Source organism: Pleurodeles waltl, chromosome 5 (genome assembly GCF_031143425.1).
Source record: "Pleurodeles waltl isolate 20211129_DDA chromosome 5, aPleWal1.hap1.20221129, whole genome shotgun sequence".
Lineage (NCBI taxonomy): Eukaryota > Metazoa > Chordata > Amphibia > Caudata > Salamandridae > Pleurodeles > Pleurodeles waltl.
The window spans coordinates 237,574,718-237,718,896 of NC_090444.1; the positions used below are offsets into that span (position 1 = coordinate 237,574,718).

Sequence of the window (144,179 nt, forward strand, 5' to 3'; positions counted from 1 at the left end):
CTATTCTGTCAATCTGAAATCCCTGAGGTTTGTGGCAGTATTGGATATGCGAACCTGCTGCCTTCCATGCTGACAATCTCAGATACCTGTGATTTGTGGGGTCAGAGTATATGTGGAGGAAGTGGATATGTGACTACTCTTCATCAACGATGACAATCTTGGATCCCTGAGTTTTGTAGAGGAATTGGATATGTGACTAGGTTTTAATCAGTGGTGACAAACTGAGATCTCTGAGGTTGGTAGAGGCAGGGGATAGGTGACTAGGCTTCCATTGGTGCAAACAATCTGAACTCCCTGAGGTTTGTGGGGTTATGGGATATGTGAGTAGGCTACCATAGGTGCTGACAATCTGAGATGCCTGAGGTTTGTGTAGGAAGAGGATATGTGAGTATGCCACTAGAGGTGTGAGTGCGCTACCACTTTTGCTGATAATTTGAGATCATTGAGGTTTGTTGAGGTAGGAGATATGCAGGGCCACTGACATTATATGGCAGGGGAGGGCCACAATATGTGGCTGGCTTGAGTAAATTATGCAGCAAGTAAAAGTATGCAGCATAATGCAGCACCTTTTTTGATATTATTACTTTATTATCTTTTCATTTTTACACTTCTTAACACTGTGTGGGTATTGGTTGGACCTCATTAGTACCAGTTTAACACCCAAATATAGCAATAAGCAACAGAAATTTGCACAGTCAGCCTTTGTAAAGGGCCTTCCACTGCGTGGCAACACATGTCACTGCACTTTAGTTTTCAACCATTTGAGGTAGAAACATACATTTGTTTAAATCAGCACATTACGCAGCAGATGATGGATTATGTGGTAAATGTGGCAAATTTATAAATATTCAAAAAACGCTGTGGCCGCAAAATCGCATAAAGCCAGTATGCCTGGAGGTATGTGAGTCTGCTACCTTCGGAGCTGACAATCTGAGATCTCTGAAGTTTGTGGAGGCAGGGGATATGTTAATACATTTCCGTGGGTGCTACCAGTACACATATCTTCAAAATATCTAGATGTGTAGATAGGAATAGCAAATCTATACTTCCCTTCCATGTTTGTTCTTTGATAGTCTATCCACGCTATTCTTCTATCTCGACATTTTGGAGGTTGATATTGAGCAGTACAATCGGGCTCAGGTGATGTGTTGAGAGACAAACCACGTTTTCTTTATTTTTTAAAGGGGTACGCTGTTGACTGGATACCAAGTACAATTTTCTTGAAGGAAGCATTAGCAGAAGTGGTGGCAATGGCAGTTTTATTCTGGTTAAATATTTTTACAATATAAATATATAATGATTGATAGCATGGGCAACAGATCCCAGCACTGTTAACATTATTTTGAAAGGATAAAAAAAAGTGTAGAAATGATTGCCATCTCCTATTTCCAAAATGATTATAGCTCTTATACCATATTAAGTGAACCAGTGGACCTATTAATATAGAAACGAAAAAGGGACTTAATTGGGAGTGAGCATGACGCGCAATCTGCAGTATCTTAATTAAGTGAAATTACAGCACAATTATATGAGATTACATGGAATTATGTGAAGAGCGTAACCCAGCATTTCCCAATATTTTCCTAGCGCAAAATGCATCCTCACATCCAAAATGGACCACAGGATGCATTTTGCGCGTAGACACTAGAGCTAAATACAACACAGTACGAGCAGTAGAAGTCAGCAACTGCCCAAATTTGCTAAATTAGTTGTTGCTGTGCTCCTGCGGTAGGAGTTTTGTGCCAAATTACACATAATTATGTAAACAGGTATAGTCATGTAATTTTCGGTAATTTCACATCGAAAGGGTAATACGAAATTACTTAAATTATTCTGATTGTTCCGGCATAATTACAATTTTGCACAGGCCTAGATGTAATGCACTTCCACATTTCTATAACTCTTGCAATTAATATATGAAAGCATCACTAAAAAAAATAGTTTAGGAGTACATTACTGCATACTGTTGAGCACGGGGATTGGACTATTGCTACCTAAACTAAACAGTTTATTATTTACTACGGTGTCAAACATACCTCCTCAGGGTCCAGCTGGTACAAAAACTTAAAAGCAGGTTGATGACAATGCCTGTCAGCAGTTGCCCGTTACCCTAAGTGCAAAATTGCTGCCTATTTATATGAAGTGTATCCAAAACAGCATTAAGTTTAAGATGTTATGTGGAAATACCCTTGGTTTTAGAGATCTAGTCATTTTATTAAATGTTCCTATTAAGCTGAAATAGTACCTTTGTTCATGATCTGATACCTGTATTTTCCTTATGTTTGTCTCATAACTCGCAGTGCGTAAAATAATAATATTAATTTTTTCAGCATTGAAAGTTATCAGTGGTACATACAACTTTACATACATTACAAAGTTTTGGCTTCGGGACCTCTGCATGAAACTGGTGACTACCCTGACACTTTGTGCATAATGCAAACATTTTTTTGTAAATGTCATACTTTACAGAAATAGCACTTTCTCTCCAACAATGCCTTTTTTAAACTGAAAAACTGGGCACAAATTCTGCATAATTCCAGCACAGAATTCGGTGAAAATATGCAAGTAGGGGGAATCGTACTGTATATTTAAATGTTACCTTTTTGTGAAAATTATCTCAATGTGCAGGAAAAAAGCTGGGAATCTTTGCAATTTTTATGATGGCAAAAATCATAAACTTTGTGAAATAGTATTTGCACATTTCTACTCACAAATCCAACCGTAATTGTTGTTGTTTATGGAGAAGCTGTGATGAAATTCTTCTTCTCTTCTATACAAACTTAGAATGCAAGTTCGGACAAATTAATGAATATTACTACCACCATAGATCATAATTAAATACCCTGAAACCAGATATTTAGGCATGTAGGCCCATATTTATACTTTTTGACGCAAACCAGCGCCAGCGCTGGTTTGTGTAAAAAAATGTACCGCTGGCTAACGCCATTCCAACAAGCCAGGTGGGTGCCTTATTTATGGGTTGACGTTAGCCGGCGCCGCGGCCTGGTTAGAGTAAAAAAAAATGACTCTAACCGGGCAACACAGGCGTGGGGAAGAATGGGGGTTGTGCGTCAAAAAATGGTGCAAGTCAGGTTAGAGTAAAAAATCATGGCTCTAACCGGACTTGCGCCATGTTTTGACGCACAACCCCCATTGAAATGACTCCTGTCTCCCCTGGGCATGGTCAATGGGCACAGTGGCATGTAGGGGGGCCCATGTTAGGCCCCCCTATGCCACTTAAAAAAAATAAAATACTACTTACCTGGGATGGGTCCCCCCACCCATGGGTGTCCTCCAGTGGTGGGCGAGGGTGGCAGAGGGTGTCCCTGGGGGCAGGGAAGGGCACCTGTGGACTGCTTACATGGTCAGAGACCATGGAAATGAGCCCACAGGTCCCTTAACGCCTGCCCTCACCCAGGCGTTACAAAACAGCGCAAATCAGGCTGTGCGCCATTTTTTAAGGCCCAACCCCTCCTGTGCGTCAAAATGACGCGGGAGTATAAATAAGGCGCACATGCCTTAAAGTCATTTTTGCGACGGGAACGCCTACCTTGTATGTCATTAACGCAAGGCAGTTTCACGCATCCAGAAAATGACGCACCCTGCTGAATTTTGACATTCGCGTGGTCGGGCTCAAAGTATAAATATGGTGATAGGTTTGCGCCAAATTTGCATCAAGAATTTGGATGCAAATTCGGAGCAAACAGAGTATAAATATGCCCCGTAGTCTTTCCCTTGTTTTAACTTTCAGAAACTGTAATCATAGCATTAGAGTTCAATTAGAAAAAAAGTGACATTCGTAGATGCAATATGGCCAGATATCACTGAGGCCTCAGTACAGGTTGACATTTAACATTCCCCCGGGCACTCTGAGATAAAAGTCACAGGTAGACACTGCAATCAATTTTTCTTTTTTGGGTTGGAGGTTGTAAACCCCTAGCCGTATTTATTTACATGCAGACATACAAAAACACATTTTAATGATTATGTGAAGTAACCCATCATGCTTATAGTTTTATTTTCATGTTGTAGATGCTACACTTTAACAGAGATGCTAATCCATTCATTTTCCTAACCATTTCTAAAAACCTGTTCCTGCGCATCCACAAAAATATCTTTGAGTGAGATCATGGCTGGCCCCGGGGGACCTTGCTCTTATTTCTCCCTTTCCCAGTAAATGTATCTGGATGGGTCCCTCCTTAGTGGAGGACCCCACCCAACTGCATCACCTACCGGGGTATGCCTGTGCAGGGGGCCCACCAGCCCAATAGGATACGTACCTCAGGCACTCCCCAGGGGCCCAGCTTGGCACCCATTGCGCCTGCGCAGGTGGTTGGCTGGTAATGACCGCATGTCAATGACTGCTTCCAATCCCCCGTGCCCCTGAAACCTCTATTCAACTCACTGCCAGTGCCCCTTAGAGGGTCCTGTGACATTGCTGTTATGTTTGTCTATAATGAAAAGTTATGTCTTATACAGACCTCCAATCAAGACCTCGACCGCCACAGGCCAGCATAATTCACCTACTACCTGGCCTCCCCCGGACTCACTCACACTAATGTGGGCAATGATTCAACCAAGACTGCACGTTCTCTAGGAACATTTCATTGCCAATCTTTGACAAGTGAACCCCATCCTGTAGGATAAAACGCTCACCTTTTATGCAGCCATAAGGTATGGACAACAGCCTTGCCGACCTGAACAACTTGCCAGTTTTATTATTCACTTTCTTTACTGAATCGTTGAGTGCCCTGACCAACTTACCACCCCTCCTCTGCAACCTTGGAATTATGTTGGACCATGCCATTACAGCCTGCAGAAATTTCTTCTTAAGTCAAACAATCTCAGAGATCACCAGTTCAAACAAGTCCTTCCTGCCAATCTCCACCAAATCATTGTCACAAAGATGCACCAAAATGACCCAAGTGGACGTAGACCCATAGGGCAACACTTTGTCCAGTGTAGATCTGAAAAGGGCCAAACTCAGCCCTCCTTGACCACAAAAAAGACAGGGGGTATCCTGCCTTTCTCACACTAGCTGCAAAACCACCTGCAAAACAAGAAGCCTTTGTATGCTGCATGAAATAATGGCCCAGAACTAACACTTCTGTATTCTCTGTCACCTCTTCGTTGACAGGGGTCATCAAGAAATCCAGTGGCTCATTCAAATTCCTGCGCCTTCCACCTATGTCTACAGGAGAATAGAGAAAAAGGGAGAAAAAGGTAGGGATTAGTGGCAGGTTCTCCAACACTTGCAGTCTTACATAATGTTTGCAACAATACAAGGACCACCTGACAATATTTTTCACCGCCGGGCCGGTGAGCCCAATCGCATTGCAGCAGTGGCAGCTTCTATCCTAAAAGAGTGAGACCCATATTGAGCAGGCTCATACCCCGCCGCTCTCAGGGCCTCGTTAAGTATTCCACAGAACTGAAACCTGGTCAGAAGTTACCCAACAGCATGCAGCAGGAGGGGGCCCACCATTTCCCCATGACTGGTGTGCTAGAAAATCCTTGAGGCTACCTAAGGGACAGTATTCATTACCTGGAGCCCTATGCAAAAGGTTGAGATCACCCCTACCAGCCTGATCCATCTTGGACTGGGAAATATTAATCACCAAGGAGACATTCAGCCACTGGATGTCCACGTGCTGCAAACCCCTGTCAATCTCCCTCTTGTTTTTGGCCACCAATTCACCTACCCTAAGGGCCCAATAGAAAGAGAGGGCAAATGCCACCCTAAAGAGGCAGACCTCATCTGGCAAGCTGCAAATGCTCCCAAGGGTGGACATGATTGCTGCCAGCTTCCCTGTGTCGATGGGGCACCTGGAGTCAGGCTTGGCCCCCTCAAGATGCTGCCAAATCCTCAACATCCCCTGCATTAAAAAAGTTTTTGTCCCATCTGTGTGCCCCAACATCTTTGCAAAAAAGGATATCACAGATGTGGCATCTGCCGCACGCAACATCCCTTGGAGACCCCAGGAATGCCGGCACTGATGTAGAGGTGAACCAGCCCCCCACCCCTGCATGCCCCATGAACTTGAAGGATTCCCAGTTGCATCTGCGGGCTATGGGGAGCGGCGTCCGTACTGATCTGAGGCGGCGAGCGGAAAAAAGAGACCTGCTTGCAGCCTCACCACGCCTTTTATGGGTGGGGCTTGCCATGCCCTGAGGGAGAACGACCCCTGAAGCACTCGTAGTGCTTCCAGGGCTGTGCCCCCAGCCCTGCAAATCTTGGTCGGCCTCACTAATAGGCCATAGAGCAGTACACCGCAGCAACCCCCAGCTCCAGCCCGGGCTCACCACCACATGCCACACCTCCCACGATTTGGGAGAGACTTTGCCATTCTTTCAGGGATGTGATGTCATGACCTCCAGACATGACTATCTCGACCTAACTCCACCTGTGATTCTTCAAAGTTGAGCAATGTTAGTTGCATCCTACGTAACTATACAAAGTTACTTTGATGTCTTCTGCCTCTATTTCTTCCACATGCACATAGACTGATCTCCAAATACTGATGTGAAAGTAAGCATAGCAATATGCAAGACAGCAAATGAGGAATGCATGTACATAAAACAAATATAACCTGTAATTGGTGGTTTATTCAACAAAGGGATGGACAACGAAGGGCCATGAGAGCCATGACCATGTTAGATTTACATGCAAACAACTTGCATTTAAATTGATTATATTAAATGTTATCTCAGGTTGATATCCTGAAAAAATCTATCATTACTGGCTGTTAGGGAGCATCATTGATTGGCTGCACCTTAGCATCTACTAAACCAAAGAGCAATCATGAAATAATCTCCATATATACAAATGATTTTGTGAGCACCTGCGGTGCAGGTGATACTTTTTTGCTGTATATCTTCCTACTAACTTGACTTACTGAATGCACTTTCAATATCCTCTATATCATCGTCTACTACCATTATTACTTTGACTTTTGCTACTGTAATTACATTCAAGGACAAATTAAGCAATGTACTGCGAGGATTTTTGTAGTTACATATAAAGCACACCAATACCTTTTAGGCACACAATAACTAGGGAAAAATGATCAATAAATGAAATGACGCCATTCCTTCAGTGACACTTATTTTCCAAGTGCCACTTGAAACTGTTGGTTTTCGTAAGCCAAAAAACATAAACTTTATATTTATTATGTTTGCATTTAAACTATTTCTATGACTATAGTTATCAAGTAATCGGAGAAGGCTTTGGAAAAGCACCCCCCAATATTGTGGGAGCATGTCACCTTAGAGATCGGGGCGCCCCCCCGCACTAGTTGTGCATTAGGCTGGCCTTTGCATTTCCGCCCTCACGCCTCGCGAGGTGTGAGGCCGGAAATGCTTAAGAGAGACATGCGTTGGGGCTACGATAGCCGATCTGGCTGGAACCGCCGCCAGTGGGGGGGCTACATAAGAGCCCCCCCCCCAGTGCGGCGGGAAATGGCCCGACGGAGCATCGTTGTTGGACAGAGCGTCGTTGTGATTGTGTGGACTCTCGTTGTATCGTCTTTATTTCTTGGAAGGAACTCCAGTGATCGTGGGGACTCTTGCCAAGGAACCAGAGCGGAGAGCTGACCTTCGGGTGGAGTTCCAGTTCCTCCGACCCCTGTATCCTCCTGCGTCGGACAGGTTTTTTGGGGTACCATGCAGGCGGCTGGGGAAGCAGTCGAGGCTTGTTTAAAGGTTTAGAGCTGTCTCCGCTCTTGGTAGGGGTTATAATTTCATGTTTATGCGCGGCTACATTTATATTGCAAACTGGCGCCCGTCTCCACGCTTGTTAAAAGGATAATTTTGGATTCTTTGGCGCAGCTGTATTTCTAGGGTCGTGTTAACTTATACAGATAAGGCGCATGCAGTTTTTGAATGTTGAGATGGACTGTCTTTATGAAGTATTTGATTAACGTGTAAGGCTGTTAACCAAAAAAGGTTGGTGGTTCGATTTCGGCCACGGAGTGTTGTCGTTGTAAATCCGGGAACATTGCTATTTTAAATTGGTGAATTGCTGCATAGGTAGTTTCTCACTCATTAGGGAATCCCTTTTGTTGTAGTGAAGGGGGCACGGGCACGCCTCTTTTGGTTTGTTATCAGGGCCCCGTGCTCACAGCAGAATCTCACAGTGGCGACGCTCATGTTACTATGGAATGGTAATATATAATTGTGTTCTCTCCTGTACTAGGTAGTAGTGGTAGGTTGTATTTAATCAGTTACTGTTGCTGCTAGAATTTTTAAAAAAAGAAGAAAAGAGGGGGAACTTGCACTGAGAAGTGCATGCTTGTTTTAAATGTTTATTTAAAGTTTTTGCTCTGAAGATCTGTACTACTGCACCCCCGCCAGGAATACAGTGCGATTTGAGTTGAAGATGTGACAGGCACGCTTTTAGTAATTGTATAGAATTAAGCGCGCACAAAATATGGTTCCAAAACGCGTAAGGGCTGGCAAAGGAAAAAGGGGTGACCCTGAATTGTCACAACTATTAAAGCTTGTTTTGGCAAAATTAGGCAATAGTGACTCAGACAGTGAGGGCACGTCTTCTGAAGTTGAGGATATGGAGGCCGGGCTGGGCTGTCCATGTAGGTCACATGTAGCCCCACGCGCGGCTTTCCCACCAGTAAAACGCAGGAATAAAAAACAGGCTCCTGGCGGCCAGCATCCTTTGCCCTCTTTAGCGACTACTACCTTCCCAGAGCAGCCCACAATCCCTGCCCCTTCACTAACTATTGGGGGCCCTGTCCCTGAGCCTCTCTCTGGTGGGAGGGATGCAGTTCCTTCACCAGGGCTAGAGGTGGAAGCTATGTTGAGTGACGTTAGAAAGTCATTAGCAACCCTAGTAGCTCTGCCTGTTGTGACTGCGGTTCAACCCCCCCAGGCCCAGATTGCAGCACCAACAGCACCCCTCCAATTGTACAAGCACAGGCTGGTCCTACCTCGCAGCTAACCACGCAGGACCCAACAGCACGAGCATTGGGGGCAGTGGCGCAATTATTAGGCAATATTACTACCTCAGCAAACCCCCCCTCTACGGCTCCTTGGGCAAACAATTCTTTACATAATTCAGTGTTAGAGTGTTAGAGCTGAAACGCCAGGTAGAGGCATTGGCAGCACGTAACGTTCCCCCATTACAGGCAGCAGTCGAGGGCCCGGGTGTCACCCTGGCACCATGTACCTTGCCACCCACTACCCCACTGGTAAAAGATAAAGGTAAATTAGCTGATGCAAACAATGATTCAGCTAAAATAGACACATCAGTGGAAAGACCAGGACAAGAGACATTATTGTCTAGACCGGGTAAGCTCGCTGCATATGTTGGTCCCGAAGTTAAAGAAAAAATTTGGAAGGGGGAATTTGTTGACATTTTCACCCTGATCAGGGCAAAAAGAAGGGAAATTGAAACCAAGGAGAAGGAGGCGTAAGCGTCTCCTACCAGTGTTAAGAGACCTATGGTAGAAGAAAATATTACTAATTGGTTATTTGCTTTCAATGTATTTATGTCAGTAATGCTGGAAGAAAAAAAAACAGAGTTGGGTGTTGCTATGATTTGTTATGCCAACAAAATATTAAGAGCCCATCACATGTATGGTGGGAATGCATGGTTGGAATATGACAGGGATTTCAGGTGGGCAAAGGTGGAGGACCCCTCTATTGCTTAGGATCAGACAGAAGTGAACGTTTGGCTGGAGTGTGTGAATAATAAACTACCCGGGAAGCAGTCCTTTCGTTCCCAATTTCCCAGCGACAAGAAAGGGTCCTGTTGGGCTTTTAATAGAAATATATGCTCACGCCCCCCCGGCTCATGCAAATTCAGGCACACCTGCTCCTTTTGAGGTCATCTATCCCACCCTGAGTTTACATGCCTTAAGAAATCCAGAGAAAAAGTTAAAGAAGGGAGTAAGCCTGGTAATTAGATTAGCTCTGCCATCACCCATACAAATTGACACATTATTTCCATGGCTACAGATTTATCCAATCAAAGAATCAGATGACTTACTTGTTAAGGGGTTTTCACAGGGCTTTAGGATCCCAGCTACCGGAGTCCCCCCTCTGGAACATTGCAGGAATCTAGTGTCTGCCTTAAGATACCCAGGGGTAGTGGCAAAAAAGATTGATAAGGAGAGGGCTCTGGGGAGGTTAGCCGACCCTTTCCCTTCTCCCCGGACCACAGATTATGGGGGTCATTCTGACCCTGGCAGTCATTGACCGCCAGGGTCAACGACCGCGAGAGCACCGCCAACAGGCTGGCGGTGCTCTCAAGGGCATTCTGACCGCGGCGGTTTGGCCGCGGTCAGAAAGGGAAAACCGGCGGTCTCCCGCCGGTTTTCCGCTGCCCTCAGGAATCCTCCAAGGCGGCGCAGCTTGCTGCGCCGCCATGGGGATTCCGACACCCCATACCGCCATCCTGTTCCTGGCGGTTCGCCCGCCAGGAACAGGATGGCTGTATGGGGTGTCGTGGGGCCCCTGGGGGCCCCTGCAGTGCCCATGCCAATGGCATGGGCACTGCAGGGGCCCCCGTAAGAGGGCCCCACAAAGAATTTCAGTGTCTGCTTAGCAGACACTGAAATTCGCGACGGGTGCAACTGCACCCGTCGCACCTTCCCACTCCGCCGGCTCCATTCGGAGCCGGCTTCCTCGTGGGAAGGGGTTTCCCGCTGGGCTGGCGGGCGGCCTTCTGGCGGTCGCCCTCCAGCCCAGCGGGAAAGCCAGAATGGCCTCCGCGGTCTTTCGACCGCGGAGCGGCCATATGGCGGTTCCTGCCAGGCGGGCGGCGACCGCCGCCCGCCGGCCTCAGAATGAGGTCCTATGTGTGTTCCCCTTCGGGGGTAGTACCCAAAAAGGAGCCAGGACAGTTCAGGTTGATCCATAATCTATCGGTTCCTCAGGGTTCCTCTGTAAATGAGGCTATCGACCCGCAGTTCTGCTTGGTTCGCTATGCAACGGTTGACCAGGCTTTGCTGAAGCTGAGGGGTTTATGGCACGGGGCTTTGCTGGCAAAAAAAGATATTGAATCAGCTTTTTGGCTTCTACCAGTCCACCCTGATGACTACCATCTACTGGGGTTCCAATTTAATGGGGCTTACTTCTATGACAAACGCATGCCAATGGGCTGTAGTGTGTCTTGCAGCTACTTTGAACATTTCAGCTCAGCACTACAATGGATCTTTACCAGGAGTACTGGGCACAAGGAGGTGATACATTACTTGGATGACTTCTTGGTGCTGGGCCCCCGGTGGTCGGTGAGGTGCTTGTGGACTCTTCAGGCCTTGACAGCTATGTTTAGGGACTTTGGGGTACCTTTGGCCCTGGAAAAAACAGAAGGCCCTTCTACTTGCATTACCTTCCTAGGGACTGAGATTGATTCAGTGACTGGGGAGTGCCGTCTCCCTGCAGACAAGCTACAGGTTTTTAAGGAGTCCATAAGGTTTTTGTTGACACAAAGAAAAGTTACCTTGCACCACTTACAGGTCCTAGTAGGTCATCTTAATTTCGCTTTGAGGATTATTCCTAAGGCCCGCCCCTTCTCCAGGTCCATTGTTAGGTACATGACAGGTTTGACCAAAAAACATCATCACACCAGACTGTCACTGGAAGTGAGGGAGGATTTAAGAATCTGGGACGCATTTTTACAAGAATTTAACGAGGGTCATCTGGCCTCTCCCTCCGGTTTCAAGCCCCACCCTGGGTTTATTCACAGATGCTGCAGGCAGCGTAGGCTCTGGTGCCATCCTGGGTCAGTCTTGGTGCAGAGCTGACTGGCCACCTGATTGGGTCAGCAGGGGGATAACTAAGAATGTACCTTTTTTGGAATTGTTCCCCATTATGATTGCTGTAACCATTTGGGATAAAAAATTTAAGGACAACTCAGTGGTCTTTTGGTCTGACAAAATGGCTGTGGTGGAGGTGATCAACAGACAAAAAGCTACATGTAGAATGGTTCTCCGCCTCCTTAAACACTTGGTGCTCTCTTGTTTGAAGTTGAATGTTGTCTTTCGTGCGAAGCACGTGCCGGGGGTTCACAACAATGCGGCTGATGCCACGTCTCGCTCATTGATGCAGGATTTTTAGAGGTTCCACCCCCCAGGCAGCGGAGAAGATGACGGAGTTTCCATCATTTCTGTGGAAGATTGGTGTCCCGCCCTCCCAGCTTTAGTAGCAACATCCCTCGTCTCCCGTACAAAGGGGGCGTATGAAAGGGCTTTTTACCAATACAGACATTTCTTAAAATCCCAACAGATTTCAGACTGGTTTTCCGAAGGGGCTATTTGTATATTTTTGCAACATTTGAAGGACAGGGGCAGACCTGTTTCATGCGCAAAAGCGAACTTTGCTGCTATCCGTTTTTTCGCTCATCTTCGGAATCAAGAGTCCCAGCTAAATACCACTGTTATTAAAAGGGCAGTTGCAGGGTGGGCTAGAGTTGAGGGTCCCAAGACAGATCCTAGGCGTCCTATAACAGGATCCTTACTAGAGAAACTATTGGGTACTCTCCCCTCAATGACTTCTTGTCCTTGTGAGACTGCATTATTCTCAGCAGCCTTCTCAGTTGCATTTTACGGCGCATTTCGCATTGGTGAACTGGTAGGCGCTTCTAAGGGGGACCACTGGAGGACTCCAGAAGGAGGGGCTGATTCTCAGTCCAGAATCTGTATTTATACAACTACGTAAGTCCAAGAGGGATCAGCTTTGCAGGGGTACTCCCATTAAACTTAGCACAGCCCCGGGGTCACCATTATGCCCGGTGAGTCACTTAAAAACGTACTTATCGGTTCGCCCGGTCACAGGGTCCCCAGCACTTTTTCTGCATACAAATGGGGAGTGCCTCTCATGCTACCAGTTCTCGGAGGTATTGAAAGTTACTCTAAAGGCAGCTGGGGTTGGCCTGCGGGGTTATTCGCCCCATTCATTTAGAATCGGGGCAGCTACAGTAGCAGCTTGAGCTTGATTGTCAGTACCAGAGGTATAGTCCATCGGGAGGTGGTCATCAGATTGCTACAACTGTTACATTAGACCTCAGTTGATATGATCGATGTACATTCATGAAAGACCACGATTTGGACTTGGCGTTGTTTTCTCACTCACTCTCCTTTCATTTACAGTTCAATGGCGCCTTGTGTGGTGTGGGTCTTGGGGCATTTGTTTGTTGGGCGGGCGGCTTACAGGTTGCATCTGCTCCGTGAGTCTAATCCGGCAGCAAGCCAAGACATCTCCTTTCGATGGTGCGGGGTTGGTGGAATGGGAATCTCACAGCTGCAGCAACTTGTCGCTTTGGCTAGAGGATACAAGGGACTCCAGTTCCCGGATCTTATTATTATCCACCTTGGAGGTAATGACTTGGTGCGCATGGACAGGAAGACACTCTGGGAAACAATCTTTCTAGAGATCACCAAGTTGTCTAAACAATTCCTGAACGCAGCCATAGCTTGGTCCCATTTGGTGCCCCGTCAGAAATGGGGCCCGGCATTAAATCAAGAACTCTCAACATGTCGGTTAGGAGGCTCAACGCTGAGATGGCCAAGTTATGCCCAGGCCCTGGACGATTATGGAACATTCCACACAAACTTTTGAAGGGCCCGGGGATGTTTCACAGGGATATGGTGCACTTATCGGATGCTGGTACAGACCAATTTATATCCGACATGTGGTTCTTCTCTCACAGCCTGTTTTCTTGGGGGGAGGGCGAAGGACCTTTGGGGCCCTGGTCGCCCTTGTGGCGGGAGAAAAAGTACTAAAGTAACCTGAAGCAACAGAGGGGTCCCCAAGGCTGGGGCCCCGGGATAACACCAGCGATAGGATCCTGAAGTTCTGGACCAACCTGCGGATATTAAACACCTGATTAAGGGGTAGGGAGGCCAGGTCGCTGGGGTGGGCACAGGGCTCCTGCCCCTGGCTGCCATGTTACACCCCTTAGCAAATTGGTGTTTCGAGAGGGGGCAGAACCCTGAGCGTGTGGGCAAGGAACGGTGCAGTCAGGGGAGTCGCCCCCCATACGGATACAGGTGGTGGACAGTTCACCAGTGTGGTCCAAGGGAGGTTCAGGACAGGAAGGGATCCTGTCACTATGAATTATGGTTACATAATTTGTAAATATGCTTTGAAGTTCTCTTGAACTGATTTCTGCTAGAAATGTGAGTTATTCATTTTACATTGAAAAGTTTAATAAAATCTTCCAATGAAAGACAAATTTGTCGGACTGTGTATGGCCGGTGTTGGGGGAGGGCCTGCAGACGGTCTCCGAGTTCTATGGAAAAGCGCCCCTCCAATATGGGGGGAGCGCATCACCTTAGAGATCGGGGCCGCCGGAGGCAGACCCCCGCGCTAGTTGGGCATTAGGCTGGCCTTTGCATTTCCGCCCTCACGCCTCGCGAGGTGTGAGGCCGGCAATGCCTAAGAGAGACATACGTTGGGGCTACGATAGCCGATCCAGCTTGAACCGCTGCACGCCAGTGGGGGGCTACATAAGCGCCCCCCCAGAAAGGCTCAGCCTTATTGCAGTGCAGCGGGAAACGGCCAGACGGAGCATCGTTGTCCCACCCACCCTCTCCTTAATTTTGGGTTGGAGAAGAGGTACTAAAGAAACCTGATGCAACAGAAGGGTCCCCAAGGCTGGGGCCCCGGGATAACACCAGAGATAGGATCCTGAAGTTCTGGATCAACCTGCGGAAGTACACACCAGATTAAGGGGTAGGGAGCCCAGATCGCTGGGGTGGGCACGGCCCTTGCCCCTGGCCGCCCCGTTACACCCTTTAGCAGACTGGTGTTTGGAGAGAGGGCGGAACACTGAGCGTGTGGGCAAGGAACGGTGAAGTCAGGGGAGCCGCCCCCCCTACAGAAACAGGTGGTGGACAGTTCACCTGTGTGGTCCAAGGGAGGTTCAGGACAAGAAGGGATCCTGTCACTATGATTTATGGTTACATAATTTGTAAGTATGCTTTGAAGTTCTCTTGAAGTGATTTATGCTAGAAATGTGAGTTATTAATTTTATATTGAAAAGTTTAATAAAATCTTCTTCCAACGAAACACAAATTTGTTGGACTGTGTATGGCCAGTGTTGGGGGAGGGCCTGCTGGCAGTCTCCGAGTACTTAGAGGATCAACTGGTGTCCTGTCCAATATTATTGTACAGTTTGCATATCTAAACTATAGATTTGCTTTGTTTGCCAATCAGAGTATTCCTGTCCAATATCTACAAAGATCCATTTTTGGTTGGCTCCATTCTACTTAATTCTCTTTGGGGGAAGAAATGATTCAACCTCAAGCCTTGATCTAATCCAATTTACTATCTTGTATATCCTCTACTAAAGCCAACATTGAGATATCATTGTTCAAGCTGGGTTGTGTTTGTTAGAGGGAAATTTCCATAGTCTCTTACATCAAAAGCTACAGTGTAGTGAGTGTAGTATTTCTATTGCCTAGGCATCATACTGACCGGTCAGCCTACAGAGATAAAGCCAAAATGTAATTTATACTTAAAACCGATAATAAAAGCCTCAGCTGCACAATATTGCTCTCAAAGGAATTGTTTAACCAACCACAGATCTAAAAATTACAGACGAAATCAGCTGACACATTACGCATCACATATGACTATTATATTTAAACAAGCAAAAGAACTGTAGAAATTACCCAAGAGACAGCCCCTGCTCTTCCTTGTTAATTGTTCCCTGTTTATAATGGTCTCCTGTGGTCAACACTCCTACGTTCGTTCATGCTGTCAATTGTGCTAAAGTATAGTAAGCATTGTCTCTGGAGAGTCCTACCAATGGTATGGGTGGTCCATACAGCCTGACTAAGGGGGTTATTCTAACTTTGGAGGAGTGTTAATCCGTCCCAAAAGTGACGGTAAAGTGACGGATATACCACCAGCCGTATTACGAGTTCCATAGGATATAATGGACTCGTAATACGGCTGGTGGTAAATCCGTCAATTTTCCGTCACTTTTGGGACGGATTAACACCTCCTCCAAAGTTAGAATAACCCCCTAAGTGTGCTTTATTGAGGCTTCTCCTCAAGCATTTCAAGGCAAACTTGAGTAAATCTATATGTCCCTAGTCTACATCAAAAGGTAGGTGCATGTGGAGAATTATAGGTTTACTCATGGTCGCTTTGAAATGCTAGAGGTGGGACTAGGCCAATAGATCAGTTTACCTTCTGTCACTTGAGTTTCTACAAAGGCTGTCTTTTCCGTGCTAAGCCCTCAATCCATCTAGCTACCCACAGTAGTTGTGCAGCAAGATAATAGAATTTGTATTGTGTGGTACCCAGTTCCCCCATCGTCATTGGGAATTTTTTAATGTAAATAAAACTACCCTATGGTAGGAAACACTGTATGTTAGCTCATTTAATGATTGTATGATGAACGATCAGAGGCAAAAATTTTGAAACATAAAAATACTGCCAAGAAACGTAGGACAAAAATATTCTCGTTCCATATTTTGAATATAAAGCAGAAAATTCTAAATACAAAAATAGTGAACACTAAAATATTGTCACAAAATAGGTAAATGTACACATTAAAAAACTTTTTTAAAGTGTATTAACTTTAAGAAATATAATTACTTAAACAAGCTTACATTTACAAAACCATAGTGTAAAAAATACAAAATTACATTTCATAACTTATAAACCTAAAATGAAAATACAAACTTTAAAATAAATGTAAGAACATTATAATCATAATAAATAAACATTATTAAATAAACATTAATAATAAAAAGAAAATACTGATATTAACTAAAAAATAATTAAAAGAAATATATATCAAATATTTAAAATATATACAATACAATTAATAATTATATTAGTTCAAAAAACACATATGCAAAAAAAATTGAAATACTTAAAATTAAATCACAAAAAAAAATCTTCAAATAATTACAAAAAAGAAAACCACTTAAAAATAGACGTGGAGGGGTCAAACCTCCCAGCAATAATAGGAAAAGTGCTCAACTTTGGAGCGGTCAGATGTACTAATCCCACTCTACCATAATTAATAGTTGGAAAAGTGTAGGACTTTGAAGGGGTCAGATTTACTATTCTCACTCCAACATAAGCAACAGTAAGGAAAGTGTTGGACCTAGATGGGGTCAATGTAAACAACAGTAGGACTAGTGTTGGATTTTGGAGGGGTCAGATTTACTTTTTCCACTCTAACCTAACCAGCAGTAGGGAAGGTGTTGGACCTCAAAGGGGTCAGATATGCCATTCTAACTCCATTATAAGCAACAGTGGGGAAAGTGCTTGAGTTCCAAGAGGTCAGATTCAGTATGCCTACTCCAACCTGAGCAACAGTCGGGAAGCTGTTGACCTTTGGAGGGGTCAAATTTACTGTTCGTACTCTAAAGTAAGCAACAATAGGGAAAATGTTGGAGAGTGGAAAACTCAAATTTACTACTCCTCCCCTAAATAAAAAAAAGTGTACTTAAAAATATTAATATGCAAATATATTTTAACATATATATAGCAATCTATTTTTTACATGACAGAGGGGGTCATTCCGACTCCCGCCGGCGGCAGTAACCGCACGCCTGGCGGGAGCCGCCGAATGACAGCACCGCGGTCAAATGACCGCAGCGGCCATTCTGGCTTTCCCGCTGGGCTGGCGGGCGACCGCCAGAAGGCCGCCCGCTGGCCCAGCGGGAAAGCGCCTTCAACGAGGAAGCCGGCTCCGAATGGAGCCGGCGGAGTTGAAGGCGTGCGACGGGTGCAGTGGCACCCGTCGCGATTTTCTGTGTCTGCTTGGCAGACACTGAAAATCAATGTGGGGCCCTGTTAGGGGGCCCCTGCAGTGCCCATGCCATTGGCATGGGCACTGCAGGGGCCCCCAGGGGGCCCACGACATCCGTTACCGCCATCCTGTTCCTGGCGGTGAAAGCCGCCAGGAACAGGATGGCGGTAAGGGGGTCGGAATCCCCATGGCGGCGCTGCTTGCAGCGCCGCCGTGGAGGATTCCCTGGGGCAGCGGGAAACCGGCGGGACACCGCCGGTTTCCTGTTTCTGACCGCGGCTGTACCGCCGCGGTCAGAATGCCCATGGAAGCACCGCCAGCCTGTTGGCGGTGCTTCCGCGGTCCGTTGGCCCTGGCGGTCGGTGACCGCCAGGGTCAGAATGACCCCCAGAGTGTCTAAAAATAATTTTTAAAAACAGGTAATATAATATTTATTACAATCAAGTAAATAATTTAAATAATTAATAATCTAATTGATACATTAACAATTACAACAAATAAGTGCCATTTTTTTAAAAGTATGTATCAAATAATTTGCCATTAAGATATGTTACATAATTGTCAAGTCAAATTAGGAAACTTGAAATAAAAGAAGATAAACTGTTAAAAATAAAAATTAAAAAGCGTTCATACTATAGTTCCCTACAAATCCAACAACCCACCAATGCATAACTTAAAAAAACAATGTAAATATGTTATCAAAAGAGAAACATAAACAATCCTGAAAAAATATGTGCACTGAACAATAAATTAATAACAACTTGCAACACTAAAACTAATAAAACACAACAAAATAGTTAAACAATATCACATACTACTACATGGAAAACATTAGAAAGAACCTAAGAAAAGATTTTCTTAAATTATGCATTCTGTCACACAATATTTGTGACATCACAATATTGTTTTAACAATATGTGAGTCACAAAACAGTTTTTAAGCTATATTTTGGCAGAAAACCCAGGTAGGATTTTATCTGATTCCTAGGTGGGCCTAGAAATACAAATTGGTAGAAACAGTGAAGTAATATAAGAGCTGCTGGAGAATACCTAATCGTCCTATCACTGAAAAGCCAAGTGCTTCCGTAACTCCACACTACATTGATTGAGGTGAGTACCCTTTCGAGGATGCCCTCTTTTCAGACCTCCTCAGACAATATGGGTGTCATTACAACCCTGACGGACAGTGTTAAAGTGGCGGTAAGACCACCAACAGGCCGGCGGTAAACATTTTGCAATTACAACCGTGGCGGAAACCGCCAACAAAGACAGCCACTTTAACACTCAGACCGTCACGGCAGTACAGATAAACGGCTTGGCGGTCACCGCCAACAGACAGGCGGGAGACAATGTACCGCCCACACTATTATGACAGGCCAATCCGCCACCTTTTCCGGGGCGGATACAACGCGGATAAAAACACGGCGGAAAAGGCATTTCGAATGAAAAACGCTCACCACTACACACTCCACGAGGAAGGAGGACAGCATGGAGCCGGAACTTCATATTCTTCCAGCGCTAGTCTTCCTGCTATTCTACGAGGATCAACAACGCCGGCGGCGAAGACCACAGTGAGTACCGCACCTACGACATAGGGGAGGGGCGAGGCAAAAAACAGGGACACACACACTCAACACCCCAAACCCCACCCCGACCCTCAACCACTACAACACACACACACACATCAATGCATATCTATACATTACAGTAACACCCTCTAAACCCCCTAGAAGAATGCAATGACAAAAGGAAATGAGTGTAACTATTGTAATATATCAAAAATCAGTAAGCAAAAATATACATATATATATACACTATAAACAAAATATATACCACGATTAGTAGTCCAGGTTTTTCATCATTCATAGTCCGTGGACCACTGGGCCCAAAATGCATGGGCGAGGCCCACACAAGATACCCGAACATGACGGCGAGAACACTGCAGGGGCATCAGATAGAAATATAACAGACACCTCAGGGGGAAGGGAAGGGGGGGCGCCTCAGCCGGATGAGTGCACGACGCCAGATCCACGAGGGGCCTCCATGCCCATTGATCAATCCTGGGGAGTTCAAAGCCACAGTCTCTCAAGTCTCTACAGTGGGTAGGTTGCCCACTGCTGCATCCTGGGGAGTGCAAAGCCACAGTCTCTCAAGTCTCTACAGTGGGTGGTTTGCCCACTGTACCATCCTGGGGAGTGCAAAGCCACAGTCTCTCAAGTCTATACAGTGGGTGGTTTGCCCACTGTACCATCCTGGAGAGTGCAAAGCCACAATCTCTCCAGTCTCTACAGTGGGTGGTTTGCCCACTGTACCATCCTGGGGAGTGCAAAGCCACAGTCTCTTAAGTCTCTACCGTGGGTGGTTTGCCCACTGTACCATCCTGGGGAGTGCAAAGCCACAGTCTCTCAAGTGGATAACTTTCGCCACTGGTTCTGGAGGGGGCTTTGGGCCCAGAGTGCTTCATCCTGTGAAGGACAGAGGTAGTGGATGGATGTCTTCAGTGGTTCTGGAGGGGGACTGGTGCCCAGAGTGCTTCATCCTGTGCAGGACAGACGGAGTGGATGGATGTCTCCACTGGTTCTGGAGGGGGACTGGTGCCCAGAGTGCTTCATCCTGTGCAGGACAGACGGATTGGATGGATGTCTCCACTGGTTCTGGAGGGGGACTGCTGCCCAGAGTGCTTCATCCTGTGCAGGACAGAGGTAGTGGATGCATTTCTCCACTGGTTCTGGAGGGGGGCTGGTGCCCAGAGTGCTTCATCCTATGCAGGACAGAGGTAGTGGATGCATGTCTCCACTGGTTCTGGAGGGGGACTGATGCACAGAGTGCAGCACTCACCCCGTGACGGTCCCAGTTGCGTCACTGCTTGCCATGGCGGTCTTTGCCCTGTTCAGCGGTGCTTGAGTTGGCAGTCTCTGCCCTGTTCAGCGGTGCTTGCCCTGTTCAGCGGTGCTTGCCATGGCGGTCTTTGCCCTGTTCAGCGGTGCTTGCCATGGCGGTCTTTGCCCTGTTCAGCGGTGCTTGAGTTGGCAGTCTCTGCCCTGTTCAGCGGTGCTTGCCCTGTTCAGAGGTGCTTGAGTTGGCAGTCTCTGCCCTGTTCAGCGGTGCTTGCCCTGTTCAGCGGTGCTTGCCATGGCGGTCTTTGCCCTGTTCAGCGATCCTTGCCCTGGCGGTCCATCATTGCCCAGCTGGGCTGTGGCTGGCGGTCCTTCATGGGTCAGCTGGGCTGTGGCTTGCAGGGCCCTCCTGGGCAGCTGGGCTGTGGCTTGTGGGGCCCTCCTGGGCAGCTGGGCTGTGGCTTGTGGGGCCTTCCTGGGCAGCTGGGCTGTGGCTTGCGGGGCCCTCCTGGGCAGCGACGATGGGGCTGGCGGTGGCCTCCTGGCCAGCGACGATGGGGCTTGCGGTGGCCTCCTGGGCAGCGACAAGTGACGATGGGGCTGGCGGTGGCCTCCTGGCCAGCGGGGATGATGGCGGTCTTCTCCGCCGTGCTGCTCCTCACTGACTTTGCAGGTTTCTTCTGCCGCTTCCCCACCTTGGGAGGAGTCACAGCCGAATCCACACTCTCCCCGGGACCCCTGTGAGCTGCTTGGCTGGCTGGAGTCTTCCCCCTCTCCCGCCGGGCACTGTCCAACTTCTGGTGCTTCACAAGGTGGGGGACTGGCTGTGCTGTGGCTCCGTGACAGACTGGCTGGCCTGGTGGCCGGTGCACTCCACATACCTGTAACAACAGGCACCACTGGTCCCGGAGATTTTTTGGCTGAGGTGCTAGTACGGGACCTATGAGTTGGAGGGGTGGGTGGGAAATAGGTTAAGGGGGACAGGAAAAGTTGTTTGGACACACTGGGACGGGTAGGTAGAGGGGGTTTGGGAGTGGAGGAAGAGGTGGTGGTTGTAGGAGGTGTAACTTTTGTGGATTTGGGTGCAGGTGCATGCTTGGAGGCTGTCGTGAGGTGGATGGCTGTTGGGTGGGTGTGTGCCTGCGTTTGTGTATCTTGGGAGCGGGCGTCACAGACACACTGGGAGAGGACACAGGGGACGTGTGAATGGTAGTGGGGGTGGTGACTGCACGTGAGCGGGGTGTGGTGGTGGATGTGCTGGAGAGGGACGTAGTGGCTGTAGAGGTAGTGCATGCAGGTGTGAGTGTAGACGAGACTGGGAGGGAGGAGGGAGATGACGAGGAGGGGGACACAGTGGAGGCAGTGGATGTTGGTGTGTCTGCATGTGTGTGATGCTTGCGTGAGTGCCTGTGGGATGTGTGGTGCTTATGTTTGCCTGAGCTTCCCTTGTGTGGTGAGGTTTGTGCAGGCTGGTCTGATGGTGTGCTTGAGATAGGCAGAGGTACAGGGGATTGGGTCTGGGTGGAGGAAGTTGGAGGGGGGAGGCTAGACACAGTGACAATGGCTGCCATCAGTGCTGAGGCCAGAGTTTGAAGGGTTCGATGAATGGCAGCCTGACCAGAATGAATGCCCTCCAGGAATGCATTTCTGTGTTGCAACTCCCTTTCTACACCCTGTATGGCATTCAAAATGGTAGACTGCCCAACAGTGAGTGACCTGAGGAGGTCAATGGCCTCCTCACTGAGGGCAGCAGAGGTGACAGGGGCAGGGGCTGAGGTGCCTGGGACAAAGGTGATGCCCACCCTCCTGGGTGAGCGGGCACGGGGCACACGCTGAGGGGCTGCTGGGAGGGCGGTGCTGGTACGGGGGTGGCGGCTGTACCTGTTGAAGTGGGGGGCACAGATGTTGCCGCCACCACAAGGGAGCTCCCATTAGAGGACGAGTCCGTGTCGCTGGTTGCAGATCCTGTGACCACCGTGGTGCTCCTCTCGCCCTCCGTCCCACTGGTGTATTCTGAGTCCATAGTGTGGGCCTCCATGCCCATGTGGGATGCAACTCCCACGTGCTCCGGTGCCACTGTACCTCCGCCTGATGATGCTAATGCACACAAGAACAGGGAGACCGCAAAAAAAGGGGGGGTGGGAAACAGAAGAAAGACAGGTTGAGTGCATGGCTTACAGCTGGCAGACAATACAGACACAGCAGCCCCCTGCACTACGTCGCGCTGTTGGGCTCTACAGTGCAATTCCTGGGAAATGGCCTACAAGGCTATGGGTGACATCTGCACACATAGATGACCCTGGGTCATGAATAGCTGTACTTGGCACTCTACAGAGGTGGGGTGGGGGGCCACAGGGCATGCCTTATGAATGGGCCTAGCCTACGGAACTCGCCCTGGCCTATGGAAACCCACAGCCCTCCTCCCCCACCCAGACACCTTCACTGCGCGCAAAGTCAGCTGAAGGATAGTGTACTCACCCCCTTGTGTCTGCTGTGATGCCCTCAAGTGCCCATCCAACTCAGGGTAGGCCACTGCCAGGATCCGGAACATCAGGGGGGTCATGGTTCGAAGGGCACCCCTCCCACGTTGGAAGGCCATCCCCAGCTGAGCCTCCGCCGTCTTCTTGCTCCAGCGGCGAATGTCCTCCCATCTCTTCCGACAGTGGGTGCTCCGTCTGTGGTGGACCCCCAGGGTCCAGACGTCCTTGGCGATGGCACGCCAAATATCCTTCTTCTGGTGGGCACTGACCTACATGAAATGTACAGGGGAAGAAGAGAAGTCATTACCAACTGCACCGTCAAAGTGAGTGGCCCCATCCCTACCCTTGCCATGTGGCACATGCATTCACCGTCTTTCATGCACTCAGAACTCTGCCCCCTTCCTTCTTACAAACAGCCCTCTCCACACAGGCATAGCCCATATAACATGCTCCGTGTGTACTTACCTGTTGGTCTGGAGGACCGTAGAGTAGCGTGTACTGGGGGAGGACCCCGTCGACGAGCTTCTCCAACTCCTTTGCAGTGAAGGCAGGGGCCCTTTCCCCAGACGCACGAGCCATTGTCTCTTCCAGACCGAGGTCACAGCAGCACTTGCAGTGTAGGTCCTCTCCTGTCGAAGGTCAGGTATCGAGTGATTAAACAGTTAGAAAATGGCGGTCACGTCCGCGGCGGTGCGTACCATCACCGCCGACGTACATCGTCATTGGCTCCTGGGACCCATAGGGTCCAATGTTAACCAATGCAGCATTGCGCCGCGGTCTTCGCCCGCCTACCGCGACGGTGTACAACGCCAGCGCAGTTACCTCACATCCCATTGTCCCGCTTTAGAGGTCAGGCAGCCGCCATTTCAGGGGCCCACATGGCCTAATTACCAACTGCTTCACACATACCTAGGCCTAGTCTCAACACACATACAGGCCACATTTTGTGTATGATTGGTGTTCTGTGCATACTGTGAGTACATACCTCTGAGTTGTTTGACTCTGTGGTTGCTGTTGTCCTTCATAGGCACCGTCCGCTGGGACATGTGAGGAGATGGCGGAATCCTCTGGTGTACCGACCGCTGGTGGACCTGTCGACAATGGAGGAAAGACATTTGATCATCACCTACAGGTTTGACCGTGCCACAATCCAGGAACTGTGTAGCCAGTTGGAGCCAGACCTGATGTCAGCAATCCGCCATCCCGCAGGAATCCCCCCTCAAGTGCAGGTGCTATCAGTGCTCCATTTCCTTGCAAGTGGGTCTTTTCAAACAACTGTGGCCATAGCATCAGGGATGTCCCAGCCAATGTTTTCCAACGTGTTGTCCAGAGTGTTGTCTGCCCTGCTGAAAAACATGCAGAGCTACATCGTTTTCCCTCAGGTGGAAGACTTGCCTACAGTGGAAGGTGGCTTCTATGCCCTTGGACATATCCCCAACATCATAGGTGCCATTGATGGGACCCATGTGGCTTTGGTCCCCCCCCACAGGAGTGAATAGGTGTACAGGAAACGGAAGAGTTATCATTCCATGAATGTACAGATGGTATGTTTGGCAGACCAGTACATCTCCCATGTGAATGCCATGTTCCCTGGCTCAGTGCATGACGCCTACATCATGCGGAATAGCAGCATCCCTTATGTGATGGGTCTACTACAGAGGCACCGGGTGTGGCTATTAGGGGACTCTGGTTACCCCAACCTGTCATGGCTACTGACCCCAGTGAGGAATTCAAGGACCAGGGCAGAGGAACGTTACAATGAGGCCCACGGGCGGACTAGGAGGGTGATCGAATGCACCTTCGGCCTCCTGAAGGCCAGGTTTAGGTGCCTCTATATGACAGGTGGATCCCTATTCTACTCATCAAAGAAGGTGTGTCAGATCATCGCGGCCTGCTGTATGCTTCATAATTTGGCTTTGAGATGACAGGTGCCTTTTCTGTAGGAGGATGGTCCAGATGGCGGTGTTGTGGCAGCTGTGGAGCCTGTGGACAGTGATGAGGAGGAAGCAGAGGAAGAAGACATTGACAACAGGGACTCAGTCATCCAGCAATATTTCCATTGAAACACAGGTGAGAATACATTCCTGCCTACTACAAGTACTTTTACACTTCTACATCTATCCTGTCTGTCGATTTCACCCAGTGTATGGTCACTGAGTTGTCACTTTCCCTTACGGTTTCACAGGTGTGGGTCCCAACGTGTGTCATCTGCTTAGATTCCTCATGGACTAGAGCTGTGTGACATAGGTATGCTGACATTACTATTTCCTGGAAATTTTGTCACTGTAATTGCAAATACACTATTTCAAAATCACAGACAGACTCCAGATCTTTTGGTGCTTTAGGTGTGTTTATTTCAATGCAAAATATTGGAGGGGGAAGTTAAATGGTGAGGGGTGATGGCAGAGGAAGGAGTGTCCATGGCAGAGTCCAGTCTATTTGTCTCATAGGTGCATTACCCATATGGGCATAGGAAGTGGAGCTGGGGCAGTTCCAAGATGGACAGGGTGACAAAGTGGGACAGTGGGTTGACAATCAGGGTGGTCTCATTTCTTGGCGGGGGTCTTGGCATCGTGCTCTGTCTTGTTCCTGGATCTCAGGGACCGCTTGCGGGGTGGTTCTCCATCTGCAGGGGGTGGGGTGCTGGTGTGGTGGTCCTGTGGCGGTGCCTCCTGTCCACTAGTGCCGGCGAAGGTGGTGGGCAGTTCATCGTCCATGCTAGTGTCAGGGGCCCCTTGGAGTGCCACAGTGTCCCTCCTGGTGTTTAGTATTTCCTTCAGCACCCCTACGATGGTGCCCAGGGCGGAGCTGATGGTTCAGAGTTCCTCCCTGAACCCCAGATACTGTTCCTCCTGCATGCGCTGGGTCTTCTGAAACTTGGCCAGGACCGTTGCCATCGTCTCTTGGGAGTGGTGGTATGCTCCCATGATGGAGGAGAGGGCCTCATGGAGAGTGGGTTCCCTTGGCCTGTCCGCCCCCTGTCACACAGCAGCCCTCCCAGTTCCCCTGTGTTCCTGGGCCTCCGTCCCCTGGACCGTGTGCCCACTGCCACTGCCCCCAGGTCCCTGTTGTTGTTGGGGTGGTGGGTTATCCTGGGTTCCCTGTGGTGGTGGACACACAGCTGATTGACGTGTCCTGGGTGCGGAGGTATGGGCCCGCTGGGTGGGTGCTGTGCTGGTGTTACCTGAGGGTGGAAGGTCTGTGGTGGCCTGTGCCTGTGCGAGGGGAACTGACTGTCCCGAGGCCCACGATGGTCCGGGCTGGTCATCTGAATCCAGTTGGACAGAGCTGCTGTCATCACTGTGGGCCTCTTCTGTGTGTGGGGTTGAGATGTCTGGACCCTCCTGTCTGGTGACATTGGGTAGTGGTCCTGCAAGGGTGTAAAAGCTTAATTATTGCATCTGTGTGTGTCATGGTGGGCAATGGTTGGGTGACCGGTGTACCCCAGTGCTTGCATTCCTATGTGGGGACTTGTGTGATGATGGTTTAGGGGATTGTATGGGTATGTGCAGTGGGCATACTTTAGTGATGGGTGTCCATGCGTTAGGGTTGCATGCAGGGCTTGGTGTTGGGATGGGTGGTTTGTGATAGTGGGGTATATGTGAGTTGGTGGAGTGCTGAGGGTGAGCGTACGGGTAGGAGTTTGTGATGGCATGCAGGAAGGGTGGGGGATATAGTAGTAAAGCTTTGACTTACCAGAGTCCACTCCTGCGAGGCCCTCAGGATGCAGAATCACCAAGACCTGCTCCTCCTATGTTGTTAGTTGTGGGGGACGAGGTGGGGGTCTGCCGCCAGTCCGCTGAACCGCCAAGTGGTGTCTTGAGACCACGGAACGCACCTTCCACCGTAGGTCGTTCCACCTCTTCCTGATGTCGTCCCAGTTTCTTGGGTGTTGTCCCACTGCGTTGACCCTGTCGACTATTCTTCTCCATAGCTCCATCTTCCTTGCAATTGAGGTGTGCTGCACCTGTGCTCCAAAAAGCTGTGGCTCTACCCGGACGATTTCCTCCACCATGACCCTGAGCTCCTCCTCCGAGAACCTGGGGTGTCTTTGCTGTGCCATGGGGTGGTGTAGGTGATGTGTGGGGTGGTGTGTGTGGTGATAAGTGTGGTGATATGTAGTGGTGTGTGGTGTTTTGTGCGTGGAAGATGTGTGGGTGATGGTGTTGAGTGCCTGTGGATGCTAGTTTGTGGATGGTGGTGTCTCTCTCTGGCCTTCTTTCTGAATTTTTGGTCGTAGGGGTTTGTGGGTGATGTGGGTGTGTGTTTTATATTGTAATGGGTGTGTGGGAGTGGTGTGTGTATGTGTCTCAGGTGTGTATTTCGAATTGTCCAATGTGGTGGTGTTTTGTAGAAGCGTGTGTATTTTGAGCGCGGCGGTGTGTACCGCCAATGGATTACCGCGGTTGAAAGACCGCCGCGTGGATTCGTGTGTCGTGATAGTGTGGGCGTATTTCTGTTGGCGTGACGGTGGAGGTTTTGTTTTCGGCAGTTTATCACTGACCTTTGGTGTGGCGGACTTGTGTGGGTGTCTGAATTTTGTCGGATTTCGAGATGTGGGTCATAATAGCTGTGGCGGAATTCTGCGGCCGCGCCGGTATTTTGGCGGTGTTCTGCACGGCAGTAAGCGGCTTTTACCGCCAATGTTATAATGACCACCTATGTGTACTGCATGTACCCGAAGAATCTAGGTTCCAAGTTGTTACTGTGTGGGGCTCCATATATATTGCTGTCCAGAGGTGAAACACACATAATTATTCCCAGTTCACTTGTAAGCCAGACATTTGTACAAAGTATTTCCGAGTTCGGGCTAAATATCCCTTGATCACTATATTGCCTGAGCAGAAAGAAGTAAGTCATCTGCATAAAGTGAAATGTTATGGTCTCTGTCATGGAGCTGGATACCCTGGACGGTCTTGTTACAGCTAATCTGTACTGCCAGGACTTACAAAGGCCAGAACAAATAGCACTGTGTTAGTGGACATTCTTGTCTGGTGCCTCTGTATATAAGGAATGAACGTGATATTCATTGTCTCGTTCTAAACCTGCAAGGAGGGGTAGTATATAATAGTTGGACCCATTTTGCCATGCTGTCACCCAGTGCCATTCTACTCAAGGCTGTTAGGAGGAATTCCAACTGCAAGGAATCTCAGGGTGTAGTGAAAAAGCAACTAGGCAGAGCAGATTTACTACCACGTTTCTCTGTGTTGCCAATTTCTTTGCACAGTTTTAAAGACTAAGGCCCACATGTACAAATATCAGGTTTTACAAGTCACAAATTGCGAGTCTTAGCAACTCGCAGTTTGCGAGTCGCAAAACCTGATGTACAACAGTGTCAGTGACACTGTTTGCGATTCCCAATGGGGTCGCAATTGACCTACCTCATAAATATTCGTGAGGTAGGTCACAATTTGCAACACCATGGAGAATGGCCGCTCTCACAGGGATAGGGGCCGGCGGTGGACAGCAGACCACCATGTCTGTGACTGCTTTTAAATAAAGCAGTGTTTTTTTTTAATGCATCCCATTTTCCTTGAAGGAAAAAGGGATGCACTTAAAAAAAAAGGAAAAGTTTTCTTTTCATTTTTTTCAGAGCGGGCAGTGGTCCATGGGATCACTGCCTGCTCTGAAAAAATATTTTGCATCCATTCACCAAGGGTAAAGGGCCCTGTGGGGATTTTTTCCCGTTTGCGAATAAGTTAGCACCAATTTGAAATTGGGGCTAACTGCGATTGTTTTGTGATCGCATTTACGGTCACAAAACAATCATACATCGCACTGCGACTCGCAATGAGGAAGAGAACACCTCTTCATAATTGCGACTCGCAAACCCTTTTTGCGATTCGGTAAATAGATTACCAAATCGCAAAATTGGGTCTGTACATCGCAAAATGCTTTTTTCTTATCTCAAATGGCCCAATTCTGTGAATCGGGCCATTTGAGACAAGAAAAAAGCTTTGTACATCTGGCCCCTAATGTATAAGTTGAGGCCCAGATTTGGGGCTGAATCACTTTTTTGACACAACCCTGACACAAAATCTAGTATGCTAACTATTTTTTTTTTAAGGTAAATCAGCTTTATTAAAATCAAAATACATATGGGTTATATACTAACAATACAAGATATCTATCATAATGATAGTGATATAATTTTAAAACGAGTTGTAAAAGCTGTTTAACATTTTAAAGTATAAAAAAAGGGGAGGAAACAAGGAAAACGGGACAAGACCATTTACAATGCGAAAAAGGCATAGGAACTTCAACAGTTAAATATAAGAAAGTAATATTCAAAAAAGCATAAATGTAAGCTAAGTTAAAATTCACTCAAGAACAAAGATAATAAAGAATTCATGGTGGCTTAAAATTCTCAGATAATGTACAATTAGTAGAATTACAAGCAACAGCTTAAGATAATCAGTCAAAGGTAACCAGTACAAATCTCTATTTATGGAAGGGCAGCATAAAGAGGTAAAAGCAATATCTATTCTATGGTAGTGACAAACATTATTCCACCAAGCTTTATAGGAAATATTGGATGAATTTTTTCCAATTGAGAGTAACTTGTTGAAAAGCCAAAGCTAACATGAGATCCAACAATTTTAAATGATCATCATCTGAAACAATGTCAGCAGAGAGACTACCTAAAAAAAGCACCAGCGGAGATAATTGGGATTGCAAATTAAAAATGCAGGTAAGCTGACACCAAACTTTTCTCCAAAAAGAGACAGTAGGAGGACATTCAAAAAGGATATGCATAAGATCTCCCTTTGGGCTACTGCAGGACCAGCAACTTGGAATGGAGGATACAGAAAATGTTGCTATAGTAGAAGGGGTAAAATAAAGTCTGTGATAAAGAAAGAAAAGTGACTGTGTGGTAGAAGCTGATCTGGATATTTTATAAGATTGATGCCACACCTTATTCCAAAAGGAAACAGTCCAGGTACATCCCAAATCCAATTCCCATTGAGATTCAATTTTAGATTTAGGGCGCGTCAAAACAGGAGACTGAAAAAGTTTATAGATATTTGATGCCTTAGGATATGAGATAAGAAAGGAGGACAAAGAAAAGGGTAATTCCGAAGAAGAAGAAGGGGAAGGCAAGGAAAAAAGTACATCAAGAATAATATTAATAAGAAGAAGATATTTAGGCATAAATGAATTGGGACAATGAAATAGAAGTTGGAATTGTGAAAAAGAAAGTGGAGTATTATTGGAGAATAAATCCTTGACTTAAATTATATTTCTCTGTTGCCAGGATTTCCAAAATAAGGGTTTTTTATTAATAGTGATAAGACCATTATGCCAAATAGGAGAATTCAGAAAAGAGGAATGAGAAACCGAAGGAGGTAAATAGTGAGAACGCAGAAGAGAGCAAGTATGTTTAAGAAGCAGAGAGGAGATAAGTGAAATATTATAGTAAAAGGATACCACCTCACTAGGGGAAAAAGGCAAAAGAAAAGAACACTCAATATCCAACCATAATGGAGTAAACCTAGAGTCTGACAGGGAGACCCACCTAGAAGCTTGGCGCAAACAAAAGTATTTGTGATACAATCTAAAATCAGGAAAATTGACTCTGCCATCCTGTTTAGAATGGCGAAGAGGACTAAGAGAAAATCTAGATTTCTTATTGTTCCAGAGGAATTTAGACAATTTGGAGCCCAATTGTGTAAAAAAGGTGCCAGGTAAAGGAAGCAGAATCATGGATAGGATATGTAATATGTTAGGAGAAATCATCATTTTAATGGAATCAAGACGACCCCACCAAGATAAAAATAAGGGATTCCAAGCCAGAATCGATCTATCAACTTTCTCTAAAGCCTCTGAAATATTTACTTCAATGGACTTTTTAATGGATGAAGTGAACCAAATACCTAAATATTTAAACTTGGAACAGTATCTGAAACTATAGACTTCACATTATGGCGTTGCTTTCGAACTTTTAGCCTGAAGCTTCCCTGCTCTATTCCGACCTCCATAATAACAAGCACTACTATGTAAAAAAAAAGAGGAAGAATTATCCGTTGAGATTTTGTTAAATTGCAGTTTTGCCTGAATAAGTTCTTGTATATTAAAATTGGAGGAGGAAGAATAGTACTGATGTTCTAAGCGTTTAATTTTGAGAAGCAGTGCTTGATGCTGGGCATTGAAAGATTTTTTTTTATTAGAGACAAAGGCCCTGATTCTGACCCCGGCGGTCTGAGACCGCCGGGGCCAGGGTCGGCGGGAGCACCGCCGACAGGCCGGCGGTGCCCCGCAGGGCATTCTGACCGCGGCGGTTTGGCCGCGGTCAGATTCGGAAAACCGGCGGTCTCCCGCCGGTTTTCCGCTGCCCTTGAGAATCCTCCATGGCGGCGGAGCGCGCTCCGCCGCCATGGGGATTCTGACACCCCCTACCGCCATCCTGTTCCTGGCGGGTCTCCTGCCAGGAACAGGATGGCGGTAGGGGGTGCCGCGGGCCCCTGGGGGCCCCTGCAGTGCCCATGCCAATGGCATGGGCACTGCAGGGGCCCCCATAAGAGGGCCCCACTCTGTATTTCAGTGTCTGCTTTGCAGACACTGAAATACGCGACGGGTGCCACTGCACCCGTCGCACCTTCCCACTCCGCCGGCTCAATTCTGAGCCGGCGTCCTCGTGGGAAGGTTGATTTGCCCTGGGCTGGCGGGCGGCCTTTTGGCGGTCGCCCGCCAGCCCAGGGCAAATCCCAAAATACCCTCAGCGGTCTTTCGACCGCGGAGCGGTATTTTGGTGGGGGAAGTCTGGCGGGCGGCCTCCGCCGCCCGCCAGACTTAGAATGACCCCCAAAATGTATTATATGACCACGAGCCGCAGCCTTAAACGAATCCCATAACAATTGTGGCGAAACGTGAGAATCTTCATTAAATCTAAAAAATGTGTCCGCAAAGGCAACAAAGGAAGTGAAAAATTTAGAGTCAAATAATAAAGAGTTATTAAATCGCCACCTATTGGATTTGTGATGCACCGGGAGTAAGTCAAAATCTGTAATGACTGGGGCATGATCAGATATTACCATAGGTTCAATGGAGGAGTTAATAAGATTTTGGGATAATGATTTAAAAACAAAAATATAGTCAAGTTTAGATAAGGAGCCATGTGGTGGAGAATAAAACGAAAAATCCCTATTATCAGGATTGCAAGTTCTCCATGAGTCAATTAAATTACATTGTGAGAAAAATGCCTTAAATTGTTTATGCATTTTATGGGGAGAAAATTTAATTACAGATTGCCTATCTATAAAGGGATCAAGAATTTGATTGCAATCCCCTACAATAAGAAGAAAATCATCATTATAATGCAAACATTGTTTAGTGATAGTGGGCCAGAAAAGATAGTCTGAATTATTTGGACCATAAATATTACCAATAGTCATTGTAATCCCATTAATACTAAGCCTCACAAAAAGCCACCTACCATCAGAATCCGAGTCTTGTGAAATAACATTAACTGATAATTTTTTATGGCAAAGCACAATTACACCATTTTTCTTTGTAGACGAAGGTGAAGTAAAAACATTGCCACACCCAGCCTTTTTTAAGTTTCATAGCTTCAGAAACCGTCAAATGGGTCTCCTGTAGAAGAACCAAATCTGGGTTATATTTAGATAAGTGGGATAAAATTATCTGCCTTTTGATTGGATTAATAAAACCTGTGACATTCCAAGAAACAACCCTGAATTTACGTCACATAACCATAAATGTACACGAAAGGCCTTGTACCATAAATAACTGAAAATACATATAAGGGAAAAGAAAACAGAAAAAAACAAAAGGAGAGAAGAGTAAAGGGAAAACAGCAGGAAAAAGGATGGAAAGTAGTCAAGAAAAAAAGAAGAGACAGTACATGTCAAATAAAGACGACTGCAAAAACATACCTGAGATGAATGAACAATAGGGAAGGGGTGGTGACAGCACAGACTGAAGACGGCACAGCAAGGGAACGGAACGCATCAACGGACAAAGGTTACGAGAAAAAATAATGATTATAGAGCACCAGGAACCTGTGAAAAGAAAACAATACATTAACAAAAAAGGGTCTGTAGTCACGTCAATATAGTATACTGTATAAACTGCATATAAAGGACCATCAATTCTATCGCAATAATAGTGAAAGGGCATAATAAATTAAGAAACGTATATAGTCAATGTGTAGAAGGACCAGCTGTTTGCATAGAATTTGTAGAGTGTATTCGTAGAAAATCACAAAGAACTGCAGGAGAGGTAAATGAAGTGGTCTTGTTTTGATATGTCACTTTGAACAAACATGGATGGAATAATCCAAAACGAGCTCCCAAGACACGAAGCTGTGGACGAAGATACAAAAACTCTTTCCTCCTGTCTGCTGTAGCTTTGGACACATCCTGTGAAATGAAGATTTTACTTCCCTGCCAAGTAATTTGTTTTTTGGTTTTCGCTGCGTTAAGAATTCTCAATAAGTCAGTAAATTCAAGAAAGAAAATAATCACGCCTCTTGGTTTAGATGTGGAGGAATGCGGAGAACGATGACCAATGCGGAGCGCTCCTTGGATGTTTAATACTGTAGAAGATGGTAGATCCACCAACTGTGGAAAGAATGAGATGAAAAATGAAATTGGGTGACTCCCTTCAAGACCCTGCGGTAATCCATAAAGGCGAAGATTATTGCGCCTATTTCTGTTTTCCAAATCCTCCCTAAGAGTCTTCAAGGTTGCCACTTCCTTCTCCAAACTAATAATTTTATGTGTTTCATCCTGCACGTTGCTGAATCTTTGTTCCAAAGCAGAGACTCTCACTTCCATTTGAGACCACTTAGAATCAAGATTTTGTATCCGAGAATTAGTTTCTTCAATAAAAGGATGCAATGCACGTATTTCGTCAAGCACAAGTTCAAGAGAGATCGGCGAGGGAGATTTTACTGGAGAAGGTGGGTCCTGTTTGACCCTTTTATGAGTGGATGCAGAAATATGCTGAGGAACTTTAGGCGAAGAAGATGAAGAAGACATCTTTGAGATGGAAGAAGAAGACGCTGCAGCAGAAGTGTCCAATTGAAAAAAGTGCAAAAGTTTGTCAGCTAAGGAGGACTGATGCGACAGAGCTTTTATTTTCTTTAGTTTGCCCATATTAAAATAAAAAGCCTTCAATAAGGAAGCAAGTGACACAGGAACTCCAAAAATATATGTTAGCGAAACAGCAAAAAGTAAAAAACAAGGCTTGCGCAAAAAAGAAAGTCAAATATTCTAAAAAAGTATAATGCAATGGTGAGCAAAGTTAGGCAAAATGGCCGCATTCCTGAGGAGAAATAAGAAAACGTCATTAAAGAATCAGGAAATATGCTAGGCAGCCCAAAAAACGATGAAAATGCTCACCAAAACATCCCATGGTTGTTTTCAGGGGAACGACATTAAAAAGAAAAAAAAAACGGCTCTGGCGGTAGAAATTTATCGGTAATTATGCGGAGCTCCGTTATCAGGCGGCCATCTTGGTCGTCGGCTCGCGTGGGGATCATGCTAACTATTTTTGATGTGCTAAAATATAGTCATTATAGACCTGCTAAACATCTGTGTGAGGTCTTAAGATCTAATGTCACTTTTTATTACGCCACTTCTTGTGAAGTCATGGGTTGTGAAGCCACTTCCTGTGATGCCACATGCTATGTCACTCACTGTGATGTCACACGCTGTGATGTCACAAGCCATTATGTCACTAGCATACTGCCTAACCTGATTAATCCCCCACTTCTTTTTTTAGGATTTTTGCTCTGAGTACAGACACTACAAATCCACTAACAGTGCACTGAAGTGTATTGCTGGGGTACTATCAAAAGAGGGCGACACAATTTGTGAATGTCAATCACTTTCCTATGTGTTGCCCATGCCAGTTTTTGTCCTACACCAACCCTGGTGTGAGGATGTTTGTGAGTGTCTCGTCCATTGTGTTGTCTCCTGGTGTCTGTCATCTATTACTTTGATGCTATGAACCAGAGAAAGCAACAGCAGAAGCCAAGGGTCTCTGGAAACGCTGTTTTAAGGCAGGTCTGAGACACAGTTTTAAACTGAGTGGTATCATAAGAGGTGAAGGGGCCATACTCGTTGTACCTTACCCAGTGGCCTAACGAAACTTCAGCCCCTGCAACCCACCCCCCCAAAAGTACATAGAGGGCCCCCCTTCCCGACTCACTAGAAGCTCTCAGGGCATGGTAGTGTGCTGAGGGGGCTCCCTGGAGCTTCCCCCCGCCCCCCACACACACCAGCCACCGCGGAGGCTGCGGGGGCGCCTTTGTTACGCCACTGACTTTACCACTTTTGGCAATGGTATGTTTTCCACTGGCACTTACCTAGAATGTGTTACTTTCAACTGGAAGTACCAGCAATAGAGACTGAAAAGGAAATAAAAGCACAACTGAAGAAAGTAAAACAAAAACACAGCCTAACAAAATAAAATTGACTTGTTTTAGTTGTGTATTGTTATGTAAAGTTTCTTTTAGTGTATTGTTGTATTGTTTTGTGTCTGGAGGCAGCTCTGCTACTGTTGTGGAGTTGTGTCATTGTCTTGCATTGTGTTTTGATATGTTGTACTGTGGTGGTTGTGTTGCGCATTTTATGCTGGTGTGTTGTGATGTTGGGTTAGTGTATTGTATTACTTTGCTGTGTTCTTATTCATGTGTTGTTGTTTTTTTTGGTGTATTGTTGAATTTTGTTGGTGTGCTGCATTTTTGTGCTGTAGATCGTGCCTTGTTTTGTTATGCTTTTGTTGTTCCGTTGCGATGTCTTGCACTGCGTTTTGGTTCTTGTGGAGCTGTTTTATTTTAGTTGTTGTCTTATTTTAGTGTTGTTGTGATGGTATACGTGAGGTGGCCCACTCCTGCTACAATAGACACAAACATTATTGCGAGGCATTACCCCGTCCACAAATACTCCTTCCTCCTACAGTGGTAAAATATGTTTGCATCCGGTACCAAGCTGTTTAACACCAGAAACATCTAACAAGGCCGATGTATAATGTTTTAACCATTTCCTACCTGTAGAATTAGTAGAAATTCCCCGAATACCAACAGTTTCGGCCATACAGAAAAGTCAGGTAAGATTCCTAGCAGGAGGCTCGCGCGTGCGCAGTGCAGCCTCTGGCCTGCGCGCCTGTTACCGTGACTGACAGCTCGCACCTCTTTCCCAAATAAGCCCTAAATTAGTAGAGTGTAGGCTGTTTATCTGTTGTGATTCTGTTGCGCCATTTTTGGCGCCTGCCCAGAAAACAACCACTTTGACAAGGGTTGCTTGTTAGAGAGCCTGCATGGGGGTAGGGGGGTGGAGTCCGGGAGGTGGGGTCGGTTTGTGGAGGCGGTTTGACTTGGAAACCCCAGTCCAATGCTTTTGATGTATTTGGGAGAAATAATCTGCCGTGTGATCACTGAAATCTATTTATTAGACGTGCGGGGTGGCGGGGGGTCACGGCATATTGTTATGGGGATTATTTATTGCCTCTATTGCGTGGCTACGTACGATCCAGTGTACTGCAAATTGCTGCACTATTCACTTATACTGCGTGGGTTACATGTCCTCTAAATAACGTGTTAACTTTGTCAACAGTGTGCCCACCTACAGTAACGCGCACACGCATATAGACAGACACTTTGTGTTGCGCCTGTAAGAAAATTAGTTCTGTTTGAACTCGCTCCATCGTGTACAATGTTATTAAATGTTTGGCTAATTTGGATAAACTGCGTAAGAGGCAGACAATGAATACGTTGGTGTGTGGTTGAGTGGCGTCCAGTGAGGGGCGTGACAGAAAGCCTCAAACCACATCCAGGCCTCGACACAAAAACAAAAAAAACTTTCTGAACTCTGCTGACAATCGGCGATACTGCACAGGGTAAACCAAGTGTTGTGTCACCTTTCCTTTATACAGTAATGGGTGCCATGGACCCTGGTGCAAGCAAGGAAATGGGCCATTTGACTCCTTTTGGGGCACCAAACTACCGTAACTATCAGGGCACAATGTGCCCCTGAAGGCTCTGGGCCGGTGCCACTGCACTTGCGGCACCCATTTTAGCTATGCTCTGTTTTTTATAGGAAGCTCCTCCTTCAATAACATCTTCTTTTATTCGAAATGCCATAGGGTGAGAGGAGGCGCGCATTGCTTGACCTAGAAGTGGACAGAGGGCGCAGGCAGCTGCGTTCTTCCCGAATCACTCATTCACTTTGATGCACGCCCTGAACGTTACCGGACTCAGGTTGATAAATCACGACCGTCAGGGAGAGGTTTCTGTGAAGAACCGCGGAGGTCAGGCGGCCATTTCCATGGCATGTGTCCTGGTGCTTTCAAATAGAGCTTTTACATAGTTAACTCTTCCTTGCCCTTCCTGGCTCCATGCTTTCGGGGCCTCACTTGTTCGCTCATGCTCGCGCGCCTGCGTGTGTGGGTTGTGTGTGAGAGAGAGGAGGGGTGAGGGAGAGTTTTTAATAGTGGGGTAGGAAAGCAATTATAAACATACATGTTGTTGTTGTACTGTTAATAACAATACCAATAGTTAGCCTTTGTCAAGGTTTTTTCCGTATTAGATTTAGAAAAGATTTCAGCCAAACCACAATACATTATAAATGTCTAGCGAGAACCGAAGGCATTGTGTAACTGTGGTGCTAACTGCCAGACTCATAAACAGGTACACAATTAGGTGTGGGTTCTAACCTGATCTACCAGCTTCGGCGAGCATCTTGTGTGATCCTGAACAAATTGCTTCACCTCTTCGTTGCTTATTTCACATATCTGCTTAAAATGGCGAGGGCATACATCGAGCTGCAGGCTCATACTATAGGATCCAGAAACAACTGGACGTTTGCATTTCGATGAGGAGAATACACACCGTGCGCACTTGCCCGCCTTTTCGGAGTGCGTTGTGAGCGGTTCCTAAACCTGCAGCCGCAATCCATTCATCCATGTGTATTGTGCGCGCCTCCCTCGGGCGATCACCATTGGATACTGCGTGGCTCCCTCGCGCAGCGGTGAACTTTAGCCCGGAATTCCCTGCCGGCGTTTTTATGGCTTTCTCTTGTTGATGTGCTTTCTTTTGAGGGGGCTGGGGCTGATTCTGTTTGTTAATTAGTTGCTAACAGCGCCATAATGTGCTCTTGATGGATAGCCAGGCCATTAGTGCTGGCTGCTGCGGTTCACATCTTCAAAGAGGGAGAAGCCTGGTGCTAGAACTGGGAGCCGTACATTTTGTGATTGGTAACAAGAGGGGATGGCGCAGCTCAAGCACCGCTGCTTAATATGTGCACGTGCAGCAAAGTGCAGAGCACGGCAGTGCGCTCTGTGCGTGTGTAGCGCATTAAAGCTATCGTTTTATCTGTCATGTGCAGCGCAATAGAGGCACCTCAGCTTCTCTCTGCATGTTCAGTGCTGCAGAGCGACGCATGACGTATGTTCATGGTCAGCGCTGCAGTATCAGCCTCGTCCTCTGCGCAGGTGCAGCAAAGCCACGCTCTCCTCTGTACATGTGCGGCACAGCAGTCACCCCGTCCTCTGTGTAGGTGCAGTGCAACAGAGCCACCCCGTCCTCTGTGCATGTGCAGTACAACAGAGCCAACCCCTCCTCTGTGCATGTGCAGTTCAACAGAGTCACCCCGTCCTCTGTGCAAGTTCAGCGTAGCAGTCATCCCGTCCACTGTGCATGTACAGTGCAGCAGAGCCACCCCCTCCTCTGCGTATGTACAGTGCAAGAGTCTCCCCGTCCTCTGTGTATGTGCAGTGCAGCAGAGCCACCCCTCCTCTGTGCATGTGCAGTGCAAGAGTCACCCCGTCCTCTGCGTATGTACAGTGCAAGAGCCACCCCCTCCTCTGTGCATGTGCAGTGCAAGAGTCACCCCGTCATCTCTGCATGTGCAGTGCAAGAATCACCCCGTCCTCTGTGCAAGTTCAGCGTAGCAGTCATCCCGTCCACTGTGCATGTACAGTGCAGCAGAGCCACCCCCTCCTCTGCGTATGTACAGTGCAAGAGTCTCCCCGTCCTCTGTGTATGTGCAGTGCAAGAGTCCCCCCGTCCTCTGTGTATGTGCAGTGCAGCAGAGCCACCCCTCCTCTGCCCAGCCTATGTCCAGCCGCCTGGAAGCACAGTTCGGTAACACTGTGCCAGGCAAGCAAGCGCTCCTGGAAGCGCCAGCCTGGAGCTGTCCTTTCAAAGAGGGCACTTCTAGGCTGATGCGCTGTGAGCGCCAGCCTGGTGCTGCGCTCTCACGAAGGGCACTTGAGGCTGATGCGCTGTCCTCCTGCCTCGGAGTCGAGCTCTGTCACCATGCACCAGGGAAGGGCTCCTGTGAGCGCCAGCCTGGTGTTGTCCGCTCGCACAGGGCACTTCCAGGCTGATGCTCTGTCCTCCTCATTCGGAGTCGAGCTCTTTCACCATGCGCCAGGCATGACCTCGGCCACAGAGGGCTCTCCTTGGCTGGCACATTCTCCTGTACCAGTAAGCGCCACCCTGGAGCTGTCCTCTCAAAGAGGACACTTCTAGGCTGAGGCGCTGTCCCCCTGCCTCGCGATCGAGCTCTGTCACCATGCACCAGGGCAAGGGCTCCTATGTCCATGCTCGCGCACTTTAAGCGCCATGGAAGGCTTCTCGGGAGCGCTAGCTTGGAAAAGTCCTCTAGGCCTGCGCATCGCTCTGTCCTGTAGCCCCAAAGCCCTTCTCCCTCCCGTGCACCATGTACACGCGAGAAGAGAATGGAGACATCCTCTGCGAGAGGACACATAAGTGACATCCTCCAACATAGGGTTCTCTCCAGCAAACACAGGTGCTTTGATAACTGTACCACCAAAGGCTGGAAGAATGTGACGCGTTACAGATGGTCCGAGTCCAGCTCTGCCTCTCCCTTCAGCAGGGCTCACGGAAGCGCCGACGCGTGGGTGCCCTCTGAGACATGCCCTGTCCCCGGCTAAAGCCATGCAATAACGTTTGAGAAACACTGGGGTGCCAGCAGAATGTGTCACTTTTTAGTTCTTCGAAGGTCACGCTGCAGCGACTAGTAGCGCCTTACAAAACACAAACATCTGAATGAAATCGAAATATCATATGTCTCTAGAAACGGGAAAGTTGTAGTACACGATTGACTGATTAAGCGATAAATTAACAATGGGAGCTCAATATGGGGCAAGTTTCAATCAATAGACAGATGGACTGCGGATCGAGTGAGCTGGCAACTGAGTGGGTGAATGGCGGTGGGGCGCACATTCTAGAGGGCGGTGCTGCTGCCAGTGCAACTCTCACCCTAGTGGTGAGCGCACCTCAGAGAGCTGTGCTGCTGCTAGTAATGAGCGCACCCAAAAGAGCTGTGCTGCTGCTAGTGGCGCTTGCATCCTGGAGAGACTGCTGCTGCTAGTGGAAAGCGCATCCTAGAGAGCAGTGTTGCTGCTATGGTGTCGACATCCTGGAGATCAATTGTATCAAATGTGACAAGCGCATCCTAGAGGGCAGCGCTATAGCTATTGGTAAGCGCATGCTAGAGAGCAGTTCTCCTGCCAGTGGTGTGCTCATCCTTAAGAGCAGTGCTGCTGCTAGTGGTAAGCGCATCTTCGAGAGCAGTGCTTTTGCTACTGGTAAGCGCATCCCAGAGAGCAGTGCTGCTGCCAGTGGTAAGTGAAACTAGTGAGCAGTGCTGCTGCTAGTGGTACCCGCGCCCCAGAAAGCAGTATTGCTGCTATGGTGTCGGTACCATAGAGATCAATTATATTAGACGTGATAAGCGCATCCTTGGGAGCAGCGCTGAAGCTAGTGGAAAGCGCATACTAGAGAGCAGTTTTCCTGCCAGTGGTGTGCTCATCCTCAAGAGCAGTGCTGCTGCTAGTGGTAAGTGACACTAGAGAGCAGTGCTGCTGCTAGTGGTACCCGCGCCCCAGAGGGCAGTATTGCTGCTGTGCTGTCGGTAGCCTCGAGATCAATGATATTAAATGTGGTAAGCGCACCCTAGAGAGCAGTGCTGCTGCAACTGGTAAGCGACGCCAGAGAGAAGTGCTGCGCACATTCTAGAGAGCAGTGCTGCTGTCAGTGGAGTGCTCCCCTAGCGAGCAGTGATAAACCCGTCCGTTGCTGTAGTGAGATAGGTTCATGCTTAGGAACAGCCATGCATCACTGTAGTATGTCTGACGCTTTCTGTATAGTAAGCCAGACATCAGGGCTATACAGTCCTCAAGGGCGGGCATAATGTTCGTTTAATGTGCTCGTATCGTGTGCAGACAGAACTGTGTGTATAGGTGCAAACATCATATACACCTATAACTGGCAAATACAATGTGCAGACTCTACTCTGCCGAAATATACATTTGTCATATGTACCTGCCTCGCAAGAATCATGTGGAACTGTAAACATGATGTGCAGCTAAGATGTGGAATACAGTCTGCAGATAGCCCGTGCAGGTGATACGCAGGGATCATAAGCATTTATGATTTCCGTGTGCCTTGTGTAGGTTTCATGGTCAGCTTTCGTGTGCATGTGTCACGCTGATAACAAGAACAGGTGACGACGGTCGAGTAACATGAGGAAGTACTATGCATGCAAAGTGCACGCATGATTTAAAAATAAATAAATTACAGATGATATGTATGAATAATGAGCAGCACTGACTTGCAGTTATATTGTGCATGTATCAGGTGAGGTTGTACCATGCAATTATCATCTAGAGGTATCGTGTACAAGAAACGTGTGCCGCGGCTGTCCAATTACTATGTATAAGTACTATGTGTAGGTGTCGCGTGAAAGTATATTGTGCAGAAATCATGAGCAGCCATCATTTGAAGGTGTCTCTAGCAAGTGTATGAAACGTCATGGGTAGGTCACGGGGAGGTACCATTCTCAGCCATCAATGTTAGCCATATATATGTAGGTACCAAGGGTCAGTATAATTTCAGGCATGCTCTACTGTGTGAACTTATCGTGTGCGCGTGTAACATGCCTGTGTAATGTGCCAGGATAAAGACAGTGTGCAACTGTCCCGTGAATTTAATATGTAGGGAACAGGCAGATATATTGAGCAGGTGGGATGCAGGCGTGATGTGCAGTGGTAGCCCGAGTGCCCCTTCTGTATGCAGTACTCGCCAGCTGTACTCTCCGGCTAGTACCACATCTGCAGAGGCTTTCCCCGTGACTGTCCGTCACTGCCTTGCTCCTGTGCAGTATCCCGCTGACCCCTGTGTGTGCAGCTCCGCCCCTCTGTCACACTGGCAGCGCAGCTCGCCCAGGGTGCCTGCCAGAGGCTGTTGCTCGGGGCTGTCCGCCTCTGGGGGTTGTAGTCCCCTCCCCTGCACGCTGCCATCTGAAGAGGAGGGTCTCCAGCTGCCGTGGACTACCTTTCCCGTCGTCCCCCGCGGCAGCGCCCTGGAGGCCGGGCTGTCACTCAGCGCGCGTCAGGAGGGGTGTCTGCCCCGGGGCTGCTCCGGGTGATATATGCAGTGCGGGCTCGGGGAGGCGGCTGGCCGGCGCTGGCCCTCTGCGGTGCGGGCCATGCGCTGAAGGCGGTGGGCTGGGCACATCGCGGAGATGCGGCAGCGGCGGCGGGCGGCTGTGGCTCTCGGGCTATGCGGGTCCTTCTTCCTCGCCACTGTGTTCAACGTGCTGCTGGTGCCCGGCTCGGAGCGGCGCCGGCGGCCCGAGGACCCTCCCGAGGAGGAGCCCGAGCCGCGGGAGCTGGCCCGGCAGCTGAGGGAGCGGCACCGGGAGGTGCTGCGCTACCGGGCGCCCGCGGGCCGGCGGCAGGTGAAGGCCCTGGAGAGGAGGCTGATGGACCTGGAGCAGCGCGCGGAGCCCGGGCAGGGGCTCGCCCTGGAGCCCCCCGGCCTCGGCTGCGCGGACCTGGGCGGTGCGCCGGGGGCTCAGTACCTGGGCTCGGGCTACACCAAGGCGGTGCACAGGCTGGCGCTGAACCGCAGCCTCTCCGTGGCGCTGAAGAGCGTGGACCTCGGCGGGCACGACATGGAGAGCTGCGTGCGGGAGTACGGGGCGGCCCGGGACTGCTACCGGCTGGCCTCCTACAAGATCCTCAAGGAGATGATGCTGCTGCAGCGGCTGAGGCACCCCAACGTGCTGCAGGTGAGGGGCGCCCCCAGGGCTTGAAGGGCGTGGATGCCCGGGCTGGACGGATGGGTGCACTTACGGAGGAATGGGTCTGGAGGAGGGGAATGGATAGGTTTGATGGGTTTGGAGTAGATGGATTGATGAGTCGATGGTTTGTACCTGGGAGGATGGATGGATGGCTTGGTATTAGGTGGACGGATGGGTATTTGGATGCATGGATTAGACGGGTAGATGGATGATGAATGTGCTTATAGTGGGGTGGGTGGATGGATATGTTGGGTATGTGTATAGATGGTTTGGGGTGGCCGGATGCATATGGAGCTTCGGACGCATCACTAGAAAGTTTGATAGGGCTGGGACAGAGAATCACATTTCAGTTTATGTTATTTATTAAGGGCCCATCGGACCGTTGCTATTAAATGGTAACTTTCAGTGGCGTTCCATTGCACGGGTGAAGACAGGGTGACGGAGGGCACGGATCTTTTGAGACGTCTGGTACATGTAGCACTTCGAATGCTGCTGCACTGTATCCAGGCGCTGCGGTGACAGCTCAGGGCTCGGAGTGCGACGAAGCCACGTTTTATTCACAGGGTTTTTTCAACTCGATATCTGGAATTCTGGACTTGGGACCAGTACGTACACTTCGTCTCTAGAATTATTATTTTTGTGCATACCTTGCAACACAAAGGAGCTGCCTTACTTGCGCGAGACAGTGAATCTTCAGTGTGTAGCATGACTGAATGACCACGGTTCGTGGGAGGTCAATGGCCGCTCAAGGCCTCATTGCTGCAGTCCACAACTTTCTCCTTTTAGTACATATTTCCAAACTTTGTTAAACTGTCGCAGTGGTGCCTGTACCCAAAGCAGCCGGCGGTTCCCCTCGCCTGATGGTGCCTTAGATCCCAGTGGCCGGCACACAGGGCTCTCTCTCGGCCGGCCAGGTGTTGGGCACCGAAGCACGCCTGCTTGTTAGTACCTGGCTGCTGGACGAGTGGTTTCTGCCGGCTGACCGGGCAGAAACCGCTGGGAAGCCCCATGGCAGCCCTCGTCACCACATTTGTAATGGGGCTGCTTCCTGCCCCCCATCTGAGCTTGAACTAAATGCCTCGGAGTAAAAAAATCCATTTTAATATAAACCAGGGGGCGTGGGTTGATGGATGCGATAAAAGAGCTCGTGATAAACCGGGGGATGCAGACGTTCCCGTGGAAGGGTCGCAGCTGGACTGTCCTGAGACCGCACCTTTATGAGCTCTGCTCCTAGCTTGTCATGAGGGTCCGGCTCCAACCTGGCCCTGGGTGTGCAGCTCCAGTCTGACCTCGTAACTGTAACTTCAAGCCGGTCCTTTGGGTGCATTTCCTGCCTGGTCCTGTGAGTGCAGCTCCCGCCTGGTCCTGTGAGTGCAGCTCCCGCCTGGTCCTGTGAGTGCAGCACCCGCCTGGTCCTTTGAGTGCAGCTCCCGCCTGGTCCTTTGAGTGCAGCTCCCGCCAGGTCTATGGAGTGCAGCTACCCTGGTCCTATCAGTGTAGCTCCAGCCTGGTCCTGTGAGTGCAGCTACAGCCTTGTCCTGTGAGTGCAGCTAAAGCCTAGTCCTGTTAGTGCAGCCATCCTTGTCCTGCCAGTGCAGCTCCAGCAGGAGGTGGACACAGGCAGCCTCTTCACAAAGACAAGGCCGATCTGTGTTTCCAGAGAGTAGCGCTCCGCACGGCTTCCTGTCCTGCCCCGGAGCATTAGTAGCTGTTCCTAAATATTCTGAAAAACATAACATGCCTGTCCGACACGGTCTCGTTTATTCTAGCATTTAAAAATGCCTCCTTCCTCTTCACTGTTCACAAAAAAAAAAAAACTGCGCCGTCCACACAGACACATGAACACACGTGCATGTTAGGACAATTACACAAAGCACACTCTTCCCCCCTCACACGCATATATGCCTGGTAAGGCGATCTACGCGCTCTCATACACACAGGGTGGTATCTATGGCTCCCTCCCACGCGCGCGCGCGCACCCCGTAGCGAGGTTTCTTCCTCTGTTCCACAGACACGCATATGCCGGGGTCTCATACACACAGGGTGGACACGCACCTGGTAGCGAGGTTCCCACCCCCGACCCGCTCACACACGTGCCTGTTAGTATGACCACACACGACCAGAGCTTTAAATAGACAGGTACTGTCCAGTAGAGAGTACCTGGACATTTGAAAGGGAGAGTACCTGCACTTCTCAGCACCTCATTTTATGGGGGAGTGGGAGGTACCGGTACTTTTCACTAGTAAGCAGGTACTCTAAACGTTGACTACCTCCACTTATATATTTCCGATTGTAGCACTGCACAAGACTCACACACTCGGTCTCTACCCCTGTCTCGCACTCACGTAAGTGCCACGGGTGGTCTCGCACACACACTCCTAGTAGGGTAGTTGGACACACACACGGGCCGCGAATGGTGGTCACAGGCTAACACTGCAGATTGCCGCTCAGAAAAGCGCGCTCGCGTGGCAGAGCTACTGTACACGGTACTAATAAAAGGTGTCAGGAGCCCTCGGGTGCTAAGTGCTTTATGGGGGCTTTGGATAAACAGGCCCCGCGGGAGGTAAACGCGTTTACAGCCCTCCATGGCACACTTTCCACACAACACCAGCACTCAGATGAACTGTTGATGCTCCCACACTTTACCCACATGCACACCAGGGCTGCGACGACCAGTTGGAGCTCGGAGGTGTTTCATCGTCGTCTCCCAAACATTGATTTAACATAAACTCTCCAAAATAATGTCCCTCTGAGTGGATTATGTTTCCGATTCAATTGGGCTATCTTACTAAAAACGGACCATGTTTGAAACTGTACTTCTTCCTTTTGAAGGGGGCACTTTCTTGCACCCCCCGCCTCCCCCGGATACCGAGGAACACCAGAATCTCCTTTATTCGGTGACTTTTGCTGAGTTTCTAGTGCTGAAGAGCCCCACGCGACCCCCTCATGTACCACCACTCTAAGCAGCGGGTAGACCCAATTGTGTCGGTGTTCAAACTGCACGTGGATGCACCAGCCCACCGGAGGCACTGACGGCACACGGAGTGGGTAGGGTCCGGAGTTATTAAACATCCACCTTAAAAGGCTTCCGTTAATTTCTGCGTCGTGTCTCTCCTCGAAACACTTGGACGTGGTTACCGCAGGACGCGCAACTGAGGCAACTGTCCCCGAGTGTGAGGTGGTTATACAGCGGTGTGACGCTGCTTCCCGCCCTGTACGCGGTGAGGCACGACCACCGATGCCCCTACGGTGGGGTACAGCCATGAGGCCATGCTCTCGGGCTTGTACACGGGGTGTCCAGCCACAGAGGCCCTGCTCCCAGCGCGTACAAGGGAGTGTACCGACCACTGAGGTTCCTGCTCCCGGGTTGTACACGGCGGGTCCGTGGTCCTAATACCAAGCAAACACCTTTTGCATGGCCACTGAGGCCCCTGTTCCCGGTATGCACTCGGTTATAGCCGCGAGGCCCTGTACTCGGACGTATACAAGGCGGAGCCCGGCCTCTGAGGCCCGTGCTCCCGGTGTGTACAAGGGCGTGCACCGCTACCGTGTACCCTAAGCCGGAAAATTCGAATAACTAACGACTGGGCTCAAAGGTAGCAGAAAAGAAACGTGCATCTGGTTGGTCTCACGCGCGGACCAAAAATCTGTCCTTCTGCGGAGTAATGCCCCTTATTTGGATTATGTTTTACCAGTCTGGATCGGCTCAGTTGAAAATACATTTCAAAGTATTTAATTCAGAATTGATACACACATCCTGCTCCCTCTGCCGTGCACTTCTTTACGGTTGGCACACACATTCATTGCTCAACACGGTTTCAGCAAACAGGGGTACCCCAGCTCTCCCCCGCCCAATCCCTGGACTTGTCCGCAGGCCGATCCTCCCCTAGGTGCAGATAAAAGACCAGCGTGAACTCGAGCCTTAAGCCGAGCTCCCTCGGGGGCCATTTGCATTAGGTTTCGGAGTTAAGAGGCCTTTATAGGATTTCTAGCGGTTTTTAAATTGCCGGCGCCTGCTTTAAAGCTTGCAGTTTACGTAAAGCGCCTGGGTCGTCGGTGCTGCGCGCCTGTGCATGAGAAAGAGCACACGCCTCTCAACGTTACTCATCCACCCGTGAACATTAGCGTGTGGACGAGCACGCCAAGGTTAACACACAGTCATGTGTCGTCTTAATGATGCGCGCCCCTGGAGTGACGGAGCGCGCAACGGCGCAGTCACGACACTCACAAGTTAATGATGCTCGTGTGATGTGACTGAGCCTGTCTACCGCTCCCGCACCTCTTAATGGTGGGCGCCCCAGCTGTGACTGGCCACGTCAAGTAGCACACACCAACATACAACTCGTAATGATGCGCGCCTGTCAGATGTGGTTGGTCTCACGCACCTTTGTTGTGATCGGCTAAGGCGCACACAGTGCAGCGCTTAATGAAGCACGCCTTTTGCGTGAATGATCATCCTAAAACGCACACATTAACACACATCTCTTAATGATGCGCGCTTGGGGTGTGACTCACTCCTGTACAGCGCACACACATCCTGTGTGAGATACACTACACCTGTTTTGAGTGGCCGTCTTAAAGTGTAACGTGTTATTTAGAAATGTTTTGCATCCTGTGGGCTTGAGCTAGTATGGAATGGGTAAAACATTCCAATTATTTCCATACCAGGGCCCTTAAGATACTTCTTGGAAATCCTTAAAATGACAGGCCTGTGATATAACTGAGCGCTCTAAAGCACACAGACAACATACACATAAAATAATTCTGCGGTGTGACTGGGCAAGCCACGGCATACACACGCCATCACCTCTTAAGCACGCTCGTCTGTTGTGTGACTGAACACCAATCATGGAGACACATGTACAAGGCGCGTCATGGTTGAAATATGCCCTTCAGGTATTTATTTCACGTATCATATAGCGCTACTGCTCAAGAACATATCAGTGTGCTTTGCTCAATAAACAGCTACCACGTGTGAATAGAGCCATGACTCCCCGCGGAGTTGAATGTGCCTTCTGCATATCCGCCTGTTTTGTCATTTTACAAAGAACAGTAATTAGAGGCAGATGAACGTTGCCCGATGCCCTCGTCTGGTCGCGCAATATTAGGATACCTGCGGGGCCCACATGGTTTCCATGCGCAGATTGTTCATACGCTCCCAACGCCACGCTACCGCGATGGCGTGGCTAAGTGAAGGTGTGCGCAGGCGTTCATTGGGACACATAGGTGGGATGTTAGGGCGTCAAGTGACTCGCTGTGCTCGGTAACACCGCATCGAAGCGCTTGTAAACGCAAAACTTTTAAGAAGATAAGGGGATTCTCCGTGGTGCGGGGGGGGGGGGGGGGGTGTCATAGTTAAGTGACCGCCTGCTCTACACAGAAACACACACGCCATGAATGGAGAACTAGCGCCCTGGCGGTGCCCATAATGTGCTTGTTTTAATAGAAAACTTACAAAAAATAACGGCTTTATGCATTTTATTGTTATTACAAACTGAAATAAATGTACACGGGTGTTGTGCTGACTGGACCTTCCGGAACCAGAACCCCCCTGTCTTGCTGTCATGATTTATTATGGTGCGAGGTGTGTGCCCTCTCCAAACACAAGGCTGTCCATTTCTTTATTGTGGCTAGGGAGTGTGGCACGGAGTCCTTGGGGCAGGAAAGAGGGCCCCTGCTGTAAGTCGTGACTGGTCCTGTTTGCTTAACTTCCCAATAAGGGTACAGTTTCCTGTACCCCCATCCTCAACACGCCCTACTTTTGACCAGTTTACCCCGCACTGAGTGAGATAACAAGCTCCTCTTCCCATCGGCGCGGGCTTTGGTTTGTAGGCGACCTTCAAACCGCTAGATCCGAGTGAAGATACACGAAAGGCAGTGTCTCTTAGCTGCTCGCCCTTCTCCAAATGCCCCCTTCCGCAGAAGGAGACGCGGCTGTGTCAGATAAGGGCCACGTGCGCACAGACAACAAAAGAGTTGATGAAATGCGAATAAGGGCTTAGAAACAACTCCTCTCTCTTCTCACTGCGCCTCGTTGCAAATATGCCGTCCCCATACCCCGATATACCATCTTCTGATGAAGCAGAGATGCAGCTGTGTAAGGTTACAGAGACTTGCACAAAGACTGCAGAGAATTGCTGAAATGCGGAGCATGGATGAGAAGTAATTACAAGCCCTACTTGCTGCGACTCGTTGCAGATGTGCCTTCCGCATACCCTGTGCCCTCTCCCCAGGAAGCAGAGATGCAGCTGTGTACAGTTACAGGGACTTGTGCAAAGACTGCAGCGAATTGTTGAAATACGGAGCACGACTTAGAAGTACATCTTAGACGGCTGAGAAGCAATTAACAGCCCTTCCCGCTGCACCTCCTTGCAGATATTCCTTCCGCACACCTCCATATACCCCCTGCACATGAATCAGAGATACCACTGCTTAGGGTCTGAGAGACATGCGCAAACACTGTAGAGCTGATGATAGGCGGAGCACGGTTGATAGGCAGCCGCTACCCCTCTTCCAACGCTCCAGAGAACAGACGTACTGTCACCCTACGGCTGCACTGGAGGCGAAGAGCCCGGTCTGAAGGAGGGGTCTTTTGTAATCTGCAGACAGCGCTCGGGTTTCAGGCATTCCTCCCATTGTGGCGGGCAGGTGCAAGTCTATTAACTTGGAAATGCATGGGGTGGGAGGGCTTCATTAAAGCTGGTTTAATAATGAAGGGTATTTGGAGAGGAGGGTTCGGGTCACTGATTTATTGTGAGACAGGATTTGGCAGCCTTCGCTAATTGCTCTGTTTTTGGTGCCCTCCACTAGAGCCGGGACCTGGAGCTCCCGTCGCTGTACTCACCATCCGGGGCCCAGTCCGTGTGAGAGTGCCCTCACTTGTGCCTAAGTGGACACTCGCACTCAGTGCGTGAACGCTTGCGCGTAAACACACGCACAATCTACACACAACGCGCACACACAAACGGGTTAACACATCAGGCACTCACACACAACACACCCGTTACGCGTAAAACACACAAGACAGAAACACACACAAAGTAAACGTATTCCACACGCTTAAACAGACAAACTAAACACACCACATTCAAATCACATAAAACAAATTACACAGCACACGCTGCACACAGTACACACTAAGTAGATAAACGATAAAGGACTTCACATCAAACGCTTGTAATTGGCACCCAGTGCACGGTTTTAGGCAAAGACCTATTTAATCTAGATAAACGCTTTGCTCGTCTCACACTCGTTGGCCAGCGGTCACTCTTACACCCAGAATAACTAATACGTGCCCGTTATTTTAATTTTGAGGGAGAGCACGTTTCAGGCAATGCTGAGCGCCCCCCTCCGGGAGTTACAGCTAACACCGAGTGCGGGGCTTCACGTGGCATCCCCGGCTCTTCTCACGTCCTCGGTCCCTCAGAAGTGCCAACAAAATGGCGCAGGGGAAGGACCCCGGCGCGGTGTTTCACCCAATGAGAAGCGGGCCTTGTGAACCCAAGCTTCCGCACGTAAAACTGGGGCGCCTACGTGACCCCGAGGCGTGTTTCTGGTCACGTGTCACCTGTCGCAGGGAGCCTGAGAGTTGAGCCAAGATGGCGGCGCGGGGGAGCGGGCGTTGGTGGGTGTTGGGGCATCCCTTTCCACAGATGACCGCTGCCCCTGACATGACCTAGAGTGGACATTGCTAAATTGACCACAGAGAAAATGGCCGCAGGAAGCTTTGCACCGGTGCAAAAATAAAATGCTAAGTGCACTATTTCTGCTATGTGTGCAGTGGGAAATTGAATGAACCTTTTAACGAGGCAAACGTACAACAGTTGGTTATTTCGCCTATTTTTCAAAGAACGAGAATGGCACTAAACTTAAAAATAGTTTTGTTCTATGATTATAAATTGAGTTGCAAAAAGAGTTAAAAATCAGCTTGATACGTGTTTTTGAAATGTGCTTGGACTACGGTTATTTTGTTACAGTTTTCATGCCACAGGTAAAATGATTTATAAGCAGAAACGCATGTTACGTATGTTTAGCGACGTTCCAAAAATGTATGTTCTCGAAATTGGCACCGCACAATAATCTTATGTTACAGAAGCAGCAAACCTCCCTTCCCTGCATTGGCACGAAGGCAAAGCTTCTGAAAAACATTTGGGTGTCGTGCCACGCACCTGCTGCCCGTATAGAAGTCGTGCAAAAGGCTGGAGGGGCAAGATAGTATCCCTGCAAATGTAAATCACATGGTAACTACCAAAACTAAGGGTGTGAGATTGCAGAATGTCGACAGTATTAACAGACACCTTTTTAAATTAAAATACAATGTATATATTTTCACTCGACTCTGTCCCAGGATGGCGACCGGTGTCTCGTGCTCTTCTTGCTACTTTTAGCTTAAAATATCCGTTTCGGAGCCCCTGCCCGAAAACAAACAAACATCGCTTGTGCAGTGACACTGGCATGTGTCAGTGAGAAGTGCTGCGATGCCAACCTAACACAAGATTGCGCGATATACAATGTCAAATAATAACTAAGGCAAATACATTGATATGTTTTTGACTTTTTTCCTGGGTTAAGTGGTTTGTGGTGTTTTCTATATCCAAAGAAGAGTCCTTTGCTACCCGAAAGACCTTGAACAAATATGTTATCTGTTTCTTTCCACGGTTTACATTTTAAGTTACTTTACGTGGGCTAAAAAAACAAACCAGCTTCCACATAATGAGGCTGCAAGGTCCACCACACTGGCGCTTGCATAGTTGTCAGTAAAGAATTCTGCTTTAAGACAGTGCAGAAGGGCTCAGAATTTAAACTAATCACACCGTCTGAATGCAGGAAATACATTTTGGCGTATGAATTAGGTAATCTTTCGTCGAAATAAAGACAAGGTTTATGAAACGGTGGCAAAACATGGCACTGGCATCGGGCAGGGCCTGCTGTCCTTGAAAGCTGCGCCAGTTTATGCCTGTCCCTCGCAGTGGGACCCATCTCTCTGGAGCCCCAGGGGAGCCTGGAGAGTGACAGGCTCCTGCTCTACTGAAATGCAAGTATCACAATGGGTTTGTACAAGTGACAACAGTGGAAATGGAGCAGGCTTTGTCGACATTTCTGTGCCTCTGAAAGGGACATTTGGAACCTCGACGGGCGGCCCACGGCCACCCCTGGGGTGTGATAATGAGGGAAGACTCATTAGGGGCCGTGGGGAACAGACACGCCACGGATGCATAAGGCGGCTCTGCGGGCACTGCAGCTCCAGTGCGGGGACGGGAAGAAACGACTCTGCCCCCACAGCTCCCGTTCGTGGGGGTGGGAGAATTAGTGCTTTTCAGGGATGAGGGAGAGGAGGTGGGGCAGTTAGTGCAGTGGCGGGGGGGGGGGGGGGGGAGGAGAGGGGGGGGTGAAGGGTGGTACGTAGCTGGGGACAGGGGTGGCGGCCTGTGCGGGGATAGAATGCTGTCTGGGGAATAAGAGTGTATATGTGTGAGGGGGTTATTGTGCGGGGTATGCGCACTGCAGGGTGGGGCAGATGGAGGAGGGCAGCCTATGCCGGGCTGACGGAGGGTGGCGGAAGTGGTCTGCGAAGGGTGGAGGTAAAGGTGGGAGGAAGTCGTGCAGCACCCTGTTGACAGTGGCTACATGCAAGAAACAGAGACGCCTTGTGTAGAACGGGAATGAACATGCCACCACCACGATGTGCCACTTTCGGACCCACCGGAGGAACTCTCATTAAGGCACCCAGGTTTCACGGTTGACAGCGTGCGGGAGAGGCCTCTGCCGCCGGCAGCAATACCTAATATGTGAACGAATTGCAGGGCACTTCCTGCCTGGGCTATGCCTTGCAATCATTTACCTGCGCAAACGTGTTTTCACAGCCTTCAAACGAGCGGCCGTAAACACCCTCAATGACAATGTTTAACAGGGGATGACCCCCGCCCCACCGAACCCTCCTTCACCGGAGCACTGGGCGAACAGAGGGAGCTGAGAGCAACCCCCTCTACCCAGCTCGTTACTCTCAGCAGCACGCCCCGGCCTCACTGTTAGCAAACCAGCCGCTTGGGCCACTCTGGGCCCACGCCCTGCTTTATGTGCCCATAGATTTCTGTGCCCACAATAGCCCACTATAGGCCTTCTGGTCCCAAACCAGTAAGTTGGACTTCCTTTTCCCATACCACTGCACTCTGGATTCACTATACCCATAGTAGCCGACTCTTGTCTCTCTGTACCCACAATACCCCTTTGTGGGCACTCTGTACTCTCTCCAGTTATTCCGGCTGTGTGCGCCCACCGCAATCCGTTTCAAGGACTTTGAACTCACAGCAGCCATTACAGACCGTGTGCACACAAGGAAGCCATACACGGCTCTCTATATCCTCAGCAGCCCATCACAGGCTGTCTATACACACAGCAGCCCATCCAGGGCTGTCGGTAACTATAGCAGCCCATCCAAAGTTTGTACCCTTAGCAGCCCACACAAAGCCATCTCTACCCACTGCAAGCTTTGCGCATCGAGAGCGGGTCTCTACCAGCAAATTTCCTCACTCACGGACGGTGCCCGCGGCGCCCAGTCTCCCAGACATTGTCAATGATCCTTTTTATTTAACCCTACATTTAACCCCCGTATTTAAACTATTAAACCAAACGAGGTCCTTTCCCGGGCAGTGTGCGCCTCTAATTAACATGGGAAATGGAGGTTACTTATGTGGACGTGTGTGTGTGAGGGGGGAGGGATGTTTGTGCTCCCGCGCTTTGCAGAGCTCGGAGGGGGCGAACAGAGGACTCTACCCTACCTCAGCAGCCCTCGGAGCCAATCAAACAACATATTTATATTAATTTCGTCAATCCACGAGGAACCACAGCGCATGTTTCATGGTATAGTTTACTTGTTGAGTGAAGCGATGAAAGCCTCAAGGAAGTCCCCAAAATGTAACGTTTTGTTCGGTCAAAGCCCACAACGCGTTGTTGTAAATACGTCTGTCTGGGTTCCTTTTTATTTAGTTTTCTAAAAGCCGCTTTTCCCGAGGCCGCTGAAGGCCGGGGATCTGTTGTTTGCCAATACTTCCCTGCTGATGACAGCTTAATAAGGTCTATTATTGTGTGTTTTTGTTCAGGAGGCTTGTCAGCTTTTGTGTGCGGTCTGACCCCGGCCCCGTCCCCTTTCTGTGCCTGAAAGGGGGCAGATGTGTCTCTGTAATTTGTAGTAATGGGGGGATCTGTGGGGCCGGCGGTGCGACGTGGGCGCTGAGAAGACGCACAGAACAACTTAACTCGCTTCACATTGATTGATACCGAGAACATGAAAGCAGGGTGCGGGGTCTGGAGCCTGCGTCTGCCTTTGAACAGATTTTCAACCGCACCATTGGACGTCACTGCGACGCGGGCACAGCGCTTCGAGGCGAAACCCGCCTGCCTTCCAGGCTCTGCACACCGGCGAGTCAGGAGAACATAGGCCAGTAATGTAATCCGCCCTCTCAGGAGCTAGGTCCGCATTATAGAAATACCCAAACAATTAAAAACAAATGTGCCCGCGCACGTTTACGTCCTGTTGTAGCACAAAAGGGAATGTTTTCAAAATCTATATTTCGCATCGGTGACACTAAACAATTTAACAATTTTGCATGCAATCATTCTGGTAAATTCTAATTTTGATTTAATTCGACGTAATGCAGGGGGTCCTTGGTCCGAGTTCCTTCTCTCCCGCTAATTAGTCTGCAAGCATGACAATACCTTTAAATAGTGTTTTATTCAACATTCCCTCCATGAAAGAGCCTTTGTTAGTGGAACATCGCAGAAAGCAGCTGCAAAACCCCCGATACTACAGAAAAGTGCTCAACAACGCAAAACGTCTTCGCTAACATTTAAGTATTTGATAAACTATTATTTAAACTGTTTCTATTGTCACTACAAAAAAAAATACGTCTGTTTTTTAACCTACTGATTTTAATAGATATTTCCCACCTCGATAAAAGAAAGCTACTTTTCAAGTGAACTGTGCCTGAAATATCCAGTATAAAAGTGCTGATTTGTGGCGTGTATTATGGTCGAAGAAAGCTGTATGGAGGTTCTGGCTTCATTCACAGTAATGTGACCTCACGCAATCCCCCCTTGATAAACATTATTGTTCCATAACACCGAATGTTGCACGTGCTCGCTCTAAATATACTGCGTGTTTACAATGCTCAATAATCCATCTGTGTTAAAGAACAGATGGCAGGGCTTCACCTTTTCAGACGAAGTTTTATAGAATGCGATTTTACACTTTTGAATTCATCATGCTAAGTCAACGCACTGTTTTGAGCTGCTTACTTCCTTCTTTTTGTTTTCATTGTCATCGTAACATGTTTATAAAATAAAATACTTCGTGTACTCCGCTTGAGTATTCGTTGTGCAGTGCAGCTGGGGCCATGACAGTAAATACTGGCCATAGAGAAGCGGTGTTCATAGACGGTGCTTTAGACTGTAAATACGTTTACAACACAGCCCAGAGTTTTGATTTAGCTGGTTACAATCAGTGGCGTAACGAAACTGAACCCCCACCTAAAAGCACCTGTAGGAGGAAAACACGTGCCCCTCTCCCCTCCCCCGCCGCCGGACCCAGCCAGGGGCCTCACGTCCGTGCATAGTATACTGTGGTGAAGGGGCCTCCCGTGACTGCGGGGACCTTTGTTACCCCACAGTCATATGGCGCTCGCTATCACTGATTTTTGCAATTTTTGGCACTCTAAAAAAAGAGTGTAATTGGGGACTAACGTATATGCTAATGTATATCAGCCTGAGAAGGGTGAACGACGAAGTGGACGCTGCAGGGCTGGGGTGTATTAGTTAATCTATTGACAAATATTATTTTACTATTGCAGGAACCGTCCAAGGAAAACATTTTATATGGAATACTGTGTATAGTGCTGAACATCTTTTAATGCAGTATTGTTTATATATAGCTCCTTTTATACCCCGGCTGGGGGGTCCGTGCGCTTTACATCAAGAATCAGGAAGGCGCACATTTATATAACAGACGCATACATCGAGCCGCTCTGGGTGCGAGAGCAGAAAGTAACTCCTTTGTAAACTGAGGGAGGGAGGTGCGTCCTCAGCGTACCGCGCGCGCACCTAGGAGCCCAGTCACGGGCCTCCTTCTCCGTGCTTTGTTCGTGAATCGCCGCCCCGCGTCACCGCTGCCCTCGGGACGCACACCCTGCGCCTGCACCGCAAACGGTAGCACTCTTACAGTCAGCGTGGCGACGTGTCCCCGCCCGGGGGCACCGGAGCCGGTGACCGGCCCTCTCTGCCAGTTCAGGCGCGGACAAGCTCCAGTGACGTTTTAATAGCCCCCGACTGGTGCGTGTCCAACCCTTGATAGCAAATGGACATATTTTGCTGTTTTCTGCCTTAAAAAAGAATGTTTATTCTGGAATGCGCACACGTTTCCCATTGACGTTCTGGGCCCAAAGAGTTTTTTTTCATTTTACCCTAGGCAATGAGGTGTGTTTTCCAAATATTAAGTGTTATGTCCATGAATATGACTTTTATTCACGTTTGGCTGGGCAGAAATATTGAAAACACACCAACTGAGTCTGCATGATGGTCCAGGGAGCCCTAGTTCGAAGGTTGTCAAGGAAGCCTGAGCCTCCCTTCTGAGGTGGGGAATTAGTTGCTTACAAACTGGGTAAAAGTAAAACCTCTTGCTTAACGTGCTACAGCGCGTAAAAACGGAAGAAATGCAATAAGCAAGTTATTATGTAGAGAATGCCATCCCTTCATTAGAAGCCATTGAGTTCTTTTAGAATATTGTACATCATCTATGTTATGAAATGCATTGGCGTCAGGGCTTTAAGTGGGGCGACAAAACTTGGCGGGGGGGGGGAGGGTAGAGTTTCTCTAAAGGGCATGACATACTTTAAAGGGGCATGGGCACACAATTAGGGGCGTGGTCTAAATTATGTCTAGCAAGGCATTGTGCGCACATGGGAAAATGCATGAAGCTGTACTACGTCTGGTTTACCAATTTAGAACTCCTCTGCTGTACACCACCGAGCAGGTGACAAAATTAGCATTTCCTCCATGGATGCTCTGGGGGGCTCAGGGAGAAGGGGCAATACTCGATGTGACTGCAGTGAATGCCTCCGTAGGAGTGTAATCACAGAGAGCGACAGCAACCCCCACATGGTATTGCTTGCCTTGCACCCTTTCAAAGGTAGACCCCACCTTTCTCTGCAGAGGCAGTATATTTTCCTGTGCACCTGTTTCCTAGCGTTTGAGGCAACTCAAATGTTAAAACCGATTATTTTGTTTAAAGTTCTTATTCTGTATCATGCTTTGTAGAAGCTTAAAATGTTAACAAGTGAGCGGTATTTGTCTCTCGGACATTGTGATATTTTTGGCCATTGGCTTGTTGCAATATGTGTAAAGCGTTTTAGGGCTAAGGCGGGAATAATGAAGATGAGAATGTGCACATAATTTCATCACTGACTGACATTACGTTAATTACAAATCCTTTCTTGAGGAGCACTGAGTTACCACTTTATACTACGCAACTAATCCCAGAGGCCTGGTCTAGCCACAGCCTGCGAAATGTGACGTAAACAGCACAAACAGTCCAGGAGTCTTACAAACCGGCAGCAGGCACGCCATGCCGTGACAATGTTGCTGTAGGATTGCGGCTGTGGCTGTGTAACTTTCTATGTTCCACCGCAACTCACCCTTTCGTCCTTCTGAGTCTGAAGAGAGTAGCAGTTATCCGGTAGCGCTCAGAGTCGTAGAAAAGGTGCTGTGGGTGCGTGTGCTAGTGTGGGAATGGTAGAAGGATTGTCCTCAGAGTAGGGCGGAGGGACACACTCCTCGTGACATGAGCTTGTATGTCCCGCACCCAGCCTGGAGATGCCCCTCTCTGTACAATCACGTGTCTGGTGAGGGGCAGCAAATGGACACCACCTCCATCCACCCTTTCTGACTGAGCTGAGTGCCTTAGGATGGGCCTTGTTGACTGTGTTTACCTAATCACAGCACTGCGAAGCCACCGGCACGCAGGGGCGTAGCCAATGTGTTCCTGGGCATAAAAACAGAGCCCGAAATGCCGCCCCCCCCCTTTAATAACTACCAGTGCTGAGCACCGGTATGACCCGGCCCACTTAAAGCCGTGATTGGCGTGTAAATGGCAGATGACTGTGCATTTCCGATATTGTTATTTCAGATTTCTCGACCATTTCCAAACACTGCCCTTGCCCATGCCGCCCTCCCTGAGATCCGCTGTCACTTGTTCTCCAACAGGTTCCGTGCCACGTTGTGCCTGATGCCACCGACGTCCCCGCCCCCTTCTTGCTGCAGTCCCGCGCTTGAGTTCTTAGCACAGCCCGTCTTTTCAGAAGTTAACCCCGCACGACCTTCCCATTTTAGTCACCGGTCATTCGTGTGAACATGACCCGGGGCCATGCCGTGGCACCCCCCGCCTCTACGACGCCTATTTTCGGGCGCTGGACAGACGCGTATGTGGTGCCAAGCCAGCGCCGCACATTTCGTCTGCACTCTCTGTTCTGCCCGGACCTCTTGGGTAGCAGTCTGGTTTATTCCGCAGAAACGCCGTGCAGTTTACACCGTGCACGTCCCTCGAGGCGGCACAACTTTTTTTTAGACATTAATCAAGAGGACTGGCAGCTCAGTAACTCATAGCAGTACTTTGTCGATGCAGAGAGCACACGCTGTCCCCGGCAGAGTCTTCCTTTGTGACCGGGAGGTGTTAGTTATGTTTTCACATGAGTTTTACTTTACTTGTTAACTTTCAAATATCTGTTTTCTTTAATCATCATTTATTGTAATTTTCTGAATTAAAAATTATAATAAAACTCAAATGATGCAAGTGCCAGAATGTAAAAAAACACCGATTCTGTGGGGTATGGGCCCTGCCAGATTTTTTTTTAGGCCCAACAGCTTCTAGTGTTTCATTCACTTCGATCTCAACACCTTCTCTGGGTGATTAATATTCATATTTGCCTCCCCAGAAACACTTGTGGATAACCAAATATTTTGCAACAAGAAGCAGGACAGGTATGATTTGCCACTTCTGATGGTGGACAGAAATATACTTGTTTTTCACAGCATAACATCTCTAGTGTAACTGTGTTGTGTTATGTATGTAAGACAACTTCTGTACTTAGCGTCTCTGTTCTAACTCTTTTGCTTTGCAGCGTTTCGCAGGCGTGGTGTCAAGTGTCGTAGGTGGGGTCTCCATAAGGTGTTGGCAGTCCCAAATCCTTGGGGCTTACGCTGGTACTCTCATTCTCTCACTCTCTGAAAACACCATGCATGACATGGCCAATTTCAAAACGATATGCTCGCAGTGGCTGAGTGGATGAATAATACTTGTTTTCGCCTGAATGCAAATAAACAACAATTCTGTTAGGCAAACATGTCCATTCTTGGAGTGACCACTGGTGGCCTTCTCCCCCTGGTCCTCCCTATAACCCCATATCCTCCATTCAAAATTTAGGCGTCATGATGGATAACACTGGTCTTCGAGGCCGCAAAAACTGTAGCCGGAACTTGCTTTGTGCTCTTGAGAAGCCTCAAGTCCATTCTAGGTCTTTTTGATTTCACCACTCGACACCCCATAATTCAGGTAATTATATCCCGTTGGATTATTGCAATGTTTTATATTTGAGAGCCAACAAATCAGCCACTAGGAGAATTCAGTTAGCCCAAAACACCACAGGTAGACTGTTTTTTCCCACTCCCACACATTTTCGTCTGTTCTCTGTCTTCTTTGCAAGCTGCACTTGCTTCCTGTGCATAAGGGTATCCACTTCAAGACTGCATTGTTCATAAGACCTTGAACTCCAAAGGAGCCCCCATCCTGTTAACCTTATTTCTCCTTACCAGCCCCTCTCGACCTCGGTGCTCTGCTGACCTCATCTTAGCTATTGTCCGCTATTGTCCCCCGAGTTAGGAGAGCAAGAGATAGTTGGGGGTTGTTTTCTGCCCTGTCCCCTTCTCTCTGTAATTGTCTCCCCTCTCTCTGAGGAAAATCCCAAATCGCCTTTTCTTCTGAAAATCTCTTAAGACCTGGCTTTTTTTCTTCTATCCCTTCTTTTTCTCATTTTCTCTGCAGACAGTCGCAGCTCGTATGTTTTCGGGACCCTGCGCTGGGAAGCCCCGTTTTGGGGCAGCTGCACACTTTCCAAATCACTTACCATAACATAACTTAATAGTGGGGCCACCCCCAACACTCATGTATGGGTGTGCTGATGGTGATTTGTCCTTATTGGGTATGAGTTGTTGTCTTTGCAGACACTGGGTCTTGCATCCGTCAGCAACAATCATGTATATGTAGACAGGTGTTTGCATGTGGGGTGGCTGTATACGCTCAGTAAAAAATAAGCACGCTTTGTGTCATGGCTGAGTATTGCAACCTCACCCAAGAGCCGTGTATGTGTGCACATGTAGTCATGTGAGCTCAGTAACAAACAGATGTGAGCTCAGTAACAAATACAGAGTTTGGGTCATGCAACATTTCTCTACAGCCACGTATATTTGGGCAGTTTGCTTTGTGTGTTGTGTAACAAAGAGTTGTCTACTATATGGAAGTTTGGTCTAGAGACATTCCTCAACAACTTTTTAGGTTAGGTTGAACGTGGACGGGTGGTTGTGTGTGCTCAGCTTAGAATGTGGAATTGTTCTATAGAGGTCGAGTCTTGCGACCTTTCCCAAAAGCTATGTATGTATAGACATGTTATCATATTTACTTAGTAACCAAAAGTCTAGCTCTCTATAGAGACCGAGGGCCTGATTACGACTTCGGCGGAGAGGATTGCTCTGTCCCAAATGTGACAGATATTCAGCCCGCTGTATTACGAGTTCCATAGGATATAATGCACTCGTAATTCGGTGGGTGGGATATCCATCACAATTGGGACGGAGTAATCCCCTCCACGAAGTCGTAATCAGACCCAGAGTCTTGCCTTCTTTCCCAACACCCATGCATGTGTAGCTAGCTAGCCTTGTGAGCTCAATGATGAAGAGGCATACTCTGCTTACAGGTTGGGTCTTGCAATCTTCCCAAACACCTCTCTATCTGTGTTCAGGTGATCATGTGAGCTCACTAATGATCAATCAAGCCCTTTATTGTGACTGGGTTGTGTGAACTTTCCCATCAACTGTGTATATGTACATAGGTGGTCATGTGTACTCAGTAAGGAGGAGTCAAAGTTTGCACAGAGTTTGAGTCTATCAACCTTCCTCAAATGCTACATGTGTATGGTTAAGTGATCATGTGTGCTCAGTAACATAATTGTGCGCTTTGTACAGTGCTTGCGTCTGGTGGCTTTCCCCAACACCCATGTATATGTGGATCCTTGGCTCCATGTGCTAAGCAGCACAGACAAGATCATGCACTGTGAAGAAGTTGGGTCTTGCAAATTTCCCTAACACCCATTTATGTGTGGACAGGTGGTCATGTGTGCTCAGTAATGAAGAGTTGACTCTTGTGTATAAGTTGTGTCTTGTGATGTTCCTCACTCCTGCATGTATGGAGACAGGTGGCTTTGTGGGATCAGTAACAAAGAGTCGAGCTCTGTAGAGAGACTGGGTCTTGCTATCTTCTGCAACACTTATAGTGTGCGGGTAGCATGCTAAGATCTCAGTGTTTCTGGGACAGTACCAACCAGGCCTCCTGAAAGGAAGTGTTGTGAACATAACACACATGAGACACCATTCCAAATGCTCGTGTTTGTGAGCTTTAGATTTGTTTATGTAGAACCAGAAATAGTTTTCTATGTCTAATATTAGTTCATTGTTTCCTTTAGCTTTATGGTTATTGCTACAAGGACAGCAATGATATCCCAGACACACTGACTGCCATCACAGAGCTGGGTGCTCCCTTGGAAATGATCCAGCTTCTGCAGACGTCGTGGGAGGACAGATTCCGTGTAAGTTACACAATCACTGTGTTTGCCAGGTGCAATCTCTTTCTACTAATGACTGACACTCACTGTTATTGCTGCCTGTATCCCCTGAATTAAATGTGTTTCATAGGTACCGTTTTATTTGCTAGAGGCAGGGTCAAGAAGGCTCCAAATTGAGGCAAGCAGATGTAGTTGTCTCTAAGTGCTACATTTTCCTAAATAAGGAGATTGGGTGGTTTGAGGTTGTATTACACGATCAAAGGTTTCCTTCGTTTTTTGGTCTTCACATAGTAGACAGTTTTCCGATTGCCCTTTATCTATGCCTGGTGCAGTTTTTGTCTTGCGGGTGTTGGCACTGAAAACTGATGTGCCCTTTTTTCTGGTGTACTGTATGCAAATGCATACCTTGACTTTCATTTTCTTTTTTATTTTATTATAAGGCCATACAGCAGCGTTAACTTGAGAGTATTTTGTGCCCAAGATATTACTATTCCTACACTCACACCACGAGGATGTCACTTCCACGGCTCCTGGACAAGGGGCCAAGCCACCAGGTCACGGGCACCGAAGACAGGTGTGGGCCGGATCGGAGCAGTCACAGGCAGTGGCCAACGGTAGCCACCGTTTGATTTTTTCCACGGTGAACAACCATTGGTTGCTCCCATCAGTGGCGGGGTCGCCCATGCGGTCGTCAGGGGCGGCAGGGCATGTTAAGCAGCAAGCAGGGTCGCCCAGTTACACGTTTCTGCCTGTGCCCCCCATGACGATTGCTGCCGCCACCCTTTGGCCCCTTTTGGCCTGCTCGAACAATGGAGTGCTTTGTTGAGCAACACCTGATGGTAGGCAGGCTGATCATTCTCCGATCTCTGTGATACATGCAGTATTCTAGAACTTCTTTGTATGTGAACTTCAAACCTGAAGGATTGCACAGGAAACTCTCCCTGCGCTGGCGAATGATCTAAATGAGAAACAAAGAAAATCTCTTGCTCACCCTTGATCTCCATCATAGAAACTCTATGCTGGGGTGATGGCGAGGGGGAAGAGGGAGGGAGGTTAGGATTGGGGCGGGCTGAGAGCCACTTCCTTTATTCCCAACAACAGAATTAATATCTCATTCCGCATTTGGTGACCTTCATATGACCTTATTATGAGAAATGACACAGTGACACCCCAGCATCAAACTATAAGACACACATCTGCATGATACAATTCAGCCATGTTAAGGAACCATTTCCTGCGACTTCAACTGCACATGCCTTCTACGGAGCTTGCATCACTCTCCTGACAAATTGATGTTTTGAGGTGAACATTAAATCATAAAATCACACCCTAAATAAATCAAAATAATGTTGGCAGGGAGCCTCTATTGTGTCTTTTCCCTTCAACCCCAAGCATGATATTAGAGTATTGCCTCTATCCAGCAGATTGAAAAATAAATACAAAATATAAGTAATTACTATTTCAGTGGAAAACTGTATGTGACTTTGAACTTATGGTGCTTAGTTTGTTGCAGGGGGGCATCCACCTATCCACCCATGGAGAATGCACATCATATATTAAAAAAACATTCAGCAAGTTTTAAAGAAGCTGTACTCTTTGCTTGACATGCACTGCTGGTGCTTTCGAGTAGGCTGCAGGCAAAGGATCTCCTTTAATCTATTATAGGAGTCAACTTAACATTTTCACCGTTTTAGGTAGGATTGGTATATATCTGCATCATGTAATTGTGATAATTTTGCGTAGTTAATAGGCAAGTAATGTCAAACAATGCACTCTGCAGATTTTACTATTGAAAACATTTGAACAACTGAGTGCATGATCTTCTTAAAAAAGAATAGGCAAAGGCAACAGATCTTGCCTTCAATGGCATTACTCAACCGTTTGGTTTTGGCAGTGCTCTTTCCAATGCCGTTCTGTGTCAACAAATATGGAAACAAATATATTTGCTCATATGGAACAGCATTGCCAAATAGAGGCCATTTTGTTACCTTTTAATTTACTATTCGAAGATGGCAGACACCGGTCGTGAAATGGCTAATCAAAAAATAGAAACAAAAGTACAACAAAGAGAAATGTGAGGCCGAACTGGCACTATTGAGCATCTGGCGTTTCCCAGGACAGCTGGAAGGATGGGGGCTACTTTTGTTATGGGGGGAACTGTAGAGTTCCTTGTATATTTAACCGTTTTAAGGCAACAATAAAAGTGCCAAGATAATTCTGGTGATTAATTTACCTGCTGGAGAGAGATCAGAGTTTTGTCTAGGTGCAAATCTAAGGTAGTGCAGAGGGTTAATATTCCTGTTGTAAAGAACGTGTACTATGCAGATCATAGAACAGTATTCTATGTGCATAGCTCAGTGAGTTAATCCTTTTGTTACAGAGATCCTTTTTAGAACTCGGAGACCATCAGAGAGCCTGCCACATGCAGACCGACAAAATCTCCTTAGTTGGAAGGATTTTTATGTATATCTTTTACCAATTATTTCATAAAACATAGACAGTAATAATTCACCGCAAAAAACAATCTTGAAAAAATATTTATAATTTTTTTTCTCATAAAAAACATTTTTAATAAGATTCATTTATCAACCATAAATCAATGTGACAGGATCCCTTCCTGTCCTGAACCTCCTTTGGACCACACAGGTGAACTGTACTTCACCTGTATCCCTAGGGGGGGGCGGCTCCCCAGACTTCACTGTTCCTTGTCCTCATGCTCAGGGTTCCGCCCCCTCCCCAAACACCAATCCGCCAAGGGGGTGTAACGGGGCGGCCAGGAGTGGGAGCCCCATGGCCACCCCAGCGATCTGGGCTCCATACCCCCAAAGCTGCCTCCAGTGCTCCAGTCCGCCACGCACACGAAAAGGCTGAGCCTTTTTTTTTTGGGGGGGCGCTTAAATAGACCCCCCCCATGGTGCACGGCGGCCGGAACTGAAAGCAATGCAGCCCCGTAAACGCCACAGCATTACTTCCGCCCCCACACCTCACGAGGTGTGAGGGAAGAAGTACCCCTGGCCAGTCCGATGCACAACTAGTGCAGGAGGTTTGGGCCATGGCGGCCCCGAGCACTAAGGGTCCGCGCTCCCCCCCCATTTTGGGGCGGGCGCTTTTCTAGTTACTATGCAGTTCATAAGTTACCATAGTAATCTAGCACAGCGCTCTATGAACTGCCATCAAAGAGCTGCATGCAGACTGCGTGGTGCAGGTTATAAAGTTAGGTTTTTCCCAGTCTTCGATTATCCTAATTTGCTAAACGCATTTGTTTGGGTAGAAATAAATTCTTATTAGAAGTCAGTAAAGTACGTGCTGAATTCTGAGTCTGTGCTCCTCCGGCACTCCTAAAAAATGCCTTCCAGTATGGATGATATGTTAATACTACACCTTGTAGTTCCTTTTGTCTTATGTAACATTTCCTACACACTGATTTACACACGTATAATTCATAGAATCTCTATGTACTCACTTCTCAAATGTCACCTTTTACGAAGTTCCAATTCTAAAGCAACATAACAACTGTTTATTAGTGTTTTACAGCCAATAGCTGAACTACCTAAAATGGGAGCATTCTTTTCACCATTTGCTCTCCTTCCGATCAGGTGTATCCATAGTCAACTTGCACATATCCACATAACTGATTTTCCAAATCTTTTTCTTTACTTCCATCAGTACATTGTTTGCCTTCTGATCATGTTTGGAACGCACATCCACCAAATCGATGCACAGCAATGGTGCCAAGGTACTTGCTGGCATTGAGTCCTAGACAGGAAGAAGGGCACCTGCTGCTGGTTATGCTTGCGTCACGCTTCTTGTGTGTAAGGTGTTGACCCCTACGCCATGTGAATGGGCAATACCGTCCCACTGGCTGCTCGCATGGGAGCACCTCCACTCTGGGCTTGCACACCTTGTCCTCCTACACTATCAAGATGGACCTCCAACCTCCTAGCCCTTTCATCATAGTCACCCTCAGCCACGCCGGCTAAAGCGTCTGTTAAAGGTGTGGAACACATCTCTGCCTTTGAGAGCCAATGCAAGACACTGGCGACCATCTGTCCAGCGTCTCCCCACAGGCATGACCCCAATCACCATGCAACTATTTCCGTTCTGTACAATACTGTTTCCACTGGCATGATCACAGCAGCAAAGGCTATCCTGAGATACCCCTTCACCCATGATACTTGATGGCAGAACCTTTTTGGGCGACACCTGCTCTTGGACCCCCTTTCATCTTTGGCCCCTGACCACTACACTGCTTCTTCACCGGGAGGGGGGTGCTGCTCAGGGGGGAGTGATCCCTGGTCTCCTAGGCCTCTCCACCGGCACCTCAGGCTCCACTGTGGGCCTCCAGGCGCAGTAGGGCCAATATCTCATCCATTGCATCCATCATGTGCATCAGTGCCTCCATATCTACCTCAGGGCGTGCAAGCTTGAAGCCCCTCTTTGCACCTCCTGGCACTCTTGCTACAGTCCTAAGCGTGGCACCAAATCACAATCACAACACACCATTGCACAATAGCAGCCCTTACTGTAGAGCTTAGACAACATTAAGTGATACCACCAGGTAGCTGAAAAAACACACTCCTATTACACTCCAATGAACCAGGCAAGAATGACCAACCAAGGGTACACATCAGCCCTAATAATAAAACTTACGTAACTCTCCAGGACCCCTACCTTCAGCATAAAGTAGAATAAGCAGGCAGGCCACCAAAGCACCACAGCCACACTCACCCCCCTCCACTATGCACCAGGAAACAATTCTCAAACACACTGTAAACATACAAGGAGACCAAGCAGGTAATCCAAGAGGCTGCTGCCTCAACTAAATCACCAAATCACACAAAGAAAGTGCCCCAAAATGGACTTTACTGCATCCCATGCAACCCCCATACATCCACACCCTCCTGCAGCCTCACACGCACACTGGAGCCTCCACAGAGAAATAAATGCCACCAGAAAAACACTCGAGTCAACCTAGAAAGAGCTTTAGCCTGTGAGGCACCTGGGGCACCCTTGGGCTGCGCAGAGGCTGAGGTGCAGAGTAGCTGCAGCGGCAGGCATGCACTCGCTGCCGTGTGTGGGGGGATCGAGGAGTCCTTCACTGATGCACCGATGACTGTGAACAGGAACCAAGAGACCCACTCACTGCCGAGCTGGGCCTCTTAAAGGGGCAGGGCTGACCCTGGTAGGTGGGACTGACCCCAGAAGCACTTTAATGCTTTCAAGGCCAAGCCAGGCCTGCCAGTCAGCAACCCCAGCCAGCCAGCCACCAAAGCATGTAGCAGCTCATGCTGCGACCAGTCGCGGCTTGCTTCCCTGATGAGGAGGTGGGACGGGCGCGGTGAGTTGAAGGGGGGGAAGGTGGCGCGCAGGAGCGGGTCTTAAATTAAAACTGTGTTGCCTACAGCGCATGTGTGTTTGGCCGGCCCGAGACGGCTGGCCAAACACACAAGTGCTCTGAGGGGAGTGCAAAGTGCCCTCCCCTCAGTGCTCGTCACCCCGTGGCCCTGCCCCTTCCACCACGAAGGGATAATAAACATAGTTTATTATCCCTTCTTGGTGAAAGGTTTACAGCTTCTCTTGCTGGCGGGGGTAGGGGGAGTGGGGGCAACGCTCCTCTGCCCATATGGAAGAGCCACCTCTGGCTGCGACCCTGGTTCGGGCCCCAGCTGTCTTGCCATACTTGAGACTCCTGTGAGTTGGGAGAGCCTCTTCAATTGTAGTCACTTCTCAAATGTCATCTTTTACTAAGTTCCAATTTTCAAGCAACGTAACAACTGTTTATTAGTTTTATACAGAACCAACTTGTGCTTTGAAGCCACTTCGCATAGAGAGGTAGGTTACATAGATGAGGCTACTTTATGAATTCCTGACTGATACATAAGCATTTGCTGAAATGCCTATATCTGTTAACTTTTGGCCTTCACACAAGGTTAGATTGAATATTTGAGAGGGCTCTGTCCATCATTACAAGGGGCAGTAAGGTGGTCTCAGTAGTGTTTGGAAGAGAGGGGAAGGCCTCTAGGAAAGGCTGTTTTCTGGTTTAACTTGAAGGCTTCTTGATGGTTTGGCTCCTCCGATCTGTGCATAGAAAGTTAGGGAGTTGTGTGCCTGTGACTTGAATTCTTTTGGCTCCTTGGACTTTCCGATGAACTTCGTTTTGCGTGATCAGGGTTTCTCTGCTTGATCTAAGGGTTCTGTTAGACATGCACCTCTAGGCTTAGCTCTACCACTTTCAGAACCTTTGTTCTTTGTGGCAGTACCACTGTTCTCTGTTGGATAATTGCATTTTAATACCCTCTGTTGGCATATTTGTTATATGAATCCTCTCTTTCCATAAAACGAAAATGAAGTCTAATAAAATTATATGCTCTAAAGAAATTCACTAAATTATTTTGCCGGGTAAAGAGTAAGCCAAAAATTATGTTATTCCACAGCAGGCCCGAAAATCTAGGCTGAAAACTTCAAAACCTAAGATCGACACAGCAGGAGTGTAACAGAGGCTATTATTCCTTCTTGTGAAAAGTCGTTTCTTTCCCAAAGTCTGCAGGGGATATGAATCGGTGGTGAACAAAGTAGACTTTTATACCTCAGACTCTCAATTTAACCAGTGACATGACATGCGGTTATATAGGTTTTAAACTTTTTAAACATATTTGTGTTAGACTTTATTTAAGGCTGTTAGAGATGAAAACTAGGGTCCTTTTATAAATTCCTTCCAATTATTTACTCTGTATGTCCTGTGTCCTTTTTACAGTAGTAGTACATATTTGCTTCATGATGGTCTTGGGCTTTTGTGTCTCTTTTAATTTTTTCTTTCACGCATCATAGGACAGATAGCAATAAAATGTGTCTGCCATGATTTTGAAAGCAGCAAAAAAACTTCACTTTCATTTCTGGCCGATGGACAGAGTCTGGTTATTAAACATCATTGTTTCCTTCTGCTTAAGTTACATTGTTAATAAAAGGCAAACAAGAGAGTGAAAACATGTAGTAGAATTTTGCATTGAGAGCCTGTAGCTGCAGAACACGACTTATGCCATTTTAAATGACCTTGTAATGCCTTCTTAACTGCTGAGGCTTTTCCACCCCTACATTGAGCCCTTTTTTGGCTGTTTGAAGTTTCAACATTCTTTAAGGTTGTGGTGGAAACTGGAGTGAAATCCACAGGCGATTTTGGAAATCCATACATTTCTGAAAAGTAGAGAATTTTCTAAATTCAGCAATGAATCATTTGTGTAGATCCATTAAGGTTTTCTCAAAGATACTAACTGTTGAAATAACAAAAATATTGAAAATAACTAGGAATTTCCTAGCACCCAGCATTCCCCCAAGTCTCCCGATGAAAGTGATGCTGCACTTGTGAGGGTCGGCCTAGTGCCCACGACAGAAAAAGGCCCTAAATGCAACAGATCAAAATTTTGCACCCAAAAACTGACAATTTCCTGCGATGTTCGTGGCTGTGGAATGTGGGCCCTATCTCAGCTGCCACCCAGATAAACCTACCAAACCTGCATATTTCTGAAAACTGGACACCATGAGGTGTCCAGGGTGGCAAAACTTATCTGTCTCTCACCAGTTATTTTTTTACCCAGAAGCCCTTGCAAACTTCAAACTTTGTCTAAAAATGAAAATATTTCTCACATTTGTGTGACTGAAAGTACTCGAATCTGCGGGAAGCCACAGATTTCGTACCACTTAACATTCCCCAATGTTTCCCAGTAAAAATGGTCCCTCACTTGTGTAGGTGGGCCTAGTGCTTTAGACAGGAAAAAGCCCAAAACACAATGTCAGAAACATAAACATTTCCTACCAAAAAATGACTTAATTTGGCAATGGGGATAGCTGCAATATTTGTGCCTGGCTTTGACAGCCACACAGGGAAACCTACCAAACCCAGATTTTTTTTTAAACTAGACACCAGGAGGAGTCCAGGGTGGTTTGTCTTGCGTGGATCTCACAATGGTTTCTTACCCACAATGCCTTGCAAACCTCAGATTTTGCCTAATATTGCTTTTCTACAACTTGTATTTCCAGAATCTGCAGTGCGTCACAAAATTCTTACCACTCAGCATTCGTCCAAGTCCAGTTGTTCCAATAAAAATACTATCCCACTTGTGTGGCTGGGCCTAGTGCCCATGACAGGAATGAACCAAACCAGGGTTAATGGAAGTCCCTCAAAGAGGACTTCCATTGATCCTGGACTTCCATTGACCCTGGTTTGACCTGTTCCTGTGAGTAGTTTACTGGTCAGTTTTTATAAATAGCGAGGTAGGTGCGAGAGAAACAAAACTCCTCTTAGTTTTCTGTGGGCTGAAGCTGAATGGAGAAAAAAGATGGAGGCTAGCTTTCGGGGCATTCGTTTATGCCCTGCATCTTCGAAATCGTTTTTTCACGATTGACAGACACTGGAAGTGACAAACATGTGGGCGTTGGCCCAGTGGCTGGAGTGCTTGGGCACTGCGTGGGTCCACAGACAGCCACCATTTAATTACATTGTTTCTTAGTTGGGGAACCTGCTACTTAACTATTAAGATTTTTTTTTTAATTAAATTCCTTTCAACTTCCCAAACATTTTTTATTATTTAGTGCCATATAGGTGTATCATGCGATTTGCATACTTTGCAAGTCAGTTGTGATAAAAATATTGAAGACTGTGTACTAACTTCACTTTTGATAGGCAGCTTTGCACAAAGTTTGGTCTTTTCTTGTAAATCAAGGAGAGGAGGAAGTAAGACCCAAGGCTGAAATTCAGACTTCATTACCAGGAAACTCATCTATAAGTTCACGCTTTCAGACTAGGTCATATCGTGTGACAATAAGGAGATGGGTGTAAGTAACTATGTCTATGTGTCCTTTACTGTAACATTTAGAAGCACCAACAAGAAAATCAGCCAAGTAATAGCCTTATACAAAAATATGTTGATTTATAGATAAACAGTGTAATATATTAAATGTATTACAATTTAACACACGTCAAAGAGTAATAAACTTTAAAAAAAGTTTGTGTTATCACAATTTTACATTTTGCCTGTTGTGTAATTTACACAATGGGTTTCAGTGGCTCATCTAGTACTTTGGAAGAGCGCCCCCCCAACATGAGGGGAGCGCGGCCCCTTAGGGATCGGGGACGCCGGGGGCCGGACCCTCTGCACTAGTTGTGCGTGGACTGGCCAATTACTTCTGCCTGCACGCCTCGCGAGGTGTGTAGGCGGAAGTAATGCCTGGAGAGACACGTTGGGCCAACATTGTAGCCATTCCGGTTGGGGCTGCCGCGTGCCAGTGGGGGCTTACAAGCGCCCCCCCCCCCCAGAAGGCTCGGCCTTCTTCTTTGCACCGCGGCGGCCCCAGACTGACAGAGTGAATTTAATGAAAGTAAATACATAAATACTTCTTCCAATTAAATGAGGTGTCAGTCTGTGTATGACCGGTGTTGGGGCAAGGGCCTGCTGGCGGCTTCCGAGTCCTATGGCTCTTAAGGCTAAGCCAGTCCCCAGGATGGGGTTTCCTCTCTCTGTGTATTTGGTGGCTTGCCAGCCTCTACTCATGGAATTAAATATTGGTACTCAGTACATTCTAGTTCTTTGTGAGCTAGCTCCGCTCTGCTACAGTGTCTACTGAAATTAAACATTAGTAACCCATGAAAGAGTTATTTCTGTCTGTCATATGCAAAACTGCCCATGTTCACAATAACCTTATTGTAGAAACCCTTGAATAAACTTCATTTGAATGCCTGCTGCTTATGTGACGAATCTTCTCATGTGTCTCAGAAAGGTTTGTTCCTGCATGCCTCGTTCACTCTTGTAAACCACTCTTCAAGACCAAATGCCTGTCTTCCACTCTCACTCTTCACATACTTTTTCTGGCTGTTTAACTGTTGGTTCTCAGCCGCTTCATCGTGTAAGCCACAATTTCATTTGATCTTTGACAATCACTGTTTTGTAAAGGATATGTTTTATGGGGTTTACAAAACGGTAGAAGTTTCACATCCATATAATTGTTTTTTGTTAGATCCAAACTTCAATACTAGCGCCATGGTACAGGTGTGACCAGTAATCAGAACCATGTCTCTCTTTCCTGTTGTGCTGCCTAGCCTTTTTTTGTAACACATATTCTCAATAATATTTCGACAAAATATTATTTTGGAGGTCTACTAATAAAAGTGTCTCGGATTAAATCAAGGATCCAACTAATCTCTAATCCACAGGTGCATCACGATTTAACTCTTGTGGACAGTGTTAGGACCTCACTCTGCTGTGTAGGTTTTATTTTTTAAGAGCATTAAATCCATACACTGCAGTCCCACAATTCACTTACTAACCAGTATCTTCCGCATCTCAGCATAATTAAAAAACAGATGTCATGTATAAAATGTATTTGTTAGTTATTATTAAAAACATTATTGCAGTACGAAAAAAAGGGCAAGATCTTTAGTAGCTACTTATTCCTCATGTTCCTTTAGCAGTAGCTGTTCAAAAGTCTTTGCTTCCACATCAAGGAGGGCAACGGGGCAATAGTTTGCAGGGTTTGCCCTGTTGCTGTTCTTGTGGAGTGAAAGTAGAATCAATCCCTTCCAAAGGGCACTGTGGTTGCTTGAAGAGAGGCATTATTTAGGAATGTGAACAAGTTCACCGAGTAATTGGGGTCTGATTGAAGCAAGAAGGTGGAGAAGCAATAGGAGTCGCAAGCATCTGAGAATCGGCCTCGGCTTGCAGGACACATGTGCAAGGCAATGAATTACAGGGTTCAGTGATGAAACCCCACCATAGCTAAATGATTATTGTTTACCATTATTGTTTCTAGTTTTAGTTGTAGAAGTTCTATTAGTCATCACAATGCTTTCAGTACTATGTTGTGATAGGAGAAGTATTCCATACCAATGTTCATGCTCGATTTTAATGGCAATTTTCGTAGTGTGGCTACGATGTCAAAAGTCTTAAATATTAATTGTTGAGAAAACATGCATCGTTCTCTAACCGTGTGTATTATACCTAAACAATCATGGATTGGGTTCTGTAAGTAGGAGTACCCTCTTCGATCACCCTTTTACTTCATAAGGCTTGGACTTTTACTTCCTCTGCAGATCTCTTAAGAAACATAGGCCTTTCTAAGTGTAAGGTCCAGTGCTTTAAATGGAAAAATAGAAGTGCAGGTACTCTGTAATAGAGTACCTGCTTGTTTCTGAGAAGTTAAAAGTATTACGTTTTTCTTGAGATATGCCGGTACTCTCCCTCTCAAAATAAAAAAGTGCCGGTACTCAGTACCGGAGAGTACCGGCCCATTTAAAGCACTGGTAAGGTCACAATAAACTTCGGCATTAAAAGGGACTTGTGCGTTCCAGCGGTGGTGAGCGTGAGGGCCTGCTGCTCCTGAATTCAGGGGTCCTATAGGTTAAAAATCCAGCTTCACCCCCTGTTGTGCCTTTTAATGCCCCTAAGGCTTGACTAAAAGTACCTTTTAACTTCAACACTCATTGTCTTCTGATTAATCATCCGCATCAACTGTTCAATTTCACAAAATGTGATCCTTGTCTGAGCCTTTAGTTAGCAAATAAACGTCTGTTGTCCATACACAGCATAGCATACTCCTTTCTTCTAGGTGCACGTCTTCCTTAGCAGAACTAAAATGCTTTAATGTCTAAGATAGATTGCTCCTCATTCTAACTATATCTGGGGGGAGCGGGGTGACTGTGTGGTTTTGTGTGTGTGTACGCTAATTTGAAAGAATTCTATCTACTTGTGGAGATCGACCATTTTATCCTGTGAATGTATAGTTGCTGCACTGCAGTGGACCAGTGTACGTGAAGGTAATTTATCAGTGGATGGTATATTTCGGACAGCTGACCCCCCTGCCTTCCCCTGGCACTGATCAAAGACTGTGTGATGTTACTGGATTGATTACTGGTGTAGATTGGTGATGGTATGTCATGGGTTTGTAGTGCTGGTACTGATTATTGTTGTTGCTAATGCTTTTCTCCTTTCCCGATTACTTTCTGTGTTTGTTATACCTTATGTGGTATTAGGGAGGGGTGAATTGATGGTTGGTGGGAATATTTCGGGTCCCCTTGGCATCCCACAGGGATTGAGGCACAGTAAATACCAGAGTTACGTGCACTTCAAAGAGGATGTTTGCAGCAGTTGTTAAAAAGCTGTCTTTTGTGGGAGTTGGGTCGGTCTCTACTGCAGCCCTTTACCCACCTTTCATGCATCCACATTTGCACTAAGGGACAGAGGCCCTTTCGGGTGGTTTGGAGGATGCGGTCTGTGCCAGGGAATCAAGGCATGACCCAGTTGCCCAGATTAATTCTCCGGCAGATGATGGTGATATCCCAGGTAGCACCCTGTTGGGTTCTTATGTTGAGTCTCGCTTGGTTCTGGAATTCCTGCCCGAGACTCGACATAGGAGAACAGTGGGAGGAGAACGGTTGAGACGGCTTCGGTGATGGTCGCATCTTCTGGAGCGTTTAAATAAACTCATTTTTAACTACACGTCTCTTCAATCCTCTCCTCCTCCCCTCCCCCCAAAGACCTTCCTGCCCCCAGTTTGTTTTGGGGTGAGTAAACCTCCTGCACAAGTAAAGAGTGCAAGGGCTTGCATAAGAGCCTTTGGTCCTTCTAATGGTCTAGCTTGACCGCAGCTATTACCAGACAATTATATGAGCATCATTAGAGGAGGTGTTTGGCTCCGCCCACATTTTAGGAGCCACGAGTACATCATTTGGTTGTGCAGCAGTTGTGTTCTCCCTCAAGCACAGGTGTGATTATTGTTTTTTTGTCCAGCTACCTAAGCTTGAACTTTAAGGGGCACACACATAAATAAGAGAAAACCCCTTAGAGACAACACACCATCTATTCGTTACTCACCCGACAATCTACATACATACAACATAAATATTCAGTTTTTATAAAGGAAATTTGGTTTAAACCGATAATTTAATAATACTAATTTCCATAAAAAAGACACATGAATAAAACCCTATAAAAAATATATCAAGGATATCAATAAACAAGTAAATAAAACATGGGAGACACAACACAGACAATTCCCTAGTCTATTGTTTTATGCTTTCCACAGTTTGGTATATACTGTCCCATAGATTGCTGTTCCAGGTTTTATAGGGCAGTTCCAGTGGGTTCAGCAAGTTGACAGGCGTCAACGCGTTTCAGTGGTATCTCAAACTCTTATAACCACCTTCTTCAGGACAAAATGATATCCTCCCATCATCACTACTTTGATCATTCACAACAGAAGAACCTTCCAAATCTTGTTCTTATTCCTGGGGCTTTCTTTATTTTCACCCTATTTCCAAGCACAGATCAATTCTTACTCATCTTGGTTTTTACCTTTTTTTTGTACTCAACCGAGCCAAACAATCATGCTAATTTCTTTCTCTTCAATCTTTTATCCACGGGCGGTAACAAATAGATGGTGTGTTGCCCCTAAGGGGTTTTCTCTTATTACTGGAAACGGTGCCCTGTCCCCTTGGGGCATAGGTGCAGTGGGGCCCTCTCTCACTCTTTTCTTGGCACACACCTGAATGACACTGTAAATCTTGCCATTAACCTACGTCGACTTTTGGGTCAGTCTTGACAGTGCAACTACCACTTGACCATTCTGCAAATATGAGTGCTGTGCAATAGTGTTTCGTATTGAATGTTGTCATACAATAAATAGGTCCTGAGATTTTTTAAATATATTTAATAAACTACAAATCTGAGTCTTAGGGCCAGATGTAGCAAAGGGTTTTTCCTATTCTGTGTCAATGGGAAAATGTTTTCGTACATATGGCCCTTAGTCTCGGGATGTTACTTGAGGGGTTGCTGGTTTGGAAAGAAGGGAGTGATCTGAGGTTATTGACGAGTCTCGTTCATATATGTAATGGGAAGCGAGTAATCATTACTGCGTTGCCCTGCACCGGTGGTTGCACCTGGGAACCAAGGAGGAGCGGCTGTGATAGTGAGTAAAGTTTGCGTCCGCTCTACAAATGGAAGACCACTAATGAGCGCCTCTTTCTGTTGCAGATCTGCTTGAGCCTGGTTCGCCTTCTGCACTACCTGGCGCACTCTCCTCTTGGGTCAGTAACTCTGCTGGATTTTCGCCCTCGGCAGTTTGTGATTGTAGACGGGGAGCTGAAAGTAACCGACCTGGATGATGCCAGCATTGAAGAGACTGCTTGTTCTCGCAACAGTGACTGCTTCATGGAGTTTCCAGCCAGGAATTTCACACTCCCATGCTCCGTGGAAGGCATATGTCAAAACATGAACGAGAAGAGGAACCTTTACAATGCGTACAGGTACGTCACCCCGCCCCCTAGGGGAAGCGCTTTCACTCTGACACCAGGAGTTAAGTGGGGCAGCGGTAGAAATAACATTTGTTATTTTAATCATCAAATATTTTTTTAAACAGCATGCCAGCTATTTCACAGTGAATGCTAATGGCGAAGATAAAGTCGTAAAGCTAGTTTTAAACATCCTAATCACCAGTTACACGAAATCCAAATATTAACTTATGCATTTTTTTTCTTTCTTCAGTTGGGTATGAGGGCCGCTGGTGAATGTGTTGGTTTTATAAACCTCCATGCAATGAACAGTTAACTTACTGCGAATGCAAATGAGACACTTGGTGTCTCAGAAGGTGTTAGGGGGTTAGGCCTAGAACTTCAACGTGAAATAAACTAGAATAATTAAATGTGGCCAAGATGATCGGAAGTATATTAAAACAGAACGCCCAGTTTAGAAAAAAAAAGTTGCATCCACTTCATTAACACATTCATATCAATAGGAGGACTGCCTTTAACCTTTGGGTCTTCTGTCTGAGTGCCAAGTCAGCAGCATTGACATTTCCAGTACTACCTCTCTTCCCAGCCGCCATTTTCTGCTCGTTGTATTCTGAGTTTGGGTTGAATTTAACGAACACTACAATGCGCACCACCTCCTCAGAGAGGCAGTAAATGCCCAATCTGTAGTGCTGACAGGTTACAAAATAACCCATCTTCCCTCGGCTGGGTAAGAGGCACACTGCCCACCTGTATGACTTCAGCCAACTGCTCCAGGATGGAGGTACCCATCCACCAGCCAGTACTGTGCCAGCAAAATGCTTACTTAAGTCTTGGCTGTGTTCACCTATTGCCTCCATAATGCACAATTAGTATTTGAACTGTCGGTGGGAAAGGGCAGGAACGCATTTGCCTGGGAAGGCCCCCTTGCAATTTTTTTTATTCTTGTGTCAGATGGTTGGTGTAATCCATCAGTGAGAGAAACCTTCCGATGAATGACACTGCTCAAGTGATCACAGTATCAGGTAATGGAGCAGACTGCTGCAGAGACATGAAGGCATATCACCAGATAGTAGCTTCTACCTATGTTGTGTAACGATGGTCTAAAAGTGTGCTGCAGGTGGGCGAAGAGCATCCAAAAAAGGTTTCTGTACATCTGCATTGCTGCGTCCTGAGTATATGGACTCTGCATGTTACGTCATTCAGCTGTAAGAAGGCTCAACATGTTTTTAAACTCATCTGTTCCATTGTTATTTATTTTTGGGTTGACTGTGTTAACACATGTATATTGATCTTGTTGCATTGAAAACAGAACTCATGTACCACTGTAAACATTTAGGTCAAATATTAAACCGTGAATGTAGGTTGCTAGCCATTTATAGACATTTTAATAACTGAGAAACCGCACAATGAACATAGGGGTGCCCAATTAGGGGGACTGAAGGTGCATAAGGGAGAAGACATGAGAGAGCGGTGAGATCTCTGCATATTGGGTAGGCCATCACCAGTGGCTAATGTGAGCAGGTGATGACAATTGGTAAGGTACCAGTAACTTCATTTGGGAGTTACTTCATTAACTAGACTTTGACCCAGAGCAAGAGAGAGAAAGTAAAAAAAGGAGAGTCAAGGAGAAAGAGAAAGACAGGAAATGTGTAATAGAGGAGGAAGCAGGAATGAAGAACAAATTGCAGTAGTGAGCTGAAGAGACAGAAAGTGTTGTGTTTTGAAAGAAAAAGGCACAAGGTGGAATCAAGACTAGGCAACCCTAGCACTTGGCAGCACTGGTAATGGTCTCTTAAGAAAAACTTTGGCCCTTGCACTTAAAGTTTTTAAGATTAAGCATTGGGACTCATAGACAAACGTGTCTTTGATACTCTCTATAAAGACCCGTTCGCATAAAACCTTTGAAAGATAGTGCACAGGAGATACTCCTGAAATATCCAAAGATATGAAACGTTAGAAAACCCACTGAAATGGGGCAAGCCAAGAGATTGAAAATAAATAAGGAAAGAAAGATTGGGTGTAGTTACGTGTTAAAGTTCTAGAAGTGCTAACCATTGAACAAATATCAAAGAATTAAAAGAACACTCTTAAGGATTCTCTAATTTAGGGGACTAAATAGAATATTTTAGGGGCACTGTGGGATGAGGATCTTGGAAATACTTTGACATCATGTGATTCAGGGCATTGTGGCAGATAGCTTTGAGGAACATTGGGCTATAATTCTAGGATAATGTGGGATGTGTATGTGTGGTGTAATGACCTGAGCTGTCTGCTTCAGATCTGGGGGAACCAGATTTGTGTCTCAGTGTGGGCTCAACAGTCTGTGATTCTAGGCAAATCACTTATCTCCACATGCCTACAATTCAGCACCTTGAGACCCTCACGGGTGATGTACAGCACTTCCTACAAAAACTGGATTTATTTGGGCAACTATGAAGGTAGGATTGTGGCACTGTATACAAAACATTTGGACATCCTATTATATGGCAATAAGGCCTTACTTAGAAAAGGGATTAAAAGTCATTTTTGGAGTGACTTTGGGACACAGAAGAGGTGCCTTTGAGGACAGCAGGTGGGTTGAACACTGCTGGATATCGAGTTATCACACCATGCAATATAGTGTTGCAAGCAGCTTTTAGTGCAGTATGGAAAGTGGATTCGGGCATTGTGAGAGCTTGATTAAATATACATTGAGGTAGGACATCCACATCATGGAGAGCACATAGAAACACTACAAGATGACTTAACAGTACCAAGTGAATCTGATTTGGGGCATCCATAGGCTAGTTTGTGAATCATTGGAAAGTAGATTAAGGGTTTTATAGGGAGAACTCGTGGGAAGTGAGCTTACAGTATTGAGAGATGCCTTTAAGGAACCATAAAAGTTTTTAGGATATCATAGTGACTTTAGGGCAATATGATGGGTGGAAGGAAGGCCATTTCTGGGAGAAGGCTTTAGCGTAATGGGGAGGTGCATTTAAGGCACCCCGAAGGGTGGACTAAGAGCAGTGTTGTTAGGTGGGTTTTAGATTGTCGTATGGAAGGCTTTAGTTCTCTTCAGCAGGTGGCTTTGGGTTATGGTGGGAGGAAGTGTTAAGTGCTCTGAGTAAAATCACGTAAGACAGCTATGGAAGGTGGTCTTAGCTATTCGAGTGTTTAGCTCATTGTATGAGCGGCTTTAGTACTCCAATAGATGGTGTTAGGGAGGATGCATTAAAGACATAATGGGAAATCATTTTAGTTAGCTCTGTAATTCTATGTCATTGATGTTAGTGTAAGGGGACATTGGGAAGTGCTTGAAGAAGAGTGCACCGTTCATTTCAATTTTCTCATAATAACCACGTGTGCTGTGGTACAGTAAATAGCATCCGTGTGTGCTTCACATTTTATCTAAATGCCAAAGTATAATTGATAACTTATTTAAAAAACAAAACACTATAAGCACATGTATCGGTGTACTGCACTCTCTTGTGAATAGTATTCTCCATTGAGCATACAATCTAATATGCACTACACCACTTGCAGACACGTTCCCGGGCGCATTTGCAAAATAACAGTCCATTTTTAGTTTTAATATGTGATAGCATAAATGTTATTAATCATCAATCATAAAAATCCTTGCTGACATACTATATTTTATTCATATTCGAATGGCTTTGGTTCAGCTGCCTTTAACCATTGTCTTCTATGGCTCAAAAACCTGCAGCCATTGGTTTGAGACTGTCAGTCACATCTTAGCCCAGCCCACAGGAGTATTTTCGTCTCACCTTTTTTCTATTGGCTGTCTGAGTGTAGCCTTCCTTCTACATAGAAATACATGAAGAACTAAACCTGTAAAGTACCCTCTCCCATCGCATATTTAGTTTTTTCTCATCGATGAACTATAAAAGGAAAGCACTTCTTTCCTAATTGTTTTACTCTGCAGCAGAAATTATTTATTTATTTTGTCAGCTCAAGTGCTAGCATCATCCTGTTGGGTTTGCCAGTGCTTATTAACTAAAGAGCTGAACCAGTTCTCCCTCCTTCACTCTCCGGTGTCAAACAGTTTTGCAAATTTTGCGGGGGTGCTTTAGTCCTTCGCTGGATGTCCACTTTTGCTTTTCAGTCCTGCTCTATCTGTCCAGTTTCAGTCTTTAAGATGAGGCACACTGTTTGGTTTTGCATAAAACTGGACCCGGGAGGCGGGGTCTTTAACTTAATTTGTCCTACATCCCCAACTTCTCACTAGTGCACTAGATGTGAGCGATTCAGAAATTTTTACATTTAAGTTTTGGGTAACTAATAGCACATCTGGTCATCACTCACACACTGATGGAAATGTTTTAGGGGATTTATAAAACAGTACACTCACCTCTTGAACAGTGGGATTCAGTAATCCTTAGCACAAAGGCCAAGAGTGCTTCAATCTGTCACTTTCGAAAAACAAGGCAGAGCTCCAGCTGTAGAACACAAAGGGAACTCCTTAATACATTTTTGTTGGACCTCGCCCCCTGCACAAAGGATTTAACTAATGCTAATGCTTGGTACAATACAATAATCCCCCACTACTTGATTCACGGTTCTACAGGTTCCTCTGCAAGTAAAGTATAAACCAATTAAATTGATACCACCATCTCTGAAGAATTGTTTACCATTATATTGTACTTTTCTGTTTCTACCCTCTGTCTGCTCAGAAAACTAGACTATGTTCATTTGCCAAAAGGCAGCGGTTTTTCCGCTCTGCTTTTAATGCTGTCTCAAAGACAGCCAAGGACATCCTGCTAGCTTTATGGGCTGCAGGAACAATTCTTTATCAGTATACGCATGCTGTTCCATTTCCTAAGCTGTATTCATATTACTAAGCTCTTCTTGCATTAAAATTATGAAACTCGTATCGGATGGTGGCCAAGAAATGATACAATAAGCTGCAAAGCAATATAATCCAATATGAATTTGTTTTATCGCTGAATATTAAGCACAACAGAAAATTATTTTAACTTTTTTTGCGGTTCCTGCACTGGTTTTGAATCAACATTTCTTCACTGAAATTATCAAACGAAGTTTTACTGCTTGGGCCTGTAGTGCTGGAGACTGCACTATGACTGGACCTTCTCGGCGAGGACAAGTGGAAGGTCGACAGGAACATGATTTTTTTTCAGTTGTTTGCATGCAAGGTCTTTTTTGTGTGCATTTTTTTTGTAAATTGGTCTTTTACGCACAGCCTTCTGTACTGTATGTCTTTTTGTTGAAATGTTTTGACAATTACCTCTTTGTAACGCGCCTCAATGAAATGCCAGTGGATGAAGTGAGAAGTGATTCACCCTCCAAGTCCACGTGCTTTTAAAGGAACTTCCCTTACACATCATGCAGACACATGCCAATACAGCTCATCTTTATAGCTCGGCCGTTAATGTCCTCACTCCAGCCTCCCTGCCCCCCTCCTGCATCATCCCTGGGCCATTTGTGATCTGGAAGTGGAGATGGTTATAACCGCCTGATGGTGGTCTCAAGGGCAAGAGACTTATGGAGAATTTGTGAGTAGAAAGGGTGCAGACAATAGGCAGAACGTGGCTCGGCCTTTACCAGAAAGGACCATCACATGCTCACATCCAAAGTACCACTGGGGCTCTAGAAAAGCGGAGCAATATTGTTTTGTTTTTTCAAAAAATCCAGTGCCACTCACAAAATCTCCTTTAAACCTACCTTTGTATTGCTGCTATAGTCCTGAGATTTTTTCACAATTTGCAAGTGTTTCAGTTTCTCAGGTTCAAGACATCCGCCATCCGCCTGCTGAAGCTGTAAGCAATATCCAAAGATAGCAGAGCGGTCCAGGACCGCAAACTGCATATTAGGTGAACTGCTTCCATCTGTTCCCTTAAACCTTGGTGGCATGTAAAACAATTGGACTGTAAATGCAGTTACCGACCTTTCCTTACATACATTGCTTTTGGCTTCTTCCATCACTTCTGTTCATACTGCCTCATCCACTCTGCCCTTCTCAGGCTATAATTCCTTCTGCTGTGTCCCACATTTGTACAGGATTGCAGTTCTGAAGATCCAGAAATAGATATTTAATAACATTTGTCCAGAAAGCAGACAGGCTTGCAAACAACCCTACTCGCCACTGGGCTTCCCAGCAGGATGCTGTATTAATGGAACATTTACTGGTGACCACAAGGCTGCCTTGTGTACGCTCGCTTGGTCCAGCTAAGCCAGACAGCAGTGTGAATGGCTTTAGCAATGTATTTATTTGATTAGAGAATATGAAGATATTTTCTGAGAAGACTGGTAACATAGCAAATATTGGAACTGTATTTTTAGCTGGCCCATGGTTACTGGAGACATACTCTGCTTCAATAAATTATGTATTTTTTTGGCAGGTTTTTCTTCACGTACCTGCTGCCACACAGCGCACCTTCATTTCTGAAACCATTGTTGGATGCAGTAGTGAATGCAACAGGTATTGTAGTACTGCTGATTAACTTTGAAGTGATATGTGTACAAGAGGGTTAAATTAGGATTTCCCCAAAATGTAATGTTATGGTTTAGGATTCCATACCTTAAATGACCTTGCAGCCATTATTTTTTCATATGTTCTATGTATATCGAAGACCAGCAGCTCTACAAGTAATCCTCTGCATAAAGAAATTACTCATAACAGTGGGTTTCTTTTAATCAGAGACTTAACACAACAGTACTAACCAAGCAAACGTATGCTTGCAAAGAAAAACGTATTTCCACAATTCATATATATTTATTTAAACAGAACTAGAGACACTGACTGCACTAATTGTAAAATCCAGTGAGATTTTCAGGATATTCCCAATGAATATGAATGAGGAACTTTTGCATATGTTCAATTTCAGTGGATCAGTGTTTCTATCTGGTATGGCAACAAGGCCGGTCTTTGTGAGTTTTACTCCATGTAAAATGTGTCCTTCTTCATATAGCTACATTAGAAGAACTCCACACCAGTGCACACTCCTCCATAGACACCAATCTCTCTCCTATTACACATGTCCTCTACATCCAGAAAACGCTCTCTAGCTACCATTTCCACTCAACTTCTCTTTGAATTACCAATGTTTTCAAAGCACCCACGCTCCTAGCAGCCTGACCCTAGGCATCTTTTTGCTGAAGCTTGCCGCTATACTGCACTGGCTCACTGTTTGCCCAGTCTTTCTTTGTATTTGGTAATTTATTCTTTATGTGCACGTGTTGGATATGCCCGTGGTTCTTGAATGGTGGCTATTTTTGTTGGTACACACATATCGGTTCCCAGTGTTTCTTTGTCACTTGCACTGCATGAGTGGATATTTGCGTGATAAATTATTTGCCAGTCTTTTCTCAATTAGTGTGGTCTGTGTGCCATCTGTTGTGTCTGTGATTATTTTCTACAAGTTATGTTTGGTTTCCACCTATTGCTCGTAGACTAAACCAGTCTGTGTCATACATACCGACTTCCATATACCAGTAACAGATTGAGAAGAGGGGAGGAGAGAACCAACCGCAAGCTATGGATGCTTAGCATGGTGCAGAGGTATGAGATAGTTAAGGGAGACATAGACAGGGCTGTGCACAGAGGGTTGAGGGATAGACTGAGCAAAGAATGTGTGAGAAATGAGTCATGGGAGCCATGCGACTGGGCTACCAGGCCCTGCAAATGGGTATATTCCAGGATGAACTGCAAACACCCCCTGTTCTCCTTCCATGCACATTCCCAGGAACCAATCAAACACATAGGTTACTGTATGCAACTTACTCAGACAACGTCAATCAAAAGCATTTGAAGGGCAGATTTAGCCGTTACAGTATGTTTAAGTTGGAGTAGAGGTGTTATTTTTGTTTCTTTTCTAAATGTCTTCTTTGGCACTTTTTTAGGAGAGCTTCGTTGGGGGATTGATGAAACCATTGGTCAGCTAGAAAAAGTTTTATACTTGTATAAGAGTGGCCTTTATTTGGGAAACACAACCCGAACTCCAAAAGCAGGTAAGGCAATTCAAAAGATACATTAAAAATGCCTTATCAACGGCATAAAACGTGTCCCCAACTCCATACATATTTGGACTTGTTGTGTTTGATTTCTGATGATATATGAGGTGCTCTGTCTTCTACTAAAAAAATATTGAACTGAAATCCTTATTCTCTAAACCCAAGACCCAGTTTTCCTTGTAGGTGTTAACATTTTCTTTACAAATCTGGTGTGGTGGTGTATATTTTTGATTTGTGGAGGATTCCTTCTTATATTCTCAAAACCTCGAATTATGATGTGTAGGACAGACATTCTAAAGTCGTGGAAGTTTAGAAAGTACATTTACGTATTTTCTTTTTGTTATTCACTGGCGTAAGGAATATTATGCTACACGGATCCATTGGCTTACTATGTTTGAGTATGCATTTCTTTGTTACTGTTACTTGTTGCTGGTTAATCCTCCGTGGAATAGTGTCTCTAAAATTGTAAAAAATGCAACGTTCAGGGAGGTTCATTATGGTATGAACCTGTTCTGTCTTTGCTTTCATTAGGTTCATGAGTTCATTCTATATTGTTTTAAATATTTTCCTTGTTATTATTATTGCTGTTGTTGATGTTTTTTGTTGTTGGCGGCTCTTCTGTTTACTAGCTCTACAAAAGCCACATAGCATTATTATTATTATTATTATTAAAAGCTACTCTTTAATTTTCTTATTACAGCCGGGTTGTGACTTCTTTAGTTACCTGTAATAACAAAAGATTGTGTCTGTTCAGATGTAATAAATTATTACAGTTGTGAAGTAATAATACCCCCTTCCAGAGCCAGGTGCCAAGGTGGAAGATAGGTCACAGAACATAGTTATAACTTTACTTTAAATAACCAAAATAAGAGCTGGCTTTTCATTTCTAAAAGGAACTGCGATCGCAGAAATTAGATATTTATGGCAACAATATTATTTTTAGCATACTGTAGGGCATTACAGGAAACAGACTCTTTATGCATTTTGTGCATGTGGGTGAGGGGGGGCGTTCCAAATCCACATATTTTCCCTAATTGTACTAAACACAGTAGGTGGTCATGATTTGTGGTTATGGGTGAGGCGTTGAACCCATATGCTTTTAATTAGGTACATTTGTTTTAATATAGTTTAGGTAACGTTCTTAGAAACGGTTTTACAGGCATGCTTATCAGTGTGCATGAGTAGTGTAATAGATGAAATAATAGGTACACTGATATAAGTAAAAAGTATGTAATAGAAGTATAAGTTAGGTAGAAAAACGATATCCAGCTTTATGAATATTTGAAAATGTATGTTCGATGGCATCTGTCGCTGTAGATACGCATGTTCTGCAATAGCTCGCCATCTGGTGTTGGGCCGGAGTGTTACAAGTTGTTTTTCTTCGAAGAGGTCTTTCGAGTCACGGGACCGAGTGACTCCTCCTTTTGTCTCCATTGCGCATGGGCGTCGACTCCATCTTCGATTGTTTTTTTTCCGCCATCGGGTTCGGACGTGTTCCTGTCGCTCCGAGTTTCGGAACGGAAAATTAGCTAATTTCGGAAGATTTTCGTCGGTATTGTTGCGTTCGGGATCGGCGTACTTAGATTCCACACCGCATCGAAGATCGAAGAGCTCCGGTGCCCTTCGGGGTAGTTTTTCGATCCTCCGTCGGGGCCTGGTCGGCCCGACCGCGTGCTGAAAAACGCCGATGGAACGGACCCCGTTCCGTTTCTGCACCAAATGCCACAATAAATACCCCTACACAGACCAACACTTGGTCTGCAACCTGTGCCTGTCACCTGAGCACAGCGAAGACACCTGCGAGGCCTGTCGTGCGTTCCGGTCCCGAAAAACACTCCGAGACCGTCGAGCCAGAAGACTTCAGATGGCGTCCGCACCGACAGCCCAACGGGAGTTCGAGGAACAGGAAGAGGAAGGTACCTTCTCGATCCAAGACTCAGACTCCGAAGGATTCGACGATACACAAACCGTGAGTAAGACGTCGAAATCCACTCAGAGGAACATTTACAAGGCCCAGGGGACGCCACTGCCACCAGGCCATGGCTCGACCCATAAATTCGGTGACCGACCGTCGGCACCGAAAAAGGCCCAAACAGTGCCGAGATCGTCCGACTCCGGTCGAGACACTGGCACGCAGCCTTCTCGGGACCGAGAAAGTGCTGGAGACAAGCCTCGACACCGAGATGCCGGTGTGGACACGGCTCGACGCAGAGACAGCGGCACCGAAACAGATCGACGCCGAGAGGTTTCGGCCCCGAAAAAGAAAAAAGTCACCTCGGAGCCGAAAAAACACGCAGACAGGGTTTCTATGCCGAAACAAACTGCAAGCGACCCAGCTTCAGGCTCTTATACAGAGGAGCACTCGCTAACCTCCCAAATGCAGAAGCATAGGTTTGAGGAAGAGCTACAAGCAACTGATGTGGACCATACGCAAAAGCGTATCTTCATACAGCAGGGGACAGGAAAAATAAGCACCCTTCCCCCCATTAGGAGAAAGAGAAGGTTGGAGTTCCAGACGGAACAGACACCACAACCAAAGGTGGTGAAAAGAGTTACCCCACCACCCTCTCCTCCGCCCGTGATTAACGTCTCACCAGCACAAACTCCATCACACTCCCCAGCTCACACCACCATGAGCCAGGGTGACCAAGATCAGGACGCATGGGACCTATACGACGCCCCAGTGTCAGATAACAGTCCGGAGGCATACCCTACAAAGCCATCTCCACCAGAAGACAGCACCGCGTATTCTCAAGTGGTGGCTAGAGCAGCACAATTTCACAACGTAAGCCTCCACTCAGAACAGGTCGAGGATGATTTCTTATTCAACACACTCTCCTCCACCCACAGCTCATACCAAAGCCTGCCTATGCTCCCTGGTATGCTCCGGCACGCAAAAGACATCTTTAAGGAGCCGGTCAAAAGTAGGGCAATCACACCAAGGGTGGAAAAAAAGTATAAGGCGCCTCCTACAGACCCGGTTTTCATCACTACACAGCTGCCACCAGACTCTGTCGTTGTAGGAGCAGCTAGGAAAAGGGCCAACTCTCACACATCTGGAGATGCACCACCCCCAGATAAAGAAAGCCGCAAGTTCGATGCAGCTGGTAAAAGAGTCGCAGCACAAGCTGCAAACCAGTGGCGCATCGCGAACTCCCAGGCACTACTTGCGCGCTATGACAGAGCCCACTGGGACGAGATGCAACATCTCATTGAACATCTGCCCAAGGACTTACAAAATAGGGCAAAACAAGTGGTTGAGGAGGGACAGACCATCTCCAACAACCAGATACGCTCCTCCATGGACGCTGCAGATACAGCTGCACGGACAATTAATACATCTGTAACTATCAGAAGGCATGCATGGCTCCGAACGTCTGGATTTAAACCAGAGATTCAACAAGCAGTTCTCAATATGCCTTTTAATCAAAAAGAACTGTTCGGTCCAGAAGTGGACACAGCGATTGAGAAACTCAAAAAAGATACGGACACTGCCAAAGCCATGGGCGCACTCTACTCCCCGCAGAGCAGAGGGAATTACAGCACATTCCGTAAAACGCCCTTTCGAGGGGGGTTTCGGGGTCAAAGCACACAAGCCAGCACCTCACAAGCCACACCGTCCAGTTACCAGGGACAGTATAGAGGAGGTTTTCGGGGACAATATAGAGGAGGGCAATTCCCTAGAAATAGAGGAAGATTTCAAAGCCCCAAAACCCCTACTACTAAACAGTGACTCACATGTCACTCACCCCCTCCACACAACACCAGTGGGGGGAAGAATAGGTCACTATTACAAAGCATGGGAGGAAATCACTACAGACACTTGGGTTCTAGCAATTATCCAACATGGTTATTGCATAGAATTTCTACAATTCCCTCCAAACATACCACCAAAAGCACAAAATTTAACAACACACCATTCCAATCTCCTGGAGATAGAAGTGCAGGCACTATTGCAAAAGAATGCAATCGAATTAGTGCCAAACACACAAATAAACACAGGAGTTTACTCACTGTACTTTCTGATACCAAAGAAGGACAAAACACTGAGACCAATCCTAGACCTCAGAGTAGTGAACACTTTCATCAAATCAGACCACTTCCACATGGTCACACTACAAGAAGTATTGCCATTGCTAAAACTACACGACTACATGGCAACTTTAGACCTCAAGGATGCTTATTTCCATATACCAATACACCCATCGCACAGGAAATACCTAAGGTTTGTATTCAAAGGAATACATTACCAATTCAAGGTACTGCCTTTCGGATTAACAACCGCACCAAGAGTCTTTACCAAATGTCTAGCGGTAGTCGCTGCACACATAAGAAGGCAGCAAATACATGTGTTCCCATATTTGGACGACTGGCTAATCAAGGCCCATTCGTTCATACAGTGCTCAAATCACACAAATCAGATCATACAAACCCTCTTCAAACTCGGGTTCACCGTCAACTTTACAAAATCCAACATTCTGCCGCGCAAGGTACAACAATACCTAGGAGCCATAATAGACACATCAAAGGGAGTAGCCACTCCAAGTCCACAAAGAATTCTAAATTTCAACACCATCATACAACGCATGTATCCAACACAAAAGATACAGGCAAAGATGGTATTACAACTCCTAGGCATGATGTCTTCATGCATAGCCATTGTCCCAAACGCAAGACTGCACATGAGGCCCTTACAACAATGCCTAGCATCACAGTGGTCTCAAGCACAGGGTCACCTTCTAGATCTGGTGTTAATAGACCGCCAAACTTACCTCTCGCTTCTGTGGTGGAACAACATAAATTTAAACAAGGGGCGGCCTTTCCAAGACCCAGTGCCACAATACGTAATAACAACAGATGCTTCCATGACAGGGTGGGGAGCACACCTCGATCAACACAGCATACAAGGACAATGGAACGTACATCAAACAAAACTGCATATCAATCACCTAGAACTTCTAGCAGTTTTTCAAGCACTAAAAGCTTTCCAACCAATAATAGTTCACAAATACATTCTCGTCAAAACAGACAACATGACAACAATGTATTATCTAAACAAGCAGGGGGGGACGCACTCCATGCAGTTAAGCCTGCTAGCACAAAAAATTTGGCATTGGGCAATTCACAACCAAATTCGCCTAATAGCACAGTTTATACCAGGGATCCAAAATCAACTCGCAGACAATCTCTCTCGAGATCATCAACAGGTCCACGAATGGGAAATTCACCCCCAAATTCTGAACACTTATTTCAAACTCTGGGGAACACCTCAAATAGACTTGTTTGCGACAAGGGAGAACGCAAAATGCCAAAACTTCGCATCCAGATACCCACACAAACAATCCCAAGGCAATGCCCTATGGATGAACTGGTCAGGGATATTTGCTTACGCTTTTCCTCCTCTCCCTCTCCTTCCTTACCTGGTAAACAAACTCAGTCAAAGCAAACTCAAACTCATATTGATAGCACCAACTTGGGCAAGGCAACCCTGGTACACAACGCTGCTAGACCTATCAGTGGTACCCTGCATCAAATTGCCCAACAGGCCAGATCTGTTGACACAGCACAACCAAAAGATCAGACACCCAGATCCAGCATCGCTGAATCTAGCAATCTGGCTCCTGAAATCCTAGAATTCGGGCACTTACAACTTACCCAAGAATGTATGGAAGTCATAAAACAAGCCAGAAGGCCATCCACCAGGCACTGCTATGCAAGTAAATGGAAGAGGTTTGTTTGCTACTGCCATATTAATCAAATACAACCATTACACACAACTCCAGAACATGTAGTGGGTTACTTGCTTCACTTACAAAAATCTAACCTAGCTTTCTCTTCCATTAAAATACACCTTGCAGCAATATCTGCATACCTGCAGACTACCTATTCAACTTCCCTATATAAGATACCAGTCATTAAAGCATTCATGGAGGGCCTTAGGAGAATTATACCACCAAGAACACTACCTGTTCCTTCATGGAACCTAAATGTTGTCCTAACTAGACTTATGGGTCCACCTTTTGAACCCATGCACTCCTGCGACATACAGTTCCTAACCTGGAAGGTGGCATTTCTCATCGCCATTACTTCCCTAAGAAGAGTAAGCGAGATTCAGGCGTTTACAATACAGGAACCTTTTATACAACTACACAAAAATAAAGTCGTCCTAAGGACCAATCCTAAATTTTTGCCAAAGGTTATTTCACCGTTCCATCTAAATCAAACAGTGGAACTTCCAGTGTTCTTTCCACAGCCAGATACCGTAGCTGAAAGGGCACTACATACATTAGATGTCAAAAGAGCATTGATGTATTACATTGACAGAACAAAAAACATCAGAAAGACTAAACAACTCTTTATTGCATTTCAAAAACCTCATGCAGGAAACCCAATTTCAAAACAAGGTATAGCCAGATGGATAGTTAAATGCATCCAAATCTGCTACCTTAAAGCTAAACGACAGCTGCCCATTACACCAAGGGCACACTCAACCAGAAAGAAAGGTGCTACCATGGCCTTTCTAGGAAACATCCCAATGCAAGAAATATGTAAGGCAGCCACATGGTCTACGCCTCACACATTCACCAAGCACTACTGTGTAGACGTGTTATCCGCACAACAAGCCACAGTAGGTCAAGCCGTATTAAGAACATTATTTCAGACTACTTCCACTCCTACAGGCTGATCCACCGCTTTTGGGGAAATAACTGCTTACTAGTCTATGCAGAACATGCGTATCTACAGCGACAGATGCCATCGAACTGAAAATGTCACTTACCAAGTGTACATCTGTTCGTGGCATCAGTCGCAGTAGATTCGCATGTGCCCACCCGCCTCCCCGGGAGCCTGTAGCAGTTTGGAAGTTACCTTCAATTATTTATATATGTATCATCTCAACCTTAAATAGGTGCATACTTAGTCACTCCATTGCATGGGCACTATTACTACAATTCAACTCCTACCTCACCCTCTGCGGGGAAAAACAATCGAAGATGGAGTCGACGCCCATGCGCAATGGAGACAAAAGGAGGAGTCACTCGGTCCCGTGACTCGAAAGACCTCTTCGAAGAAAAACAACTTGTAACACTCCGGCCCAACACCAGATGGCGAGCTATTGCAGAACATGCGAATCTACTGCGACTGATGCCACGAACAGATGTACACTGGGTAAGTGACATTTTCATTATTCTTATGGGAATATCTTTAACACATGCAGTTTTCTTATAATGTACAGGTTGGTACGTTAATAATGAAAAACATAATTGTATATAAGATGACTTGTCAACAGATGTGTTTCAGTGCCATTGTAGGTAACACAGCACATTGCTAGAGACCTGTAGTTACAGTTGCAGATCAAGCTACTGAAATTCCTGCGAAAAGAGGTTGTGAATCAATTCCTTTGACAGAAATTTGCACCATCCTTTATACCCATCTAGTTTTAACAGGAATAGGTTGGCCACATAATGTATAGAAAAATGTCATTATAGACATGCTTCATGAAGTCTTCTTGAGAAATGTAATAGTCTATTCACCTAGAACTGTAAAACAACAGAGGGTCTACTCCGCTAACCCCCAAGTGACTGACTTAACTTTTTAAATCTTGTTTTTTGTTTATAAAAGAGAGATGTGTGTCCTTATTTCTGTTGTTGTGGTTTTTGCCAAAATCCTATGAAACCTTGCATTATATGGAATGTAAAGAAGGTTTTTCAACGGTAATTCAGTGAAAGTTCATTACCATCACACTTGAAACATGTTATATGGAGATATATCACTCTTCTCTCTATCCTAAGTCTTAATAGCACTTCAGTTGCTTGTAATGCGACGTGAGTTGGAGCTGGGGTCCCGCATGCCTTGTATGTCTGTGGCTGAAGGCTTAAAATCTGCTCTGGAGACTGTGGTGTAGTTATTGTGCCGCTTGCTTCGCTTTGGGCACAGAACAATGTTGGGAAATCTCTCTTTTTCTCAGTTGGATTCTAAAGTACTCTGGACTGCATAGGTGTCTCGGTCTACCACATAAAGCATCACAGCGTCTAAAGTGGGCATGGCTGCAAACTGGTTGTTGAAGTTCTTGACCTGTGAATCAGGGGCCAGGTTCAGTAGCATTGCCAGTGTGTCCTGTGCCCTAGTGTCAGGGAGGTAAAGGCCGCCGCGACTGCTTCTTGAATGATGAAATACACCAATAATCAGGGTTCATTGGGGCCCCGGTGCCACTGCACCTAATCCACCAGTGGAAGCTACTTCCATGACCAAGTAGTCCCAGCCCTGCCCATTGGGAGGTTGTGGATTACAAAAAAAACAGGAGGAATGTTGTTAAAAGTTCAGTGGCCTCACAGCACCGTTGCTTTGAAAAGACATGCCGTTTGCAGATTAGTTGCAAACATTAAACCGTTGGCAACAGGCAAAGGGAGACCGTGTGCTTCTCGCCAGACCCTGAATCGTAGACACAGATATTTCTTTACATTGTCCGCGAGCAGAGGCTCCACAATTATAAACGGTTCCTCCGGGTCTGGCAGGGAAGTGGGTGCAGGTGCTCGGCCGCCTTCGCTAATTTTCAGATTGTCATCACATTCTGAGCTGAGTGATGCCTGTCAGCACAGGGGAATTATTTTCAGCAGTCCGATCAAAAACACAAACACCCCTTTGTTAAACAAGTGCCGGAGAGGTTGAGCCTTTCTGCGACGCCAGTTGATTCCAGTAGCAGCTGCCAGACCCGCCCAATTCCTGATCTCACATTCTGCATTTATATTAAATAACCTGCAGAAACTACGTATTGTGTGACTTTGAATGGAGAAGTCCGTGTTCACAGTGAGTAGATAGCCGAGCTGTGTAAGGCCTCTGGTGAGTTAGTATTGCCTGTACTGCAGTTTCTCAGCTGCTTTCTCACTTGTGTTGATGCGATAAGGCCGCACAGTGCTCCTGGACAAGTGTTTCCGGCGGCCATTTTAGGCGCTCTTGTACGTGAACATGGTCTTGTCCTGGTGTATCAGCTTTCCTAGTGTACCGCCAGCTCCTGCCTCAAAAACCGGAAGGGCACATATAGGTCAGATTTGGGAATATCGGTTCCATATTGCACATGTGCGCGCTAATTTGCATTTAATTGATACAAGTTGCATCAAGATGGGGGTCAGCTTACGCAGCAGTCATGTGAAACAGTAAAATAAAAAAGGTTTGCAGTTACAGGCTCCATGATGACAGAGTGAAAACTTTAATGAAGGTGCATCCACAATTTTTTTATGATTTAAGACTGGAAAGTAGTTAAAATTATTCATAGAGCCACTGTGGTTAACTGTGTCATTTCTCAGATCACGGCAAACACACTCCTGGTTGATGTGAGTACAGATCTCATTTCGATTATTTGTTAGGTCTAATGGTAGCAAAGACCTTGTGATTTTAGTAAAATTATATACATAATTTACTTATAGGTGATTTCCACCAGCCCTTTTCATCCTTTGGTCTGTTATTGTGTCATTCACATTTTTGTTGCACCCACTGCAGCATACATGATGGGGCAATTGGTAGGTCCATATCAGCCCTTGACTTACCTCAGTGGGAGTAACCACATTCAGCCCCTTCTCAAGGGGCACATCTGCCTCAAAATAATATGGAGGTAACACGTTGATAGCCTCCGCTAAAGCACATCCTCCTGCCGAATCCACCACACAATCCTAATGACAGCCCAAGTCATATATTTGTTACTAGTTAGAGATATAAAATCTCAGGTTGTATTTATTAAGTAAGCATAAATTTCCATGTTAGCATCCCATCACTCATATTTACAGGTTGAAACATAGTTTTCCCACAATACATAGTCCGCTAGACGTTGAGTCACAATCCAATACCTCCCAGTGCAACAAAAATGATTCTGGTGAACTCAAAGTATGCACTTTAAACTGGTTGCCCGGCACCTCTGACTTTCCTGGGGCCCTCTAAGCGCCCTCCTCAGAGCATAAGCCGATGTGTTGCTCTTACGTGAATCCTTGCTCTCTACACTCATGTAGGAGGCCAGCTCACCCTAGAGCAACCCTACCTGGGGTACCCCCCACATCCATCAGAGTGCTAGTCTGGGCAACTTGAACCTCCCTGGCGCAGACTGCATCCCCCAGCCACCTCAAAGGGTCAATATCCCATAGCACCAGCCGAGAACGCATGAGAGGTGAGAAAGGAATGCAAAAGCTGCCTCCTCAACCCACCACAATTTGTAGAATCTTTAACAAAAAGATGCAAGCAACCCCTTTGATGTCCACGTAACACTAGTGTTCTTTGTACTAATATCTTCAAGTGAGATGTCATGGGCACCTGATTTGTCCCCGCCAAACATGAACTCACCTTGCCCCAATACGACAAAAGCCATGCTATAATGACATAACACAACATAAACTTAGCATCTACCTGCTGCATAAGAGTTAGAGGCAACTGCTGCTCACAACAACATTATACTTTCACAGAAAAACATGACATAACACAACTCGAACCACCTATGCCAGAACCAAACTACTAGTAACAGAGTTGGATGGATAGTGGAAGAAGAAACCCCCCTCCCCCACCGCAGTGGCTTCTGGGTGCTGTAGGTCTTGCAGCAGCAACAGTCTTTACTGCAAGGAGGGTAGGAACTAAGACTCTGTTCTGTACCACATCACATTTTTTTCACCATGAGATCGACTTGCATCCATAACCACCATCACCTCCAGCTGCTGCAAGACTTTACTTACTGCAGCCAGCTGTAGACAGTAGAAGAAGACAGGCCAGGCATACCGCAGGGGGTTTCTCCTGCTGGCCCTCCATATTGCACAGCCCAGCCCCACACTCTAAAATGTTGGCTATCCCCATACAGGGGGAGAGCCTTTGGGCATTCTTTTCAGTGCTTGAGACCCCTAGAACAATATGTGAGACCTGGCAGCACCCTCAACTACACATTTTTACAAAACGTTGACAAACAAAACTAGCATTGACAAACTAAAGAGGCTGGCAGCCCTATTGGCGTGCCAGTGCTTGTTTTTTTTACATGCTGGCGAAAACAGTATGTGGGTAGCTTAAATATTTTGGCAAGACTTTTGCAATGAACACAGTTTTATTCATAAGTTCACCCTATGCAAAAAAGGCACAGTGTATTATTTGCTTTATGGAAGCATAGGTTTTCCAAAGGCGTCCCTGCTGGAACTGGTGATAAAGAAGGACCTGTGATGTTGAAGACAACAGGCAGATGGGAAAAGTAGATGGGTGGTGTTTATCTGCTGACAATATTTATACGTCTTTACTTTACATTTGAAAGATAGTTCTTTGTACACTTTTAATAAACATAAGTGCTGAAATCAGTGCACCTTGATGCCTCCCGAAAGTAATTAATTTCTTGATGTGCAGTCTTTGAATTTAAAAATGCATGTGCCCCTGATAATGCAGTAGGTATGAAGTGAATCCAATACTATTTCAAATATAGCCCATTGCCCACACATTTTATACTGAAAAACTTATCCACTCAGTCTGAAATGAATGCAAACAAAATATGTTAATTGTTCTTTGCTGATGCTGCTATCCACCGGTAACTGTTCATTAACTCATAGAAAAGTGTTGCTTGATTAGTTTATGTATAGTATTTCCATACTGCTAAACTCAATGACATAATAACTTTTATTTGCATTTGCATAAATCTGGAATTTGTGTACAAACCGCGTGGAAAAAAGGTTCCATCTTTTAGCTTTGATGTATAGTGGTGCCATTAATAACCTGGACATTTGTGCTCTTTCAACAGATTCTATATCCGTAGCTTTAGGAGGTATTTCCTTGAATTAGCAATGTATCGCTAAATTTCCTTGGTTATTGGTTTCTCTTTTCTTCTGAAGAATTTATCAATAAAGCTTCTACCAACTGCTCAAGAAAACACACAAAAGGACACCATCTCTCTCCACCTGTGTCAAGTTCTTTCTCACAATTTAACTAAATCTAAATTGCATGCAAAAACAACAGTTGATGCCTGCATTGCAGCCTTCTGATTTGCTAAGCTAATCTCAGCATTCTATGAGGGGTAATATATTAATACACTTATGTTTTATTTATGATTTACACACTCCGTTTGTTTACATAGTGTATGCTTGTTGCATAGTCTTGTTGTCTTAGGGCCTATTGGAGCCCCTAGAATGATTGTCATTGTGGGATCCATTCAGACAATTTTCATCACACGAGTGGGAATGACTCTTTACTGAAAGGACACCTACGTAGAAATTTGGAGGGTGGACTATGACGCAAGGACCATGGTTGGTTCTCGAAAAGACGGGGCCTCAAAGCTGTCTTGATGTGTAAAGAACTCTGCATTGAATAGCCTTTTCCTCAAGGTCATACTGCAGGTTTGGTTTGAAAACTGGACTGGCTCTTCAGGTGGTCCGCAAGTCATTCCATGGTTTGAGAACCACTACTCTGATCATTTGGCTACCTTGCTTTTTGTGATTGAATCTCATCTGTTTGATTAGATTGGTATTTTACAGCTATATGTTTTGTCTGGAGGTGCATTAAGGCACAAATTCAAAGTCTATTATTATGGTGCAGACTGCTTTGAATGTTATTCTTGGAGCCACTGGAAACTAAGCAGGCCTTTTAGAGTTCATGTGATATGGCCCAGCTTGTAAAGTTCAAGCACCATCTGCCATTCCATTCTGTTTTTTCTTGAGCATTTGGATTTCCATCTTCGGGTCCATGATATAGATTATAGAGCAATAGTGCAGCTGGGATAGGCTAAAGGTTCTCACAGAGTGTCAAAGCCCAGGCATAGCCCTATAGCAGTACTTCAGATAACTCTCACAACCACTACATCTGTCTCCATGCATTGTTCTAGGATGATTCGTGTAGCAGGGATGGACAGGAGGTAAGATTGGGGGACCCTTACCCTGTGGCTAGAATGGTGGAGGAAGGGTGGATTATTTCATCCACCCAGACAATATTTGTCCTAGGTTTTCCTATTTCACTTATTTTTGTAGTACAATATGAGATACAGAAAATATTTCAGATGTATGCACAATAATGGAATATCCAACCACAGCATTTTAATAAATGTAGAAAAACTAAACAAAACCTTTTTCATTCTATTAATGTTTGTGGATGGGTGGCATCTTTTTACCAATCTGGTACAGATTTTTTTTCAGAGGAGAATTCTGTGCACCTCCTCTTCTCCTAGTCTTCCCATGATAAGTACGCTCAACAGTACCATGTTCTCAAATCCTTGTGCTTTCTCAAGCAGGATTTGGGCATCAAACGAGGAATTAGGGATGGTCAAAAATGTTTACCAGTTTTTCAGTCTTGTTAAGAGAATCCGCATTTTCAAGCATTTAGCTATTGAAGTATTTATATTTATTGTAACTGGGAAATGGGCATGTGTTGAATCGATTTCTTTAATGTCTTGCGACCAGTGGTGTGTAAAGTTTTTAGTAAGCAAGTGAAGTGTCATGCAGAATCAGACTGGCCTACCTATAGTTCATGGAGTTTTCTGGTTTTCCTACAGTTATGACCTGGCATAATTTTTCCTCACAGACTAGTAGTATTTCCTCCTGAGTATTGCTCGGGTCTGAAGATGGATGAGGCATTTTCTCGTAAATTAACTTTGAAACCATTTCCATCACGACTTTCTAGGTAGATGCTTTTTGGCTTCTGTTTTTTGCTTCCAGCACTATTGGATTCAACCCACTCAACTGTGATGCGCTTCCATTAAGATAAAAATATAAGGTGAAATCTTGTCGCACTTTTGAATAATTAGGGCTAGTATCATTTTGTGATGGTAGCTCTGATACTGAACGGTCAGTTCTTTCTTCAGTTCTTTTTTTGTGGATTCAAAAAGAGTAATTATTGGCACATCACCAAAATGTGTTATTCTTAACTACCTCATGGTCTTCAAATGAACAACCTTTCATTGAAATAAAAGAAAACTCTCTCTTTGCATTTCTCTGTTACTCATTTTGTTGTAATTATGCAGAATATGCCCTAATGTAGTATGTTTCATTCTTAGCCTTTAGCCTTCTGTGTCTCAAAGCAGAATAGGCTTGCCGTGCTTCCTTCATGTTAATGCCAAACGTTTGCCTTCATCAGAATTTCCCTCACTGACATAGTTTCTAATGCAGCATGGCTTATTCATTCAAAATTCTACATCCCAGCGCCTTGAAGATCCGATGTCTTCTACCACTTTAATTTCACAAAGGTCATCAAGGTTAGTGGGAATCAGAGCTGGATTTAGCTAAGGGCTTTTGGAGTTTGGTTTTAATGGAGGTCCTTCAGTTGGAGGAGGAAGTGATAATCCTTTATTGGGGGACATGTGGACAACTCAGCTTAGAATTCCCCATCAAGCTGGCACAGGATATTTTCCACAAGGACTTTTGCCAACAGAGAAAATGTACTTTTGCCAAAAACATTCAGTACTGAATGGCATGCCATTCCTAGATGGCACATTTTAATTTTTTTTGTTTATTAGAAACCTATGCACAAGCAGATGTTGTTTCTGAAAAAAAAAAAACATGTCCCTGATGAGCTAGGAGTTTTCTTCCAGCACTTTGAGGAAATTATTGCATTTTTCCTGCCTGTGAATACTGCCATCGTTTGAACAGTGGTCCCAGCAGCCAATTACAAACACTGAAAGCCTGTTCTGAATAGGGCAGGACTTTAGAGGTCCTGGATATGACATGGTGCTTCCCTGTCTGACAGGTGTTTCCAACAGGAAAGGGAGCTGAGGCTCAATTTTTAGTTATGAAGTTATTTACCTACCTGTAAATGAGGTGCCGAAACCTAGGGGAAGGGTGGTCAGGAAATCCATCTGTTAAGCCAAATTTTCTATTACCACCAACGTTTAAATGTCAACCTTGGTCTTTCCCCGCAAAGAAAAAACCTCAGCTGCACCTGATTTGGAATGTTACTGCATGGTTATTTGCACTGACTCAGAAACTTGAATCTATATTTGGTGTCTTCTGAAGCACTGTTGTTTGCCTGTGAAAGGGCATTTGGTGGGCTGGACAAAATGTTAATGCCTTCCTCCATCCTAAACGGAAATGGTTACCCTTAAGGCTTTGTGCTATGGATGTTAATGCTCTGTGGACATAGCAAGGCATCCAGTCTCACTGGTGATGCCTGTTTTTTTCTGTCACTGACTTGCTGGAACAAAGGTAAGAACATCAAGCTCTGGAACATGTCCAGTACTTAGGGCATGAAAATGAGTTGGGTGATACCAGAAAATTCTCCAATTTGTGGGACAAGTAATATACACTTTTTGGGAGAATTCTCCCCTGAAGTATACAAAAAAGTGATGGATGGAAGGGTTGAAATAATCTCAGCCAGAAGTAATTACTCAGGGTTGAATTCCAGTCCATCATTATTTTGCATACAGTCCCACCCCAGTTTGGACCCAGGCATATGCAAATCATTCTTTAACCTGCCCCTATGGGAGCCTAAACTGCCATGCCAGGTCCCCCCTGAACTGAAACACATACAACCCACGACCGGTTTTGCCCTAATTTGGTTAGGGTCTCACACTAATGCATACAAAATACATTGTCATTTCACCACATCTATACTGGGTGCCCAGTAATGCTTGAATTAATCAAAACTACCAGTAATTACTCGGCCGCATCCCATTCCATCGTTATTTTGCACACCATGCCTCACCAGTTTGAACCCAGACATATGCACATCAGTCTTGAGCCTGCTTCAGTGGGAACAGTCAAGCCCTAGACCATGGTTCCAGTGGCACAGAGAGCCTGGGGGCCAGGTCTGCCTATATCTTTGCCACTTAGGGGTATAATTCATACAGTTCAGGCTGGCTGTTCCTTTTGGAACCGACTCAAAACTGGTTTACATTTGGCTCCTTGCAAAGTGAAGTGGCATGGTGCACAAAGGAACAATGAATTGGATTTGTCCCCTGCGCGATTGCCAGTGCTTACACTAATTGCATGCATTCCTGCCATCACCTTTTGTGTGTTTAATCCTCCAATGGAATTACGTTTGTCATAAGTGATAGCAGAATGTAATTTCACCAGAGGAGCCTCTATTGACATAGTTTGTTAAGGGAGAATGTATCTTGATTCTTTCATAAAGCCTCAACAGCAGGATGTGGGTACAATTCTATCCCACAGCTGCCTTCCTCTGCCACATCTTTTTAGTGTAATACTAAATTCACATTTATTTTTTTCATACTGATATTTTGGATTCCTAATGCTTTTTCTTTAACATTGTTTTCCAACAAAATTAAATCATTGTGTCCGAGACCTTTTGCTAATTTGTTATTTTTGTAAATTCTAAATTCCAAGTGGGACCAGATCCAGACTACTAAAGCAATAAATTAAGCAAGCACTTTTTTGCTGGAGCAAACAAAGTGCTAAACTTTTCCCAGATCTCTCAGGTTAGAGTACCTTTTGCCTTTTGGAAGGGAAGAACCGCCTGCTCTGTACGGGATAAGTGAGAAAACTGACATTACCAATCAGTAGCAGAGTCTTCCGAAGCCTGTTGTCAATCTGGACTTTGGCAGAAATAAAGTTTAACAAGGTGAACTCTGATCGGGTTACACAGAGCGCGGAACCCTAAGCTTCCATAATGTTCCAGCTGTAAAACATTTTATAGCGCTGTAAATTAGGTTACACTGCTTCAGTAACTCCAGCCCACAGTACATAAGGTGCACAGCGGGCGCTGTTATTTGGTCTAATGAAAGCTCTGGACTCGGTCTGCTGGCTGTGATGTATAGTGGGCGCTGCAGTGGTAAATATTCAGGGCCACAGTCTGACGATGAGCCTTCTCTCTGATGTATTGTGAAGAGAGTGTGTGGGCCGAGGCAATGAACTGGAAGCACCTCTCGTGATAGCCAGCAAGGTCACGGTCTGGTCAGACGGCATTGACCCCACTGTTGCTTTCAGAGCACTTTGCAGGCTGGAGCCGCCGCATTTGAAGTCTGAGTCACGGTTTTTTATTGGCCCTTTAAAACATTTGCGAGCCCATCCCACTGACATAAATCAAGTGCAGACAGAATTTAACTTGCGCCGGTGTTCCTTCCCTCTGTGTATGGGGCTGGAAGGGCGTGCCAAATGTTCTTTAAATGTATAAAGCATTAGATGTTTGCACAGTAACTCACAGTACCCAGACATGCTGTTGAAAGTGTATATTTTCTGATACTTAGAGGGTAATATTTCTGCTTTTCAGGCAGATACAGATAAGTCTCCTTTGGGCCTATTATTTCTACTCGACACTTAAGTAACAGCATAACCAATGTGATGCACAGTCTGGCTATAAAGGCCTTATAATGAAACCCTTCTGGGTGGTGGGGGATATTGAAAGCTTCTATCACAAGTAAGGTGGTTCAGTAAATTAAGTGCTTGCATCTGGCATTGACTGTGATCTAGAAATCACACACTTGAATACATCTAAGGCGAAATGAGCCTTCTTAGGATAGTAAATTGGGTACCTTTGAAACTCGGTAGTAGTAAACCATGTTACTTGCAGTGCTTTGGGACCTGAAGCACTATATAAAGCAAAGTATTGGTTCATAACATCACATATGCAATTAGCAAATTACTTTACCTATTGATCGACATCTAATGTCTACTTTTTGCTTAATAGTAAAACATTCACTATCAACTTCCCTCCACTGCAATACTTTATACAGGGAGTGCAGAATTATTAGGCAAGTTGTATTTTTGAGGATTAATTTTATTATTGAACAACAACCATGTTCTCAATAAACCCAAAAAACTCATTAATATCAAAACTGAATATTTTTGGAAGTAGTTTTTAGTTTGTTTTTAGTTTTAGCTATGTTAGGGGGATATCTGTGTGTGCAGGTGACTATCACTGTGCATAATTATTAGGCAACTTAACAAAAAAAAATATATACCCATTTCAATTATTTATCATTACCAGTGAAACCAATATAACATCTCAACATTCACAAATATACATTTCTGACATTCAAAAACAAAACAAAAACAAATCAGTGACCAATATAGCCACCTTTCTTTGCAAGGACACTCAAAAGCCTGCCATCCATGGATTCTGTCAGTGTTTTGATCTGTTCACCATCAACATTGCGTGCAGCAGCAACCACAGCCTCCCAGACACTGTTCAGAGAGGTGTACTGTTTTCCCTCCTTGTAAATCTCACATTTGATGATGGACCACAGGTTCTCAATGGGGTTCAGATCAGGTGAACAAGGAGGCCATGTCATTAGATTTCCTTCTTTTATACCCTTTCTTGCCAGCCACGCTGTGGAGTACTTGGACGCGCGTGATGGAGCATTGTCCTGCATGAAAATCATGTTTTTCTTGAAGGATGCAGACTTCTTCCTGTACCACTGCTTGAAGAAGGTGTCTTCCAGGAACTGGCAGTAGGACTGGGAGTTGAGCTTGACTCCATCCTCAACCCGAAAAGGCCCCACAAGCTCATCTTTGATGATACCAGCCCAAACCAGTACTCCACCTCCACCTTGCTGGCGTCTGAGTCGGACTGGAGCTCTCTGCCCTTTACCAATCCAGCCACGGGCCCATCCATCTGGCCCATCAAGACTCACTCTCATTTCATCAGTCCATAAAACCTTAGAAAAATCAGTCTTGAGATATTTCTTGGCCCAGTCTTGACGTTTCAGCTTGTGTGTCTTGTTCAGTGGTGGTCGTCTTTCAGCCTTTCTTACCTTGGCCATGTCTCTGAGTATTGCACACCTTGTGCTTTTGGGCACTCCAGTGATGTTGCAGCTCTGAAATATGGCCAAACTGGTGGCAAGTGGCATCGTGGCAGCTGCACGCTTGACTTTTCTCAGTTCATGGGCAGTTATTTTGCGCCTTGGTTTTTCCACACGCTTCTTGCGACCCTGTTGACTATTTTGAATGAAACGCTTGATTGTTCGATGATCACGCTTCAGAAGCTTTGCAATTTTAAGAGTGCTGCATCCCTCCGCAAGATATCTCACTATTTTTGACTTTTCTGAGCCTGTCAAGTCCTTCTTTTGACCCATTTTGCCAAAGGAAAGGAAGTTGCCTAATAATTATGCACACCTGATATAGGGTGTTGATGTCATTAGACCACACCCCTTCTCATTACAGAGATGCACATCACCTAATATGCTTAATTGGTAGTAGGCTTTCGAGCCTATACAGCTTGGAGTAAGACAACATGCATAAAGGGGATGATGTGGTCAAAATACTCATTTGCCTAATAATTCTGCACTCCCTGTACATGTCCTTTTAGGCTTGATTTCACAGCACAGCTGCCTGCAAGTTATATTGCTTAAGATTTTTTAAATTACACATAGAGTTGGGTTTGTCTCCAACCAGAGAAGTAACACTGTCTCACTACATACTATTGCCTGTTCGGTGTATCATTCCACCTATCAGGAAGTGCTTCCTTTGGGATGCATGAGGGACCATATTAAATCTGAAAGTGCATTTAATCGTCACGCTATTTGTCACATTCAGTTCTTTATCTCCTACATGCACTATATACAGAAAGTAATACTTTTTGTTACTTTTTCCTGCCGTTGATAAAGCTGACGGGGCAGGCTTTAATGTAAAAAACAGCATTGCATGTGTTGGCATGTTGATGCCAGACCGGTTGATTTTGCCAGTGCTTATTACTGTGTACGCTCGGTTCCTGAGTTGCTTCTAACCACACAACTGGGTGACCTTTATGCTACATATCTGTGTGAATTAAGAAACACAGGTGTGCCCAAGTTTAAGTTGATATACTTATTCCTGGAATATCATGTACTGGTGGTAGATCAGTTGTTTCCTATTTATATTTATGCCTGCACTTCTTTGGCAATAAAGCTTCATTTCCTCCACCAGGATCACCTTACTTAACAATTTACCCACATACCCCTGCTCTTCAAAAACGTGAAAAGCATTATTTTCTGCTCTACATTCTTAGACTAAGCTAGTGTTTGCTGTATTATGGTATAGTCATTTATATAATACACATTCTGCCATTGATCTAGCATTGCAGCTCTACTTGGTTTGGTAACTACTGGTCTGTGACTTGAAATAAGTAGAAGGCAGTTTGAGGATTTTTGTTATTGATAATTTCATAATTATTTCTTTACAAATGAATTCACATTGCCATGTTTTAGTGCAGTATTCATCACTTCTATTTTCACTCAAAATCTCACCGACCCTTATCTTCTATCATATGTTAGAGAGCACTTTACCTGTAGAGAAATATATGTGTTTTGACCTTAGAAATTAACATCATTGCCTTTTCTCTGTTTAGTGCTACAATCAGTAATTTAATCAAAATTCTGTTCTTTCTAAAGGGGGTGAGGTGGCTGATGGTAAATCTGGACTCCGTTCATTCCTCTTCTTCAGAGCCTCTGCTCTGTAGTGCCCCGCAGGGAATGGACCAGTTAGTTTTGGATGGTTGTGAAGTCCCAGGTACCTACACAGTGACATTGCACTGAGGCACACAAAAGTTATGTCGCTGTGCCAGATTGTAGACAAAAGGCGAAGAAAAAGACTATATTTAAAAAAAATGTCTGAGACTGAGTGTGAGAAATCCTGCTCCTATTCTTACAATGATATCTCAGACAGCAAAGTGTTTCACAGTCTTTAATGTGGTGCCTTTCTAATTTAAATTCCTTCTTTCAAGAATGAAGTTCCCCTTCAAGAGAAATGTTCAGACTGGAATATAAACACTCTAAACCTCTTTGGCATTTAGAAAAAGGAATTATTACAAGGTCTAAGCAAGCAGATTCTTACATATGTTAAAAACAAAATCCTTTTATAACATATCCAGTTGATCAAAAACAAGCTTTTTCATGCACATTATCATAAAATAATTGATGAAAACCGATTACTGTTCCTAAGAAGTGCGCCTATAAGGAGACAAGGATGTAATTAGCTGAGAATCAAAGCGACCAGCTCTTTGAATGAGAGCATAAAGGGTATTATTAAAAAATGAAATCCCCAGATTATAAGGTAGCTGTTCAGAAGCAGTTTTCCACACTGATAAGCTCACCTCTACGTCTAATGGTGACAGTGCTAAAAGTGTTTTTATACACTTTTAACTAAGGCAGATCATGAGGTGTACACCAAATTTACATTATGTCTGAGACAGATGACCTAATTAAGGAGACAATAAACACTCTCCACTAATTGATGTGTGGAGGTGCACACTGTTACATTGCAGCTTCTGGGAGCTGAGAGCTAGATCCTGAAATATTTGTATGCCACCATTTTGTGAACATCATTATGTAGCACCGGTTTTCCTATATATTACACAAGAAGAGCAGTGTCTTTGTGGAATAGCCTCATGAAAATTGCTAATAAATTTAAGAATCCCTAGTAGGAAAGAGGTGTCCCCTCTTCTTGAAAGGCGTCCTCTTCTTCCCTAGTTGGTCGCTGGTTGAAATGATATCCCACTTGATTGGCTGCATCTGCAACAGCACATAAACACACATCCTCCATTTCAAATGTGATCAAGATCTATGTTTTTTTTTTTTAAATGCAAAGAATTCTGCTTTAAAAACCTTTCCTTCTACAATTTGGTTGTTGCCATAATTATTGAAAGATTTCATGCCATGCTTCATATGCCAGGACAAGTTTTCAACATTTGCCCGTCATATAATACACAGATATAATTAAATGTTATCATGTTTTATTAAAACTGGGACAGCTCACTAAACATATATTTCCTTAATCATTTTTATTTCTAGCTTTAGTCATATCTGTGTTTTGCAGTAACACATCATTTTTAGGGTTGAGCCAGCGTTGCATGCGCTCGTGCATGCGTATCGCAGCGAGACGCTTTAGGGTTTAGAAAAGGGCTCGGAGCCCTGTCGACGTCGCGTCAGTGTTTTTCATTGGTTCGTAGGCTTGCCTAATAAAATCTGCTTGCTTTCATTAGTCAAAGGCATGCATGCGTCATGCCTTTTCCGGTGGCTAGCCCTCCTCGAGCGCATCGACCAAGTACAGAAAACATGCGAGGCTCGCTGTTTTCTGTCTGGCTTGTGGACTACTTTTTCTCTAATTTACTAGCGCGATTTCGCTTGGCAGAAGTCGAGCGCTTTGCATAGTTAATTGCACTTTTTCGGGTTACGTACATAAATGCACTTTTGCCGATAGGTGAAAAGTCTGGTTAGGAGTTTACAACGCTATCAGCTCTTAACATGAGCAAACGCGAGACCCGTTGCATTGCAAATGCTTGTTATTATTTTGTGGCAGAGATATGTTTCGAATATTTTATGCATTCATATCAGGGGAGAACATTTTGTTCCAGAAACTCCACTAAGGCCTGACTGCGAGGTGCAGGGCACATTTCGATCTCTGCACAAACAGGAGTTTGGATTGCAGTTGTTAGTAATTAGTTAATTACTGGGCCCCTCCAGAAATTTCCCCTCATCTTCCAGAGGAAAATACAAAATATGAAGAATTTACTGCATCACTAGTTATCCCAACTTTATAGCAAGCATCGGAGTGGAAGGACTACTGACCCCTAGTAATACCAAACTGCTCAGACATGAGTGCAACATCATAGGGGATGTACAGAACTTACAGCTAAATCCACATCCATGTTTGAAGCATTTGTTCAAAGACAAAACTCCTTAACCACAGAAATGTGGATGAAGATTGTCTCAGAAGCATATGCACTCTCAGTCTGATTCCATTTGTTTCCATTATGTTTGTGACCTTTGATTGTTTTTACTGTCCTTCCACCTCACTTCTTCACCCACACACACTCGCTGTCTCCCCCACACACTCTCACACACTATTGCTCTGTCTCTTGCTCTTAGCCCTTTTTTCTTACTCTTCACCTCTTACTCCTACTTACTGCCCTTTCTCTTGGTCTGTCTCTGGATCCCTTTATCACTTCTCAGTTACTGCTTCTGCTCCTCTTCCGCGCCTGCTCTTAACCCCTTGCATACTTATGCTCTTGTGTCTTGGTTTCACACTCCTATTTTCTATACTTTGATCTTTCACTTTCACCCCATTGCTTTCACTTACTCATACACTCTTTTCCATTTTTGCTGTCTCACTCTTTTTTCTCTTCCTTGCGTTTTCACTTTCTCCCTCTCTCTCTTTCTCTCCCAATCTGTTTCTCCTAGATACTGTGTCTGCACGACTTTCATTATTTTTATGGCTATATTAAGCCATCTGCCCTTATGAACACGCTTTTCGGTGTAACCTCTTGTACAGTGCACACAACTGACCTTTAAATAGCTGAATACTTCAAACACTGTCATGGGACAGAGTGCTTTGCAATGCCAGCAATGTTAGACTGCTTAAAAATGTATAATGTGGCATTTGAAAGCGCACAGCAGGAAAACACAACTTTAAAAGGTCATTCCTCCCTTCTGAACTAGCATGTTCAAAAGCAATAAATACTTGCTTTTCACTTTAAAAGGCAGAAAAATATTTGGGGTCCAATTACAAAAGTTATTTTAATCTGTAATCATACATTTATGGTAAAAAATTGCTCCACAAAACGGCACCTAGCTAGAGTAAATGCAATTTACCGGCCTGTCAGTATGTCACTACTGAATAACATTAAGCACTAGTAAAACTCACAACAGGGATGGGTAGTGGACGGATCATCACAAGGTTGTCTTTAGGAGTTTGTGAATACCTACAAACTTTCAGTTTGAGGACATTCACAAACTCCGCTACAACCATTTGTAGGCAATGGTTAGAGGTTTCTTCAAGCAAAGATCTGGAGAATCTACCCGTCCTGGTAGGAAGTGAAAGACCCACATTTTGTTCAGATGTAGGGGTAGGGATTTCTCCACAGGGAAAATGCTTTCACCAAGGCAAAAAAAGAAAAAAAATGATCTACTGCACAGTGGGCTTCCTTTCCCCAGTGTTAACTTGTACTGTATGTACAATTCCACACATTGGAAATAGCAACGTCCAAAGATGCCACGTGGCACTGCTAATAAAACACCAGGAAATCTGTGACAGGTGTACCTTACAAGGAATATTGCTGCTATTTTTGTAAATTGTAAAACTTAGCACATCTGCACCAATTTTAGTGATTCTAGACGTGTAGATTTTACTACCTTTTTGTGATACAGGCAAATGTGCTTCATTTCACATTTAAGTGGCCCACCATTCTGCAGGCTACATGGAAAGTCAGATGCTGTGAAGATGTGTAATACATTTGCCTCTGGCCTGGTAAGACGTGTAAGAGCTGTGCCAGTTCTACTTAAAATCTATTTCTGAAAATGTTGTCAGTGTAATACACTGGATCACTATGGCAGCTATCGTTTCTGTCACCATTCAAACATGTGCTCCAGTCCGAGCAGGGAAAAATAATATACAATGGAAGCAGAAATACACAGGCAACCCATACTTCCAGGGTTCAAATAAATAATTCAGACTATACCGTCTGACATTCCATCATCCTCGAGACTCCAAACAATCAAAATAAACATCCAAAGAATATCACCCACCCCTGTCCTATGCTTACCTTCTTTTACTTCTAAGTATTTAAACTGTTTCCAGTTTTTCATTATTGTTACTCAATAGATATGTTAGTGCTAAATCGTCATGCTGTGTGGTAATCCTCCCACCTGCTCATGCGTTTCATGTTTTCTGCACCAATATAGATTTGTTGGATTGTGATTTTAACTTGGCTAAACACCTTCTCCTGACCACCAAATATATAATATGTGATGGTAAGGAGATGATATGATTCAAGGTACGTAAGAAAATTAGTTAACATGAAGAAGAAAGATGGCCATTTGCCATCAGCGAGTTCGCAGTTAACATCACACAATTAACATTGCTATATAAATACCATTGATACTTTGCTTTGGTAAATAAATGCACTTTTACCCCGTGTTGCCCTCTTCAAAATATAGTGGTGTTTTCTGAAACTAGCTAACTTTCTGCATATTACTTTCGAGAAAATGAGAGTTGATTTTTATCCTAAATGCTACTTTCATTTTTAGGGTTGAGTGCGCAAAGCGCTCTGTCCCTGTTATCTCTCTATGGGCTTGTAACCACGCCCATCAGTTTGGTTGGTTCGTGGGCTTGCCCTTTAAAATTCGCTTGACTTGATTAGTGAAAGGCATGCATATGTGATGCTTTTTCCGGTGTTTAGCCCTCCTCGAGCGCACCGGCCAACTACTGAAAACATATGAGGCTCCATGTTTTCCGTATGGTTTCTGGACTACTTTTTCCACTTATTTCGTAGGCAGCGCAATCTCACTGAGCAGTAGTCGAGCGCTATGCATGACATCAACCCTGTTACATAGATAATTGCACTTTTGTCATTACATGGATAATTGCACTTATGCCCATACGTTTCACTGCAAGCAAACTTGTGTTTCCTTTTCTCTGTCTCCTTCACGCTAATGGCGACCATCGGCTTGCCTATGTTAAACTGTTTTACTTTTCATTTGCAGTTTATGTGGCAAGAAAAGTCCGGTTAGGAGTTTACAACGCTAATAGCTCTAACTCAAACAAACGTGAGACCCATTGCATTGCAAATACTTGTTGTTATATGCATTTGTGAACTGTAATATGGGTCCACTGTGGCTTATGGGTTGGATAAACCAAACATAAATTGTTTAGTATACTCAACTGAAACTACCAGCTACTTTTTGATTTTCCCAAAACATCCATCTACATAACTAAACAGATGGGGAAACAAACGATCTTGTAAACTGCCGACAATCCCCCCCAAAAAATCAAACGCAAGTCAGCCAAGTTCATTCAATGTACAAATGCAGACCGGCTATGATGGATGGAGCGTGTCCTCTGAATAACCCTGTATCTGAAAAGCAGTCCAAGAGAGCAGTGGTGTTCCAGTGTTAGAGCGCGCCTAACTCTGATTTTAATCAGTCCTAATGACCAGTTATTTCAGTCCCAGCAGCCTGGATTGCATGTTTTACTACCAGTGGCAGCCCCCACTTGGAAAGCTGCCCAGGCTCTTTTCCCAGTTATCACCTGCCGTTGCGTCACGGTTCAGTGTTCCAGACTCGGCGATGCTGTGCACATGTAATCACATTACCGCTTCCTGTCGTCACTCCAAAGGTTACAATGAAGAAAGGGCGCTGGCTTCAAAACCGCCATTTCACGGCATTGCTGTCAGCGCTCGTTCATAGCCAGGGAATCTTTGCTTGCTGTCTTTCCTGGGACCTTCAAGATTCACGGGGTAGCAAACGGTTCACCTTTTATATTTCATTTCATTTTTTATTTTTTTTATCGCAAATGCCGTGCAGCAGATACACAGCAACACACTAATCGGCCCACTAGTTTGCTTCTCACTAAAGGCTTTGATACTGTGTTGGAAAGACTCCAACATCAACAGAGAGGCACATGGCTGTGAGTGAGTAGATTCTCCCACACAGAGCTAGAAATGGAGTTTAATTTGTGTCTCCCATTCCTGCTCAGCCCCACACAGAAGTACAATGAGAAGGTCTCAGTCACACCATCAGTTTTTAGAGGGTCTCTACATGATGAGACCCTCGGTCAAGAATTTTCTTAGACTTTATTATGGTGGACTGATATCACAAGACTTCACCCTCAGAGGTACAGGACGAGCCTTCATGTTTTGGAAACACCACTGTTTAAAAAGATACAGTGGATCTTATCAGAATTAAAATGTTCTCTGCTATTCTGGTCTTGAAACAGAGTTCTGAGAAGATGTTGATATTGAATGGATGAAACACTTGTTTGGGTGATGGTTTTGTACTGGACAGCATGCCACAGGAAGCACTTGAGTCCATAAAAATAAAGTGACTGTCTAGTTCCATATTTCTAGAGAGGTCTAGGAGTCGGTGATATATTCACTCAGTTATGCATCTCAAGCAATACATGAACTCCTGTTGGGAATACTAAATCTTCACCTACCTCTATACCCTTAGTGGTAGTAAATATTACGTATGTGATATTTTTGAAGGTCGATATTTTGACCTTGATATAGTGACATACAGCCAGTATGAATGACAGAAAGTGGGAGAAATTCCCTGGCTCTTACGGGCACTTAGTAGAGATGTGGTGAAATGACAGTGTGGGGTCCAGTCAACCTTGCTCTATTCTTCCTACTACACAGCCTGGTTAAATCTGGCACATCCTCGTGGGAGCATATTGTTACTTTCAATTAATCAGCAAACACATGTTTGGGAGAAATGTGTCAGACAACGGTCCTGGCATATCAAGCATTTCATGAAATCTTTCGACAGTTGTGGCAACACCCAACATTTTTAAACTATAATTCCTTGCATTTAAACAAATAGATCTTCATCACATTTGAAATGGAGGATGCGTTTATGTGCTGTTACAACTGCAGGCAACCAAGTCTGTATCATTTCTACCAGTGACCAATTAGAGCAGAAGAGAACACCTTTCATGAAGAAGAGACATATCTTTCCTACTGGGGATTCTCAAATGTATTAGCAGCTTTCACGAGGCTATTTCACGAATTCACTCCTGAGATGTCTGGTGCCTTTCTGTTATATTGTAACAACTTGCTATAGTGAAATGTATATTAAAAGAGGTATACTATATCTATTCCGACTCAGTTATCACTTCTTCCCTCTAGGATAGCACATTCTTCCTCCTTTCTTCATTTCTGTCAAGATGGCTTTGTGACTTAACACTCGCCACTGAAAACTGTTCTGACGGTCACAATTTCTAATCTGTTCTGTTCAAAGGCATATTCAGCCCTCCCTAATTCCGAGTTTGCATGCAAAAGGCTGGTGGGATAGAAAGAGTGTCATAAATAGAGGCAGAAAAGAGAGTGACAGAGAGAGAGCATGGGAGAGTTAGAGACTATGGCATATGCACAAGCGATACTATTGAGAGAGGCCAGAAAGAGTGCAAGAACGTTAAACGGAAGGCTGGTGACAAATAAATAGCGACAGAGAAGAAAAGAAGAAAGGCCAAGAGAGATAGAAGCTGTGCGATGCTGAGAAAGAAAGAAAAACACAGGAACAGAAAAAAGAAAGAGAGAGAGAGAGAGAGATGGAACACGTGTGAGAAAGGGACCCAGAAAAACAGAATGAAAGTACAAGAGACTAATAGAGACCATGAGTTTGAGAGACACATAGAGAAAGAAACCAAGCAAGAGAGGGCTAAAGACAGAAAAAGACAACATATGGAGCCAGAGAGTGAGATGGTTTAAAATGACAGGAAGAAATGTAGTGAAGGAACAAGGCTGGTGAAAAGAGGCAGATGTATAATGAGAAGTGGCTTGGAGTTTCGAGACCGCAGGTGAAGAGACGGAGAGAAGTAAAGAGAGAAAGATGCAAAGAGAACATGAGAGCGGACGTGGCAGCCTGCTAAAGAAAGAGAAAGAGACAATGTGTCAAGAGATAGAATGAGGCCTTGTTGGACACAGATTAAGCGACAGGTTAAGAGAGACAGTGAATGGCTGGTGGGCACTAATCTTGAAGAAGAAATAGAGGGTTGGAGACAAATTGGGTGCAAAAGAAAGCGAGTGAGTAAAAGACAGTGCGAGAAAAGAAAAGAGAAAAACACGAATAGAAAGAGTGAAAAAGCAAAACAATCCGGGAGAGAAAGAGCGTGAGAAGGCAAGACGGAGAGAGAGAGAAAATGCAGTTAGTTTTACCCAGCAGACCGGAGTACTCTGAAGAGTTTCTAAGGGAGAAACAGACTGACGACTGCATGTGTTCAGCTCCCAGGGGCCCTCGCACGCAACTCTCCCTGTGTATTCATCTGACCTGAGGGAAACGGGCTTTGCCTCATTAGAAAGTTGTTTTTTCATTCATGCTTGGTTGGAGCTGGGACAGCATGGCGTGCTTTTCAGAGGAGGGGGCGGGCCTGGAACACTTGATCTCATCACGTCTCGCGCTGACGGTGCTGCTCGCGCGTTAGGAAGTCCTCGGTTCATTAGATACTGCTGGTTTAATGCCACATTTCAGCACTACAATGTAGGTTACAGGCTGTGTTGGATTACTTTGTTCAAGGAAATGTAAGGTGAACAAAGCAAAATGGAACTGGAAAAATGTCACAACAAAATCAGATGAACATTAATATTAATGTTATTAGCATTATTCCTATTCATATCATATTTCTAACAAAAGAATAGAACGCCACTTCTCCATCGCCTCAGCAGTCTAGGAACTCTACAATTTAGTTGCTACTTTGAGGGCGGGGCATGTGGGATTGTAAGAGAAACGCAGTTACTGTTGATCACAAAGTTCTTTCCTGTTGCGGATATTTCAAAAACCTCAAAGCGGAACAATAATATAGATTGTCTAAAATACTATCTGCTGTATTCCACCACTATGTACCAATACATTTTGACTTGTAGGATTCCATGTTTTTTCCTCTGCATTTAGCTGACTGTGATCCATTTTAATGCTAAGATGTCACTGTCCTCCATTTCAGAGTACAGACGGCTTCCGGAAGCTTCTATTTCTGATGAGGATTACAAATGTTGGCCTTCTTACCACCACAAAGGTTGTCTTCTCTCGGTGTTTGATGTCGCGGAAGCCATCGATGTGTGTGAGAATCACTCCCAGTGCACTGCTTTTGTGTGGACCAATCAGACGACGTGGACAGGTAATTACCCTAGCAGCAAAGGCGCACAAAGAATGCTTGAATAGCGTAGTCCCTTAAAGCAGCGAAACTGGTTGCAGCACATTACTGAATGCCTTCTTTCAACCTTATGAGCAGTGGGAACTGGCAAGCAGCTGCTTGAAGCAGCTCAGATGTGTACTGGAGTAAAAGAGAGAGTTTTTTTTCTTTTTCTGATGAAGTCTTTGAGATCAAAGAATGATAGAACATTTCAAAATAGTGCAGGGAAAGAAAATTATATGCACTCAATTGCTGAAGCAGAAGCAAGGCTGGGAAAAGAAAAGTGGGATTGTTGAAAGGTTCTAAGAGTGCACTTCATCTTGTTATTCATATAGGCAGTGACGTAAGGTAAAATGATGGGGCACCTCTTCAGAGTGTAAAGACGGGCGCCGGAGTCTCCCATATCTCACAGATATTCTTTGGCCTTAGGGCATAGAGTCCCCCCCCCCCCCCGCCCCCGAAGGGTTGGCTTTCACTGAAAGATTTTGGACCCTCCCCCCATGCTCTCCCTGCAGAAAGCGCTGCAGAGGCCTGTATAAGGTCCCTGCATAGGTTGCTTTCCCCGGCATCAGAAGAGGACTGGCTGCTGGTGCCTCCTTTTTTTAAATATTAATTAACGTTAATTTTTAGGTCTTGTGCTCTTTTTAGCTCCCTTGATGTGATGGCTCGTTCATTAGGCAGGCACTGTTGAAACATACTGTTTCCTGCATACATAAATTCAGATCATCTGTCATATTTGTAAATGGACAAGCTATGGGGAAAAACTGTTACTTTGTGATCTATCTTTCGGTTAGTATATATCTTTGCATTTTAACAGAAGTACAAAACTAAGCAATATTTCCAAGTGCACAGATATTAACATCAGTTGCTTCCCACTGCTCAGGCAATAAACTTATGTCAATTGCCTGTCATTTAAGTATGAGCCTGAGCCTAAGGTCAGTTTGATTTTAATGAGGGGAAAAGGCGCATAGCCACATTCCCCCAGTCTCTAACACCCTAGACAAAAACACCTGCCGATTATCCCTGACTATTCAGTCCCTGCTTCATATCCTCACTGTATACACAGAGCAGGCAATCATCAGTAGTTAATGCCTAAATTCTAAGCATTCTCATTGGCTCAGCCTATGATCAGTATTCCCTACATAATGTTTGTTGAATTTTGATGGGCTCTGTCAGTATCACAAGGTAATCAAGTTACATTACATATTCATGTAATAGTGGAGAGCATGTTTAGCATACCAATATTCTCTCCATTAGCTGCACAGCGACACTTCACTTTATGTCGCCACAGATCCAAACGGTCACAGTCTGACTGTTACCATTCTTTAAAAATATTAGCATTGGTGGAAGGGTTTTAAGAATCCATTAATTCAGATAGTATCTTTGATAGCCTTGTTTCAGACCAGCAAGAGGCACAGATTTGTGAATCAAGCTGGAAATTTACACACAAGGCAATACTGTGACTGTATTTAGATGTATTCAGTGGATCCACAAAATATTTACTGGAGGTCCTTTTACATCCAGAACAACTAAAGGTCTTGCATACAGCCAGACTGTTAGCCTATCTATAGTTCAGTGACATTCCATATGTTCATGTATATATACACTTGCATTGTTTTCGCCAAAAAGAGGCAATTTTTCCTTCTGAGTGCCAATATTTCCTTGCAAGTGCTAGTTGATGCTGAAAGTGGATGCACTGTTTTCTGAGATGTTAGCTGTAAAACTGGCTCCCTCACAGCTTTGAATCTAAAGGAATAAAAACATATTTCAACGTAAAGCCCTACATGCAGAAAACACTGTGAAATAAGGATTTTAATTGTAGTATTCACAAGAGGAAAATGTTTGCAATTTTGCATGACCCTACTAAAATGCTTGTACTAAAAAAGAAATATGACGAAAAAGTAATTTTTTAAAGAAGCCAAACGTGTATGTTAACATAGGCATAGCTACAGTTAACTTTGTGAACAATATGTTCCCCCAAAACTCACTCAGTATTCATACCATTACATATCAGTCAGTAGTTGAACTTGTTTTTTCTTCTACATCTTCTGAGCTCTGCGCCCATAATTTATTATTGGACATAAACATTTTTGAAAAAAACTCTGTTAATTCGCTGCATACGCACATCAGGGTGTTCTATAATACTATTTTGCCATTTCCAGGGCCTACTAAATGCTCTAGTGATTCATACATTGCTAAGGTATCAGACGTGTGTACAGCATGTTCTGAAGCTGGAAGTAGTGCCTACTCTGAAGAACACCCCTTTCAGTTAGTTTTTATACTGTGTGTGGGGGAGCGTGTTTAACAGTTACAAGAGCGTTGGCATGTGTTCAGTGATTTTCTGGTATTCTTCACGGTAATTGCTGTAGTGAGTATGTATAGATCCCACCAATCTGTTAGCGGACGCTTGTAGGAGACCACTTCAACCGCTAGGATCAGGCAGCAGTATCTAGACACCAGCAAACACCAGCATATGACACCATTCTGAAAGATTGTCTCAAATTAACCCTGACGTGCGGATGGATTGATAGAGTAATTGAAATGCCAAAGGAAGTGCCTCTGCATTCCGTAACTCGCACTCATTCATTGCAAGACTGGAAATGTCTTATTTAATTCTGGAACACAAAAGGTTTTCTAAACAAGCTGTTTTCAAATGTCCTATTTTGCTTCATTTTATTTTACATGCCACCTGCAGTGAGCCATTTTAGTCTATTCAAACTTTACGTTACAATTAATCGTTACTGTTGCTTGGGGCCAAACATGTAAAGCTTCAAGGTAACTAAAGGGACATTGTTGCATTCTTCAATGCATTCACTGGATATGAGAAGCCCTGTTCTCAAAAGTTAAGGAGGAAAAGTTTAAAAATTGCTCTTGCAGGATTAATCTGGGAGCAAATATATGAGTTACTTGTAGGGCATTCCCTGTGGTGCTCTTGGGAAGCAATTGAGGCATAGTTTTCCTGTGGCACACACATGCTTACAGTGTACTCATGCAGAAATCTTACCATATGAAACTAACACACATTTGAACATTTACATTTTTCTGGTTTCTTCCTCAGAAAAATGTTTCCCTCATGGAGAACCCTCTTCTCGACAGCCCATCAGTTTGTGGGCGCTCATCTGCTTTCGCAGACAGAACCTCACATTAACAACCAGCAATCTGATCGCAGCTTTCAATTTGCAGTATTGTGAATTTTCCATATTCACATATCCCATTTGGGTATAAATCTGTCAGTCATCAGTTTGTGAATTTAGACTGGAATTGTACTATAGCAAATTAATTTATTTGTATATTGAGTCGAAACTGCATATGCAGATGCCATTTTGAGTGGGGCCCCAGGAGGGAGTGCATAAAATGAAGTCACCATAGATTATTATTTCACTTCTTGATTTCAACTACATACTAGAGTTTTAGCTCCAAATGGTAGAAAAAGTAATTCCAGTAATCTAGACTGCACTCTGCTTTAGTGAGGATATTTTTCCACTGCCACACTCCTCCTTTGAGTACTACCTTTCATGTATTTAGTTGGAATGTTGTGGAATCTGTTTCATTGCAACAGGTGACAAATAGTAGTTTTGCCATTAATCTCAACTATTAACACAAAGGCTAGGATCAAATTCGAGGCAGGGAATGCAGCAAGGAATGCAAAGAGAGAAGTAGGCAGTGCAAAATTCACATACTACAAAATGAAAAGGTATAGTGGGATCAATTTGCAAAGCGTTTCTTGTGAGCAGTTGGGTCTTACTCTAGTGTTAGGTACCACATACGTTCTTGGAGTTATATATACTTAACAATGTAAAAATATTTGAGATTCACTAGGCCTTTGCTATGAGTGAGCATGGCATACTTCTGAATATACTTAAGAGAGTCACACCCACACTTGGAACTAGGAACAACTACTCCCAAGAAAGGCTTTGTGATTTGGCCCTGGAAATTCACATGTAACTTGTGCCTTGGTCAGGAAAAGACACAACTACTAACAATAAAAGATGAAGCAGAGTTTTTGCTCAATTCTGACTTTTGCAGAATTTGTGAGCTTTACGTGAAAGTACAATTTCTTTCAAAATGAATGTTTTGTGGATGCAGTTTTCCCACTAAATTATATCACAGAGAGCACCTGAAAAAACGAGGCAGCATTGTCCATTTAAAAGTATGATTCATTATTTATTTCCCATGCAAAATCCACTTTTAACGAGTTTTTATAATTTTTCAAAAGTTCATCCACATTTTTAAATTTACAACGTGGGTAAAGTTTTGAAAAACAAACTAAATTAAATTTCTCTGAGTTGGAGAATAATGCGTCCCGGACCTCAATGCACACCTTTTGTTTAGTCGCTGGCCTTTCTAGCCCTTATTTTTTGATTGGTCACTAGATATCTAATGAATTCTAATAACCCAGATGCACATTTTATGAGGCCACATAAACTACTCAGTTAAGAACTATTCCCAGGAATTGTGCCATTCAGTAAGGGACTGCAACCTGAACTGAGATCTCCTTGCTCAGCAGCAAACAAAAAGCACAGAGGATGAGTAGAATGGCAAAACAATATCATTATATTTTCGGGCCTGTTTGCTAGACTCCAGCATTCTGTTCCATTTATATGATGCTGTAAGCCATCTCTAGTAGTGCAGGACTTTCTTTTATCTTCCTGTCCACCAGAAAGTCATCTGAGCCACATTGACGTAAACATTCAGTCATAGTGGTCCCCAGAGTCTAAATTAGGTCTGAGGGAGACCACAAGCAAATGAGGCAGATCAGTGGAGGTCGTGGTTTACACATTACAGTACTTTACTAAGCTACATTCATTTTCACTAGGTCGATTAAAATGGTGGTGTGAGATCCTCATAAACATGGGGCTGGAACAAAGTCTGATGAGTATGAAAAAGAGCCTTGCCATGAAGTAAACACATTGTTACATGGATGGTTTATGCAGCACATTAAGGGCTAGAAACCACAGGGGTTTCCCCCTCTCCACATTTTAATGATAGTGCTGTAAAAAGTATCCAAGAAAGGTATTTTTGTTTTTATGATACTATAATGCAGTGAAGATGCTTTTTTCCTTTATTAATATGTCTCCGTGGACTTGAGAAGCATGTTCACTCGGCATCTTTAGGTGCAGAAAACGTCACACAGTGTGCACAAGCTTTGCGGCATTAGCTCTACTCCTAGCTATGCACACAGTTACCATGCACTGGCATGCCCCTGCTCAGCCGCTGGTAGAGGCCTGGTACGGTGCCCTTGGCAAATGGGGTGCTCAGCAGAGGAGGAAGCTTGTGTCCTCCACAAACGCCCAACCTCCCCACAGTGGTTGACCTTTTTAAACGACTTCCTACAAGGGTAAGCGATTATCATTTCCCCCTTGAAGTTCTTCATTGGGGCTCTACCCCACTTGAGGCCTAATAATGGGCAACTTCGCTTGGACTTCCGAGCATGTCCAGTCCCACCATTAAATTGATCTACCCTTCTCCTCCCTCTCCTCCCTCCCATCTGAGCCACCTCCTGATCGTACTTCCCTCAAGATATCATGTCAAAGTGCTACATCCCACTCAGTGATACTCCTCATCCCAAAGCCACTCTTACGCATACAGACAAAATCTACCACCATTCCAGCAAGCCCAGCGCTTCTCCTCCTTCCAAGTTGCTCCTCCTCCCTCTCTGTACTCCGAGACTCATATAATTAGAGCAGCACCTTTCTTAATGCACAAGATGTATGGTCCTCTGACGTGGTATGAGTGTATTGTAATGCATGCAGCTCTTTTTAATAATCGTGTACGATGATTCACACTGCACCCCTCCTCTCTTTTCTCCGTTCCCCCTCCTGTTGTTGTATGTTTCAGAAAACCTAATAAAAAGAAGTTAAAAAAATAATAATATGTGTCTGCTTGAATATTTCCAGGTCGGCATCTTGTCTTCTTCAAGTTGGGGTCCAGCCATCTTGTGAAGGATCCTGCAAAGATGACATATGTGAAAGTGACTGGCTGATGGTTTTCCGGGTGCATAGGCTGTGCCAGCCCATCTGTTGGCAAAACAGATACAAAGTGCTGTGTACAGTTGCGGATGGAGAGATACTTGCACTATGAATCGTTCTCTACCCTCTGGAAGGCTAACTACACGTTTAACAATGACTTATACTACCAGGAGGAATGTGCAATAACGCCACAATGGTGAAATGTGACATTTTGTTTTAAGAAACAAATGATACACTGTGTTGATTTTATGCGCTGTAGGCGTTCCTGGCTTTTATGTTGTGTGAAAAGATCAAGCATACTTGCAAACAAATTTATTTAGGGATGTGGCTTCTTCATGAGCAAGAACAAATCACCTAACTTGGAACAGCAGAAATGAAATGTAAACACAGACTACCAAACTGTGTATTTCCTGTGACCTGCATCAACATCCATTTGTATTTATAAACGTACATTCGCATCGTTAATAGCCTTTGGTTATAGCTTATGAATGTAGCATAACTAAATCATATTTAAAATTTCCCAACCAAATTTAATTTATTAATCAATTTCTGAAAAATGTTTTTGTCGTTGCGAGTATTATATTCAAATTACCAATCCCTGCGAACAAGAAAGCTAGTTTGTAAGTTTCTTTTTTGGCATTCGGATTCTTAGTTCTACAGCTGCTGACAAGTTGTACCAGGCAAACAATTGTGTTGGCAAAGAAACAGGAGCCTTAATTACTGACGAAATGCAAGTGCATGGCTATTTATAGGCATGGTGTGTCTAGAGGGCGTGCTTTCAGTGAAAGCAGTGAACTAATAATATTGCTAAACGTGACCATTGTCATAATGTTTTGTACAGTCGTTTGTACATTCGAGTTTTTTGTTACTTTCGTTTTTCCTAAAATTATTTTTGTAAAAAAATAAATAAATGTGTCTGAAATCATTTGACGCCTGACTGGTTCTTCTCGTCCCGGCAGCTTTCCCAGCTCCGTTGTCTATGCGCCAACAGGAGGCGATGACCTTTTCGTTGGAGACAAGAGCTTTTTTGGTTCCTTTGTTTCGTTTCCAACTGCTCAGTTGTGTGATTACAGGCCCTGCGTGCTCGCGCACCAGCATTTCATTGCCAAATGGGCAGGAATCCGTTGGTGACCTGCAGTACATGTGGCGAAGAATGACTCGCGTGAACGATGCCCCCGCATATGCAAACGAACCATGCACAATCGACTATATTATTACATGTTTTGTCCACAATTGTTCATGTGTGTTACTTTACTGGTTAGTGCTTTTCTTTTTGGTGGTATGTTGATTTAGGGACCAAATGAGCAGCATTTAATCTGCAAGGACATAATGCAAGTCTGCTGAGGCCACCCTCCTATGGCCTCTGGCAGTCATCTTACCAGCCTTGCTGCCACTACAGTGTGTCTCGAGTAAAGGATACAAATTAATGTTTAAATTGTTTTAGGATAGTAGTATCAACTTATCTGCCAGGAAAAAGCAGTGTAAAGAAATATAAAAATACACTTGGGTATTTTGCATTTAAAAGTAGCCTTGCTCTATGGTGTACACAGAGAGGCTGCGTGAAGACATTTAGGCCTTGAGAGTAAGTGTGTACACGTTAACTGAATTGAGGGTTTATACCCTACATGTGGTGTTGATACATCCATTTTTGTTTCTTAATGTCTAAACAATGAGGATGTCCCTTGATTGAACTGGTTATGACAAGATACATTGGATGGCACCCACCATCTACTGTAGGTGCACCACTGTCATAATAAACGTACATGCCAGAAAGCAAGAGAGCAAAAGAGAAGTTAATTTTAAGGAGTTGCATTGAAATTTTAGTAATGTGCAGTCTTTTTATTCCTTCCAACCAATATGAGCAAGAAATCATTTGTGTGGCTCAAAAACCATTACACCAAGCTACATATCGCAGTGATGCCATGTCACACCACACATGGGGAGCATTTAGAGGTGGACAGGGCTAGCAGCTTCTACCCATGGTCATTTAAGCTGCTTCTTCAGTGTTCGCTGTGTCCAGTCTAGCAGGAAGCAGCAAGCATGTTTTTTAATCACTGTACTGCTACTGCCCTCATGCTTCAGGCAAACATGCCCACCAGTTATTTGTCCTAGCCTTTTCGCCTTCCCCTTCTCCCATCCTTATATGTAGGTCCAACTTTCAACTTCGCCACCTATGTGTGTCTGTCTTTCCCTCTCCCTTCTGAGCATATATCTCCCCTTCCTCAAGTTAACTGTCTACTTTGGCACAGTGATACTTAATGACTATTGGGTTGGGTCTTGCCCTGCCCAGTTCCAGGCCTCCCTTGCCATGTTAGTCCCAGGGCAGACCTCTCTTGCCGCATGGCTTCCTCTGGGCATACAATCAGCTGCACTGTCACCCTTATGACCAAGTCGACTCCTCCCCATTGTTGATTTGTGGGACTGCAAGGGGCACAGCACTGAGGAGCCAGCATGTGCTTACAGCGACTGCCAGTGATCTGGAGTGTTGAAGTTGGCCACCCACATATTCTGTTTGGTACATGCACAGGCACCAACGTGGTCGGCCACTGGACCTTGAGCCCAATTATTATTTTAGTCTAGGGGCTTATGAAAGTGCACCAAAGCCTAGGATCTTTTTGGGACAGAGGTGACAGGTTTGAAGCATTCTTGTAATCTTTGTCACATTGTGATGTGTTCAGTTGCTGCTTCTCAGTGTGATCACTGGAGAGGTGGGGGTTGCAGTTAGTGCTCTAACATAGAGCCCAATCCCCCAACGGGACCTTAATCGTGGTGGATAGTAACATTTTCAGCAAGGTTTAATTTTTTATAGGTGGGTGAATTATGGATCCTTCACTGTTTCATTAATAAACCTTTGCTTTCATCCAAGTTTAAATTCTGAACACCACAAACTGTAACTTGATAGTTCACATTTTTTTAAGTGTCTTGTGTGGCACAATCAGCCAGTCCTGGCTTTTCAAGAAACACAGTACTGAATTGTGAAGCTTGACTTTTGTATTTTTAAGCATTGTTAACTGAGGGGTTTACATTCCCACACACAATATCGCTGGTTAAAAAGACAGGACTGCCTCAGGAGTCACATTTAAGAACTCTTGGACGCTAAGTTATAAAGTGGACTGGTCAATTTCTAATACTGCTACGCAGGGAGGGTACAATGTGGTGTGTGGGTGGGTGCAGGTGGTGTAATGCATAGTTTAACGGGTGAATATGAATGGGTGGGTGTATGTTTATGTCCTACCGGCCACGGCATGCTGTAGGTAGTTCTTGAGTTATGGGGGAGTGTACCCATGACATACAAGTTGGGGGTGTTACTCATAGTGAACTGCAGGCCCTGGAGTACTGGAGCTGATTCTTGTCATATGGGGGCAACGATGGTGAAATACTGGTACGCGAATGTATGTCAGAACAACGCATGCTGGAACAACGCGTGCCTGAACAACGAGGTCGGAACAGCAACCACATTGTTACCACTAATGCCTTTACCACGAATGCCTTAAGAATGATTTTTTGATGTAAGGGCATTCCTGGTAAAGGCATTAGTGATAGGCATGCATGGTTCCAGCATGCGTCCCCCCGGATCCCCACCCCTAAAAATTACCGCAACCCCCCACCCCCTCCCCTAAAACCACGCCAACCCCCACCCTTGCCCCTAAAACTACCCCAACCCCCACCTTGTCCCTAAAATTACTGCAACCCCCACCCTGCCACTAAAACAACCCCCACCCCTTAAACCTAAAACCACCCTGCCCCTAAAACTACCCGAGCCCCCCATCCTGCCCCTAAAACCTAAACCTCCCCCAACCCCCTCACCCCGCCCCTAAAATTACCCAACCCACCCCTAAAACCACCCCAACCCCCACCCCTAAAACAACCCCAACCCCCACCCCATCCCTAAAACCTAAACTACCCCACCCCTAAAACCTAAAAGCACTCCAACACCCGCCCCTAAAAATACCCCGAGCCCCCCACCCCCCTAAAACCTAAACCAGCCCCCCACCCTGCCCCTAAAATTACCCGACCCCCAACCCCTAAAACCTAAAACCACCCCAACCCCCACCCCTAAAACTAATGCAACCCCTCACCCCGCCCCTAAAGCCTAAAACCACCCCACCCCCACCACTAAAACCTAAACCACCCCAATCCCCCACCCCTGAAAACCTAAACCACCCCAACCCCCACCCCTAAAAACTTAAACCACCCCGACCCCCCACCCCAAATACTAAAAATACCCGACCCCCCCACCCCGCCCCTAAAACTAAAAATACCCCTCCCCTAAACCGAAACCGCCAGACCCCCACCCCTAAAACAAAAAATACCCCGACCCCCCACCCTCGCCCCTAAAACTAAAAATAACCCTCCCCCGCCCCTAAACCTAAACCGCCCGACGCCCCCTCCCCTAAAACTAAAACCCCAACCCCCCAACCCGCCCCTAAAACAAAATATACCCTGCCCCTAAACTAAAACCCCAACCCCCTACCCTGCCCCTAAAACTAAAAATACCCCGACCCCCCCCACCCTGCCCCTAAAACTAAAACCCCGAACCCGCACCCCTAAAACTTAAAATACCCGTCCCCTCCCTCCCCGCACCTAATTCGCCCGACGTCCCCTCCCCTAAAACTAAAACCCCCACCCCTAAAACTAAAAATACCCCGACCCCCCACCCCGCACCTAAAACTAAAACCCCAACCCCCACTCCACCCCTAAAACTAAAAATACCCTGACCCCCCACCCCGCCCCTTAAACTAAAAATTCCCCGACCCTCCAGCACCTAAAACAGCCCCACTTACCTCACTCATTGCGTCATCCTCCTCAGCCGACTCCCTTGTTCTGTGCCTTAACCACGCATGTGCGTGGTTCAGCACATGCGTGGTTAAGGCACAAAACAACAAAGTCGTGGGTAACAAAAGCGTTGTTCCACTTTCGTTGTCCACGACTTTGTTGTTACGAAGTCGTGGTTCAGGGTGTTTCCCCTGGTACTCGCATATTGGAGGTAAAGTTGGGCATGGAATGACACCCATGTCAAAATGCTGACACTTAAGTTTCAGAAGCAAATATTGATATATAGGGCACCCATGATATATGGGTGGATTCTTTGGCACAATTCTGCCACTAGCATATTGTATGTAATTCTCAGCATAAAGGGGGGGGACACAGAGGGCATACGGGATACACCCAAAATGCTGGTACTGGAACATTTGAGGTAATTCTCATCAAACAAGGGGCACCATGGCAAAATTGTGGAGCTAATTCCTGGTTTGTGAGGTGAAGCTATGCCTAATTGTGAAAAAAAAATGTGGCCAGCTCCTGAGCAAGGTCAGATTTTCTTGGCACACAATGAAAGTACTGGAATTTGTCATTCATGCCCTTCAAGAGCTCCTGACTATTGAGCATATTCATACAAAGATCATCATCCAAAATGCACTATTTGACGACATGTTTTCAAAATGTACTTTTGGAGCAACCCCCTAAACTCTCTTAAGAAACCTGACTCGCCCACTTTTCACTTTGACAGGATTTCAAGGTGATCGATAATCCCCACCACTTTAAGGGATCACCAGCTGTGAGCAGAAGTGGTAGAGTGCAGAGAGAGCAGTGAATGAATAGAGGGGGCAGTGTGTGTCTTTGAGGAAGAGGCATGAGGAGGGATTTGGCAATATACTTAAAAAACATTGTTCAGTCCTAAGAGGAGCAAAATTTGCTAAACTTAGCAAGTGAATTTGCACCTTTGCTCCCATTTTACCTGCAATCCCTTCCAATTCATATTTTAAATTGGCCAGTTGTCGGATGCACACAATAATAATGTGAACTAGGCTCTCATGGTTACATGTAATTACAAATAGGAGTAGTTACATCGCAGTTTAGTGCATCTGGAGTCATTACGTCCAGCTGGGTTAATCAGCAGTACTTTTACATCATGGTTTTTAACATCAGGGATGCTTTTATTTCGCCTCATTTAATGAAAGTATAATTTTTTATTTATTTAAATGGTATTTTACCAATCCAAACCTGTAATACTGTTTCTGGAGTGGTGAAAGCCCTTTGTCGTTTTACAGATTGGAGAGGATGGCACTGTACTAGCCCTATGCTTAATGATTTTGCTGTACAAATTGCAAAAGACTTTGGGCCTGATTACGACCTTGAAGGATGGGGTACACTCTGTCACAAATAATGGTTATCCCGCCCGCCGATTTACAAGTCCCATAGGCGATAATGAAAATTGTAATATGGCGGGCAGGACTTCTGTCACGTTTGTGATGGAGTATCCCATCCGCCAAGGTCGTAATGAGGCCCCTTGTCCCTTTCAGACATTTGAGGTGAGCAAATTGAGAGTGTCCCTGGTGTTTCACAGTGCTCCTTACTGGCGCTGCTCTCTACTTAAACCTGGGAACTACCCAGAGTTCTCTCTTTTTTTTGCATAATTTATGTATCACTCTAACCCAAAAAGGGTTTTGTGTTGACATATACATATATATAAATGATAAGGCAGTCCTATCTTTTTATTTTTGGAGACTCCACAGTCGTAAAGATACTACTAGTAAAATATCTTTGTGAATAGCAAGCAATTGTAAACTTATTCAAAAGTGTAAGTTTACCTTTGTGAGTTTGGCCCTAGGTGAGCAGCTGAGTTATTCACTTTCTGAAGACATAGGAAGGACATAGGGAGCACCTAAATATAGGGAATTCTCATAATCTAGACAGTAAGATGTAAAGGCTTGAATTATTTTTTTGCATGATGTAATGGGAAGGAAAGTAAATACCTGTTTAACATTCTTAGAACAGCTGCATCATGACTGATTTGGATAGAAAGTGATCGTTTGTTGTCAAAAAAAGACTTTTAAATTTATAGTATAACTAACCAGTGTGGTCAAGGTCCCAGTCCAGGGGACCACCACTACTACTACGATATGCAAACCGAGGTATACTTTCCAAATATGGTCACCTTGATCTTGCCTCCATTGAGGTTAAGACAGTTTAAGCCCACCCACCTAGACACAAAAAGGTTCTCAGAAAAAAAGGTGCCTCACCCATCAAGGGCCAGCAGAGGAGAGGTAAACATACAAACAACCAAAAAGAGCTACTTCCCTCCCCCCAGAGGCAGATACACCAACTTCACTTGCACTTGCCTACCAGTCCCTCACCTCACCTGGAAGAAAGAATGTTGCAATGTCAGGCACCAACTACTGCAGAGGTTCATGCAGGAAGAAGCCTACACTAGGGAAAGTCAGCATTTCTGAGGTACCAAACGGCATACAGTTGCAGACACCTAACACTTTCGGGTGAGAGACCAAGAGCCAACAACATTGATCAAAGCCGTGCAGCTCCACCAAGTACATGCAGGCAAAGGAACACCCAGAGAGAGGATCAACAGACAGGAAGCAGCTGTGAGTCAAAGACAAAAAGGTCACTTGTGCATGCATGTCTACAACCGCCTCTGGCCCCACTTCATCCTGCCCTTAACCACTTCCTCCAGTAGCCCAGTGTTGCGTGTTATAGCGGACCCAGACATAGAATGAAGCCTCCCCATGTGCTCACCATTATTATGGGGTCCCCACCCCAGACTCCAAGCTCACTCTTAAATGGAGCCCCCACCAGTTGGGGTGCCCATAGTTGCAAATTAAGTTCTTTCAAGTAGGCACAGTTACAGTATCATGATGGAAATGATTGGTATTGTGTAGAAGATCTTTCAAGTAAAGACTTGTAAGACGGATTGCAAGCACAGTAATCTTAATAAGAACAGTCTGCAAGGGTTACCAAGTCACATCAGTTTGGTATTGTGAGATTAGTTTACAACAGTTTAAATGTATATAAACTGGGGGCAAACTCAATGTGAACAGCTCCCATTCACCATTGCAGCACTTAACAAACCCCAAGCAGACTGTAGACAAATTGAATTTTAGGAGCATCTTAATTTGGAAGCAGAATGCAGCCTTCTTGCAGAGCTGTTCACTAGGCACTAGGCTTGAAGTACCACATTATACGAAAGTGAGCACTCGTAAGCAGTTGTTCTCTTTCAAAGCTCTGAGGATATGGAAATCTCTACAAGCCCAAATACAACCTGATCCCCTGTTTCTAACATTCAAGAAAAGCCTGAAATAGGTTTCACTCACAATGCACACTTAAAGACTTTAAGGACCTGATTTTGAGTTTGGTAGACGAGCTGCTCTGTCTCCTAACAGACACAGTTCTAAAAAAAATCTGGGGGAGTCCAGGGTTTTGTGCTTTGTATGCATCCCAAACCATTTCCTTACCCACAATGCCTTGCAAACCTTAAACGTTGGCTAAAAACAAACTTTTTCCTCACATTTCTGTGATTAAAATGTCTGGAATCTGCAGGGAGCCACACATTACCTACCACACAGCATTGCCCCAAGTCTTCTAATAAAAATGGTACTTCACTTGTGTGTAGGGGTATGGGGAGGCACAAGAGACCTTGGCACACAAGGCCCTAAAGTGCTACATGGAGAGATCAGCATTAGGTTAGCTGTGGAATTTGGGGCCATACTCATCCACCCCCTATGGAAACCTACTAACCATGATTCCAGGGTGGAGTGCCTTGTGTGAATCCTTTGAGATTTTCTTACAGTGCCCTCTCCATCGCAGAAATGTAAGGAAAATGTTTTTTTTTTAAAATCAAAGTTCGAAGTTTGCAAGGAATTCTAGGTAAAACAACCTAGCGAGAGCCATGCAAGTCACCCCTTCCTGGATTCCCCTAGGTGGCTTGTTTCCAAAAAGGTTTTACTAGGTGACAGCTGAGCTAGGGCCCAAAATGTATCGCTACCAGCTTTGCAAAAAATTATTATATTCAATTCATCCGATCTCCTTGGGTTAATTTAAATTTTATTTCTTTTATCAATTCAATTAATCTCATCTCAAAGACTCAACATGAATTATTTCTTATTTAAGAGAAAATACAACTATATGATGTATAATTCTAGGTGCTCCTATAATTACAAACACAGTGAAAGTGAATATTGTGAACAAGAGTGATGGTGTTATGTACAATATATACAAAATATGTGGTTAAAAAGTGTGAACTTCCACAGGCTCTCTCAATCCAGGAGTCCTGAAGTCACTTCGAAGCATATAATATCAATCCACATTCAATTTATGTCAACGTTTCGACCGTGTATATAGATATCAATCAACAACTGGTCATCCTCAGGACTGGGAATCATTCTATATGGTAGCACCTAGAAAATAATGAAACATCTATTTTAATAAGAAGACTCTATTCAGAAAACCAATACATCAACTATTTGAATAGGGGTAATCACTCACCTAGTAGTTCAGATTTATTGTTATCATATCTTGATAAAGTGGTCTTCCTAATAGGAACACAAATTCTATAAGAAATCATTGTTCCTTAATGTAATATTGCAAAGAGTTATACACTGTGTAGAATTAGTTACAATGTTAACGGTTCTGCACAGTAATCTTATTAAACAAAGCCTCTCACCAAATGTGAATTGTTTTGGATGGAAAAATGTGGAAATATAAATGATGGATTGAACACCTCAGAGGATTGGAGACATGCCTCTTTATTATAATTGTTAAGCTATTTCCATCATTTATTGATGTTCCAAAGTTTTAGTAGGGATTTTGCGATGTCAGAGGATAAGCTGCTGAAGTCTTTCCAGGCGTGTCTTTACCAGGCTGCAAAGAAGAGTGCCAGGCAAACCAACCAATGGTGATTGACAGGAGAGTTCCAAGCCCTTTACTGAACACAAGAGTGTCTCGCATTCGCTAGTGCTCGCAGGCTCGACCCTAAACATGGTAATTTGTTAACTAAAGAAATTGGTGATGTTCGTAATGAAACAGACACAGAGCACACAGAGTAAACTCAATACTTCTCCCCTTAATTGTGTAGCAAGTATATGCGGCGTTTTGCTTTAATCTGTTCTTATGGTTCATTTGGAGCACAATGAACGATCGATTCAGAAAGGCAACATAAAGTTCGGAACAATCCATGTGTTCCACTGAAGCGGGGTGAAGCCTTTCTTGAAGCGTTTAGTAGAGGGGCCACTCTACATCTGTTAACAAGAGAGTTTATAGCATAAAAAACAAGAATCCCCGTGCAGTGCTAAACTTTCTCTGTTTTCGATTGGACGAGGTGCTCTGCTGTGTGTGTTTGCTTCTTCCAAATTCTTCGGAATGCAACGAAAAACCAAATAAATGAAACGGAACCCTCAAGCACCGTTGGAATAGTTGACCTTTCGGATCAGGCAAAAAACAAACTGGGGTCCCAGCTGAGTGATATTTGCTGAAATCCAAACCAACACACTCCGATTGCAGCTAACTGGAGAACAATGTACTGAAAGGGGGCGGTGGGCGAAGGTACACAGAGAACGGGCACCATTTCAGCCTGTGTGCGGCCACTGTGAGCAATTCTCAGAGTGACCTTTGACCTGATCGTCAGTGCATGTTTTCTAGGTATTGACAATGCTAAGGATTTTCTGACCCTTGCACCCTAAGCAAACATTTACACACTGAAGACGCAAATCATTTCAAGCTAACTTTTAGCATGTGCTTAGGAAACCAAATAAAACGAGTGGGTTTTAGTCTAACTATTTAAAGGGATTATTGTTCTGAATTTAGGTGAAGATTTAAGGAGCATACATCTTCTCTGTCATGGAAACCTAAAGTCCAGAGAAGTATTTCCAGAGAAGTATTTTAGAAGCGTACTCCCATTTCAAGACATAAACCCTAGATTGCATACTGAATACAAACAACTACAGTATAATGGAGTTGAAAAGAGGCATCCCTTGCAATAAAGTGACAGTTCAGAAATTTCCAACATAATCCACAATTATAGACACGTTTCAATTTGTTTGCTGTTACATCATTTTCATATAAGAGGCTTACTTAGATGGTTACTAACAAGTAATAGTGAACAGAGACGTTTTAAGGCATGGGCAAAGTGGGCTCTGTCCCAGCCGTTCAGGGCCCCCCTGATACTGCCACATCTGTTCTGTAGAGTCTTGCCCTGATGACCTTGAATCATTCTTCAACGGATTGTTTTAAATACCATTTTCCCTTAATTCATGTTTAATTAAAGTGATGTGTGAGATGGGACACACCTTAAACGACTGCTGATCGAGGTGCGTCATCCATGAAATTGGAACAACGCTTTCGTGAACGACTTTGTTTTTCTCTGCCTTAACCACACATGTCCTGAACTATAAACATGCGTGGTTAAGGCAGAGGAAAACAGACTCAGGATCGGGAAAGGATGCAGTCAGATAAGTGGGGCTGGGGTAGGGTTTGGGGGTAGTTTTAGGGGCTGGAGTGGGGGTAGTTTTAGTTTTTAGGGGCAGGGGTGGGGGTCAGGGTAGTTTTAGTTTTTTTAGGGGTGGGGGTCTGGGTAATTTAAGTTTTTAGGGGCGGGGGTGAGAGGTCGCCTTAGTGTTAGAGGCAGGGGTGAGGGTGTCAGTGTAGTTTTAGTTTTAGGGACGGGGTGGGGGATCGGGGTAATTTTAGTTGTGAGAAGCAGGGTGGGGGGTCCGGGTAGTTTTAGTTTTTAGGGGTGGGGGTTTGGGGTAGTTTTAGTTTTAGGGGCAGGAGTGGGGGGTCGGGGTAGTTTAAGTTTTTAGGGGCGGGATGGGGGTCATGGTAGTTTTAGGGGTGGGGGTCAGGGTAATTTTAGTTTTTAGGGGTGGGGTGGGGGGTCAGGGGTAGTTTAAGTTTTACGGGTGGGGGCCACAGTAGGTTTAGGGACAGGGGTGGGGAATCAGGGTAATTTTAGTTTTTAGGGGCGAGGGTGGGGGATCGGGGTAGTTTAAGTTTTAGGGTGCGGGGTAGGGGGTTGGGGTATTTTTATGGGCGTGTTGGAGGTCGGGGTGGTTTTAGTTTTAGGGGTAGGAGGTCGGAGTATTTTTTGTTTTTAGGGCAGGGGTGGGGTGTCGGGGGGTCGCATTCTCGAACCACGCATGCCGTTCCATGCATGCCTTTACCAGGCATGCCTTTACAATGAAAAATTGTTGTAAAGACATGCATTGTGAAGGCATTTGTGGTAACAACGCAGTTGTTGTTCCAACTGCATTGTTCAGGCATGCGTGGTTCCAGCATGCGTTGTTCCATTGCATATTCGTGTGAGACTCTAGTGAAGACATTTGGCAGAGAAATATTGTGTTTATATTTCATGAAACATCCATAAGAAATATTTATTTTAGACCACAATAGGACCTCATATAATTGAAATGGGATGGTGTCACAGAGGTTATTTGCAATCATTTTAGTGAGCTGCTGCTGTGTTACAATACTGAAAACACACGTCACTTTCCCTGAAAATTAGATGTAAACATATTTAGTGACCGGGCCAAAGGGGGCATGAAAGAGCTGAAATTGAGTGATAAATTCAAACCTGTTCTGAACAGGGGCCCACATAATAGGTTTGGCCCGGTGGCCCCCCAAATCCTTAAGATGTCCCTGATATGAAGACTCATACATCAATTACACAAAGCAATCTGAATTGCAGATTTGTAAAACAATATTTTCCCCGCATAATTTTTGCTTCTTTATTTTGTTTTATTTTATTTTGATTTAAGCTTATAAATATAGAGACAAATGAGTTTCATTGAAACCAAATTTAAATGATTGAGGCTCATTTGATCCCCAGCAACAGGTAGATGTTACATTTGAAAAATAAAGTTTTCTTGTGTTTATTATCACTGCAGAATGTTACAGTTCTATGCAACACAATAAATTGATGGACGGAATACTGAACATTGTCAGACATTCACCCCCAGTCACAGATTTGGGTTTAATCCATGTTATTTTGCTCACCTCACCATTCCAGTTTGGACCCAGCCATATGAAATCAGCCTTGACTCTGCTCCCCATGGGAACAGCCCAGCCCGAACTGACAGGCCAGGGCCTCCCTGGACCATGGAAAACAAGCATCCTGGGACAATTTTTGTGGTATCACCCCTCATTAGCCATGCTAGCTTGAAACCAGTGGCGTAGCGAACACATGACCCACGTCTGAGCATACCCTTCCCACTTAGGACAAAAGTGCACCAACAAAAAGATGGTGGACGGAATGCTGAACATTGTCAAACATTAACCCCAGTCACAGATCTGGGTTTAATCCATTGTTATTTGGCTTGCCACGCCATTCCAGTTTGAACCCAGCCATATGCAAATCATCCTTGACCCTGCTCTCCAGGGGAACAGTCCAGCCTGAACTGCCAGGCGAGGTCCTCCCTGGACCAGAAAACAAGCATCCTGGGGCTAGTTTCAGGGTATCACCCCTCAGCAGCCAGGCTAGCTTGAAACATGTGGGGTAATGAACACTTAAACCTAATGGATTTTTTTTTAAACAAAAATAATGGCAACATGTAAAAAAAAGTATTTGTTTGTATAAAAAAAAATCAAATACATACAAAATTAATGACAACCTTCATGCACATGTGCTATCAACCTGCATAGGGATTTAAAATTAGTTAAGACACACATTTTCACAATCAATAACAATATACTACCCTCCTTAATCTCTCCATAAAGTAATTACCTTACCTATATGTTAATTAAAGTAAATTTGATTGATCTTACCTGACCCCAGCTTCTCTGTCATTGCAGCCTGTGGCCAGGCCCTGTGGGCAACCCCACCAAAGGCAGCCAACAACACCCTGTGCAGGGCATTCGGTCATGCGCAGCGAGGGCGGGGGTTTGGCCACAAAAGGCAGCCAAGCCCACTCTGCATTGGGCCTTTGGCTGTGGGTGGTGGTGGGTAGGCTACACCAAGCATGGCCTTTGGCCGCCCGCAGTAGGGAATTATGCTTTGCCTGGTGGCATAGGATTTGCCTTTTGGCCCTGGGGAATCCATCCCTGGGGTCGAAGACAATTAAACCTGGGAAGGGGCATATGGCCACCCTCCCTAAGCTTTATTAGCCCCTGGGAACCTCATCCCTCAGGGCCTTTTTTAAAAGGAATGGGGACCACATGCCCCCCACCTCCTTGAGCCTCATTAGGCCTTGGAGACCCTATTCCCAGGACCATATCTATTTTGAAGGGGAGGTCTTGCTTTTGTTAAAGGGGAGAGGGCCCAGGTGGCCCCCTTCTCGAGCCTCTTTAGGCACTGGGAACCTCATCCTGCAGGACTATTTTTATTTTAAATGGAGGGGGGATCGTGGTCCCCCTCTCCGAGCCTATTTTGGCCCTAGGGCCCCCACCCCCCATGGCCCTACATATATATTAAAAAAGAGGGGGGGCGTGGCTTCGGGCGTCAAGATGGCGGTCGCACTTTGAGAGTGCTCTGGACCCCTCCGTCAACCGCCCTTAATTACCGTGGTCCAAGGGAGCGGAAAGCGCTATACATGGCGCCCCGGTGTCCCGGGGACCTGTAGAGAAGTCTGGCGGGACGAATTGATGAAAAGCCGGCGGCTCACCCTCATACGATGACCCGGCTGCTCCCGTGAAGAGGAGCTCAAGATGGCGGCCGCTGCGAGTTGTTCCTGGCGGATCTGAGGTGGGCTTTGGGGCCCCGACGAAGTCGTCTGCCGGGGGTCGAGGGGCGGCGAGAGGCCTGGTGAGAGCCGGGGCGCGCCCCGCGGGTGGATCCCTGCCGCGGGGGCGCCGGCGGCCCCCCCCTCCTGTCGTGGAGGAGGGTGCGGGGTGAGCGGCGCTGCACCGGCGCGCGAAGCGCGAGTGTGACCCGGAGGACCGGGAGCCCTCCCTGACCGCCTGGGCGGCTTGCGGTTCCGGGCTGGGGCCGTGGCGTAGGCCCTGGCCCCCGGGATCCTCCTGCTGGGGGGAATTCAAATTTGGAGGCGAGAGGCCCGGTGAGGGCTGGGGCGCGCCCCGGGGATGGATCCCTGCCGCGGGGGCGCCGGCGGCCCCCCCCCCCCTCCTGTCATAGAGGAGGACGCGGGGTGAGCGGCGCCGCGCCGGCACGAGAGGCGCAAGTGTGACCCGGAGGACCGGGAGCCCTCCCTGACCGCCTGGGCGGCTTGTGGTGCCGGACTGGGGCCGTGGCGGAGGCCCTGGCCCCCGAGATCCCCCTGCTGGGGAGAATTTAAATTTGATGGCGTGCTGAGGACCAGGACCCGGCTGAAAAGCAGAGTGGTGCCCCGGGGGGGCAGGGAAGTGAATCGAGCGAGCTGGACTGCGGCAACATCTGGACTGCGAGTTGAGCGGTGGAAGGCAACACCTTGAGGCAAGTGGATATCCTGGGTTCCGGGTCGTGCTTGGTTGACTTTAGACCCTGGTCGGAACGACCCGAGAGATCGAAAGCGCAATCGCGACGGCACGAGGCCTACAATGGAGGCGCAGAGCCCTTAAGGTGGAGAGACCTGGGTCTGGGTCTCGGACGGGTCCCCCCCAACTGGTGGAGAGAGCGAGGAAGGGAGCTGAAAAGAAGGGGCCAACGGTGTCATCGCCGGCCGTCCTTACGTGATCAGACACAGCGAACCCCCCCACAGTCCATGGTACTTAACAACGCACTAAATTCTCAGGCTTGAAACCGCGTTAAGAAAGGGGTGGCCCACCTGACGCCCGCCTCAAGTGCCACGATGGGGAGGGATAAAATGAACAAACAACCTCCGCCCTCCCAACAAAAAATCGACCAGTTCACGACTGCGACGGGCCAACGAGGAGGGGGAGAAGTGGCTGGTAGGGGTTCAACCCCTGATGGGGTGAGTGCCATTCTCCAAGCTATTCAATCATCGCAGGTAGCCGTGGAAACGAAAATCTGTGAGGTGCGAGTGGACGTGGGCCTCATCAGACAGGACCTTAGAAATGCTGTAACCCGAATTACGGAAGTGGAAACCCGAGTCTCCCAAACCGAAACCGATTTGTCCGACCTCAAAGCCAAAGTAGCCCAGCTGCAGTCCCGAACCGGCGAGCTTCACCATCGTGCAGAAGATGCGGAAAACCGGGCCAGGCGCAACAACCTACGCTTCATAGGTTTCCCGGAGGGCATAGAGGAGGATAAGGCCGCCGAATTCCTGGAGACGTGGATCAAATCTTGGATGCCTGACCAATCCCTCTCGCCCTTGTTTGCAACTGAAAGAGCCCACAGGGCGCTCGCGCCTCGCCCACCTCCGGGCGGTCCGAAGCGCCCGATGATCGCGCGATTCCTTAAATTTAAGGACAGAGACAATATCCTCAGGGAAGCGAGGCGGCAAGATGGTACGCAGTGGGAAAACCACAAAATCCTAATTTTCCCGGACTACACCAGAGAAGTCCAGACCCGCCGTAGGTCGTACGAACAGGTTAAGCAAAAAATAAGGGCAATGCAGCTCTCGTACATGCTCCTTTTCCCCGTTCGCCTCAAAGTCCTCATGGCTGGGAAAGCTTACTTTTTTGATTCCCCGGAGGAAGCTTGGGACTGGCTGACGGAGGAGGGCATTGGAGCCCGAAAGGGTCCCCCCGGGACCACTGGAAGAACCCCATATGTCGGGCCCTCACCATCAGAGGGGCCCCGGAGGAGCAGGCGGCGCACCAGATCCCGGAGAGGCAGACAGAAAGACACGATCGCTCCTGCAGAGGACGAAGCAGCCCGGGACTCTGGTCCTCATACTAAATCTAACACTGAGACTCTTCCGGTGTCCCAAACACCATCCCAACCCGCCGAGGATGGGCGATTGAGTCAGTCTCCGGTACTCGGCTGACAGGAGATGTGGGACCCCTGCGTGAGACGTAAGGGGATTCGGGCTTCGCCTGACCCTCTCAGGCGACCCCTAGCGAGATTAACATCGATGTCTCCGGGGGCTTCCTAGAGTATGGTGTGGAACGCTTGTTTTGTGACTACTAATTGCAACTGATCCGAAAGAAAGGAGGGGTCCACCACTCCACCCCAATGACAGTTTTACTGGCTGTCTGGTTTTGGTTGGGTACATGGGCGACAGATGCTTCCGGGGGGGGAGTATGGGGAGGGGGGTTTTTTAGGGGGGAGGGGAAGTTTAAGTTAGGTTTAGGAGGCGACAAGTTGGTTAGCCTGGTTTGTAGATTTAAAATTTTACGGTCATGTCCGAAACGGTCATCCCTGGGCTTGCTCCCGCACATCCAAACATGCCCAACAGTGTCATACCTCACGCTTGGCCCTCAGTAACCCAGGTCCTCTCCTGGAATGTAAACGGCCTGTTAGACAAGATCAAAAGATCGGCAGTATTTAACACCCTCCGCAGGTATTCCCCCGCAGTAGTTTTACTACAAGAGACCCATCTTCTTGGGTCCAGATGCCCTATGCTTGCGAGAGGAGGATACGATAGGGTATATCACGCAGGGTTTTCCAGAGGCTCTAGAGGAGTGGCCATTCTACTCCACCGATCTCTGCCCATGGTAATCTCTTCCACGCAATCTGACTCACAAGGTAGATTCATGGTGGTCACGGGGACTCTTCACGGACAACCGCTAAACTTGGTGTGCGCTTATGCGCCCCCAGCAAATCACGACTCCTTCTTACTTTCGCTCCACCGAGTAACCTCAGGATTACCCCAGGGAACTACCCTGCTGGGAGGCGACTTTAACGCGGTCCTTGACCCAAGGCTGGACATTTCTGGGGAAGCTACCATACATAGATCCAAGCGGGCCTCAGCCCTAAGTAGTTGGGCGGAAAGCCTGGGCTTGTGTAAGGTGTGGCGCACCTGGCATCCCAGGGAGCGCCAGTACACACATACCTCGGCAGCCCACCAGACGCAATCCAGAATAGACCTGGTGTTTATGCCCGCCCTAGATTTCTTAAAAGTAGCAGGGGCTGAGATTCTTCCACGGGGGGTCTCCGATCATGCGCCAATACGGATCCGGCTGGGTAGAGCAGACCCTACCAGACGGCCTATGTGGCGCTTGAACGCGTGGCACTTACAAGATACAGAATACACCCAAGAGATCAGGTTGCACCTCGACCAATATTTCGAATTAAATGAAGGCTCGGTTCGATCCCCAGGAATGCTATGGGCTGCTTGCAAGGCCACTATTAGAGGACATGCCAGAAGCATTCTCCGGTCCCGTGAACGAGATCATAATTCCCAAATCACCGAGCTAGAGAACAAGGCCCGGAGACTCGAATGCCAACATATAAACTTGGCATCGGCCACGAACATGAGGAAACTGACCAGGGTAAGAGAAGATATTAAACATATAATGCTAGATTCGGCCAAGCACATGTGGAGAGTCTCAGCAAGCCGAATTTATGGATGGGGAGATAAAAATGGGAAACTACTGCATTGGCTGGCCACCCGCCCCATGGCTAACAGTATTATACCGGAGATCTTAGACTCAGGCACCCTTGTCAAAACAGCAGTGGAAATCGCACATAGCTTCGCCTCTTACTACACCCGTCTATACGCCAGGCATCCACACCCTGCTGTTGAGAGAGAGTCCGCCCTACTAAATGAGATTACCCTTCCCGGGGTAACTCCAGAGGCGAGAGACAGACTGGACGAGGCCATCGGTCTTGAGGAAGTCTGCAGCGCAATATCGGGACTGGCATCAGGCAAAACACCAGGTCCCGACGGCTTTCCAGCGGAATTTTATAGTAAATGTAGCGATATTCTGGGTCCCCACCTGCTCAGCATGTACGAAGAAGCAGAAAATCAAGGCCGCTTCCCAACAGAGATTGATCAAGCCACTATTGTGGTGATCCCCAAAACTCAACCCCCATCGCGACAATGTTCAGCGTACCGGCCTATCTCGCTCCTAAATGTGGAAGTCAAGGTACTCTCTTCGATCCTTGCTTCCAGACTGAGGGAGGTAATGCCCACGCTGGTGCACCCTGACCAGTGTGGTTTTATGCCCACTCGTAGCACAAGGCACTGCATCAGACGATTACACCTTGCTTTGGCGCACCGCAAGGTGCTATCGCATACGCAGTTGGCACTGCTTTTACTCGACTTCGAAAAAGCCTTTGATACGGTAGACTGGTCCTTCCTCAATCAAGTCTTATATAAAAACGGGCTCGGACCTAAATTCCGGGGACTGGTGAAACTCCTATACTCTAATCCGACGGCTCGAATCAGGGTGAACGGAGTAGTCTCCGACCCAATCCCCATTGGTCGTGGGACTCGACAGGGATGCCCGTTATCTCCCCTGCTCTTCGCACTAGTGATAGAGCCACTGGTGATACTAATGAGAGGCGATCCACTGATCGAGGGCTGGCACTGGCCCTCTGGCTCGGAAGACAGAGTAGCTTTGTACGCAGATGATGTGCTCCTGTATATCTCCAATCCATCCAAAAGCGGCCCACGCGTCCTAGAGATCCTTAGACTTTTCGCGGAAGCCTCAGGGCTGACCCTGAACCCTGCCAAATCTTTACTGATCCCCCTTCATCGCTCGCACGAATGTATAGATTGGCAACGGAATATCCTGATACGGAGAAACAGCTTTAAATATCTCGGGATACATATCTCACTTCTCCCCGAGCTAGCGTGGAAACTCAATGTCACGCCGCTTTCAAAGAAAATCAAAACTGACCTTCTGCGCTGGAGGACCCTCCCCCTGAATCTACTTGGTAGAATAGCGCTGTACAAGATGATGATTCTCCCCAGGATCTTATACCTCCTGCAGAATTTTCCACATCCCTTCCCCGTGAGATGGTTCAGGGAGATGGACTCTTTAGCACGGCAATTCATATGGAGTGGCTCACGTACAAGACTGTCGCTAAAAACCTGTCAGAGGGATGTTTAGGAGGGTGGACTGGGTATGTCGAATATTCAATACTATTATCTAGCGATGCACATACTTGTAATTAATGACTGAATGGGAGGTGGATGGACAGACCCCGCATATCAACTAGAATTGCAGACGATGGGCTACCCACAGATCCTTGACATGCTCTACGGGAGCCCGATACCCCGGGATACTCCAGATGTGACCAAAATGGTACTTCTGGGATGGCGTACAGCCCAGAAAGTGACGGGGTGGTGGGGACGCCTAACCCACAAACCCTGCTATGGCAGGGGAAGCAGCTGATATATGTAGCAGGTCTGGAGGGCTTCCAGAAATGGGACACCATAGGGATCTCCACACTGGGAGATATTTGGAGAGGGACACATATACGATCTTTTCAAGACCTCCAGAAACAATATTCCTTAAATAAAACACAATTCCACCGATATCTCCAACTACGTCATGCCCTACTAGTCCACCTACAGACAGGAGACAGCATACCCGAGCACAGCCCCATGGAAGCCAAGGCACTGATGGGAGTTCTGGGAAGGGGAGGGGTTTCTCAGATTTACCGCACCTTAATCACTGCCACTGGGGGACCCCTGAGAGAGCTTCGCCAAAGGTGGGAGAGCTGGGTGGGACCCATGGAGGAAGCGGACTGGACAGAAGCACTAATGGCCCCACGCTCCCTGACAATGGCCACACGCTTCCGTTTAATACAATCCTATTTCCTTCACGCCGCATACCTCACACCCGCTATGTTACATAAGGCAGGCCTCCGCCCCACAGCGGAATGCCCCCGCTGCAGGTATCATACAGCGGATTTCTACCACATGGTATGGACATGCCCGATTATAGTGGCCTATTGGGAAAGGGTGGTGCAAGAGATATCTGAGGCCCTACAGAAGGAGGTAAAGAGGTTGCCATTGCCCCTACTTCTCGGGGTGATGGGTGATACAGAGCTACGAAGAGCAGATCGGTCCTTCTTAGGGGTGGCATGTCTGGTGGCCAAAAGGGACATAATGGCAGACTGGAAGGCCAGGGTGGCTCCGGCACTGGCTAAGTGGAGACGGGGAGTGGATTGGTGTGCGCAGAGAGAGAAACTTGTGTACGAGGTCAGAGGTTGCTTACACAAACACAAGAAGATATGGGGGAAATGGGAGGATGTAGCGGGCCTTTAAGAGGGGAGGGTGAGTAACATTAGTAATGAAAGCGGCAGGGACCGAGGACTGGACCATTATTGTTTTGAGGCCCGTTGGCTTCAGGTTGTACTGTATTTATATTTGTTCTATGCAAAATTTAATAAAATCTCTTTATCAAAAAAAAAGAGGAAGGCCGCATGGCCCTCCTCCCTGAGCCAACTTTGGCCCTGAGGACCCCATCCCCCAAGGCTATATATGTTAAAGGGGAGGAAGGCTATGTGGTTCCCCTCTTTGGCTTCATTAGGTCCCGGGGCCCTAATTCCCCAAGGCCTTATTTATTTTAAGGGGGACGGTAGCCACCCTCCCTGAGCCTTATTAGGGGCTTGTGGCCACCCTCCTGAGCCTTTTTAGCCACTAGGGATCCCATACCCAGGGCCCTTTTTATTAAAGGGTAGGGAAGCCACATGGCCCCAGAGAGTAGGGGGGCTGTGTGCCCCCCCCACCCGAGCCTTATTAGGCCCTGGGGACCCCATCCTCCAGGGCTGTATTTTTTAATTAAAGGGAGGGGACCCGCAAGGTCCAGCCCCTCCCTAAACCTTGTTAGGTTGTGGGGCCCCCATCCCACCAGGACCACTACTAGAAATAAAAGGGAAGGGGACAGCCACAGGAACCACCCCCCCAGAGATCACATTAATAAAGGTGGCTGCCCTGGTGCCCACTGGGGCACCCACCATACACTTTGTGGGGCTACTGGGGGTCCCCTGGCACTTGTGGCTCCAGCCAGTTTGCAGCAACCAGTGAGAGCCGGTATTGCTCTCAGCTGCAGGGAGCAGCTACTTATGATTGCTCCCTCTGGGCGGGAGCAATATTTTGATCTATTTCTTGGCCCGCATCACTGTGGGCAGAGAAACAGATCAAAAGTCTGCTTCCAGCAGGCAGGTGCATTTTTTAAGCTCCCATCTGCTGGGAGCAGACTTTGTGTTTGCTCCCGCATGGTGGGAGACTAGAAAATACTCCTGAGAAGCGAATGCAAACACAGGTTTCCCCGGGACATAGCTAGTGAGCCAACCCCTGGGGATGAGGTCCCAAGGGCCAATAATGGCTCGATGAGGGGGCCTGCATTCCCCTCCCCATTTTAGAAGATTAGCAGCCCTGGGGGCCTTTAGAGGCTCAGGGAGCTGTACTGCACCACTTCCTCACCTTAACATTAATGTGGACCCTGGGGAATATGGCCCCCACAGTTAAAAGCTGCCTGGGTAGAGAAGGGCGGTAGGCCCCCGTACCATAAAAATGACTGCAGGCTGCTTGGGAATAGGCTCCCAAAGGCCAAAAACACCTTGGGGAGAGGGGGCCAAGTGCTCCTCTTTCCTTATAAAATACTTCAGGTTCCAGCTGATGGGGGCTCCTGGGGTGAAAACAGCCTGGGGAGGTGGGGCACTCACACCCTCCCTCTAATAAACAATTATTGCATTGTTCCCTCTGGCCCTGCCCACTCCAAAAGTTTTTAACAAATAAGTGCTTCTTTTTTAAAATGTTGCAGTGGGCTTCTGGATCTTCTGCCAATTTGTGGCAACATTTTAAATAAATGTTTTTAGCCCTAGGCGGGATCACTATGGGTCCCCACCACCAAGCCTGCTCCCTTATGTCCTTTATTTGTGTTTTTTAGGACTTAGGCGCATATTTAGGGGGAGGAGGGCATGGGCCCCCATCCCTGGGCCACTTTTGGCCCTGAGGACCCCATCCTCCATGCCCCAGCAACATATTTGAGGGGAGGGGGAATGCAGCCTCCCTTCCCAGGCCATTTTGCCCCCAGAGATGTCATTCCCTGTGGCCCGGCCACATATTGCATGGTGCGAGGGCACTCAGCTCCCTTCCCTGGGCTGATTTCGGTCCCGGAGACTCCAGCCCCCAGGGCCCAGCACCATATTTAAGGGGGAGGGGGGCACACAACCCCCCCTCCCAAGGCTGATTTCAGCCCTGGGAACTCAATCCCCTGGGGCCCAGCCTAAGGGTTGGTGCCCTGATGCCAACCCAGGGCACCCACCACAGTATCTTTAGGGGCTGTAGGGGGAGCCCCATGGTCATTGTGGTCTCAGCTGGCTCCCCGCATACAGCAGGAGCTGGCATTGTCCTATCCTAGCTAATACATGCTGCTTCCTGTGGACAGGAGCATTCTTTAGATCTGTTTACCTGCACGCATCACTGTGGGCAGGGAAACAGACTTCATGTTTGCTCCCGCTTGGCAGGAGATTTCAATTTCTCCCACCAAGCGAGAGAAAACACAGGTTTCCCCACACCCCGAGACATAGCCTGAGTCGGCCCTGTGGGATGGGGTCTCCAGGGACATTAATTGCTCATGGAGGGGGATGTGGGGTGCTCAGGGATTTGCAGATGTGGCCAGGCCCCGGGGGATTGGTTGCTATGGGTCCGCACCACCAAGTCTAGGGGTTCAGGGTATCCCTACCCTGCACTTTTATGTCTTTTATTTGTTTTTTTTTTAAGACTCAAGATTGAATTCAGAACACTGAGGTGGCTGTCAGCACTTCCTTGTTGATGTGGTGGCAGCTAATCTGATCTCAGCAGAAGATCTGTTGGCTCTGCAAATCTTCTGCTTCCATCAATATACAATTTTTTTTAGCATTGAAAGCTGAAAAGCCACTGAACAGATTTATACCAAATCACAACAGCATTGGGAAAGCCAATAGGTTTCACCTGTGCAAGAGCTATTGGCCTTGTCAATGTGTTTTATCCATGTTGTTCACCAGTGAGGCTGCTGTTCAGCATGGCTAAAAGTTAGTGGCACAGAGGAAAGTGGCTTGGAGTGACAAAGAGTGGAATGGCAAAGAGTGGAGTAGAGTGTTGTAGAGTAGAGAGTAGAGAGACAGAGAGGCATTGGAGTGGCACAGGGTTGAGTCATGTACAGTGAAATACATTGGAGTGGCATAGAGTAGATTGGACTGGTGTAAAGCGCATTGGCATAGAGCATTGCAGAGTATAGTGGCATAGAGTGAAGCGGCATTGAGTGCAATGGCATTGAATTAAATGTCATACAATGCAGTATGATAGAATGCAGTGGTGTAGATTAGAGTGGCGCATAGTAGAGTGGAGTGGTGCAGAGTGAAGTGGTGCACAGTGGAGTTCCATAGAGTAGAGTGGCGCAGAGTAGCGTGGCGCAGAGTGAAGTGGTGTAGAGTGCAGTGGCATAGAGTAGAGTGGCATAGAGTTGTGCAGAGTGGAGAGGCATAGAGTTGAGTCTTACAGTAGCACAGAGTAGCGTTGAGTGGCAAAGACTGCAGTGGAGTAGAGTGGTGCAGAGTAGAGTACCATAGAGTGGTGCAGAGTAGAATTTAGTGCCACAGAATGCAGTGGCATAGAGTGCAATGACATAAAGTGGAATAGTGCAGAGTAAAGTGGGATAGAGTTCTGTGGCAGACACAGCAGTGGTGCAAAGTAGAGTGTCAGAGTGCAGTGCTGCAGAGTGGAGTGGAGTGGCGTAGAGAGCAGTGGTTTAAAGTACAGTGATGCAAAGTAGAGTACAGTGACATAGTGTGTAGTTGTGTAGAGTGCATTGACGTAGAGTGTAGTGGTTAAGAGTAGAGTGGCATAGAGTGCAGTGACATTGAGTGAAGTGAAGCAGAGAGGAGTAGAGGCCTCTATTGTTACGACTCTGTTGTCCCATTTCTAGGGGGCACTGTAAGGGGACTGTCGGAAGCCTGGGAACCACCTTAAACACT

The 144,179-nt window shown here is 45.9% G+C and overlaps 1 protein-coding gene across 1 annotated transcript; it reads left to right on the forward strand.

Annotated features, from left to right (window-relative positions):
• Positions 1-42,459: 42,459 nt before the first annotated feature.
• PKDCC (protein kinase domain containing, cytoplasmic) lies at positions 42,460-120,626 on the forward strand. Its single transcript, XM_069233972.1, has 7 exons — positions 42,460-43,116; positions 61,908-62,030; positions 76,025-76,296; positions 82,641-82,720; positions 84,142-84,249; positions 113,544-113,717; positions 119,630-120,626. The coding sequence occupies exons 1-7, from the start codon at positions 42,568-42,570 to the stop codon at positions 119,713-119,715; spliced, it is 1,392 nt and encodes a 463-aa protein (XP_069090073.1). The 5' UTR covers positions 42,460-42,567; the 3' UTR covers positions 119,716-120,626.
• Positions 120,627-144,179: the final 23,553 nt, after the last annotated feature.

Coding starts and splice junctions, on each gene's coding strand:
- PKDCC (XM_069233972.1), top strand. CDS start 42,568: ATGCGGCAGCGGCGGCGGGCGGCTGTGGCTCTCGGGCTATGCGGGTCC. Junction 62,031..76,024: donor CGTGGGAGGACAGATTCCGT/GTAAGTTACACA, acceptor TTTCTGTTGCAG/ATCTGCTTGAGCCTGGTTCG. Junction 76,297..82,640: donor AACCTTTACAATGCGTACAG/GTACGTCACCCC, acceptor TTTTTTTGGCAG/GTTTTTCTTCACGTACCTGC.